The following is a 121,896-nucleotide window of genomic DNA, read 5'->3' as shown; positions in this document are numbered from 1 at the left end:
TGTCACGTTTTCATCGCATTTTTGTCACGTTTCTGTCGCATTTTTCGTCACGTTTTTGTCGCGTTTTTGTCCCGTATTGACGCATTTTTGAGCATTTTTTGATGCGTTTTTGTTTGTTCTTTTTCGTGTCTTTATTGTCACTCTTAATGTCACTTTTCTGTTGCTTCATATCCATGTTTTTGTCACGTTTTTGTCACGTTTTTCGTATGTTTTTGTCACGTTTTCGTTACGTTTTCTCATGTTTTTTTCACACTTTTGTCACGTTTTTGACGCATTTTTGTTTGTTGTTTTTTTAAATTATTTTTTCTATCATATTTTGTCCGTGTTTTTCTCACGTTTTTGTTGACTTTTCATCCTCTCTTTCTCACTATTTTGAGGCTTTTCTTTTTAGCTTTTAGATTTGGGTAAAGCTCGGTTGAGGCGGGACCGGTGGCCCCAGAGCCAGTGGCCCCTCTGCGCTCTCCCAGAATGGACACATGGCCAGTCCGCCCCTGTTTTCCACCGACTTTGGCCACGTCGTAAACAATAGACGCACATGACGCACGGGGACAACTGGACTCTGGGTAACGAGGGGGGGGGGGGGGGGGGGGGGGGGGGGGGGGGGGGGGGGGGGGGGGCGGAGGGAGTGCGGGTTTGGAAGGGGTGTGTGTGTAAAGGACTATTTTGGACCGTGGCCCTCGCCCCTCCCTCCCTCCCTCCGGCTGTGGCTTGGGTCCGGCTGACCGAGGACGGCGCAGTCAGCTGCTCGCGGAACCATGACAGAAGATGACGGATACAGTTGTCGCGGAGGGACAAGTCAAGTTTCGAGATGGGAAAAAGGTTTGTTTGTGAAGTGTGATGAGTTACAGAAACCCGTGTACTTCGGTGTTGTATGTGGAGGACTAGACGTGCACGTGTCTGCTATCATTACAGTGGAAGACGCGCTGGGTTGTGCTCCGAAAGCCCTCTCCTGTCGCAGGTAAGTGTCCGTCTTTAACCTCTTACCCCCCGCCTTCGCCGAGCACGTTTTCCCCACGTTTGGCTTTACCCGAATCTAAAAGGTTCTGGACCGGAGAGCAACAGTGTAAGGCCTCGTTTCAAAACTAAGACTTACAAAAGTGATAGTGACCTTTTTTATCACGTAATCCGTGTTTTTGTCACATTTTTTAAGCGTTTTTGTCGTCACTTTGTTGTCGCTCTTTTGTCACTCTTTTCTGATTTTTGTCACTTTTATGTTGCTTTTTGTCACGTTTTTTAAGCGTTTTTGTCGTCACTTTGTTGTCGCTCTTTTTTGTCGCTCTTTTTTGTGTCACTTTTTTATGACTTATGTTACTTTTGTTGCTTTTTTTTTGCCATGTAACAAAAAAACGTAACAAAATTACGTTTTTGTCGCATTTTTGTCACATATTTGTCACGTTTTTGTCGCATTTTTGTCATGTTTTTGTCACGTTTTTTTGCATTTTTAACGCGTTTTTGTTCGTCTCTTTGTTGTCACTGTTAACGTCACTTTTTCTGACTTTTTTTGTTGATATCCATGTTTTTGTTTCGTTTTTGTCGCATTTTTCGTCACGTTTTGTCACGTTTTTGTTATGTTTTTGTCACGTTTTTGACACATTTTTGTCACGTTTTTGTTACGTTTTTGTTGCGTTTTTGACACATTTTTGTCACGTTTTTGTTGCGTTTTCGTCACATTTTTGTCACGTTTTTGCTACGTTTTCTTCACACTTTTGTCACGTTTTTGTCACGTTTTTGTTACATTTTTGTCACGTTTTTGCTACGTTTTTGTTACATTTTTGTCACGTTTTTGTCACGTTTTTGTTACATTTTTGTCACGTTTTTGCTACGTTTTTGTTGTGTTTTCGTCACATTTTTGTCACGTTTTTGCTACGTTTTTGTTGTGTTTTCGTCACATTTTTGTCACGTTTTTGCTACGTTTTCTTCACACTTTTGTCACGTTTTTGTCACGTTTTTTCACGTTTTTGTCACATTTTTGTCACGTTTTTGCTACGTTTTTGTTGCGTTTTCGTCGCATTTTTGTCACGTTTCTGTCGCATTTTTCGGCCCGCTTTTGTCCCGTTTTTGACGAATTTTTGAGCATTTTTTGACGCGTCTTTGTTTGTTCTTTTTTGTGTCTTTATTGTCACTCTTAATGTCACTTTTTTGTTGCTTTATATCCATGTTTTTGTCGCGTTTTGTTACGTTTTATGTCTTGTTTTTGTCGCATCTTTGTCACATTTTTGTTACGTTTTTGACGCATTTTTGTGCATTTTTAACGCGTTTTTGTTTGTCTCTTTGTTGTCACTGTTAATGTCACTTTTTCTGACTTTTTTGTTGCTTTACATCCATGTTTTAGTTTCGTTTTTGTCGCATTTTCATCACGTTTTTGACGCATTTTTGTTTGTTCTTTTTCGTGTCTTTGTTGTCACTGTTAATGTCACTTTTTCTGACTTTTTTGTTGCTTTACATCCATGTTTTTGTTTCGTTTTTGTCGCATTTTCATCACGTTTTTGACGCATTTTTGTTTGTTCTTTTTCGTGTCTTTGTTGTCACTGTTAATGTCACTTTTTCTGACTTTTTTGTTGCTTTACATCCATGTTTTTGTTTCGTTTTTGTCGCATTTTCATCACGTTTTTGTCACGTTTTTGACGCATTTTTGTTTGTTCTTTTTCGTGTCTTTGTTGTCACTCTTAATGTCACTTTTTTGTTGCTTTATATCCATGTTTTTGTCACGTTTTTCTTACGTTTTTGTCACGTTTTTCTTAAGTTTTTGTCTCATTTTCGTTGCTATTTCGATGTCTTTTTTAAGCTTTTCGATCTGGGTAAAGCCAAACTCGATTAAACGTGGTCAGTTCATGTGGGGGTTAAGAGGTTAAATCTCTAAACACAGATATCTCGAGTGTCCACATTGCAGCGTCACTGTTGTTTAAAACGGCTCGCGCTGACCTTAGTGTTGCCAAACCTGACTCAGCACTCTCCAAACCCGTGGACCTTCTCGCCACCACGTGCTCCTCCTCCAGGCGCCGCCGTCCTGTGATGATGGATTGGACTTGGTGACCCAAATCTCTTCCGCGCGTCTCCTTGAGTTTAAGTAAGGATATTAATCCCCACAAGCGCTCGTCGCCAGCTCAGTGACAGGGTTTTTATTATTTTGAGCGCAGTCCAAAGAGTGACATTGCCAAAGCGAGGAAAAATCATAGACTCTTCGTATTTTGGGCTTCGTGTTTTATGATGTAGATGAAGCCCTTTCGCCTTTGCCCATAAATCAGTTTGACTTCACAAGGATCCACATTTGATCGATTCTACGCCTATTTACTGTGATGATGGTGGATATAATACAGCCTGTTTTCTGTAATCCTTTCAAGCTAAAAAATACAAGTCTAATCATTTATTATTAAAACATTATACGCAAATTAAAGTAGCTTATGCCGCTTAGAGTTTGTGGCCTTTGCCTGTGAAAGGTGCTATATAAATAAAGATTACTTACTTACTTACTTACTTAAAGGAATAGGCCACCGTTTTTACATACTGAGATATGTTCTTACCTTAGCTTTGACGAGTTCTTTAGGACCTGTCTGATCTTCCCCCGTGCCTTCAGTCACGTAAACACAGCGCAGACGGCGTTAGCATTTAGCCTCTCCCTCTCTCCTCTATAGCTCCAAAACAGGTCAAGATAGAAGCTACCAAGCTCTTCCACGTTTTCCCTATTTAAATATGGTTACGGGAAGTGTTACACTACAAAGTATAATACACAAAATTAAACAATGTGGATTTTCTAAGCGGATAAAAGGGGGAACTATAATGTAAGGCGTAATAATACCAGGAGTAGTTTGGCATCCGCGCAGTAAAGTGAAGATTACTGCGCGGATTTCAGGGTCGGTGCAGTGTTGATTTTGACAACATATTTTAATTTAGTTTTAGTCTTAGTTTTTTGACGAAAATGTAATGTAATTTTAGTCGAGATTTAGTCGAAAAAATCTTTTCAATTTTGTGTCTAGTTTTAGTCGACTAAAATTGCTAGTAAATTTAGTCGTCACGTTTTTCTCATGTTTTCTTCACACTTTTGTCACGTTTTCGTCACATTTTTGTTACGTTTTTGACGCATTTTTGTCGCATTTTTGTCACATTTTTGTCACATTTTTGTCACATTTTTGTCACATTTTTGTTACGTTTTTGACGCATTTTTGTGCATTTTTAACACGTTTTTGTTTGTCTCTTTGTTGTCACTGTTAATGTCACTTTTTCTGACTTTTTTGTTCCTTTATATCCATGTTTTTGTTTCGTTTTTGTCGCATTTTTGTCACGTTTTTGTTACGTTTTCGTTACGTTTTCATCACGTTTCTGTCACATTTTTTTCACATTTTTCGTCACGTTTTTGACGCATTTTTTGTTCTTTTTCGTGTCTTTTTTGTCTCTCTTAAAGGAATAGGCCACAGTTTTTACATACTAAAATATGTTCTTACCTCACTTTAGACGTGTTAATATATCCCCGTCTGGTCTTTGTCCGTGCGCTCTGCCAGGCAAACGGAGCACATACGCAGCCTCTCCCACATGTCACATAGCTCAGAAAAAGCTCACGATAGAAGCTACCAAGCTCTTCCACGTGTTCCCTATTTAAATAAAGTTACGTGATGTGTTTTCATGCGAAGTATATTTACACAGAAATGTAACATGTCGATTTTATAAGCAAATAAAAAGGGGGACTATATTGTGAGGCGTAATGAAACGAGGAGTAAAACGTCCGCGCAGTAACTCCTAAAGGTTATTGCCGGAAGTGAGCGGGGGAAGTCTTTAGGAGTTACTGCGCGGACGCTGTGCTCCTCGTATCATTACGCCTCACAATATAGTCCCCCTTTTTATTTGCTTATAAAATCGACACGTTACATTTCTGTGTAAATATACTTCGCATGAAAACACTTCACGTAACTTTATTTAAATAGGGAACACGTGGAAGAGCTTGGTAGCTTCTATCGTGAGCTTTTTCGGAGCTATGTGACATGTGGGAGAGGCTGCGTATGTGCTCCGTTTGCCTGGCAGAGCGCACGGACAAAGACCAGACGGGGATATATTAACACGTCTAAAGTGAGGTAAGAACATATTTTAGTATGTAAAAACGGTGGCCTATTCCTTTAATGTCACTTTTTTCTGACTTTTTTGTTGCTTTATATCCATGTTTTTCTCACGTTTTTCTTACGTTTTTGTCACGTTTTGTTTTGCGTTTCCATCCTCATTTTCGTTGCTATTACGATGTCTTTTTTAGCTTTTCGATCTGGGTAAAGCCAAACTCGATCAAACGTGGTCAGTTCATGTGAGGGTTAACGACGAATTTAGTCGACTTTGCATTGATAATATTCATTATAATCATATTTAATCTTGTTCCTCTGCTTCATGGAGCTGCTCCACATGAACAAAGCTCAGAGCTGATCCTTTGGCAGAGACTTTACATGATCTGAGGCTCTTTCAGACGCTCAATAGAAGTTTGGATGATTTTAGTCTCTCCCTTTCATTTTTATTTTAGTCTTATTTTAGTCGACTAAAATATCTGGACATTTTAGTCACAGTTTTAGTCTCATGAGAAACTTTTAATTTAGTTTTAGTCCAATTTTAGTCGACAAAAATAACACTTTGACTAAAATTAAGACTAAATATTTTCGTAGACGATATTAACACTGGTTCGGGGACAGCTAGCGGGAAGCTAACACCTGGGAATGTGAGAGAGGCTTGACAGGCGTAAGTAAAATAACAAATATGGGTTAATTTCTTGGCCAGACCGGGCTAACGCTCCAGTCTAAGGTACAAAACAACAGACACGGCGGCGCTAATTGACCACCTGTCTGTGTGGAGGCGTCTGAGCCTCCATTATCAGCGGCAGCCGAGGATCAGCTCATTGTTTTGGAGTTTGTTTTGACAGCTGCCTGATAACGCTCGGTGAGACGCAGCCGGGATTATTGCTGTTACACCACAGTTTTCTATTAATAAACACATTAATTGACTTTTAAGCCCGACACTTTGCTGAAGTGTGTGTGTGTGTGTGTGTCTCCGCTGCAGATTGTCTGTTCCTGCTGGCCTACAAAAAAGAGAAGAAGAAGAAAGGCAAGAAGGGGATTGGTCAGCAGGAGAGGCTGAGTTTAACGCTGGAGGTATGTGGTCTGTGCCGGGGCCATGTTTACTCAGTCACAGCATTAATGTGGAGTTTGGAAACAATAATGAAGACGGACTGGAATAGATCAAGTGTGTAATACAAGACGAGATTGAGTCGTGTCAAGCGACGGCCGTGACTGAAGGGAATAGATCAGTGTTATTGTTTTTGCATTACAAAAGATATTGTGCTTTTCTTTGTCTTCATTTCATTCATTTCCATTTCATTTATTAATTGGCTTGAATGGGACAGCGCATATTAATGAACAGACAACCAGTGCTGTAAATATGCCGGATTTAGCTCATGGCTAATTTCCATCCGCAGTCCCGTAAAAAACAAGACAAGAACATACAAGGCCGTGGGAACCCAGGGTGCTGAGGGCGCTGCAGCACCCCCCCCCCCCCCCGGTGGATAGTTTGTGAACTGCAGGCAATATTAACCCCTTAACTCCCACCTGAAACCGAGCACATTTTCTCCAGCTTTACCCCAGTCCAAAAGCTTGTGGAAAAAAGGTGTGAAAATAGCGACAAAACTGAGACGAAAACAATGATGGAAATGTGACAAAAAGTGAGAAAACATTGACGAAAAAGTGACTGTCTTTTTTTTTCAAACGACAAAAATTGACAAAAAATTGACAAAAAAGTGAGAAAAATTTGATGAAAAAGTGACAAAAAATTTACAAAAATTTGACAAAAAAGTGAGAAAAATTTGACGAAAAATTGAGGAAAAAATGGACAAAAAAGTGATAAGAATTTGACAAAAAAAATGCGAATAATTTGATGAAAAAGTGACAAAAAAGTCACGAAAATTTGACAAAAATGAGAGGACCGCCCAACAAAAAAAGTGATGAAAAAAAATCTGGCGTGAGGAAAAAGATCAATTTAGTTTTGTAGGTCTTTCAAATGAGGCGTTACACTGGCCTAGTTTGTGAACTGCAGGCAATATTAACCCCTTAACTCCGAGCACATTTTCTCCAGCTTTACCCCAGTCCAAAAGCTTCTGGAAAAAAGGTGTGAAAATAGCGACAAAACTGACACGAAAACAAGGATGAAAATGTGAAAAAAAATTGAGAAAACATTGATGAAAAATTGACAAAAAATTGACAAAAATTGACAAAAAATTGACAAAAAAGTGAGAAAAATTTAACGAAAAATGGAGAAAAAATGGACGAAAAAGTGATAAGAATTTGACCAAAAAAATGCGAATAATTTGATGAAAAAGTGACAAAAAAGTCACGAAAATTTGACAAAAATGAGACGACCGCCCAACAAAAAAAAGTGATGAAAAAAAAATCTGACGTGAGGAAAAAGATCAATTTAGTTTTGTCGATCTTAGCTTTCAAATGAGGCGTTACACTGGCCCACAGGATTTGGGTAAAGCTGAACTGGAGAAAATGCTCTCGGTTCAGGCGGGAGTTAAGAGGTTAATAAATCGGATTTACGCACAGAAAAAAGTATTTTGGGGGTACATTTTGTCCCTCAGCGCCCCCTAACTAAAATATCTTCCCACGGCTCTGAGAACATACAAAATATAAAACATATAAGCCACAACACACAGCAGTACATTACAGACAAAACAGGCAAGGACAACAACTACACAATACATAAAGTGCATCAAACAGTGGAGGTATGACTTTGCTGCCTCTGTTGTAATAAAGGGTCGAATTTGTTTAGTTTTTTAAATTGAATTTGATGGTGTTTGTGACCTTTTTTAATGTGCTTTTTGAATGTGAGGTTGGGATCCAAGATTACTCCAAGATATTTAAAGTGGGTCACTAACTCCAGCTCCTCTCCATCCAAAAACACAGACGATCTCTCTTGTTTCAAGGTTTTTTTTTGGGTTTTTTTTCTGTGTTGGATTGACGGACACAGTCGGGTGTAAAACTGACTGACAGATGGAGTCGATCACAAGGATTACTTCACCTGTTTATAGATGATATAAAAAACTTGGATACTTATAAAATTGACAAGTTAGGAGAAATATATTGGGCTCGGATGTTTTTTATTTTTATAAAAAAGCCTCGGGCGGCCTCAGAGGTTGCCACAGCAAACCCGGCAGATAATTTCATCGAATGCCCAGCCAGTCAGTGTGGACACAGCCTCAGTTTGAGCTAAGGCTGAGCTCAGTCTGCTTTATTTGTTGAGGACAGAGCACATTAATGAACACTCTTACAGGTGCCTTCCGCATGATAATGAACTCCAGATAAACTCACACGTTTCATTTAAAAGCTACATGTCAAAACCGCTGAAATGCCTGAAAATTGTCGCACATTTGGATGCAAAATTAGTGGTGTCAGAATTTCTCATGTCTTTACTCTTTTAACCCCTTAACTCCCGCCTGAACCGAGCACATTTTCTCCAGTTTGGCTTTACCCCAGTCCAAAAGCTTCTGGAAAACAGCTGTGAAAATAGCAACAAAACTGAGACGAAAACAATGATGGAAATGTGACAAAAAAGTGAGGAAAAATTGATGAAAAAGTGGCAAAGATGTCACAAGAAATTGACAAAAATGTGACCAAAAAATGACCAAAAAAATGACAAAAATGTGATAAAAATAATTAAAAAAATTGTGACACAAATGTGATAAAAAATTGACGAAAAAATTACAAAAATGTGATAAAAATTTGACCAAAAAAATACAAAACTTTGACAAAAAAATTACAAAAATCTGACAAAAAATGACAAAAAAATGACAAAAAAGTTACAAAAATGAGTTGAAGACCCAACAAAAAAGTGATGGAAAAAGATCCTCTCGGTTCAGGCGGGAGTTAAGAGGTTAATGGGGTCCCTTTGTACTTTTCAATCGGATATCTCATCAAATTATTGGCCTATTGAAAACTACTGTAGCATAGAAGGATTTACTGTCAATGTGAGATTTACTGTTTGTTAATCTGTGAAAGCTGGGTGTCCAAGTCAATGTGTTTTACAGTATTATTAGCTGCTGGTTTAGCGAAGTGTCAAGTCACTTACCTTACTCCTGGCAATGAGAATATCCTTTCTTTTTGGTTGCCATACAGATGTATTCGATCCCCATCCTGACTCAAAATATCTGTATGCAGAAAGGCTTTTTTATTCTTTTAATGATTTTCCTGTGTATGAAGACGGAAAGTCTATCAAGAAACGATGTACTATGTAAATATCGCCAAACTCGAGTGAAGGTATGTTAACCTTCACGTCAGTAAATAACTCGGCCGGAAGCGTGTCTGGGTCTGTCATATCCAACAATGACAGTTTGCATTTCTAGTCACGTGACTGGGAGACACCTATAGGTAACACTTTACATTACGGGCCGGTAAGTCCGTGGTACTTACACTAATGAAAGTGGTACTTATTGTGGCACTAAAAGTGGTAATTACTAGTAATTGGGGTTAGGGAGTCACAGAGTTACCCCTGTATCTCTCATTACTAAGAGATACAGGGGTAACTCTTAGTAATGAAGGTTGTACTTCTATTTACTATGGTACTTACTGGTAATTCAAGGATACTACAGCAGCAAGTCATAGGTAGTAAATGAGGTACTTCTACAAACATAAGTAATTTCTAGGATTGTGTGACTATAAAACATAAAACAGCATTAGGGAAAACAAGAAGTACAACCTTCATTACTAAGAGTTACCACTGTTTCTAGAAGTACATACGTTTTAATTCTCACTATAGTATCCTTTAAGTACCACAAAAAGTACCTAGAATTACCACTGTAAGTACCACCATAAGCACCACTATAAGTACCACAGTAAGTACCTATAAGTACCACTATTATTACTAGTATTTACCACTGTAAGTACCACCATAGGTATCTAGAATTTCCACTGTAAGTACCAAGGACTTACGGCCCGTAATGTAAAGTGTTGCCCAGTTACTTTGTGTAAATGCGCCTGATTTAGCCTCAGGCTTCTTTCCATCGTAATCCTCATACATTTACAACAATTATTTAAAAACAAACCAACGTAGACATAGAGTACATGCACTATTTACAACCACCCAAATCTGTAATAGTTAATGAGGTCTTACAAGCGATCCAGATTGATTAGCTTTTATCTATAGCTTGAGCTCTTTTTTAATACTGTAAAGGTTGACGACTCTAGAGTAGAATGTGGAAAACTATTCCAGCTCTCGCGCTCTTTCACTGAAATGGTGTTTTGTCCAGTGTTGATTCGTCTGAATGGAACCTCACTGTCTCCTCTCGTGGCTGATCTGGTTCTACATTACTGTCTTTCGTTTAATAATAAATTCCTCCAAAGGGGGAGGAGCCAAACCATGGAAGGATTTGTAGATTTGTTTAGGGCTGAAACGACTAATCGATTAATCGACGACTAATCGATTATTGAAAGAGTCGACAACCATTTTAGTAATCGATTAATCGTTTTCTTGCTCACACAGACTAAAATGGAGCAAAAATGACAAAAAAATGTAGTATTTTTGATGAAAACCCACTTTGATTTTATATTTAGGGTCTGTAGTGGTTTGTACAATGTAAATTTCATGAATAGAGCCTTCAAAAAACATTTCCCTTCAGTTAACTCCATCAGCACTTCCTTAAACAGCGCGACTTAAGCTATGTGATAAAAAAGAAAATGAAAACTTTTTTTTTTACTACACCATTAACAGACAAGTGATTAATCGATTAATCGTAAAAATGATCGATAGATTAATCGATTACAAAATAATCGTTAGTTGCAGCCCTAGATTTGTTTCTACAGTAGCAGCCTCTACACAAGCGCATGTATCAACATCGACGCTCCTCTTGACAGAACCCTGCAGTGTTTTTACATCAGCAGAAACATCAGCACAGCTTTCAAGACCAGGATGTCCAAATACTGGACAGGGAGGGGAGGTGGTTTGAGAGGGCGTAAAGGAGGCCATTCTGGATATCCATAATTAACTAAATAAGATTTTACTCGTCTAAATCAAACTATACTGACAAAATGTAATCCCTGATATTCCATATATAGTTTTTGAATGTAAAAAAAGTGTTTTCCGTCTGTCACTGATCCAATCGACAGATGAAGGTGTAGCGTCTGGTGTTTACTCTGACCAAACAAGCACAGAATAACTGATAAACTGATGATAACTGATAATAAAGTGCATGTGTCTGGCCCCTGTTTTCCAATCCATCTGCAGCACAGATTACGGAGGCTGGTTCTAAAGTGATAAGTATCAGATCATACAGTGTTATTTTACTGTTGCACAAAGCATTATAACCGTCTGCTTGTTGGGCAGGAACATAAACTCTGATTTCCTTCTCTGTCTGCTCCTGTTTCTCCACACTCGAGTTCATCGTTGTTTGCTCTCAGGGGATCTGCGGCGTGGAACCGGCCTGTGGGTTTGACGGCGTCTCCTACAGCCTGTCCGTGCTCTGCCTGTCCCACACTCTGGTCCTGGGCTTCAGCAGCAGAGAGGCGCTGCAGGCCTGGGACGCCCGGATACGCTTTCACCTCGGAGAAGGTCAGCGCTCAGTTTATTATAACATCAGCATCGACGTCCTCTCGTTTCTGCATCATCATTGGCGTCGGCACAATAACCGTCTGCTCGATTGCTTTGCGTTTGTGCTCCGTGGCCTTGAAGAGTGTTGTTGCAAGAATTAGAAAAAGATGATTAAATCTGATCAAAGACTATTATACTGGGCTGCAATTGGACTTTCTTTTAACTGATTAATCCTATAGTTTAGACCTGCTCTGATGCAGCTGAAATCCTCCTGTTTATTAATCCAATATCTACAGGAGCTGTCAGGGCTTTTTCCTCCTTTTTTTCCTCACAAAGCAAAGCAGCACCCGAGGAGAGGCTGAGGCGTTCAAGGGTTGCGGGGGGAAAAAAGTACTGCACTGTAAACTTAGTTCTAAATGGAATTATTAAGTTCTAAATGTCCCCAAAATAAAGTGACAGACTTTCATGAAAATAAATGTCTCAAAATGTTTACTTTGTACATATCTTGTTTATCACACAAGATTAATGAGATTTCCGTAGCTCATTGAATGCAATCAGAGCAGCGTGTGGTTTAAACGGTGTGGAGGGGAGGGAGGGGCGTGGGCGACGGGCATGGCCGGATTTAAGTAAAATGGGCCCTGGGGCTAAAGTTTTTTCAGGGCCCCCCATAATCAATAAATATGTAAGGATTAAACAACGAGGAGCCGCATTAATAGCCGCATAATGCACGACGCGGAGTCAAGAACACCACGACGCGCAGTGGAGGGAGTTACTCCTGCATAACCGTCTAATGCGGCTCCGAGTTGTTTAATCCGCTTATACCAGGGTCCCACAAACGTAACATTAATAATAAATGTTTTTTTCATTGACTAAACTCACTAAATATGCCAGACTACGGGACTATTTTATGTGGGTTATTAGCCGGTCACTGAAGGCTGGTCTCAGAGCGAGTCATTCTCCGCAGCTATTACGAGGATCTCAGTCAGGCTCAACGACACAACATCAGCACAGAATCACAACACAACAGGACTAACCCGGAAACACTTTTCCCTGGAAGTAAACACCGATATGCGGCACTCGTGGGCAGGAGTTATTTCACGTTTACGCTGTTTAACCTGAAGCTAGTTAGCTAGCTCAACCAGCTCAACTGTTTATGGAAACAGCTGCGGTGGAGTCGCTCACACCTGGGCCCCACGAACTGAAACTTTTATGTTTGACTTTACTAATCCAGACAAAGATGCTTCAATGCAGGATCATTTTATGTACGCCTGAAAATTATGAATAGCCTTAACCGTTTTCAATAGAAATGTAAAGCTCATATTTTATTAACAGTAGCTAACCTAGCTGCTCACTCTCCTCTACAAACATTTATCAAACATTTTGTTTTGGCCAAAAACGTTGAAATTAACACAAAATCCATCTCATACGTTCCTGTCAGTCACTAATTACGCCTTTATCTGATTCAGCTGTGTCATGCGTTGCTATGGCGACGCCACAGCGGAGTGATATCCCAGTGATTTAACTACCGGACTACGTGTGCGGTTATACCAAAATAATGCACCAGCCAATCAGAATCCAGTATTCACCCAGACCATGGTATAATTATTTATAAAGCGCCCTAACAAGATCTGTACATATACAATATGTCTGTCTGTCAGATTTCTCTCTCTCTCTACAATTAAAGGATAAATTAATGATTTTTTTAATTTATTTGAACATGCAGAGGTAACTTCTAAAAAAAAAGACGAATTTGTGATAAAATTGAGCTCCGCGACCCTCGCCTTTGCTGCTGCCAGACTGGTGGGGGGACACATTTAAAAGGGGGATCTGGGGGCCCTCCCACAGAGATCTTCTTTATTTTAATGGTGCATTTTGGTGCTTTTTCATGCATTTTAACAGGCCAATAGGTACATATTTTTTCCCAGTGTCAACTTAATGAAAATGGCTCAGACCTCGTTTATACCTGGTTTAGACCTGGTTTAGACCTGGTTTATTCTCAGGTAAAAAAAAAATCACCTGATCAATGTGAGGGAGTCTGCAAAGAGAGAGGGAACTAGTTTACAGCCCGCACTGAGCACACATTTTTCTCCACATGCCCAGGGGCCCTTCAACCTGCTGGGCCCCTGGGCTTAGCCCCTGTAAGCCCCTTCGTAAATCCGGCCTTGAAAGTACTAGTATCAAAAAAAGTGTAACGGTACCCAGCCCTACCGATAGACGATATTGTAAAATACCTAAATCTCCGTCCGATATATCGACCATACTTACAGTGCCTCTCGTAGGTATTCATACACCTTGAACTTTTGCACATTTTGTCATGTTTACAACCCTAAACATAAAGATTTTTTTTTTTTTTTTTTACTGAACGTTCACACACAAGTAACCGACAACTGTGAAGTGAAAGCAAAATGATACATGATTCTGTTAATTTTCAAAAAATAGAAAAGTGAAAAGTGGGGCTTGCATAAGTATTCATACAGCATTTTCTGAGTGCATTAAATTGCCTTTAAAACATTCCTAATGACTCCAGAATGTTCACACCTTGGCCTAACAGTTAAATAGAGGCCACCTGTGTGTAATCTACTCTCAGTATAATTACAGCTGTTCTTTCAGGCCCTCAGAGCTGTGATCGGAGTGTATTGGTCACTAAACAGCATAATGAAGGTCAAGGAGCACCAGAGAGGTCAGGGATAAAGCTGTGGAGAAGTTTAAAGCAGCCTTAAGTTATACAAAGATTTCCCAAGATTTAAACATCTCCCGGAGCAACTGTTCAATCCATCATTCAGAAATGGAAAGAGTAAAGCACCACTGCCAACTTACCAAGGCGTGGTCCTCCACCTAAAATATCAGAGCGAACAAGGAGAACACTGGTCAGAAAGGCAACCAAGTGTCCCAAGATAACTCTGGAGGAGCTGTGAAGTGCTGCCGCTGAGCTGGGGGAATCTGTACATCGTCCTGAGTGCACCATCCCCAGTGTCAAATATACGGGGGGAGCATCATGCTGTGGGGCTGCTTTTCCTCAGTGGGGACTGGGGAGATTGTAAGAATAGTTGGGAACATGGATGGAGCCAAATATAGAGACATTTTGGAGGAAAACCTGCTGGAGTCACAAGAGAACTGAGGCTGGGGCGGAGATTCACCTTCAGCAGGACAATGACCCGAAACACAAAGATAAATCTACAATGGAATGGTTTAAAGACAAACATATTAATGTGTTAGAATGGCCCAGTCAAAGTCCTGACCTAAATCCTTTTGAAAATCTGTGGAAAGAATTGAAAACTGCTGTTCACAAACGCTCTCCTTCTAATGTGACAGAGCTGGAGTTGTTTTGTAAAGAGGAATGGGCTAAAATTTCAGTTTCTAGATGTGGAAATCTTGTACAGTCATACCCCAAGAGACTTGCTGCTGTTATTGCAGTAAAAGGAGGTTCCACAAAGTATTAATTCATGCTGTATGAATACTTATGCAAGTCCCACTTTTCACTTTTCTATTAAAAAAAAAATAACAGAAACATGTATCATTTTGCTTTCACTTCACAGTTGTCAGTTACTTGTGTGTGAATGTTCAGTAAAAAAATAAAAATAAAATCTTTATGTTTAGGGTTGTAAACATGACAAAATGTGCAAAAGTTCAAGGTGTATGAATACTTACGAGAGGCACTGTATATACCTATACATAGAGGCAGAATGTTAGCAACCAAAACACTAGTTGAAAATATCGGTCTAGTCACTGTTTTAAGTTGATGAGCTTATTGTAGTTTATAAAAAATTGACGTTTATGCAGAAACCACAGTCACGACAGACCGTGTGAACCACAGTGACAGAAGTGCAGCGGCTCAGGCTCAGAAACCGCTTCATCATCATTACACTCGCAGCATATGTGGGACACGCCCGGTTAGTTTTCATGTGTTCACAGCCCGCTTGTTTTTTAATTTATGACCGGATGATTAATTACTCTGAGGTGAACAGTAGCTGAAGTTTGAGCTGATGTGTTACATAAAAATCAACGAAGTGAGTACAAGCACAGGGCTGCACAGAAATCACTGATGTACGAATACTGGATTCTGATTGGCTGGTGGGTGCTAACAAGCGTGCATTATTTTGGTATAGATACAGACGGCATCTCTGGAATCGCCCATATATGGTCATTTTTAAAAACAGTTAAGGGGGAAAACAATTTTGAAAAAATGTATATTTTCTCTAATTATTCAAAAACGACTGTAACAAATGCTGAAATATGAACATAGTTTCTACTAAATAAAGATACAAAGACATGGGGAGGAGCAAAGTGGTTCAACAGCCCATAAATACATGAATAACGGAGAATGCTAACTTGATGCTACATGTTAGCATCGGGCTAATGCTAACGGTTAGCTCGCGCTAGCTACAACTGCCGTTTTTTCACTTCTACTGAACAATCAGCTGTGAGAAAATATCCATATGGGCCCGATTTACACTGGACTTTATTTTTTATGTGATAAATAAGTTCATATTCCACCAGAAAATGGCAAAAAAGAGTGGAAAATTGTGTTTCTCTAAAGATTCTATTTTCCCCCTCGGCAAAGCCACGCCCCCTTCTATGACGAGATGCCGTCTGTATCTATAACCACACACGTAGTCTGGTCGTTAAATCACTGGGATATCACTCCGCTGTGGCATCGCCATAGCAACGCATGACACAGCTGAATCAGATAAAGGCGTAATTAGCAGGCAGTAGTGAGTATAAAATGGCAAACTTGCATCTAGTACCCTTAATGCAAAATTAGAAAATTAGTAACAAAATGCAGTTTTATTACACAAAGAAATGTCACATTCTGAGCTGAACTGCCGTCCCTCATGTGAAAGATAAATTGCAGCACATTTGTTTGTTGAGTGATCTCTCCCTCTCTCTTTAGCGCACAGGTTTAGCGTGAGTGTTGAGCCCGGCGCCAAAGTGGAGGGTGGGCCTGCGTCGCTTCACCTGTGCAACGGTCTGCTGGTGCTGACCCGAGGCCTGCCCCCGGCCGTGGCGGGACACTGGAAACTCTCGGCCCTCAGGCGATACGGAGCCGTGCCCAATGGATTCGTCTTTGAGGGAGGATCTCGCTGTGGCTATTGTAAGTAGCAAGTCACTATGTTTGTTTATGTGAAGACAACAGGCAGCATCACTAATGTTATGACCATTTTGTGAACCGCTGGTGTAATGAAATCTCTTCACTTTATTTATCTGAGTGCATTGGTCCCATTTGTTCCATTTTACATATTTTTGACCCATGAGCGCTGGTCGTTGTAACAATTGAGATCCTGGTGAGCGCCTCCTTAACCTTATTTTTTCTATTGTTTTTTTTTTACATAAAAAGTTGCATAGCGCACCTTTAACCTCTTAACTCCCGCCTGAACCGAGAGCATTTTCTCCGGTTCAGCTTTACCCAAATCCTGTAGGCCAGTGTAACACCTCATTTGAAAGCTAAGACCTACAAAACTTGATCTTTTTCCTCATATCATCAGATTTTTTTTCATCACTTTTTTTGTCAAATTATTCGCATTTGTTTTGTCAAATTCTTATCACTTTTTCGTCCATTTTTTCTCCATTTTTCGTCAAATTTTTCTCACTTTTTTGCCAAATTTTTGTCAATTTTTTTCATTTTTTTGTACATTTTTTGTACATTTTTTGTACATTTTTTGTCACTTTTTCGTCCATTTTTTCTCACTTTTTTCACATTTTCATCCTTGTTTTCATCTCAGTTTTGTTGCTATTTTCACACCTTTTTTTTCCAGAAGCTTTTGGATTGGGGTAAAGCTGGAGAAAATGTGCTCGGTTCAGGTGGGAGTTAAGAGGTTAAAGTGCATATGACCAGTTTTAATGCTCTAGATCAGGGGTCCTTAAACTTGTTTCTCTGTGGCCACATTATCGTTCCTGACTGTGATGGGTGGGGGGGGGGGGCCTGGGCCGGGTCGGCTATAACATAGAATTGTATGACCCAGAGCGAAACGCACAGGCCTCATTGTGAAGTAGAGATCACTCGCCTGCACAGTCGTCCTCACTACTATATTCACAAGATCAACACTTGATTCCAGACACATGTTTGTTTAGCTGTGGTTTGAGGATCCCTGCTTTAGATGGAAAACATCTTTTGTAAGTGTAACTGTGTAAATAATTATCATTTTATTTTAGTGAAGCAGCAATTTAATGTTGGGAAGAAAAGTTGTTTGAATTCTTTTAACCGAGCGCATTTTCTCCAGTTCAGCTTTACCTGAATCTAAAAGCTTCATGGCCGGATTGCTGTCACATTTTTTAAGCGTTTTTGTCATTTTTGTGTGTGTTTTTGTCACTGTTTTGCCTTCCATAGTCACTCTTTTTTTGCGTTTTTGTCAGGTTTTTTTGGTCATTTTTTTCTGTCAGTTTTTTATTGGGCTATTGTTGCTTTTCCAGCACATTTTTGTCACTTTTTTGTTGCGTATTCATCATAATTTTTGCCGCTATTTTGATTTTCATTTGAAATATGAACATAGTTTCTACTAAATAAAGATACAAAGACATGGGGAGGAGCAAAGTGGTTCAACAGTCCATAAATACATGAATAACGGAGAATGCTAACTTGATGCTACATGTTAGCATCGGGCTAATGCTAACGGTTAGCTAGCGCTTGCTACAACTGCTGTTTTTTCACTTCTACTGAACAATCTGCTGTGAGAAAATATCCATATGGGCCCGATTTACACTGGACTTTATTTACATGTGATAAATAAGTTGATATTTCACCAGAAAATGGCAAAAAAGAGTGAAAAATTGTGTTTCTCTAAAGATTCTATTTTCCCCCTAGGCGAAGCCACGCCCCCTTCTATGACGAGATGCCGTCTGTATCTATGTCACTTCCTGTCAGTGTCCAATAAGGAAGTGAAATTATAAACACCACAAACAATACTCTTAGCACTAATCATTTATAAACCAGGAGTTGTTGTTGTTTTGCACATAAGGGCTGCTTTAAGTCGCTCCTGGAAGCTCCGCCGTAGAACCTGCATTAGAGCATTATTGGACAGCTGCTGAACTACCTTCTATAAATGACCCTAAAGCTCTTTTGCTGGGGTCCAGTTGAAGTGGTTTTCTATATAAGGAATGGCAGGCGGCCCGATGCTGGGTGTGTAGACGACACATGGACAGGATGTATTTAGTGATAATGCTGTGGGGAAACCCGGACACACAATACAAACCACCTTGACGAACGTTCAGTCTCCCGCGTTACTGTCTGTCTTTGAAGTTTATATTTAAATCAGCTTCAAAAGCATTCACCGTCATCATCAGGTCTGCACTTGAAAATGTTTGGGGGGAAACACGCTTTAAGTTGTTGTTCTGGATTTCCGTCACATAGACTTTACACCATAGAAAAGTATAGGGTACATTTTGGATTGAGAGCTTTCATACGGCAATGATGCTGAGGCACTCTGAATTTGGTCATCAGAATTAGTGAGGCAACACACTTATATGCTGACTGGACATCGAACTGGCGTAACGTTTAGAAATACAGTGCGGAACGTTATCAAATGCCATATCGGAAATGCATAGTACATTAGTGACTCAGAAGCAGGGGGTTGTGGGATGGCTTTCAGAGAGTTAGGGCTACTGTGGCCAACCTGTTTAAAATGTTTAGCTATTTGATAGAGCAGTGGTTCTCAACCTTTCGGAGCCGCGACCCCCATTATAACAGTTCATTAGGATCGTGACCCCCGCCTGGGTCAGACCATGGGAAAAACAGGGACATTTAACCTCTTAACTCCCGCCTGAACCGAGAGGATCTTTTTCCTCACGTCATCAGATTTTTTTCCGTCATATTTTTGTTGGGTAACTTTTTTGTCATTTCTTCGTCCATTTTTTGTCACATTTTTGTGTTTTTTTTGGTCAAATTGTCAATTGCTATTTTTTCGTAAATTTTTTGTCACATTTTTGTAATTTTTTTGTCACATTTTGTCACATTTTTGTTATTTTTTTGTCACATTTTTTTATTTTTTCGTAAATTTTTTATAAAATTTTTGTCACATTTTTGTAATTTTTTGTCAAATTTGTATCCTTTTTTTTCTCATTTTTTTTTTTTCATTTTGTTCATTTTTTTCCATTTTTTGTCAATTTTTTCTCACATTTCCATCATTGTTTTCGTCTCAGTTTTGTCGCTATTTTCACAGCTTTTTTTCCAGAAGCTTTTGGACTGGGGTAAAGCCAAACTGGAGAAAATGTGCTCGGTTCAGGCGGGAGTTAAGGGGTAAACCTTTATAATTCTAAAAAAACAAAGACAAAACAATGGCTAAAATATAATGAATCAAATTTAGAACAAATAATAGAACCCCAGTATAATATAATAGTATAATAGTAATACCATCATAATAATATTAAAATATGCATTTTTATCTATATGCTCGCGACCGCCTTGGGGGTCCCGACCCCCAGGTTGAGAACCCCTGTGATAGAGCATGTTCTGAGTTCTTATGGCAAAAACCGTCCTCATTGTGCCTTTATCTGCACAAACCCGAGTGTTCTCTGAATCATCCACAAATCTATCAACAATACGATGATTAAGATTAATCTTTCATGAAATATCGAAGGTTTTCATACCTAGTCCGAGGCATTCAACTATTTCACGCTTTTCATCAAATGATGATCTGCTTAATAAAGTGGAACACCCTCTTTCAGTAGTTTTTCCCTTAACTGGGATTAACCTGACGACTCATCATCACAGGCGACTCAGATTCATGTCAGTGATTCAAAGAGCCCAGAGACACAATACCAAACCATCACCACCATTTTTTTTTTCCTTTGTGGCACTGAAATACAATTTGCATAATAATTTGGAACGCAGTGTAAAAGCATAATAGACTGAAAGTGCCATTGCGTTGCGATTGCCAAGTTTTTTGTTTAGGCATAGGTAGAGAACCTTTTACCAGAGGGTCCTTGAGCGTGGGAGCTCTCCTGCAAGTGAAAACAGGGTGATCACTGAAGACTGGTTGTAAGTGTGGGATCGCTCAAGTGTATGCCTCAGATTTTTTTAATGATTCTTTTGATATCATATGACAGATGATGAACAGGATTTGCTCACTGGATAGTCTTTGGAGTTTTTGGATGTTATGGATACTTTCAGGAACAGCTCGGTCAAACAAAAAGGATGGTCTGAGTGATTGGTGGGTTGAGAAGCAGTGCTAAGAGACTTCCATCAGACAGCCTGTGGTAAAACAATGAACAACCGCGTGAGGATTAAAAAAAACAACAGAAAGATTAGTTTTTTTTAATGATTGAAATTATTACATTATTCCGTGTCATTGCACAACTGTACACCGACATTGCGCGGGTCAGACACAGGGAAACGTGTAACTCTGCACAGGAAGTGTCTGGGATTTGCTCGTAGGACCCTCTGGCTGTGAGGCACGAGCGCGTCCTCACAGAGCGATGTCTGTGAGGAAGTGTGTGCCAGCCGCCCCACGGCCCCCCCCTGGAGAAACTGAGCTCCTCTAGCTCTGATTTCACTGTTCCAATGAGCAACTATTAATACGCCGGCCTCGACCACTCACTTCGCCGTCACATGTGCTGCACCGTCAGAGCAGCCGAGCCCAACGTTAGATTCAGTGAAAATCATCCATGGCTGTGTAAAGATAAATCACACTGTAAAACTGGAGTAAATGATCTGGTTTTAACCCAGAGCTGCACAGAAGAGGCTCCGGTCTGAGAGTTATAACATGTCTTCCTGTGCGTCCTGCATGTCTGAGTGTAGGTTTACATGTTTGTTTGTATTTTGATCGCTCACTCTGGCACATTCCTGTTCTTACATAAGATGAAATATTCAGTGGTTAAAGGGACTAGACAAAGTTAAAAGGATCTGTATCCTGCTATTTTAGCCATCCCAAAGTAAAGTATAGGCGTTTATATGATGTATTGTACCTCTACCTCTATGGAGCACTATTTTTTTGTGAGAAATATAAGTATTTTCTGGGGGTATTTTGCAAACCCGGAAGACAAGACGCTTCGATTCAGTTAACTCCGCCCCCTCTCTCCAAGCTAGTCCGCCCATGCATCATTAGCAGTAAAGTGAATATAAATATCACAGCAAAAAGTGAAGTTACGTCATGATGAAGTTATAAGGAGTTGTCATCTGCAACACTTCATAAACGGCTAACACACACAAGCTAACACGTGTTTTGATTGACTCACCGCTCTGTCCCGGCCGCTCCATCTGGTGTTTGCATTATGGGACTCGCGTTGGTTATAAAAAGTGAATCCACTTTGATTCTGGCGAAGGTTCCCCAAACATCCATCAGAGACAGTCACAGAAAAACACTACTCTGGCTGATAGTCGCCGAATCCCGGAAAGAAATTCCAACTTCTGGCGAGTGGCCTCTTCTTTAGGAAGGTTGGATAAAATTCTGTACCTCTTGTAGCCAAAAGTGCTTTTCTCCGACATTATCGTTAAGTAAGAGAAAGAACAGGCGTCCAGAGTAGGTTAGAAAGAGCTCCATCTTCACAACTTTCAGTGCAAACATCTGTCAGGGGGTGCGTTTGTTTTCCCCGCGGGGGCAGTGGCTTTTTTAATTTCTGTCTTACAAAGAAATAATGAAAAAGCTGTTTTATGAATTATTATCAGGCCCTAAGGCACCACATTACAGACGTCGGGCTTTCTTGTTTGACACTATGACATAAAAAACGTCAGAGTGTCACAACTCAGTGGTTTTCCAGCAGAGGGCGGAGCAGCTGCTCAGAGAGTAGGATTCAGGAGGATTGCTGAGAACTGTGTCAATGAAGCCAAAAACCACTCTGGGAGGGGTTTTGATAAAGAAATAGTATTACAACATCCTTAAAGCTCCAAAAAGTCGACTTTAGGATAGGATAGGACCTTTAAAGAAATAGGCCACCGTTTTTACATACCAAGATATGTTCTTACCTAACCTTAGTCGAGTTAATATATCCCCGTCTGGTCTTTGTCCGTGCGCTCTGTCACGCAAACGGAGCCAAACGCAGCCTCTCCCACATGTCACATAGCTCCAAAAAAGCTCACGATAGAAGCTACCAAGCTCTTCCACGTGTTCCCTATTTAAATAAAGTTACGTGAAGTGTTTTCATGCGAAGTATATTTACACAGAAATGCAACATGTCGATTTTATAAGCAGATAAAAAGGGGGACTATATTGTGAGGCGTAATGATACGAGGAGCAAAACGTCCGCGCAGTAACTCCTAAAGACTTCCCCGCTCACTTCCGTCAATAGAAGCTGTGTGACTTGTACAGAGCCTTTTACAACAAGCAGAAAATATATTTTCGGAAAGTGCTGGTTCATTCCTACCTCATGGTCGAGGTCCTGAGTCCTGTGTCGTCGTCCGGGGTGAGTTGGAAATCTGTGAAACATTACTACACTATATACTTTCTGCTTGTTATCACAGCCCGGCACGATGGACGTAAAAGGCATTGTTCACAAGTTATCCACGTTTCTTCAACTGTTCTCTGCTGCTCTCTACAAGTCACGCAGCTTCTACTGACGGAAGTGAGCGGGGGAAGTCTTTAGGAGTTACTGCGTGGACGCTGTGCTCCTCGTATCATTACGCCTCACAATATAGTGCCCCTTTTTATCTGCTTATAAAATCGACTTGCTACATTTCTGTGTAAATATACTTGGTAGCTTCTATCGTGAGCTTTTTTGGAGCTATGTGACATGTGGGAGAGGCTGCGTATGTGCTCCGTTTGCGTGACAGAGCGCACGGACAAAGACCAGACGGGGATATATTAACTCGTCTAAGGTTAGGTAAGAACATATCTCAGTATGTAAAAACGGTGGCCTATTCCTTTAAAACTGTTTAAACTAAGTATGTTCCTCCAACTACATGTTCAAGCCATGTCCTAGTGTGTAGATTGAGCCCAGACCTGTTCACCACAACTGCCTCTAAAATCCTGCACTGTCACTCAAAACGTTGTTCATTCGGGTCTGAAGTGCCGTCATGCACAAGCTTAATATAGAGGCTGCAGCTACGCGTAAGACCTGAGGTGGCAGTAGTGAGTATAAAAATGCATCTAGTCTCTTTAATTTCAATTTAGTGTTGGTTTTGCACTGGAGAACCCGACATTTATCGGTGCTTGGGAGTGTTGATAGTTCCCGTTTCATTTCTTTCACTGAGAACAACTGGCTGATACAAAAATGCCAAAGCTTCAAACATTGACCTTATGAACCCATTATACTGCCATCAATGAAGTCAACACAGACACAAGCTCATTAACGCCTAACCCTAGCTGATCTAAAACACTTCATCTCTGTAAATAATGTGTGTAGTATTGTCTCAAACAGAACTGCACTGTGAAGGTAACTGTGTCACATTGCTTGATCTCAGAAATGGGGTCACATTCTGCTGGGGGCTGTGGCAGTGGGGCAGATATGTGGAGGATTATCGTGCCCCTCACACTGTGGTGTCCAGGGACGGCACGTGCAGGCGCTGCAATAAATGATCTGCTGTCGACTCCTGTGATCGCAGGAAAAGCAATTTTGTAGCTGTCAGCGATCTTTCCACGTCCTGCTGAAGGAAACACTCGCTTGATCTTTTTGTAGAGTAAGACGTCTTTAATATCAGCTGTTGTGACTTAGATCTGACAAGAGTAACTTTAAAGTGACATCTGAATCCACAAAGCGTCTTGGAGGAGGCTCCGAGACAGCAGCCAGCAGCTTTAGGGTGATTAGATATTACTAAAATTAGTTGTAGTAAAAGTGTAATGAGGTCAGGGCTTGTCATCCAAACCCAATATGAACCTATATATCTGTATTCATAGGTTTATCTCCAGTTGTCTGTGTAAGCTCTCAGTCATACAGGAGTTGTCCATCTTCAATGAAGGTTTTCGAGTCGTCTTCTGTACTTGGAGTCTCGAACGTTTCGCCTCTCATCCAAACGGCACGACATCGTAACGCAGAAATGCACAAAGTCATTGACTTTTCTTCCACATGTTGTAACTGTAACAAATAGGGATGCACCGATACCGATACCTAGGGCTGCAACTAACGATTATTTTGGTAATCGATTAATCAACCGATTATTTTTACGATTAATCGATTAATCGCTTGGCTGTGAAAGGTCCATGGAAATTGTATTTTTTTCAAAAATTTTTATCACATAGAGCTAAAGTGGCGCCGCTTGAGGACACATGGATGGAGTAAACTTAAAGTAAACGTTTCTAGGAGGCTCTTTGTGCTAATTCTGCTTTCTGATTGGACGAGACAAAGACGGATATTTATGAAATTTACGATGTACAAAACACCGCAGACCCTCACTTTAAAAACAAAGTAGGTTTTCATCCAAAATACATAATTGTCATGTCTTTTTTGCTCAATTTTAGTCTGTGTTTACTAGAAAACGATTAATCGATTACTAAAATAGTTGACAACTATTTTAGTAATCGATTAGTTGTCGATTAATCGATTAGTTGTTTCAGCCCTACCGATACCACATACTTGTACTCATACTCGTACTCATTCATGAGGTCCCGATACCAGAAAACGATACCATTTGACGTGCGGCCAGCGCAGCTACGAGGCGCAGCTCTCAGCTGAGGAGAGAAGAAGCAACAAACTGGAGAATTCTTTAGTGTAAATACAATAATCCACATAGAGCTGACTTTATTACAGACTGCACTCTCTAAACCAGAGTCTGTGCTGGATTTAACCAGAGCTAAATGTTGTTTGTGCTGCAGCGTCTGCAGTGTTTACAACATACAGGCTAACGTTGCTAACTCGCGGCTAGTGCAGTTTTGGCCATTCTGACGCCGTTTTATACCCAGGGGTTTATTCATCTGAAAAACTAACCCAGCGACTAATAAATCCAAATTAAAGAGATACAGCATGTTTATATAGAACCAAAATGAGCTGCAGCAGAACAATGAAGACGCTGTAGCTTCTCGCTAAGTTGCTACAAAACACACGAGAAAATCTACAGGAGCTGAAGTATAGACGAAAAGAGACCATTTAAGTAACATCTCAATACAAGTGTTAAATAAAAATACATACATGAATAAAGCACAGGCATTGAGGAGCTTTAGGACATGGACTTTTCTGTCTATGATGGACAGTGCAATAAAAATAAAAAATTATATTGAATGAAAATTAAATAAATAAATAAATGGCATCAGCACAATTCTAATATAACTTCTCTTAAATGTGTCGCCTACTTTACTTAAGGAATTGTACATGAGTAAATTAACTAATTACAAACCAATCTGCTGTGAAAAAAGGAAGAACTTTACAGAAAATGCTTTGTACTCGTATCGGTATTCGGTATCGGCGAGTACTTAAATCCAAGTACTCGTACTCGTGTCGGTTTTAGAAAAAGTGGTATCGGTGCATCCCTAGAAACAAATGTTTCAACAAATTTGTGTTGCACAAAACAGACTCTCAGATCCTCCAGAGGCTCCTGGTTAAAGTTTATGAACTTTGTGCAGCCTCGAGTGCGTTCTCTGCACAGTCCAGTCAGGACCGAGCTGCAGGCACTGAGCGCACAGGCCAGGGGCGGATCAGAGAAGTAAAACCATTCAATCTAACACAATTAATGAACAAAAAAGAAAGGAAAAGGCCAGGCATAAAGTTATAGTTTATTGTGATTAAATATAACGGTCACATTCTATTTAATCACAATAAACTACCGCCCCTGGATCTCGCTCATGGTTGGTGCCTTTGTGGCTCTTCACAGGATCAAGGTTGAACATTTCGGCTCTTGGTCTCTGACTAGGCGCACCCTTCGAGATCGGGTGAGGAGCTCAGTTACCCGGGAGGAGCTCGGAGTAGAGTCGCTGTTCCTTCACGTCGGAAGGAGCAGCTGAGGTGGCTCGGGCATCTGTTCCGGATGCCTCCTGGTCGCCTCCCGCGGGAGGTGTTCCAGGCATGTCCTAGTGGGACAAGGCCTCGTGGAAGACCCAGGACACGCTGGTGGGACTATGTCTCCGAGCTGGCCTGGTGTTGCCTCGGGGTCCCCCCAGAACAGCTGGAGGAGGTGTGTGTGGATCGGGAAGTCTGGGCATCTCTGCTGAGACTGCTGCCCCCGCGACCCGACCCCGGATAAAGCGGAAGAAAATGGATGGATGGATGGATGGATGGGTCTCTGACTAGTTGGCCACCCCTGAGTTCGGATATCCACAGCCTGAGAGCTCTCTGGACGCGTTGCTCCTCTTTGGTCTCGCCCTCTGCACTGGTGGGCGCCTTAGCCCTATGTCTGAGCGTCCTCATGAGTTTGTGCTGGAGTGGATGGTTTGAGTCAAACATCAAATACTGGTCAGTGTGAGTTGCCTTCCTGTAAACCTCTGTCTGTTTTGATGATAACTCAGTGTTGGTGTGGTCCTGATCCGGCTTATAGAGATGGTGTTATTGAGAGAAAACTGTATCTTTCTCCGTGTGATGTGCAGAGGTGACACACGGCGATGCTTTTTCCCGCCTGCCTCTGTCACATCTGCGTGGGCCTGAGAGCGTAGTACAAACTGAAATGATACAACCTTTTAAAAGAAGCGTTAACGGCTCACTCAAAGAGCAGCCTCGTATTCACAGCCTTGAGCTTTGTGCTTCATTTGGAAAAATAATCATGCCTCTCTTCTGCTTTAACTAAAACCTGGTGCTCTGATCGGCCATTTATTAATCCACACAGAGCCGCGTAAGGTAACATTTTGTACCATCTTTTATCTATGTTTAATATGAATTTTCTAAATAGTGAGGAATTAAAAGCTGAGTAACCCATTTCCCTTGAAGCGTTTGAAAATCACCTCTTTTCATATTAAACCGGGCGTTTATGATGTATTTTTTATAATTATGTTAATGAAAAATAATGAAAAGGAAAACAAAAATGCTCTTTTATAGAAACAGATAGGTCTGGGCCTCACTCAGGAAAAAGAAATGTGTCAATCTTTGCCTGATGAAGATGATTTTGTGCTGTTTACTGGGTTCTTGTGACATTGCTTTAGCTAATAATGGGATAACGTCAGATATTATTTTATTATTTTTTGCGGCTGTAGTTTATTCTGTCATTTCATTTCTTTAAACATTACACATTTACGTCATTTCAGGTACGGCTGAAGTTAATACTTATTATGGCAAACACTGTTTACAAACTTCCACGAGACGAAACCTCAATACTATAACAATCGCTAAAAGAAATGTAATCGCAATTAATGTCATGAATTGTCATAGTAAACTCACGATTAATCGCAAATTAATCGCACATTTTGATCTATTCTAAATGTTCCATGAATTATCATTTAGATCAGGGGTCTCCAACAGGCGGCCCCCTGACCTAAAGAGCACAGATTAAAGGGATATTTCAGGATTTTTGACACCGGGCCTCATTTCCTAGTTATCCAGAGTGTTGCTGATTTCTGGAGAATTTTTTTTTTGTAATTCAAGCAGTTCTTATAATTGAAAATTTAAGTGGTGCTAGGCTAGTGCAAGGCTAGCGCATATAAATGGTATCAGCTAGCCTGCATTAAAAACAGTCTGACTCACTCCACAGAGCACCTGAGGCAAATCACTTATAACACCAGACTAACCATATAAATGTTTGTGTCGATAGAATAATTTTTGGAATATAACTGATCTTGCATCACATGAATGATCGCATTTTGAGGGGCTATTTTCTAGCAGCTCACTCCGCCGCTGCGTAGCTTATACAACCACGAGGCTGATGCTGCTCAAATATAAGTTATTTTAAATGCAAAATGGTTAAAATTATTCTATCGACACAAACATTTATATGGTAAGTCTGGCGTTATAAGTGATTTGCCTCAGGTGCTCTGTGGAGCGGGTCAGACTGTTTTTAATGCAGGCTAGCTGATACCGTAGAAATGCGCTAGCCTTGCACTAGCCTAGCACCACGAAACTCTTCAAACATAAGAACTGCATGAATTATAAAAAACAAAATCTCCAGGTATCGGCAACACTCTGGATAACTAGGAAATGAGGCCCTATGTCAAAAATCCTGAAATATCCCTTTCATGAGTATGTTAAAAAAAAAGGCAGTCTCTAGCCCATTCCTGTGCGGAGTTATGCATTTTTAAAGAAATAACCAGAATGTTCACTCCAGCCACTAGGGGGCAGCTTAAAGAAAGAAAGTAAAGAATTCCACACGTGTCCAGCAGAGGGCACTGATTAACAATCAGGATATAAACAACACACTATAGCCATATGGTAAATGGGCAGTCTGCCCCAGGGCAGCTGTGGCCACAAGTTACCACCACCAAGTGTGAAGTGATAAATAATGACTAGCAGAAACTTGTGACACAGGCTTGTTAAGTGCAAGTGCTATAGGAGCATTATTCATTTATTGAAGAAAGTTTCTTCAAAAGAATATTCACAATCAACACATATTTTACTGGAGCTTTAGTTTATGGACCCTGGCAATAAACTCCGGATATATTTTGGCCCCCAGGGAAATTTACTTGGAGACCCCCGATTTAGATACTCTATTACTCTTATCGGCACACTTATATTGTTGTCTTACAACATAAAGTTCATTCTTATCCATGAATGCTGCTCAAAGTAGGCTTTGTTATATTGAATGTCCAGTTTTATGGGATAAGATAAGATGAAATAGCCTTTATTGATCTTGACCTGTCACATACAGCTCTTAGAAACACTCAGGGTGAGCAAATAGGCAGAAAATGTGAGAAAATAAACAAAACACGATTAAATAGTTAAATAGTGGTATCTTATGTACAATGACTATCAAGGACTTTGTGGGGACAAAAGTACAAACAGTAAATAATTAACTAAACAGACAATAAACAAGAATGTTATAGCAGTACAGGTTCACATCGTAAATGTATCATTAGCATGTTTTTTTACATGTAGCTTAGAGCTCTTCTGCTCCAAACGTGGCACAACAACAGCAGAGCTCAAGCAAATGTGCGACGGCTCATGTGATGAAAATACATAATAAATAATAAAGCAGAAGCAAAGCTCAGCTACAATAACAAGGCGACGGCTTCTGACTGACCTGAGGGGAGCAGCCTCGCAGCATCAGGTCCAGGCTGCGCCGCTTCAGTTCGAAACTTCGTTTTGTTCATGACCTGGTGAAAGTAAAGCCTCAGGGAAAGTTTCTGCTCCTCGTTTCCTGGTAATTCCATAAGCGATTCCAAAGGTGCTCAGCGGTGCAGAAGGAAAACAAACCAACAAGTGCTATTTCTCCTGTGAGCTCACGGCCATGTTTGAGCGACAGCAGCGAAACTACAAGACACTGTTACAAAGCAAATTTATACATCTTTTTGGAAGCTTTGACTGTTTTAATTGATCTTTCAGGTCGTTGCAAAGACTAACGCCTCCTACAGAAATGCTTTTTAATTTACTCTAGCTTTTACTTATTGAAAATGCTGGTTCCTCAGAGGTTTTACTGACTTTTCCTATGTTTAAAGAACTCCTGAATGTGAGGAGGGAGAAGATTATTATGAGCCTTTTACACCATTAATAACGCATTAAGGTCAACGAGATCAAGTATGTTCTGCTTTAGTGATCATTATTATTCCTTTTTTTGGAGTAGTATTGGATTTGTAATTATTCCCAAGCCATAATCTCGGTAAGGAAGAATGAGGGCGTTATATAGCAAGAGAAGAGAGTTTTCATCGAGTATTTAACGTGAATAACCTGTTTGTTTCTCCCCCAGGGGCCGGTGTGTTCTACTTGTCCTGCTCAGACGGGGAGCAGATCAGTTTCCTGGTCGACTGTATCGTGAGAGGCATCGCCCCCAATCGGACCCCGCAAGGTTTACGTCCTGCCCTTTCAGGTACAATCACATACACCGGATTAACTCCGACATGCCCCGCGCCCCTCTCCTGCGTGACTCTGTGTCTTAAAGGCCAAAAGCTGCTTGTAAATTTAGGGCGCCGTGTTTGTGTTGGGCCCGTGTCACGGAAACGGCTCGGGCACTTCGTCCCGGGGGGTCAGCGCTGGACTGTGGGGTCGTGGCTTCCGTGTGTGACTCCTGTTCGTTGTAACATAAAACTAAATGTACAGGAATCTGAGGCGCACGGACGTGTAGACAGAAGAACTAGTGACAGGTGAAGACGGCGTGTGGATCCGGGGAAGGAAAGGACCACTTCCTAGAATCAGTCGTTTTGTACAGGACGGTCCCGGAGTCAGCGTTTGTTCGTGGGGTCACTTCTGCACATAGCCTTGTATTAAACTGAGTCTAAATAATGTGAATATGAGGCAGATATTCCTAAAACAGCAGAGTTTTGCAGCTTGTGATTCAGAGAATGCATTTAAGTAGCTGAACAGAGTGTGAGAGCTACACTTTTATTGAGATAATCCTTTATAATCCTTTTTTTAGAGAAGATTAAAACTAAGCATGTTTTTCTGACAGCTCCATAAAACCTCTTTGCTTTTCGTAGATTTGTATCACGCTGCTGATAAAGCTGAACTGTAATAACCAAGAACCAAGATGTTTAGGAAGTATAAATGCAGATCGAGGTTCAATTGCATGAAATATATAATATAGGCTGTGCATTAAATATCCATCCATCCATTTTCTTCCACTTGCCACATTGCACCAGCCCCTTATGGCTCCTCCTGGAGGTGGTGGGTCTACAGAAGGACGGCCTCACGATTGTAATAAGTCTCTCATAAGGGGCTTCTGAACGACTCTTAGTCTGATCCGTCACCTATGACCTTTTTGGCCATGGGAGACCCTACCAGAAACACGAAGCCCCCGACAACAGTGCCCCCAGGATCATTCAGACGCTCAAACCCCTCCACCACGTTAAGGTGGCGGTTCCAGGAGGGGCGCATAGACTATTAAAGCAGTACTAAGTAACTCTTTCCCCTAGAGGCCATAAGCGCAACTGCAGGTGTCGTAGCGTGTTACAATTTTCTAACTTATTAATTGTCTTGGAGAATAAATATTACGCTGACAGGAAAGGCAAGGGACAGAGGGATATTGTACATCCAATTATAAAAATGGAAATTATTTTTTTCACTCAAACTTGGCTGTAAATACTATTTAAAGTGACACTAGCCCGCAGCTTTGCCCGTTAGCCTGTTAGCTTCTTCTTCGTGATTCTATTAGTGTGTATTGGTGACTCCGGGTTGGTGGCAGCCAAGTTGCAAACATGGTTGTCTGGCCAGAGACACCAGGGGGAGATGAAAGACCCTCCAATCATCCCATAAACACTTGTATTACCCCCACAGGGACTACGGAAAAGGATTTATTCAGGTAAACAAGTTACTTAGTACTGCTTTAATATTGCAAATCGAAATGCAATATCTGTCAGAAAAATTGCAAATTAGGTTTTTTGTCAACATTTTTCAGCCCTGCTATCGTATTTTCCGGACTATAAGTCGCTCCGGAGATTAAGACGAACCAGCCAAAACATGCTTAATGAAGAAAAAAACAACAGGCCAAATAGGCGCATACGGTTTGCTAACGTAACACATTGATGGTTAGCTACATGAAGCATAAACAACGGACTAAATAGGACAAACTCTCGATCTCACCCCAAATCACTAAATTTCTTTAAAATCGTCATCCTCGGTAAGATAATCTGCCAATGGAACAAGTATTTTTGCACAGAAAACAAGAAAAAATATCTTATTGCGCTTATTTCACTGGAAAAATAGTTTTATAGGGATATTTCAGGATTTTTGACATAGGGCCTAATTACCTAGTCATCCAGAGTGTTGTTGATTTCTGAAGATACATATTTAAATTTTTTTAATCCATGCAGTCCTTATATTTAAAGAGTTTCGTGGTGCTAAGCTAGTTCTAGGCTAGTGCTAAGCTAGTGCATGTCTATGGTAGCTAGTAGCCTGCATTAAAAACAGTCAAGAACCTGAGGCAAATCACTTATAACACCAGACTTCCCATATAAATGTCTGTGTTGACTGAATATTTTTTGAAATATAACCATTTTGCATTTATATTTGAGCCGCATCAGCTTCCTGATTGTTAGCTACGCAGCGGCGGAGTGATCTGCTAGCTTACCGGATCTACAATAGTTTGTTTTACATGCGGCCGGCATTACTACACATGGCAACGATTGGAGGACGACCCCATGATTTTGAAGAGGGTTTTAATGCAGGCTACTAGTTACCATAGACATGCACTAGCCTAGCACTAGCCTAGCACCGCTAAACTCTTCAAATATAAGGACTGCATGAATAAAAAATACAAAAAAAATCTCCGGAAATCAACAACACTCTGGACAACTAGGAAATGAGGCCCCCAGATCGATGTTCAGACCCATGTAAACACGCTTGTGCCTGAGCCTGAGGTTGGGGCCCTGTGTCACCCCTCGACATACAATGCTGCCGTGAAGTGACTTCTATACTATAATTAGCGCCAAGTAGCCACGTTAGCTGACACTTCACATAGCGTAGTGAAGAAAGTTGGCACCACGTGTTAGCATTAGCCGGTGCCCACATTCTGGCTCAGGTTGTTGACACCTACTGCCCTCCCTCACACTCCATCTGCTCAGAGTAAAAATAGTTTGCTCTAAATGTGAAACTTTGAGCTGTTTTTCATTTGAATTCAGGGGCTGAAGCGAACGGACTTCTTACCGAGTCGGTTCATGGATGTTTGACGGGTGAATAATGAGGACACATTTTGCGTCACTGCATCAAACAAGCCCTTATGATGAGCAGCAAATCCGATGGGAATAAGAAATACTGTATGTTCGATGCCCCTTCTGATGCTGTCCTTTTAGTTTATCCAGTCCTGAGCGAGAGAATAACATGTGACTCCTTATACAGAGCACACGTGAGTAACATGAATGAGAAGGAGAGCATAGGAGAACATACCAAAAATGTAAAATAAAAGCATCAATGGGCCCAAAGATGTAGTCACAGGTGCTCTTCACAGATCAGGCATCATCAGTCGTCATGGAGAAGAGAAGAAAAGAGGATCCGAGGCACTTTATTTTAACCTTGGGACATGCAACCAGAAAAGTTACTTTAAAATTGTAATATATTCTTCTATATTAGTACAGCAAGGCATCTCAATGTGTCTTACAAAAGAAGATACGCGAAGTTACAATCAGGTTAAGTTAAAGGGGCTAGATGCAAGTCATTTTATACTCACTACTGCCACCTCAGGTCTTATGTATAACTGCAGGTTCTATATTAAGCACTTTGGACCCGAATTAACACTTTTCTGAGTGACAGTGCAGGGTTTTAGAGGCAGTTGTGGTGAACAGGTCTGGGCTCATTCTACACATTAGGACACGGCTGGAACATGTAGGGGGAGGAAAATACATAATTTTAACATTTTTAAACCCCGTATAGCAGAGGTGGGAGTAAGTCCCTAAATATAAGTCTCGAGTCAAGTCCAAGTCGTGAAGGTCCAAGTCCCAAGCATGTCCAAGTCAATCGGTCAAGTCAAGTCTTTCTTTAGCCGGCAAGTCACCTCAAGTCGCAAACGTCAAATTTCAAAATGTGTTTAATCTACTTGAAAATATAGAGTGCTTTCTCAAGATTTTGCGATTTTGAACATTTAGGCTAAAATCAAACGTTTTAAAATCTCATGGATTTGGATTTAAAGTCTTATTAATATTTAATCGCCACAAAATTCAAAATACACATATCTTAAATGGTCCAGTCTATGTAAAAAATTCCTGGGAAAGCATTTTAAAGAGGGGGTATTATGCTTTTTTCAATCACACAGCACCAGTCTATATCACACTACAATGATGACCAAACCTTCTGTTGGTCTGTAAATGCAGTAAATTAGAATAACTGCCTTGTATAAAATGTCTCTCTCAAATTGGCTGTAGCGAATGTCTTGAAATAGGCCTCTGTCTCTTTAAGAACCTCTTACTCTTTCCGACACGCCCCCTCCACACGCTGTCTGTGGCATCAGTGGGGTGGGGGTTCTGCTGAGGAGCAGTGGTTGGTTACTCGGCTGGTGACGAAAGCTCGGAGGCGTCTCCAGGAGGTGGGGGCGTTCCTAGGAGGACTCAGGCAAACCTATCCCTAAAATGGCCGCCATCAGAGTTTTTACAGATTACTCAAAAACACGTGAATGTGCCAAGGCAACACTTCAGGCGTGTTTTTAATGAGGGAATGACATAATAACATGATGTAAAACTTGAAAATGTCAATTTTTCATAATACCCCCTCTTTAAGAAAGGGGGCCCGGGGGGCCCGGCTTAAAAAAAATGAAACAGAACCTTTTAAACATGAGCTGCTTTTACCAGTTTTTCTGTCGGTGGTTCCCCTGTAATGCCCCAGCCCCTGTATACTCGGATTCGCCCCCTCAAGTCCAAGTTAAGTCTCGAGTCACAGTCAAGTCTTTTTGGAGCTTTGGTCAAGTAAGTCTCAAGTCCCGAAAATTGTGACTCGAGTCTGACTCGAGTCAATTTGAGTCAGTTTTTTTTTCTTGGTTTATTTGGAAGGGAACAGTGTAGGTTAATGAACACACATTGTAGCCACTCAAACACACTCTCATTAATGCACCTTTAAATTGTATTGACTCATATATTACTGTATTTTGGGTAAGTAATATGTTATATTCCTTAGTTACTGCAAAAAGTCCTACTCATCACTTTTGTAATGCGTTACCCCCAACACTGCATGCAACATACTGTAGAAAGTAAAAAAAACCGCCTCCTTTATTTTATATCCAAATATTACTCATCCACGTGTTACACTCACTCCTCTCACTCGTGCCCACATTCCGACTCATTTCAAGGTCCTATACCTGCTCTTTTGCTCATTTTGTTTGCATTTATAGTCTGTACTTCACGAGCATGAGTTTCGAAGCATATTTCACAACTTCATGGTCACGGTCACAATAATGCAACGTGTCTGAAAAGAAGCTTTATAATAAGATGCACAATGTTTACAATTCACTGAAGGAGGATCATTCCACTTTCCAGAAACAATATATATATATATATATATATATATATATATATATATATATATGCGCTACAGGGCCTTTGAGTATCTGTTCATTCGTCAAGCTAAACGCCTCATGGTTACAAGTTTGCCGACCGAGAAGCCTTTGTTATAGCTGTCTCTTAAAAGATACTTAGACGGCGTTTTCTCTAACTGTCATTGGCAGAGCGGTCAACTACAACAGCCCTTAATAAAAGTACATTCTTCTGAAAGAAGAATGAACTTTTACTTCTGAAACTTTAAACTTCTGAAACTTTGATACAAAGAAAAACCTTGATACCACATTAATAATAACTTAGTTCATCATCTAAAGCAGCGTTTCTCACACTTTTTTCACACAGTTTTTTTTTCCACTGAAATCAAAGGTCCAAAAAAAGTGTCCATTGCAGTAAAACTGTTGACATGCCAACAATACAGACTATATTTCATGATATTTGTAGCACCACAGCATAGTCTATGTTATAGCTATATATGGCTCATTTGAAAGCTGAGACTCTAAGCTCTCCGTAGGTGAAAACAGTTTAATTCTATGTGCCTCTGTCCTGATCAAAATCACAGATTTTTTTTCTAGAAACTGAGATATTGCGTGTTTTATGAAATATTCTCCTTTCTTTTTCACTCCTCTCTCCAACTCTCTTCTCCTCTCTTCTCTCTGGACGGACACTAACATTATGGGAAGAGGCAAATGCCTAAATATCTCTGTTTCAAGTAAATTTTCAACAACATTGTTGACACATTTTGAAACACTGCGTGTTGCCGCAGATTTACTTTTTATTGCGTGTGCATTTAAACAGCCTGGTTCTTGGATTGAAGTTTTATCAGGATGTTCCTCTGTCGTCCTTGGACCGATTGTAAAACATTTAAAAAATGTTAAAATCTCAACTGTTTGGATCCGTCCATGAGAAGCTGCTCTGCTTTGTCCAACACGAGAGAGAAGTGGAGAACGATCAACATGGGGAAAATAATCATGATTTTTTTTTTTCCAAAATCGCCCTAATGCAACGTTTCGAACCCACAGGGTCTTTGTCAGGAAAATAATTTGCTGATGTCGGGAATTCCTTTATGTAACTTTGCTTTAAGCCTTCTTCCTATGCAACCATCGTAAATGTGCAAAGTCTTCAAACCCTTTTTTCTACAAACTTTAAAAGTTAACATTTTTTCCACAAACAAAATCTCTTGCTGAGCCTTTTTTCAGTAAAGTTCATCACTGTTCAAAAAAAAAAAAGCAATTCATTTTGCAATAAGAGGAGCTTCATGTCTTCAACAACAGGAACACATTTATATTAATAGTTGCAGCTCAATGATTGGTTTGGCTGTTGAAGGATATTATCCTCATTCAATCATTTTGATGCAAGCCAATAATCTTTCAGCAGGACCTTATTGTTAGCACCACAGTCAAGGCTATGACAGAGATAGTTCCACTGTACAGCTCGACCCAGTATGATAAAAAAGCGATTTAATGTTATCCTCTAACACAGTGGTTCTCAAACTTTTGGAGCCGCGACCCCCATTATAACAGTTAAAGGGGTTCGGGACCCCCTGCCCGGGTCACATTGTGATAAATCGGAACATTAGCCAACATAATTCTTTAAAAAACAAAGAAAAAAACAAATGACTAAAATAAAATTCATCAAATTACGAACATATAATGGCCCTCTGGTTAAATCGCACACACTTGCGACAATAAAATATTATAATATACGCTAATAAAAATATGTATATGTTATCTACATGATCTGGCGACCCCCTAAATTTGTCTCCCGACCCCCAGGTTGAGAACCACTGCTCTGACAGTTAGCATCTGTTAAAGGGTAGTGCTCAGGGCTGGACTGGCAGAAAAAATCGGCCCGGGACTTTTGGGTCAAGACTGGCCCTCTAAAAAACAAAACAGTAATATTCAATGCAATAGTCGAGGTGATGAGCAAAACAATGAGCCCTTGGCCTGAACTAAAACAGTATAAGCTACGAATCGAGGACAATAGTTGCATTTTCTGTCTGCCGAATTCAAGCTAACACCTCATAGACTCAACACTTTAATCTTGTCATTTATAACTTGAAGCAATTTTTGTAAAATTACTTAACAATCTTAAAATGTGCGTTCCGTTAATGAAGTTCCACTCGCGACTGCAACACAAATAAACTTCTCAAAACCAACCAAATGATCCCACTGTAGATGAAGATGAAACGGTAAAACTCACCACAGAGTTCAGGAGGTGTGGAGTGAAAATAGAAGTCCCAAAAAGGCCAAACATTGTAAATCCTTTCAATGGAAACTAGAAGATTTACAAACTGCACTGACGACGAGGGGCAAGACAGAGTCACCTGACAACTCCCAGCATTCACCTCTTTGCAAACATTTGTCTAAAATGTACAAAAAATAGAGGTCTAAGGTTCTGTGGGTCCTGGAGGGAGTTACAATAAACTATTTCCTCTTATATTCGCAATGTGAGGGGCATGAGTGTTATGTCCCAGAGGCCCATAGCTCATTATACGAGATTATCTGGGAACCATGACTCAAGAAAGCGCCACTAGAGGGATATAAAAGGCGTCACATCCCTCTAGTGGAGGAGTTGTGTAATTGCATAAGTGTAATAATAGAGATTCTGATGGCTTTTCCCGTTAATTGTGGGCCGGTGTCAGGTAAAACGGGCCTTATCTCGGTCTGACCGGCCCAAAAGTACGTCGGCCCATCGGGAAAACTCCCGAATCTCCCGATGGCCAGTCCAGCCCTGGTAGTGCTAGTCCAGCAGACTGTGCACCTCTTTCTGACACTGCCCCTACAGGCCAAAGCTGCAACTGCACTTAAAAGAATGCAAAAACAGACTGTATAATAATTGTATAGATTCATTTATTTACTCAATTTCTGACATACAATCTTTATGACCCTGTTGCCGACCTATTATCTGCCCAAAAAGGGGGTTGAAAGATTGAACTTTTCTTGCACTTTGTAAACAGAAAAGGATCAGCAAATATGAAAAGCATATTGCAGATCGTATTGTCAACTATTTGCTCTTTCTTTGCAAAAAAAAGGAGATGCCAATCCAGTCTCAGCAGAGGAGAGAATCCTTCATGAAACGTCCGAGCTGGAGAAGAGACTGAGCCGATTGTCCAGCTGCAGCCTGGCCAGCAGCACAGGTAAACCCGGCGCCTCACCGTCCCACCGTCCCGATGAAACATGCCAGCCTCGCAGCTCGGGGCACCTCGGGACTTCACTGTTTATTTCTGGGCTTGTTAGCGCGGTCCCACAGCAGCAGCGTAGGTGGCAGAACTTGCTGACATCGCCCCAAACGTATGAATTGTGCCCTTTGCAGGAAAACGTATCCGGGACATGATCCATAACAGACGAGAGCCGTTAATTGAAAACGGTCTTCCTAAAGGTTGCAGGATTTTGCGCCTCAAGCGAATTACGGATTTTATTTGCATATTAGTCCATAAACATTCGTATATACGCAGTGTTTTGTGGCTCCTGTGTGCCCTTGTTGCTACGGTGACAGATCACGGCTATTTAGGGCTGGGTACTGTTGCCTATACTACATTATTTCTCATTTAGAACTAGAAAACAGAACAATAATGTGTGGAAGATCTGCGGATTTGCAACACTGGGTTCATCTCCAATGTCAAGAAATGTGTGAAAGATGGGGAATCATTTTGGGGGGAAAATGGGGAGAAATTGTGTTAAAAATGTTGGGAAATGGGGGTAAAAGGGAAAGATATTAGTAAAAAGAAATGTGCAAAAATGAAGGGGAAATAATGGTAAAACAAGAAAAAATTGGGGCAAAAATAAATAAAAAAATGTTAAAAAATTGTGACAAAAAATGACAAAAATGTGACAAAATGCTACAAAAAAATGACAAAAATTTGATAAAAATTGGACAAAAAAATAACAAAAATTTGACAAAAAATAACAAAAATGTGACAAAAAAACGACAAAAATGTGACAAAATGCTACAAAAAATGACAAAAATGTGACAAAATGCTACAAAAAACAACAAAAATGTGATAAAAAAATTTGACGAAAAAAAGAAAAAATGTGACCAAAAAAATGACAAAATGTGACAAAATGCAAAAAAAAAAGACAAAAATTTGATAAAAAATTGACAAAAAAATAACAAAAATTTGACAAAAAAAATGACAAATATTTGAAAAAAAAATGAGAAAAATGTGACAAAAAAAATTGACAAAAAAATGACAAAAATGTGATAAAAAAATGTGACGAAAAAAATGACAAAATGTGACAAAATGCAAAAAAAAGACAAAAATTTGATAAAAAATTTACAAAAAAATGACAAATATTTGACAAAAAAATGAGAAAAATGTGACAAAATGCTACAAAAAATTACAAAAATTTGATAAAAATTTGACAAAAAAATAACAGAAATTTGACAAAAAAATGACAAAAATGTGATAAAAAAAAATTGACCAAAAAATGAGAAAAATATGACAAAAAAATGACAAAAATGTGATAAAAATTTGACAAAAAAATAAAAAAAAATTGACAAAAAAGTTACAAAAATGAGTTGAATACTCAACAAAAAATGAGGGAAAAATTGGGCAAATTTGAAAACATTTTGGGGGGGAAAAATCATATATTTGAGCTGAAACAAGTCACTTCCTGTAATTCTGTCAAAAAGATTCTTCATGATTTGGCCCCACATCCCCGAGAATGTTTGTGAAATCTAGTGTAGAGGCAGGACGTAGAACAACTGGGAGGAACAAGAGGAGACGGCTACGTGAACTTCAGGTCCAGAAGCTTCTCTGTGAAGCTGCAGGATGTGGAACCATTAACTGTTTGAGAGAGTAACACCTTGCAACAGCTTAAAGTTAACCTGAAGAAGTGGTTGAAAGATTTGTGATCATTAGCACAAAACTGGTTCATTGTTAAAAATGTAGGAAAGTTTAAAAAAAAATGTGATCCTTTTGCCAGGGCTGTATTTTATATTGTGAATGGACTCTTAAAGGAACAGGCCACAATTCTTCCGTACTGTGATGTGTTCTTACCTGAGCTTAGACGAGTTGATACGTACCTGTCTGGTCTTTGTGCCCGTGGAAGAGCGTGGTCGCTTCTAACTTCACCCCCGTTTGGAGCTGTAGGAATATACTGGGAGAGGCCAAATGCTAGCAACATCTTTGGTCGTTTTGCATGACTGAGCGCACGCACAAAGACCAGACAGGTACCCATTAGGGCGATATGGACCAAAACTCATATCCCTGTAAAATGAAATGTTAAGTCAAAGTTAAAGTCGAATAGTTTTATTGAAAACTCACTATAAAACGTAAACATAAACTCTGTATAACAAAGCTCCGTAAATAAAAAAATATTTTCAAATCAAAATAGCCTATAAAATAAAATAGGTAAATCTTTGTCTGAGGGCAGCATTTATGTATATAATGAGAAAACAAATTAAAGTGCCCAACATAAAAAAAAAAAAAGAGCTTTTAACTTAATAGCTCGTCTGAATTTATCCCGATATATACGCAATATGGTCTAATTCCATATCTCATTTAAAGATATATTGATATAAGTTGAATATTGATATATCGCCCAGCCGTAGTACGCATCAACTCGTCTAAGCTCAGGTAAGAACATATTTCAGTATGTAAAAACTCCAGTGCAAAACCCACACTAAATCTTAAAGAGACTAGATGCAAGTTGGTCATTTTTATACTCACTACTGCCGCCTCAGGTCATACACGTAACTGCAGGTTCCATATTAAGCTCGAGCATGACGGCAATTCAGACCAGATCCCAACTTTTTGAGTGACAGTGAAGGATTTTAGAGGCAGTTGTGGCTCATTCTACACATTAGGACATGGCTGGAACATGTAGGGGGAGGAAAATACACAATTTTAACATTTTTAAACTCCGGATAGTCCCTTTAACCTCTTAACTCCCGCCTGAACCGAGAGGATCTTTTTCCTCACGTTATCAGATTTTTTTCCATCATTTTTTTGTTGGGTATTCAATTTTTGTAATTTTTTGGTAATTTTTTTGTAATTTTTTCTCACATTTTTGTCATTAAAAAAAAAAAAAAAGTCAAATTTTTGTCATTTTTTTGGTCAATTTTTATCAAATTTTGTCATTTTTTTGGTCACATTTTTGTCACATTTTTGTCATTAGGCTACCAGGCCTAGCCGAATAACCTCCAACTGTGCCACATTAACTGATAACATTTTTGTTAATATACTTGATAAAACTGTCAAAAGTGGTCTTTTGATAAATGATACAACTGATCATTTACCCATATTTGTAACTGACTTTTGTAAAGTGAAAACAAACAAAGAAAAGTGCCCCAAAGTCATTCGGTCCAGAACTGAGGAAAGACTAAATAAATTTAGGGATGATCTTATGAAAGAACACTGGGAAAACGTTTATAGTACAAATAATGTAAACGAAGCTTATGAGTCATTCTTAAAAAAGTATCTATGGTTATATAATAAAAATTGCCCAACAAAAATACGGTATGATATAGCAGGAAAAAAATAAAATAAACCTTGGATAACAAAGGGTATATTGAAGTCTTGCAAAATGAAGAATAAGCTTTATCGCGACTTTGTAAAATATCAGACAATAAATGCAGAAAAAAAATATAAAGCCTATAAAAATAAGTTGACTGCTGTAATGAGACGTGCAAAGAAAGATTATTATACAAACTTGTTAATGGAAAACAAAAGTAATATCAAAGGAATGTGGAAAGTCTTAAAGGAGGTTATGGGCGGTAATATAAATTGTAGTCAGCCACTATACTTAATGAATCAACAGAATACTGAGGTAAGTGGTGAAAAAATGGCTGAGGAATTTAATTCTTTTTTCGTCAATGTTGGCCCAAACCTGGCCAAATCTATACCACTACATAACAAACATAAAAGCTGGACAGGTGAAAGCAGAGTCATGCAATCTCTATTTCTTGGCGAAGTCAGTGAGAGTGAAATTATTTCTACTGTCTCCAGATTAAAAAGTCATGTGATAGTGATGGCTTGGATATGTACATTGTCAAAGAAACTATACATTGCATTGTAGGACCATTAAAATATGTTATCAATTTGTCTTTTAATACAGGTTTCTTTCCAGATAAAATGAAGGTGGCTAAGGTTGTCCCCCTTTTTAAATCTGGTGATAGGCATAGTCTTACAAATTACAGGCCTATATCTTTGCTTTCTCAATTTTCCAAAATTCTGGAGAAACTTTTTGTTAATAAATTTGACTATTTCCTTGAGAAACATTCCTTGATACATGACAATCAGTTTGGGTTTCGAAGCACCCGCTCAACAGCTATGGCTTTGATGAAAATCACGGAGGACATTACAACAGAATTGGGGAATAAAAATCACACAGTTGGAGTTTTTATTGACCTTAAAAAGGCCTTTGACACGATCGATCACGGTATATTGATATCTAAATTACAGACGTATGGTATTAGAGGTGTAGTGTTAAACTGGATTAGTAGTTACCTAGAAAATAGACAACAATATGTAGAGCATATAGGCCATGAATCCAAGTTAGAAACAATACAGTGTGGAGTCCCTCAAGGCTCTGTGCTGGGGCCTAAACTCTTTACTTTATATATTAATGACCTCTGTGAGGAATCAAAGATTTTACGTTTTGTTCTTTTTGCGGATGATACAAATTTTTTTGTATCAGGGAAGAACTTAAGAACATTAATGAAAACTATTGAACAAGAAATGGTTCAACTTCAGAAATGGTTTAATAAAAACAAATTGTCCTTAAACTTAAGCAAAACTAAATTTATGTTGTTTACAAATCAACAATGCCCTGAAAGTGTTACTTTGACTTTAAATGGAATAAGTATTGAGAAAGTGTCAGAATTTAGGTTTTTAGGAGTCCTCATTGATGATAAATTTAAGTGGAAGTCACACATAGCTTACGTAAGAAATAAAATTTGTAAAAACATTGCAGTTTTGAGTAAAGTAAAGTTTATGTTGAATTATAAGGCAATGAGAATCCTATATTGCTCCTTTATTTTGCCATACTTAATGTATGGTTTGGAGGTATGGGGAAATTGTTATGTTACAAATTTAATGCACTTATTTATTTTACAAAAAAGGGCTATAAGAATAATTAATGGAGTTGCTCCAAGGGAACATACTACAGAACTGTTTCTGAGGTCAGGACTACTCAAATTGAAGGACTTGGTTTCTTTACAAACTTTATTAGTTGTTCACAAGGCAAAACACTGCCTGTTACCGCATGGACTGCAAGCGCTTTTTACAGTAAACAGTGAGACAAGCAGAAGAAATAATGACTTTAAACAACCTTTCGCAGGAAAAACCCTTAAACAAATGTGTGTTTCAGTATCTGGTGTGATACAGTGGAACTCTCTAGAAAATGATCTAAAATGTTGTTCAAATATTCTTCAATTTAAATATAAGTATAAACAGAGGACACTTAACTTGTACAAAGACGAATGTGAAAAACGTTAAAATTTACAACAATAATAATGATGATGACGGTGGTGATGTGGTGGTGCGGCGGTGGTGATGGGGGCGGTGGCGGGACTGTCTGGTTGTGTGGCGTGTACCTATGCATGTGTATGGGTGTGTGTGTATGGGTGCATACGGGTATGCTTACAGTATATGAAACAAAAGTATAATTTAAAAAAAAAAAAAGTAATAAAGAGGAAAAAAAACAATAATAATAAAATCATTAAAGATTCTTTAGTGCAGGGTAAGCAGGCGCTGGGCAGCTGTGGGAGGTCATACATCTCTCAACAGCTGCCCACACAAACCTCGCTTTTTAACACACCATACAGCATAGGGCTCATCACGAATATACACATCCTCCTCAGTATAGGGTAAGCAGGAGTGGGGGAATGTCTGGGGCGTAGCACCTCTGGACTTCTGCTAACTCCTGTCTCTTTTTTTAAACACACCACCTATTTTAGGGCATATCACAGTCAATCACAAATGTAGGACAAGCAGGTGCTGGGCAGCTGTGAGAGGGTAAACATCTTTCGACAGATGCCCACTCAAACCTTGTTTTTTAATGCAATACACAGCATAGGGCTCATCACATATACATCCATACATCCTCTTCTTCCTTTTGTGTGTGTGCTGTGTGTGTGCCTGTGTGTGCCCGTGCATGCCTGCCTGTGTGCGTGTGTGGGTGTGCGTTGTGTGGTCTGGTGGCCTCGTCGTTGTTTCCATTGCCACTGTTGTCACCATTGCATCACTGTTGTTTTAGCAAACAATCATTAATAATAATAGTAATAATAATGATAAAAATAAAAAAATAAAAAGTTAAAATCGAAAGTTGATTACATCTGGTTTTTGCGTGTGTATATGTATGTATATGTGTGTATTGTGTGTATATGTGTGTATATGTGTGTAAATGTATGTATATGTGTGTATATGTGTATGTGTATGTATGTGTATATGTAATTGTTGTTTTTTGTTGTTGCTGTTTTTTACATCGGTTAGGCCATCTAGTTTGTAAGTTTTTCTTCAAGAATGGGGTTGGAGTTTATAAGATTTTTTTTCTTCATCCAACTCCTGTTCTTCTTTTCATGGAATGTATTGTTTGTTTGTTTTTTGTTGGATTGTTGCTTTATTTTAGGTTGCATTACCTTGAAAAAAGAATAAATAAAATGAAATGAAATGAAATGAAATGAAAAAATTTTCGTCCATTTTTTTGTCAATTTCTTGTGACATTTTTTGCCACTTTTTCGTCAATTTTTCGTCACTTTTTTGTCACATTCCCATCATCGTTTTCATCTCAGTTTTGTTGCTTTTTCACAGCTTTTTTCCCCAGAAGCTTTAGGACTGGGGTAAAGCCAAACTGGAGAAAATGTGCTCGGTTCAGGCGGGAGTTAAGGGGTTGAGTGAGAACACTCATTGTCCACTCTTAACCTGCTGTGACTTTGCTTCTGCCCAGGGATTACAGATGAAAATTAGTTTATATCTCTGGTCTTTTTTTTTTTTTTTTTTTTCTGTACCTGTTTTCGATACCAGTAGAACCTAAACTTATTTTAGACATCGAGCCCTTTCAATAACAGACGAGAGCCGTCAATTGAAAATGGCCTCCCAAAGGTTGCAGGATTTTGCACCACGATTGAATTAACAGACGCTATTTGCATATTATCCCACAGACCTTTGTGTTTTCTCGTGTTGTTGCCCTTGTTGCTACGGCGATAAATCACTGCTAATGCCTCGTCTCTTTATAGCCTCCACTTTTAGCTGCAGCACATCTGTTGCCGGAGACGACCACAGCAGCCTCTCCAGCTCCTCGTCCAGCCAATCAGAGGCCAGCTACGGACCCAGACTCTCCTTTTGGCCCGAGTCCCTGTCCCGGCTTCACTCCGCAAATGACGCCGCGTCCAACTGCCCCTCGCTGAAGGCGCTGACGGCTTCGGACGATCGTTTGTACGCGGCGGCGGGAGGCGGCGCCGGCACGCGGCCGTCTTCGGCGCAGCTCCACCCTCGCGGTCTCCATGACAGCGGGCGGCAGAGCTCACTGGACAGCGGGATCGGCATCGCGCCCGGCAGCCAATCCTCGGGGAGCTTCTCGTCGTCGTATACGGGAAGCCTGGACGCCGCCATCGCCCCGGGAGCCTCGGAGGAGTACGGATCTGCTCCCAGTTTGGCCTCAGCCGCACCCCTCACCCCTCCGCCGACCCCCACAGAAACCCCGCCCACACCCGCCACGCCTGCCCCAGACTCCGCCCCCTCCACCTGCCCCTCTTCCAGGTGCAGCACTCGGATGTCGCAAAGGCACGGCGAGGAATACCATGTCCCCGGCCAGCTCAGATCGCGCTACGACACCCCGAAGAGCCTGCTGCAGTCTGTAACCCGTAAGAACAGCCCCGCCCCTAACCCCGCCTGTGAACCGAGCCAGGACAGACCCAACTCTGCGGGGCATTGGTGGGTCGGCGGCCCACCCAGGGTCATAGATCAGCGCTCCAAGTCAGGGGGCAGTGAGGGATGCCCCACACCGAGACCCCAGTCAGTGCCGGCCTGCCTATTCCATGGAAAAACACAGGTAAATCAAAACAAATAGAGAATAACAAATAACTCCCACCTGAACCGAGCACATTTTCTCCAGTTTGGCTGCTTTACCCCCAGTCCAAAAGCTTCTGGGAAAAAGCTGTGAAAATAGCAACAAAACTGAGACGAAAACAATGATGGAAATGTGACAAAAAAGTGAGAAAATGTTGACAAAAAAGTGACAAGAAATTGATGAAAAAGTGGCACAAATGTCACAAAAATGTCACAAGAAATTGACAAAAAATTGATGAAAAAATGACAAAAATGTGACAAAATATGACAATGACAAAAATGTGATAAAAATTTGACAAAAATATGACAGAAAATTACAAAAATGTGACAAAATGCTAAAAAAAATGTCAAAAATGTGATAAAAAAATTGACAAAAAATGACAAAATAACGACAAAAATGTGATAAAAAAAATTGACCAAAAAATGACAAAAAAATGACAAAAAAATGACAAAAATGTGACAAAAAATGAAAAAAATGTGACAAAAAATGACAAAAATGTGACAAACTGCTACAAAAAAAAGTTGACAAAAAATGACCAAAAAAAATGACAAAAAAATTATCAAAAAGTTACAAAAAAGTTACAAAAATGAGTTGAATACCCAACAAAAAAATTACAAAAATTTGACAAAAAAATTACAAAAATGTGACAAAAAAATGACAAAAAAAGTCAAAAATGTGACAAAAAAATGACAAAAATGTGACAAAATGCTACAGAAAAAATGACAAATATGTGATAAAAAATTGACAAAAAAAAATAAAAATTTGTTTACAAAAATTGACAAAAAAAATGACAGCAATGTGACAAAAAATGACAAAAAAAAAAGACAAAAAAAAAGACAAAAAAGTTACAAAAAAGTTACAAAAAAGAGTTGAATACCCAACAAAAAAATGATGGAAAAATAAATCTGATGACGTGAGGAAAAAGATCCTCTCGGTTCAGGCGGGAGTTAAGAGGTTAAGAATTCATGGCACCCGATTCGCAAACACAAGATAAGAACAAATTTGTGCGTAAATTTGTGGCCCATTGTGTCTTAAAATGCTGCATTATGAACATATTTGCCTAACTACAGTGAAAAGCAGAACTCATTTCCATTTGCTTTTAATATTCAGCTCACAACAAAACAAGGGATTGTGGATAATCATTAGCAAATCACACCAGCCCTGCTCCCACACCCCGCTTGCACATATTAAACTCTCAGCAGCTTTTTGCCCCAGTAAATGAGGTCTACTTATCTATTGTAGTAATGGTGTACTTAAGTCCTGCGGCGTGAATACTTTACACAATGGGCCTGAATTAAACATTAAAATCCCGTACTTTTCCACCCATTACTGCTTGGGCAACTTTAGAGTTCTCGCACAATCTCTCAAGTCAATATCTGTATTTAGTATTTTATAATAATCTGCTGCCTCTGTAGCTTTCGCCGTGTCACAGTATTGCAGAGTTTACTTTGCCACAAAAGCACCAACGGCAATTATCCAGCCTCTCACAACAGCCTCATACGTATTTGTCATAATGAAGCACCTGGCTTGCAAAATGCTAATTGAGTCTCTGTTCATTGAGGAAAGAAAGTAAATGAGCAGAGCGCAATTTAACCTCTTACCACCCGCCTAAACCAAATGCCTTCTGTCCCCTTTGGATATTACATAGGCCTGTGTAACACCTCATTTGAAAGCTAAGACCCACAAGACTGATCTTTTTCCTCGCATTGTTGCTGTGTTGTGTCACCTTTCGTATGTTTTTTTTTTTTGTCACATTTTTGTTGAGTTTTTGTCACATTTTTGTTGAATTTTTGAGACTTTTTGGTTGAGCTTCCTGTCACTTTTTGTTGATTTTTTTTCATTTTTTTGTTGAGTTTTTGTCACATTTTTGTTGAGTTTTTGTCATTTTTTTGTTGAGTTTTTGTCACATTTTTGTTGAGTTTTTGTCACATTTTTGTTGAATTTTTGTCACATTTTTGTTAAATTTTAGTCACATTTTTGTTGAATTTTTGTCACATTTTTGTTGATTTTTTGTCACATTTTTGTTAAATTTTAGTCACATTTTTGTTGAATTTTTGTTGAGTTTTTGTCATATTTTTGTCACATTTTTGTCACATTTTTATTGAATTTTTGTCACATTTTTGTCACATCCTTGTTTTCTTCTCATTTTTTGTGGCTGTTTTGGTGTTTTTCCCCAAGAAGCTTTTGGATTAGGGTAAAGCCAAACTGGAGAAAATGGGATCCGTTCAGGTGGGAGTAAGAGCAAGGTCCTTGATGATTAAAAGTACAAATGAAGAACCTAACAAACTTGATATCATTTTGGTCAAATATATTTCTTTAATCTGTCCCTTTATAAATTCAGCCTTATTCTGATGACATATCTTAGCTGAGCGGTCAAACTGTGGAAGAGCAAGCGCGTTGAAACGCAACACCAGGTTCGATTCCCGCCTGGACGGGGCTCTAGGTACTTCTAGGTACTCAAAACATGTATAATAGACCAGGGTGAGTGAGAGTGCGAGTGTGGGACAACGGCTGGAAATTGGCCTAAGGCTGCAATTCGGGCGTTCTGCCCTCCCAAAATGTCATCCGATGGGCGGGGGAGCGACTGAATTCTGCGGTGCATTATGGGTAACAATAATCTTCGCAACTTCCGGTTCTGCCGGAGCGTTTTGGTTCGCTCTGCTTGCTTCATCTTCTGCTAAGAGAGGAATACAATTCTGTAGCTGATATTTTATGATGCAGACTTCGACTGTTCCGACTCCCGACACTTGGGGCTCGTACCTCCCGCCTCCCGCCCGGCTCGGAGCCTCGAAGGCCGGGCAGGATAACTAACCGTTGCCCCTGGGGTCTGTGAGCGGTCCCTGGGAGACTATAGTAAAAAGCAGCCATTTCATAAGCACTGACAGCCTGTGATTATCTCTCTGCCCAATACAACTTTATCTGTGTTTTCAGTGTGAGAACATCAGCCATGTCAATAAATCAGTCCGTAGCCGAGCTGCTAACCGCTCGCCCGGAGCTAACTAGCTGCTTAGCAGCGCATAGATCCGGTGAAAACAAGTATTATGCAATAATAACGTCAATAAAGCCGGTAACTATATAAAGCAGCCTTTGAGATGATCACACACTGAGCCGGGCTTGATGCATTTGTGGTTTATTAGGGACTTTTCATCAACAATGAGCTGTAGGCGATTGTAACAAGCTAACGGGGCTAACCTGGAATAACCATTGTCCACTGGCACAAATAATAGTCCTTTATTTAAGATCGTCAGGCAGGGGTCTCCTGGTGGTTCCCAGAGTCAATAATAAACATGATCAGGCTGCATTTCAGGTTTATGCAGCAAAAGTCTGGAACAGCCTCAATGAGGATCTGAGACAGGCCTCAACCCTGAGCACTTTTAAGTCCCGGCTGAAAGGACACCTTTTTACTGCAGCCTATGGAGATTGAAACTTTTTTATTTTATTTTTTTTATTTTATGAAATTGTAACTAATGATTTGTTTTCTTGATTTTCATTGTGTTTTAATGCTTTTTTGTGTGTTTTTAATGCTTTTTATTCTATTTTTACTATGTTTGGTGCTACTGTGAGGCACATTGAGTTGCCATGTACATGAAATGTGCCATACAAATAAACTTGCCTTGCCTTGCCTTGCCTATTTGGACACATGGGCTGGATATGTGCTTAAATACCAGGGAGATCCTTGTGTAGATCGTGTGTATAGCTATAGTTGAAGATCTATAGGACATGGCAGTAACAAAGAGGGACTAGTTAGAACTAAAACAGCAGTTCTTTTCCAGTCAAGAGCTCCTTCCTGCTTCAGAACATATTTAAAATCACTCGCCCCTGAAGTGGTTTTGTAAAGCCCAATATCACAACAGGAGTCGCCTCACAGGGCTGCACAAACCATTAAGGCAATAACACAGAACAGAAAAGTCTCCATCGCCTTCAGCCTGAATGCAGTATAATGGCAACAGGAAGTGCGCTAGGCCACGAATGGTGTCATATTTTGATCACAGCGCCGCTCAGTGGATGAAATTTTGGGAGAGCAGAACGCCCGAATCCAATCAATCAATTTGAATTTTAATAATTATTTCTATTTGTCAAATGCCAGAAGAATGAGAGATATAATTTTCTACACAATTCTTTATTATTATTCTGGTTTAATGTTTCATATGGTTCCCGCTGTATGTTCAGTAACATGCGCTGTCTCTACCAAATAAACAAATAAACAAATAAATAAATAAATAGTGGTCATCATGAGCTTACGTTACAACAGGATCTTAAGGATTATCGTCTTCAACAAACACAGGCAGAACCCGGAAGTATTAATATAAAGTTTTTTATTGAGTTTTTAATAACTTCTCTCCAGCGCTTGCCAGTGATTTTACATGTTCAAAACCTTCGAGACACGGCAGAGTCGTCGGCTTTACACTGTTGCCATTGGATCGTCCTGATGTTATTGTTAATGCTGTGCCAGGCGCCGCATTTTTCTGTGAAAACATTCGCTCAGGCTTCCTGGTGCTTCCAGACGGTCTCCCATCTAAGTACTAACCCGGCCCTTCCCTGCTTAGCTTCCGAGGTCTGACGGGATCGGGCAGAGCAAAGGCGGTCTGGCCTCAGTGAGGGCGATTCACACGTCTGAAAGCACTGTTTGGTTTTGTCAAGCTCATGCCTTTACGATCTGGTGGTTACTGTTCATGAAAGCACTAGTTTAAACGGGACAGTTCTTTTGACTTTAGGTTTTTGTTCTTGATCTGTGATGTAGCACCATCAAGAGACTGAAACCCAAAGTCCAAAGAGCCGACCCGTTTAAACTAATGCTTTCATGTACAGTAACCACCAGATCGTAAAGGCATGAGCTTGACAAAACCAAACGGTGCTTTCAGACGTGTGTATTATCCTCACTGAGGCCACACCGCCTTTGCTCTGCCCGATCCCGTCAGACCTCAGAAGCTAAGCCGGGAAGGACCAGGTTAGTACTTAGATGGGAGACCCTTTGGGAACACCAGGAATCCACTGTAACAATATTCACCAGACTCAGACCTTTACGATGGACATAATAATGTAATGGTCTCATTAACTGCAACACGACTCTGACCCCTGTCCTGAAGGTGTTTGAACACAAAAATCTCTTCACTATGCGCTGATCCTAAACTCCTCGATCTCCTCCGTCAGCTCCTGGTTCAGCCGGTCCATCGCTTCACTCTGAGACTTTGCGATGCCGGTTAAATCCAGATGGATTTCTGTGCTGACGGTTTCCACAAACATCTCCTGCCACTTTTCGCGCAGCTGTGTGTTTTGCTGCAGCAGGCGCTCGTTCCCCTCGTCCAACTCCCTTATCTCTTCGTGTAGCGGCCGCTGTTCCCACCAAACGCTTACCAACCACGAGTGCTCCTGCTTCAGGCCGCACCTTGTCTGCAGCAACCACTCCTGCTCGGCTTTCAGGCTCTTCAGACGGAGCTGCAGCATCTTCTTGCTCGACATTGTCCCGTTCAGGTCTCGGATTTTGCTGTGAAGGAGACAGTTTTCCTCCCGCTCCTGGTCCAGGCCATGTGTGAAGTTCTCGAGCTCCACCTCCACAGGTCCAAGCTTCTCCAGCTCCTTCTGAAGCCGCTCCACGGTCGCCTTGAGCTGCTTGTTCTTAGCTTTCACGTGTGCATCTTTCTTAGCCATGTCTTTGTAGTTCTCCCTTGCGGATTTGTGGTTCCTGATCTCGGTCACCAGCTTATCCACGTCTTGCTGTAGAAGGATATTGTCGCTCTTCCATCTGTTCACCTCCTGTAGGTGATGCTTGTCCTCGAAGGCGCTGGTCCTCAGCACGTCGAGATCTTTCTCCAGCTTCAACTTGTGTTTCAGCAGCTGCTCGTTTTCACTGTCAATGACGCGCTTCAACACTTGCGTCGTCTCGAGTTTATGCTTCCAGCTTTTCTCCTTAAAGAGTTTCCCGAGCGTTTGGGAAATCTCTTGCCGCATCAACTCATTTTTGTCTTGAACGCGTCGTCTCTCTGCTTCCAGCTCGAGACAGCGCTCCTTCTGGGACGTTTGCTGCTGGAGTTTGGCGTTGGCGCTCTCCAACTGACCCTCTAAAACGCCCGTGTGGCTCCTCAACGCCGAGATCTGCTTCTCCATGTCGTTTACCCTTTCCAAACACAGCTCTGGTTCTAGTTTGTCACAGAGCTGTGTGAGTTTGTTCTGAACGGCCTCCTTTTTCTTACAAAGACCATTTCTAACTCCTTCCAACTCGAGAAGCTGCTGTTTCATGACGTCCTGTTCTTCCAGAGTGGATCTCGCTTCTTTGACTTTCTCCTCCAGAGCTTCTGTTTTCATTTTCAGACCTGCCATCTCAATCTGGATCTCTGCGGCGTACTCAACACTCCACTGTGGGTCATGTTTCTGCTCCTTGTTAATCTCCTCCAGTTCGTCTTGAAGTGCCTTGTTTTTGCAGAGAATGACAAGTTTTTCTGCCTCCAACTGCGCACGGCGCACTTTCAACCCTTCTTGCTCTGCCCGCCTTGATTTAGCGAGTTTGAGTTCCTCTTGAAAATCGTTTTTCTGACGTTGCAACTCCGCGATCTCCAATTCCAGCGCCGCACATTGCTCCTTTGATGGTCCTTGCTTTTCTCTCTTGCGAAGCTCTAATAAATCTTCATCCAGGGCCTCGTTCTCATGAAGCAGCTGTCTCTTTTCAGAGTCTAAATCAACGTGTTGCTGTTTTGAAGGCGTTTGACGGCGCGTCTTTGGCCGAGCGCCGGTGCTTTCATGCTCCTTTTCGTCGCAAAGCCTCACAAACGTGTGTCCACTCCCAGCAGACGGTGTTTGGACGCTCATGAGAGTCACATTTCTGTCTGGGACGGACTCTTTAACCTCCAAACTGTCTTTTTCTCCAGTTTTTGGCGCGACTTTGGCCTGTTCTCCGTGATCTTTGGGCGGTTTCTCCAAAGTCTCACGCTCAGGGGCAGGGGCTTGGCTAAAGTCGCCCAGGGCGGCCTTTGGTCCGTTTCCCTTAAAGCGGCGCTGGACACATGGCCTTTGTTGCGTCGCTGGTTCAAAGATGGCTCTCAGCTTGGCGAATTTGGTCTTAGAGTCAGCCATGTTGTGTTCGTCAGACATGGCGTCACAAAATGAACCACAGATTAATTTAAAACACACACTAAATAGCTCAGAAACGCTAGTTGTTCGGATATTCGGCTCAGTTGCTGTAATCTCTCCCCGCGGTGCAGAGAAACGAGAAAATGGCGAGACTGAAGTCGATATAGCTTTGCAAATGACCGCTCTGTCAGTGAATGCTCAGTGAATGACTGGTCTGATGAGAGTTCATATAGACAGAAAATCATCGACCAATCAGATGCAGCGGAATGTGGGGTCTGTTTGCTAGGCGACGGGTGCATGCAGATGATGTCACCGCGTTGTGAGTGCAGGTGCTAAGAGTGTTCTTACTTTACATGGGCTCAGGTCAGATAAAGGAGTTCCATCTTTGGAACCGCCCTTATTTGGTCATGTTTGAAGCTCCAGAAAACAGAGAGAAAAATCTAAACTTTCTCTAATAGGTAGCGTTCACGTGACATCACCACATTCTAAAGAGCCTATAGTTTAACATTGAGGTGGAGGTCAACTGACGGTAACGGTGGTAACTGACAAAATGCATATTTTGATGTCTTTGTTTTTTGGCTCATATCTCAGTCGTGACTGGAGGAATCCACATAAAACAAAAACTGTCACAAAGTTCATTGTCTCCTCTGTCGGCACATATGAACTAATGTCCAATTATTATCTCTGAAAAATGTCAAAAAGTGGTGACAATATGCGAAAACATGACCATGATGTTGTCCAATAGAAAGGACTTTCAAACACAAAAATAATATCACAGGTTTGTGAATCCAATCATGATCAGATACTGAAGAGGAAAAACATTTGTCAATTTTCGTTTTGGAGATTTCTTCCAAAAACTGCATTTCTCCCATAGAGTTGCATTGGCCCTGCCCTCCACCTGACATTATGACATCATCACATTCTAAATCGTGAACGCCACCTATTATTCATAAACTACTTTAACAAATGCAGAATTATGAATATAGTTTCTACTAAATAAAGATACAAAGACATGGAGAGGAGCAAAGTGGTTCAACAGCCCATAAATACATAATAACAGAGAATGCTAATGCTAGCGCTAGCTACGACTGCTGTTTTTTTTTGCTTCTGCAGAACAATCTGCTGTGAATAAACATCATATGGACCCGATTTAGACTTGACTTTATTTGTATGTCATAAATAAGTTTATATTTTGCCAGAAAATGGCTAAAAAGACTGAAAAACTGTGTCTCCCAAAAGATTCTGTTTTCCCCTCGGCGAGGCCACGCCCCCTTCTATGACGCGATGCTGTCTGTATCCATTGACTCTAACAACGCCGCCCAAGAAGTGACTTCCTGTTTTGATCCAGTACGCCAAAATAAAAGCACTCAGCTCGTCTCATTGATAAGTTCAGCAGGTACTAAATTACAAGAATATAATTAAATACACACATTTTAAGTGTTTTGTGTGTTATTTGTTCGGCAGAAAGAAAGTTGAACTAATGAATAAGATGGTGCTTTTATTTTGGCGTGCTGGATCGAAACAGGAAGTCACTTCTTGGGCGGCTATGATTTGAAGTTATGCACAGAGTCAATTTCTCCATTATTTTAAAGCAGAACTAAGTAACTCATGCCCCGAGAGGCCCAATCGTCCCATCAACACTTGAAGTTTCTCTGAATTGGCTCATAGATCAAAAGAGTCAATAGGACCAACACTGTATTTTGTATGGTGTTTCCATGGTGACGAGATGTTGAGATGTTATTCTAATGTGTTAGAAAGTTTCGACTTTAGCTATTATCCACAAATCATCGGCTTTAATAAGACACTTTGAAAAGGCTGAAAGCAAATTGAGTTGTGACCTTCCGCTAAAACTTTGATATAATAAGAAAGAAAACGCTATTAACAGGGGTCAAAGTTTTCCTCAAAGATAACTGTCACGGCTGTTTTAAGCCTGGAAATTAGGTTTGAAGTCCTGATTAAGTTTCTGATGGGTGGTCAAAGCCCTGCAGTCATGTAAGCGCTTCCACTGTATATTATTCCCATGTAGGAAGACAAAATGGAAAACAATAGGGCTGCACAATATAATAGAAAATATAACCAAAGTTTTTTTCATTGAACAAGGCTTAAAAAATACTATATCAGGACCATAACAAGGTCAAAATGGAAGTAAATTAAGAAAACCATGACTCAAACTGTTGCTCCCTTCATTGTTAAATGAAGGGAAGGATGTGAGAAATATGAGTGAGGCATTAAAGTAGTGAAGTAAATGTTAGTCACATTAAAGGGACTAGATGCAAGTTGGCCGTTTTATACTCACTACTGCCACCTCAGGTCATACGTGTAACTGCAGCTTCTATATTGAGCTTGTGCATGACGGCACTTCTGACCCGAATAAACACCTTTTAAAGTGGCAGCGGGACGATTTTCTTCATTGTAAAAAGACCAAGAGTCGGACCTGCCAATTTCAGCCCAAAGTAAAACACCATTTTCTACAAATGCCAGCGTTGTCTGTACATGAGAAGAGCGAGGTCCCGTTAAACGATGTTTGTTATAGGGGAAAAGAGTTTCGGTTACTGGTGTCTAAAGCAGGTAAAAGCACTGATGTTGGTCCAGGAAGTGACAGTTGTTTCAGCTCAAATAAAAAATATTTGTTTTTCCCATTTTTTTGTATTTCTTGCCAAATAATATTTTTTTTTACTTTTTTTCCTAATATTTTTTTTTTTACCTTTTTTTTATTGCTAATATTTTCCCTATTTCCCCCATTTTCTTCCAAATTATTCCCCATTTTCCCATTTTTCCCCACATTTGTTGACATTGGCAGTGTTGAGCAAGTTACTTAAAATTTTGTATATATTCTATATTAGTCAGCTTTAACAATAGCCTGGCTAACACCAGACTAAAATCACAAGTGATATTTAGTCTGGGGACCACCAATTCATTTTCTCGTAGGAGAGGTGTGGTTTACGATCGTCCATGCTCGTTTATTGGGCGATACGAAAAAAAAAAAAAAAAGTCTCATGCGTCTGCACGAGGCCACAGCCAATCGTATCATCGTATGAGATGACGTATGACGTACCCGCTGTAAACTTTTGAGCTAAATTATTTAGAACAAGGTCTAAAGCTTGATCAAAAAATACCATCGTGTCTGCTGCTGTCACGTTGGATCCGTAAATAAACTTTTTTATTATTATCCGTAAATAAACTACAAGCTTCCGTATATCGAATAGCGCGTCATCGTCTTGCCGTCCCTCCTCGCTCTGTGATTGGTTCCCAAATCCACCGGAGATTTCGGCCATGGTCCCCAGGCTGTTGTGCAGTTCGAAATGATTCGAGCGCACACAGCAGCCTGGTGTTAGCCAGGTTACTTTAACAATGTAATATGTTTGTATTATATATCACTGTTTCAAAAATGTAGCTGAGTTACACTACCATTCTGTTATGAAATTTTGAAAGAATTGACTGTATTTCACACATTTCTCTGATCTCTGACTTTTGTAACAGTGTCATCTTCAAAATCATTCAAAACATCCTGAGGGCCAGAGGTTCTATGCTGGAGGGCCGGATTTGGCCCTCGGGCCTGACGTTGCCTACCCCTGCCTTAGGACATGGCTGGAACATGTAGGGGGCGGAAAATACTTAATTTTAACATTTTTAAACTCTGTATTGTCCCTTTTGATGATTTGTTCATCAATCAATCAATCAAACTTTATTTATAAAGCGCTTTTCATACTGAAAGGTATCACAAAGTGCTTTACAGATTACAACATTTAAAACAATACGCTTGGCACAACCTCCCATATACTGTATATATTTTATATATTAGGATTAAATAAATAGATTAGTCAGTTAAAAGCTAAACTAAAAAGGTGGGTCTTGAGCCTGCTCTTAAAAACATGAACGTTCTCTGCAGCCCTGAGCTCCTCCTCAGGTCTGAGCTCCTCCTCAGGTCTGAGCTCCTCCTCAGGTCTGAGCTCCTCCTCAGGTCGTTCCAGAGGCGAGGGCCGTAATATTGTAAAGATGCCTCACCATGAGTCTTTTGGCTGGAACATGTAGGGGGCGGAAAATACTTAATTTTAACATTTTTAAACTCCGTATTGTCCCTTTTAATGATTTGTTCATCATTTATTAACGTGTATTTATTATAAAGTGCCACCATATGTGTTTGTATTTACATATTACTGTTTAAAAATGTAGCTGAGTTACACTAGTTTGAGTTATATTTGACAAAATATAAACTGAAAATAGTAATAATGCCACTGAGCAAAAATGCTGTCAAAGATTTCCTTCGCTTTCCCCCATTCTCTCGCGTTTTGCTCTGACAGCATTAGTTACAGGCGGCTGCAGATCTTACGCACTAACTTCCAATTTGATTTGGCAGCATTTTATTCAGGGGGAGTTTGGCATATTTGTGTTTGTAGATCAATACAAACAATATTTAAATACACTTAACTCGAGCTTCTTAACTTGTAATGACTAATATTTGACCATATTGTGTTTAAGTAATATGTTATATTCCTCAGTTACTGTAATACGTTACCCCAACACTGGATGTCATAAAAACTGAAGTGACACTTGTATTTTTACCCCTGGAATATAAAAGTACATTAACCCACTCACCACTTCAGTAGGAGCGTCTTGTTACTGCCCATCTCTCCTCTTTGTGACTTATTTTGCTGAAGAAAAGGCCAAAAGTATCTGAGAAAGTTAATGAGGGGAAAAATGATGCAACAGAATGAAATGTTCTCATCTTGCCTTTTCCAAAGCACAAGTTTCCTCCGTGGTGTCAGCAGATCCGTGTCCTCAGACACTCACCTGTCTCCTCAGCTAAAGGAGACACTTCAGCTCTGCCGGTTCAGTTCGGCTTCCACCGGAAAACAAAACTGCGTTGCTTTTGGCCAGTGTCACCAGAGCCGTGGGAAGATATTTTAGTTAGGGGGCGCTGAGGGACAAAACTTACCCCCAAAATACTTTTTCTGTGCATAAATCCTATTTATTAACCTCTTAACTCCCGCCTGAACTGAGAGCATTTTCTCCAGTTCAGCTTTACCCAAATCCTGTAGGCCAGTGTAACGCCTCATTTGAAAGCTAAGATCTACAAAACTCATCTAAATGGGTCTTTTTCCTCACGTCATCAGATTTTTTTCCATCATTTTTTGTTTTTTGGGGGGGGTATTCAACTCATTTTTTGTCATATTTTGTGACATTTTTTTGTGACATTTTTTTGTGACATTTTTTTGTCATTTTTTTTGTCTTATATTTGTTTTTTTTTGTCATTTTTTGGTCATTTTCTGTCTTTTTTTGTCATTTTTTGGTCATTTTTTTGTCGTTTTTTATGTTTTTTTAGTCATTTTTTTTGTCGTTTTTTTCGTCATTTTTTGTTCTTTTTTGTTCTTTTTTTGTAATTTTTTTGTTCTTTTTTGGTCATTTTTTTGACGTGTTTTATGTTTTTTTAGTCATTTTTTTTTTTTTTTGTCGGTTTTTTGTTGTTTTTTTGTCATTTTTTTTTTTTTGACGTTTTTTTGTCGTTTTTTGTCATTTTTTGTTCTTTTTTTGTCATTTTTTTGTCATTTTTTTGGTCATTTTTTGTCTTTTTTTAGTAATTTTTTAGTAATTTTTTGTCTTTTTTTGTTTTTTGTTTTGGTCTTTTTTATTGTCACTTTTTTGTCAGTGTTTTCTCATTATTTTGTCACATTTCCATCATTGTTTTCGTCTCAGTTCTGTCGCTATTTTCACACCTTTTTTCCGGAAGCTTTTGGACTGGGGTAAAACTTGAGAAAATGTGTTCGGTTCAGGTGGGAGTTAAGGGGTTAATATTGCCTGCAGTTCACAAACTATCCACCGGGGGGGGGGGGGCTGCAGCGCCCTTAGCACCCTGGGTTCCCACGGCCTTGAGTGTCACCCTTAATTACTTGCTTTAATCTGCTGCAAACTTGTGCATTTGGAGTGCCAGCATAATAACAACCGTGTAATTAACCTTTTGTGACTCCTTTCCTCACCAGTGCAGTCACGCTTCAGACAACTACATCACCCCGGAGCAGTGGCGCAGAAACACATCCACCAAAAAGGTACGACATGGATTTCTGTGGAAAGTATGTGCTTACAAAATACAACAGAACACTTTTAAAAATTGAGTTTGTAAATTGCAGGTTGAGAAGTTCACACCGGAGCAAACCCCTCGGACGTTTAAACCAGGTTTGTGTTTAATCTGACATGGCCGTCTCCGATTTGAACTGTTCTGAACTTTCTTTGTGAATGCGACAGATGAGCAGAACAGTTTGGGAGCTTTGGGTCACATGTTGGCGCGGCTGAAGCTCTCGATGCCGTCGTCTCCGCCACCTGCTCCTCTCGCTGTGCCCGCCCGGCCGGCAACAGCCTGCGGTATGTGTTTGTTTGGGGACTTTAAAGTAGTTTTGGCCGTGTGTCTTTTTGTTCTGTGGACTTTGTTCCCTCTTCTGACCGATCGACAAACTTCCTCTGCTCTGTCATCAAACCGCTAAGTTGTAAATCTATCTCAAATCTGGCCCCGTTTTCACGAGTTGGCAGTGACGTCAAGAAGGGCTTTAGGTTAATCCCGGACCGGGCCCGTGTTCTCCCTTTACTTTGGGGTTCTCTACAACAGGGGGTTCCAAACATTTTGAGCCAACTCGAGACTCCCATTGTAAAACGTAATTAGCATTTGCAATCATTTCAGGCGCAAAACTTTTCAAATTTGGTTTGTTAACCTCTTAACCCCCACCTGAATGGAGTGCGTTTTTTCCCTGTATAGCTTTACCCAAATGTGAAAGCTTACAACCTTACATGCCAGTGTAACGCCCCCATTTGAAAGCTAAGACCCACAAAACGTATCTAAATGGAGTGCTTTGTTGCCGTGTTGTCATCAGTGTTAATTTTGACAACATATTCTAGTTTAATTTTAGTCTTAGTCTTTTGACTAAAATGTAATTTAATTTTAGTCAAAAAAAAACGTTTCAATTTTAGTCTAGTTTTAGTCGACCAAAATTGCATGTCAATTTAGTCGAACAAAAAAGGGGTGAAAAATGGCGTCTGAACAAGGGGAGATGGAGGAGGACAAAGATGAGAAGGAGAAAAAGGAGGCGGCGTAGCGCCTTTTGCTGGATTTTTGTCTTTTTTTGCTGGATTTTTGTCACTTTTTTGCTGGATTTTTTTTTTTTTTGCTGGATTTTTGTCTTTTTTTTCTGCTGGATTTTTGTCTTTTTTGCTGGATTTTTGTCTTTTTTTTCTGCTGGATTTTTGTCTTTTTTGATGGATTTTTATCACTTTTTTTGCTGGATTTTTGTCTTTTTTTCTGCTGGATTTTTGTCTTTTTTCCTGGATTTTTGTCTTTTTTTCTGCTGGATTTTTGTCTTTTTTGCTGGATTTTTGTCTTTTTTTTCTGCTGGATTTTTGTCTTTTTTGATGGATTTTGTCTTTTTTTTCTGCTGGATTTTTGTCTTTTTTGATGGATTTTTGTCTTTTTTTTCTGCTGGATTTTTGTCTTTTTTGATGGATTTTGTCTTTTTTTTCTGCTGGATTTTTGTCTTTTTTGATGGATTTTGTCTTTTTTTTCTGCTGGATTTTTGTCTTTTTTGATGGATTTTTGTCACTTTTTTGCGGGATTTTTGTCTTTTTTTTCTGCTGGATTTTTGTCTTTTTTGATGGATTTTTATCACTTTTTTGCTGGATTTTTGTCTTTTTTTCTGCTGGATTTTTGTATTTTTTCCTGGATTTTTGTCTTTTTTTCTGCTGGATTTTTGTCTTTTTTGCTGGATTTTTGTCTTTTTTTTCTGCTGGATTTCGTCTTTTTTTCTGCTGGATTTTTGTCTTTTTTTTATGGATTTATGTCACTTTTTTTTTCACAGCTTTTTTTTGTTGCGTTTACATCCTCATTTTCTTCTCGTTTTTTGCCTCTGTTTTACAGAAGCTTTTAGATTTGGAGAATTTGGAGAAAACATGTTCAGGTAGGAGTTAAGAGGTTAAGGTTAGGGCCAGGGAAATGGTTATCTTTAGGGTTAGGATTAGGATTATTTGTATTTTTAGACAAACCAACTCATAGATCTATACGAAATCACAGCAGACCGTCCCTCCCGAGCATACGATCTAGCACTAACCTTTCTCTTTTCTCCCCCTGGGTTTTTGACTTTTTCCTCGCCGTGCTGGAGAGTCTCACCCTAGATTAACACTATCGCTCAAATTCAAAACACCATCACTAACGCCGGGTGATTTTTACCTGAGATAATTCACCCGATAAAAGTACTGGTCATCAAAATCTATCAAAACATGACAATACATGACACATTTGAGTCGTGTTCTTTTATATTAAACTGTGTCACGTCTAACAAAATGAAAGAAAATCATCATGAGACCAGATGAAAATGCTCCAAAATTACTGGAAAATTAGGAATTGGGGAACAAAAAATTCCTAAAAACACCCATTCCTGGGATATGTGAGACTTCCCTGGTGAAGCTCAGTGTCCTCGGCACAAACAGCCTCAGGTGAGAGAAACTAAATATGCCAGATTTTGAATGGGTAAAATAACTATGTGTTACTCACTTGCTGTGAGGCCAGAGACACCGAACTCTGCGACAGGAGCAAAGCTTTCTGCTGGGTTTTTGTCTTTTTTTCTGCTGGGTTTTTGTCACTTTTTTGCTGGATTTTTGTCACTTTTTTGCTGGATTTTTGTCACTTTTTTGCTGGATTTTTGTCTTTTTTAGCTGGATTTTTGTCTTTATTTTCTGATGGATTTTTGTCTTTTTTTGATGGATTTTTGTCTTTTTTTTGCTGGATTTATGTCACTTTTTTGCTGGATTTTTGTCTTTTTTTGATGAGTTTTTGTAATTTTTGTCGCTTCTTTTGGTCACTTTTTTAGCTTTTTTTGTTGCATTTACATCCTCATTTTCTTCTCGTTTTTTGCCTCGGTTTTACAGAAGCTTATAGATTTGGAGAATTTGGAGAAAACATGTTCAGGTAGGAGTTAAGAGGTTAAGGTTAGGGCCAGGGAAATGGTTATCTTTAGGGTTAGGATTAGGATTATTTGTATTTTTAGACAAACCAACTCATAGATCTATACGAGAGAAACTAAATATGCCAGATTTTGAATGGGTAAAATAACTATGTGTTACTCACTTGCTGTGAGGCCAGAGACACCGAACTCGGCGACAGGAGCAAAACTGTAGCTGAAGTCACAAAATAAATGTGGCAGTCCTGAATGTCAACCATGAAAGGGAACAAGATTGTCTGATTAAAAACACTAACCCTGCCCGACCTTCTATCACTATCACTGAGTGAAAATCACCCAAACATGAGCCTGTAGGAAAAAGTGTGTTTTGGATTAGGAAAACCCCCAGGCCATCAAAGATGTCAAAGACAAAGCTGAAGCTCAGAGACCCAGGACACTCAGATAAACCATTATAATGAAAATCACATAAATGTATTTGCTCGGATGAAAAACACCCTGCAATAGTGTTCTAGGGCTAAGGATAGGCTTATTTACTAGCTGTAAAATGTTTTAATGTGTTGAAATTATAGTTGGATTTGGATGACACATTCTTATTATAGCCTTTTTACACAATAGATTTTATGAAACTTACTGGAGTAATTGTTCACATCAAAACGTTGGGACACTGCAGCGTGTTAGAAGGATTTACCAATAGTGACTCCACAGGTATTAGCTGATGTTTACAGACAATGAACCAGTGCTCTCAAACGCTACCCGAAGCCTCAGTAGAGCACATTCACTTTACGTTAATGGCTCTATTTTGTTTCCAGGTTTGCTTCGACTCGACAGTAAAGCTGCTCCCTCCACTGTCCTGGACCCCGGCCTGTATCTGCACAGCACAGTTCATTATGTGAACGTGCCCTTCAGCCCCGTGCTGGCGAAAGGAAACAGAGAACTCCTGTACTCAGAGCTACTCAAGTCCAATCCTGCAGCACTCTCCAATCTGCAGGCCACGCTCAGAGGTAATGGACAGTTACTACAGTACTACTCTACTACTGTGTATGTGTCAGCAACAAATGTCTATGCCATTATTTTTACATTATTGGTACCTTGATCAGTTTAAGTGCATATGACACATTAGACACACTATTTGCTTAAACATAGTTAACAGAAAGATTTTACCCAGTAGTTTTAGTTTTTGTTATGTTTATAGTTTCACTTCCTTATCGGACACTGACAGGAAGTTACATAGATAGAGGCAAACCATTTTTAACTGTTGCCGTGCCAACCATGTTAAAGCAGCACTAAGCAACGTGTGTTAATACGTTATTTACACACCAGGTTCATCACCCTAACCCCAAACCTAACCCTATCATCCCATCAAGTGTTGATGGGATGATAGTCTTTCATCTCCCCCTGGTGTCTCTGGCCAGGAAGCAAATTTTTGTTCTTCCTAGGATGGGAAAGGTTTTTTTTCCATTGAATCTTTAGTGTTTTTAAGGTTCGGTTCAGGTTTAGGTCTACGGGTAGTTTGGATCAGTTTAAACGAGGATTGTTCTCAAATGTGGCCTTTCCCATCCTAGGAAAAAAAAAATGTCGCGGCCAAGAAACCAGGCTTGCAACTTCCCTGCCTCCAATACACACTAATGGAATCACGAAGAAGAAGCTAACAGGCTAACGGGCAAAGCTAACTGCGGGCTAGCGCCACTTAAACAGTCTTTACAACCAATTTTGACTGAAAAAAATTATCTCCATTGTGTAATTTTATGTACAATATCCCTCTCTCCCTTTGTCTTTTCTGTCAGCGCAGTATTTACTCTCATGGACAATTAATGAGTAAAAAAACGCGACATGCTACGACACCTGCAGTGGCGCTTATGGCCTCTAGGGGTATGAGTTACTTAGTTCTGCTTTAAGATTTAGCTCTAAGTTTCACCCAGCTTTCTTTAGTTTGACATTTTTTGTGATGTTTATAGTTTCACCTCCTTATGGGACGTGACAAAGATAGAGGCAAACAATTTTACACTGCTGCCATGCCGACCATGTTATGTCAATGGGAAATGAGTCAAACTGCTAAGGAACTTTACCTCTATCAATAGATACAGACGGCATCTCTGGAATCGGCCATATATGGTCATTTTTTAAAACAGTTAAGGGGAAAACAATTTTGAAAAAATGAAAATTTTCTCTAATTATTCAAAAACTACTGTAACAAATGCTGAAATATGAACACAGTTTCTACTAAATATTGATACAAAGACATGGGGAGGAGCAAAGTGGTTCAACAGCCCATAAATACATGAATAACGGAGAATACTAACTTCATGCTACATGTTAGCATCGGGCTAATGCTAACGGTTAGCTAGCACTAGCTACAACTGCCGTTTTTTCCACTTCTACAGAACAATCTGCTGTGAGAAAATATCCATATGGGCCCGATTTACACTTGACTTTATTTGTATGTGATAAATAAGTTGATATTCCACCAGAAAATGGCAAAAAAGAGTGAAAAATTGTGTTTCTCTAAAGATTCTATTTTCCACCTCGGCGAAGCCCCGCCCCCTTCTATGACGAGATGCCGTCTGTATCTATGTCAGTCGCTTAAAATTCCAATAAAAATAACTTTTCTATAGATAGTGGAGTTTACCAAAGGTGTTTTATTGAGATTAATTTATATAACTATACGGCGGTCTGGAGCTCCACTGATCACGTCACTCCCCATCGGCGGCCTTTAGACCCTCTTGCTGCAGTGAGGTAAACTGATCTACCGGTATCTCTCTCTCTTTTTTTTTTTTAACTAGTTCCACCTCCACCAGCAGAGGGCTCCACTCGTGCCTTTGCCCACCTCAGCCCCGGTGCCACGGAGACCGCTCAGATGGGGGCGCGGTCAGCTCAGGACAGACCATGGGACAGACAGAGTCACACCAAGCGTCTCGGGACACCACCTTGACCCCTCCTCCACCCGTTGGCGTGGCTCACCCCTGTCGAAGAAGTGCCTGGGCATTTCCACTACACATCCATTCCTATTTATACAGTAACACAGTCAATCTGCAGCTTAAACTTAAACGTGTCTTTATAGTCAAATCACTCACATTTCTTATCAACGTAGGAGATATTACAGTTTTGATAGGCAGTATTTTGTTCTCTCAGGATTATTACTTTTTTATATTAGTTTGCTGCTTGTGTTGACGAAACATGTATAAATCACTGTCCGATGGAAGATGTGGATATTGCGTCATCTAATATTGCGCAAACAACAATTTTGTGATACATTGTGCAGCCCTACTTTTAATATTTATTTAGTACTGCCCGACCGAAAAACAAGTCATCACCTGCCGTTAACTAAGCAGTCTGATCCGGGGCTGCTGCCGTGGGTCAGGTCTAGGTCCAGCAACACTAGTGGGGTGTTTCCACTGGCAGGCCAAACCCTGGTCTACCCGGTTAGGCGAGAGTCTCCACTGCCGAGGCCAGGGTCAAACCGGTCTGACCAGGCAGAAGTTTTGGGACCGACCTCTGGCTGTGGCCAAAGCGCTGAACCGAGACTAACGTGACCTGAACAGACACTGGACTCTGATTGGCAAATGAGAGAGAGGACAGCCCTCACTATTAACATGCAGGTCATACGGATTTAATATTTGACATCAACCCGCTCATCTGTGGGGGCGCCGCCCACAGGTAGAGTCTATACGTGACAATGCGAGCACATAGACCGTGGCCTGCGCGGTAGAACTGTGTTCAGTGGAAAACTGGCGTGAGTAGAGCGTCTCCACTGCCCAGGCCAGGGCCAAACCGGTCTGACCAGGCAGAAGTTTTGGGACTGACCTCTGGCTGTGGCCAAAGATCGCTAACCCGTGTCTGATGTGACGTGAACAGATGCTGACCTCTGATTGGCAACGAGAGAGTGGACAGTCCTCACTATTGACATGCAGGTCATACGGATTTAATATTTCACGACATCATACGGCTGTTCTAAAAGGGGATTTTGCCAATATTAGGATTTAGCCGTTGTTAGCGCAGCTTTAGCTGATGTTAGCATAACATGTAGTTTACCTTCATAGTTGTATCTAGCGGTTTCTTTTCTGTTTTAATACAGCTTGGCTCCCCATTTGTTCACATCGCAACTTACAAAACTTTTGACGATCTGTACAGCGTGCTCCTCTGTGGGGGCGGTGCGCACAACAAATGCGGGTGGTGGAAACAGAAAGGTCTGCGGGGTAGTGTCGATACGTGCACGTAGATCGTGGCGTGCGCGGCCAGGTTCCGCTATGTGGAACGACAGCTCTTGTGGCCAAAGCGCTAAACCGAGACTAACGTGACGTGAACAGACGCTAGCTTCTGATTGGCAAACAAGAGAGAGGCTTCACTATTAACATTCAGGTCATACAGATTTAATATTTCACAACATCAACATCCAAAGGGGATTCTAAAATGGGATATTCAATTGCAGCATTTAGCCGCTGTTAGCACAACTTTAGCTGGTGTTAGCATAAATGATCTGTGCTATAATGTTGCTTACCTTCACAGTTGGTTTTACTTGGTTCTGAATAATTCCATAAGCCTCACCAAAGTGCATCTGTGGGAGCGCTGCCCACAACAACTGCGACCCTCACCTGTACTGAGTAGAGTAAATACGTGACAAGGCGAGTACTTACATCGAGGCGTGCGGGATACAAGCGTGATATGTGGCTTATGTGGACAAAGAATGAGATCAGCCGACGACCTTCACATCCTGAATGACCCGGTTATTCCATCAATGGGTTCCTTCTTCCCTGATGGCACGGGCTTAATCCTAGATGTCAGAATTCACCGCGCTCACATTGTCCAGAGTCCAGATCTTAACCCCATTGAGAATCTTTGGGATGTGCTGGAGAAGGCTTTGGCACAATGGTCACGCTCTCACATCAGCAATACAAGATCTTAGAGAAAATGTAAGCAACACTGGGAATAAATCACAGCAGAAGCCACAAATCACAATGCCACATCAACTGCTAAAGCCAAAGACAGTAAAAACGAAATATTATAGCGTGTAACCTGTTTTTTTGTGGGTCGGGCAATGTAGCTCTTGTCTTTTGGGTTATATATTACCTCTACTTTGCTTGAGGAAACCTGCCTTGTAACTACCCCGAGTTCATGAACTGTAAATTTGAGAGATTTATCGGAGACTTGGCGCACAGATGAGCCCCTCCGGCTGCACCGCTCCCTTACAATTGACTTTAAGTGTCCCCGTTTGCTCGGCTATCATTCCACATCAAAACATTCGCCTGAAATAAGGAGCTCTGAGTTATGGCTCCGCGCAAATGACATTTATCTCGCCCCGTGTGGCCAGAGCGGGACATGATGAAGTAATTTCTTGCAGCGCGACGTTTTTCATAACTATAATCAATGCGACTGCTGCAGGTCTTTGAGGGGGCAGGAAGTAACTGCGGTCGAATTTCTCACCTCCTTTTTGTCATCATCCAGACGAATAGGCCAATATCTGACGCTAATGTACTTTATGGAGCTTGTTCTCAGTGGTGATGAGTGAGTGCGTCTCAAGTTGAAATTAATCTGAAAACTGTAATATCACTGTGTGTATGTGTATATACGGGCTTAGTTTTATTGCTGCAATTTGTAATTTTGTGTCTTGAGTTAACGCAATATATTTTTAAATGATTGATCAGAGTACGTTGTTGTATCATAAGCTTCTTCGCACAAGGGATGGGCAATATCACAGTCATTATGCTTTGTTGTGGTATTTATCACGTTAATAAGATTTATCCAATCATTTTCTTCTGCTCGTCTGGGAGCGGGTCTAAACAGGGACCCCCAGACTTCTCTCACCCCAGACACGTCCTTCATCTCCTCCACGGAGACAAGATGGAGACTCGAGTTGGTGAAAACGTTCAGCTGAGTCTCTGCATGGTCTACGCAACGTCAGGCCCGAGGGCCAAATCCGGCCCTCCAGCATAGAACCTCTGGCCCTCAGGATGTTTTGAATGATTTTGAAGATGACATTATTACAAAAGTCAGAGATCAAATGCCTGTTGGAGGACTCGAAAAATGTGTGAAATACAGTCAGTTCTTTCAAAATTTCATAACAGAATGGTAAACTCAGCTACATTTTGAAACAGTGATATATAATACAAACATATTACATTGTTAAAGGGACTATACAGAGTTTAAAAATGTTAAAATTAAGTATTTTCCTCCCCCTACATGTTCCAACAATGTCCTAATGTGTAGAATGAGCCCAGACCTGTTCACCACAACTGCCTCTAAAGTCCTGTCACTCAAAAAGGTGTCACTTCGGGTCTGAAGTGCCGTCATGCACGAGCTTAATATAGAAGGTGCAGTAACACGTATGACCTGAGGTGGCAGCAGTGAGTATAAAATGTCTAACTTGGATCTAGCCCCTTTAAAGCTGTGATCACTAATAGAATATATTACATTTTTTAAGTAACTTGCCCAACACTGTGAATGTCAAGAAATGTGGGGAAAATGGGGAATAATTTGGGAGAAAATAGGGAAAATATTAGAAATACAAAACTGGTAAAAAAAAAACAATAAGAAAAAAAAGTTTAAAAAAATTATAATTTGGCAAGAAAAAAAAAATGGGAAAAACAAATAATTTTTATTTGAGCTGAAACAACTAAGTCAGTTCCTAGACCAACAGCATCAATGCTGTTTTTTTTTGTACCTGCTTCAGACACCAGTAACCAAAACTCCAGTCTCCATCTGGTCTCCAGGTCGGCCCTTAATGTCCAAAACATGTCCCGAGGTCCAGGGAGGCGTCTGGAACATATGTCCAAGCCACTAAACCTAACCCTGCTTCGAGAAACCGCCTGGTGACCAAACCCTCAGCCTATCCCATCTTTAAAGGAACAGGCTACCATTTTTCCATACTGAGATATGTTCTTACCTGAGCTTAGACGAGTCGATGTGTACCGGTCTGGTCTTTACGCGTGTGCTCAGTCACGCAAAAACACCAAAGATGTTGTTAGCGTTTAGCCTCTCCTCTCCAGGACCCAAACGGGGGTGAATTTAGAAGCGACCAAGCTCTTCCACATTTCCCCTTTTTAAATACGTAGAGTAGTCGACAAAGTTAAACATGTCGATTTTCTAAGCGGATAAAAAGGCGAACTTCAACGTCCATGCAGTGAAGATATTACTCTTGTACTCTTTGTTATCCTCTGTAAGAAGTATTATGTCGGCCAGATCTCCAAAGATTACTTATGAAAACCTCCTGTTCAGCCACGAGAAACACAAATATAAAACCAGACATGCAACGGCCAGAAAACTTCTCTATTACGAGGACCTTTACATACAGAGCTATGCATGCATGGAATGGACTTCCAGATAGTTTAACGCTAGTGGAGGACAAGAGATTTAAAATTTTACTGAGAAAACTCTTACAAATATGTATTGAGTTTAGCGAATGAACGTGTCATGTGATATTCCTTTTTGTAATGCAAATATGTACAGCTTTTATAGGATTTTGGTTGGATATACAAATGTATTGATACGCATTTTGTATGGATTTAAACACTGTTTATACTTTTTGTGAATGGATTTAGTGGGACCCCAGGAAGAATAGCGACAGCATGACTGCGCTAATGGGGATCCTTTCAATAAACAATTACTGCAGACAGTTACGCATCAACTCGTCTAAGCTAAGGTAAAAGGAAAAAACGTGGCCTATTCCTTTAAGGCAGAACCCAGCCACCCTGCAAACAAACTCTTTTCAACCTCTTCTGTGGGACGTAGGTCTTCATGGTCATTACTCACAGTTCATAGATGACATCATTACAATGGCTTGGTGCAGCCTAGTCTTAAAGCAACAAAACCTCTCCGTGCTTTTCTCCCAGATACCACGCAGTTGCACCAAAAACACATTCTCAACCCTTGCTTTTTTAAAAATCAATAAATACAGTGTATGCAAATGAGAACATGGCCCATCCCTGGTGCTCACCCTGTTGAGAGTGTGCTTGTATAAACATTACTAGCTTACTTTTATTATTGCAAACGATGAATTATCTATATTTTTAAAGCACATATCGTAACAATAAAATCCTCCTGCTGTAGAGGTTTGTTTGTCTCACTTGTGTCTCATTTGTTAGCCTCTTCTCTAATGGTCCGTCTCCAGCCTGAGTCAGTCGTCTGCATTCGTCAGACGGGACAGGCACCAGTGTTAACGTGTCAGTAATAATCCATAAAAAGCGGTTATTTGAGACCTGAAGTGTCGCTCACCACCGACGCAGCGTCACCGACCTCCCACACGCTTTCAACGCACAATTGTTACATCTTCATTCTCCGGGACAACCAAGTATTCTGTATCTGTTATAGAAAAACTACAAAATACACAATATGCACCGCCATTAAAAAAAAACAGTGTGAAATGTTTGAAGTCTTTAATCAACAAATATTATTCATAAAAAAAAACACTTTCTTAAATGGAGATCAGTCTAGAAAAGTACGATTTCAGTGTAAAATTGGTTGAATGTGGTTTACAGCAGGTGAAGGGGGAATGGAGAGCCTGCTGCAGGTCGTGTGTGGATTTAGGGAAAGTTCTTCAGTAACCTGCCTTATCATTATTATCATCATTAATGATTTCATGGCACAACAAAGTCTCTCAAAGTTCATTGTGTTGGAGTCCTTGCTGTGAGATTTTGTTGTTCAAGTCCTGCATGTGTTTCTTCATCTGAAACCAAAAACAAGAGAACAGAGAAATTGTGGTCAGAATTTAACTTTTTTTGTGTGCTCGCGTGCGTACTTTTACATCAACGAGTTATAGACCAACAGAGTGAGGACATATTTGGAAAGTGAGGACATTTTGGGTGGTCCTCACTTATTTGAAGGACTGTTTGAGGGTCAAGATGTGGTTTTAGGGTTAGGGTTAGAATTGGGTTTAGATTAGGTTTAGGGTCTGGGTAAGACATTATGTCTATGAGTGTCCTCACTAAGATAGAAGTACAAAATCCTGTGTGTGTGTGTGTGTGTCTTCTTGTACTTACAACATTGCAAGGACCAGTTTGAGTTTTTAAGCAACAGAGTGAGGACATTGTTGTAAAATAAGGACATTTTGGGTGGTCATTTAGGGTTAGGGGTTTAGGGTTCAGGGTGAGGGTCTGGGTAACACATTATGTATATGAGTGCCCTCACTAACATAGCAGTACAAGATTGTGTGTGTGTTCTTGTACTTTTGACATTGTGAGGACCAGTTTGAGTTTTTAACCAACAGAGTGAGGACATTGTTGTAAAGTGAGGACATTTTGGGTGGTCCTTACTTATTTGAAGGACTGTTTGAAGGTCAAGATGTGGTTTTAGGGTTAGGGTTGGAATTGGGTTAAGATTAGGGTTAGGATTAGGATTACGGTTAGGGTTAGGGTCTAACCCTACATTATGTTTATGAGTGTACTCACTAAGATAGAAGTAAAAGATTGTGTTTCGATTCAAGATCTGGAGAGTGTAAAGATATTACTACGAGGGAATGCACCGACCCGATACTGGTGTCGAATATCGGCTACAAATATTTGATACTGAACACCTGTTTTGGCTCTCACCTTTTTAAAAACACAACTTTCACCAACTAAATGTAAGTGAATATGGGCACACTGTATGTCATTTTCAATCTTAGAACCTGAAGAATCCAATTGCTGAGTTACTTTTAACTGCTGCACAAAATACAAAGTATGCTAATAATAGCGGCATAATGCTAATGTCAACTAATCAAAGCTGGGACAGAACCTATGTTTGGATCACCTAATAAAATAAAACAGCCACTGTTGGAGGGCCGAGTGTTTGTATTTTAGTTTATGAAATGCTTTTAAAGAATAACTGATCAAACACATTTATTATGCACAAGTTGTAACGATCAGATTAGTTTATTTAAACATTAGGGACCACAAGGGTTTAGGCTGAAGTAAGCTGTTTATAGAGTTCGGGAAAATCCAGAGTTACCATGGAGATCCGTCATCTTTGCAGCTGTTCGCATACATTTTCCCACAGACTAATATTAGCTAAAAACAGTATAAAAGTGGTGAAAAAATAATTCCGTTAGATGTATTTTCCAGCAGTAACTCAGCAGTTAACTCACTGTGGTGTCCGAGTGTTTTAATGTGAACATTAACTCTAGTATTTTAACTTTTAAAATCTCCATTAGTTTAGACATCTTACTGCACCACATTCCCGAACTCTGTTAATGCAAGCTAAAGCCTTTGATATCCATTCCCAAACTTCGGGACATCGCAGCCCCTTCTTGATCAGAAATTGTCTTACCTGTAAAAAACAATCATTTTTACAGGTACAATTACATAATAAGCAACAGCTAACCAGGACTTTAAGCAAAACATTGGTTTTAAGTAGTACATTTGAGCAGATAAATATATTTTTGCTTCTTCAATAAAGCACCTGTTTCGTAGACAAGCTTTGGGGCTCCCTGTAGTGCGTCTGCGGCCCCCACTTTGGGAACCACCGGCCTATCATATACCCAAGGATATTTAGTGTAGAAAAGTCCAGTGTTCCGTGTGTAATGTTTTTCCATTAGTTGAATATAATTAATATGGAACATCAGTATCAGTAATAGAAGCACAAAAAGCTGGATCGGTGCATCTCTAATTACTACTATTACTTTGCTCATTCCTCACCTTGTATCCGATTTCCCTGGTTTTCTCGGCGAGCGTGTTGTACTTTTCCTGGTTCCTCTGGATGTGCTCTTTGTCCCCTAAACTCTCCACGTGTCGCAGTTTCTGATGGGACAAGTCCAGCTGCTCCTGATAATGGTTGTGCTTCTCCACTTTGGTCTCAAAATGGTGGAGCTCCTCCTTTTTACGGCCAGAAAGCACACACAAAAAAAGGATTAGGTTTGTTTTCCTTCAATTACCGCCATGATTTTGAGTGACGAGATGAGAAATGTCCCGATGAATGGGGCTGGATGTTTCCATGCAATACCTGATCCTATCAACGTGGAGCATATCGGGGAGAAATTGAAATCTAAATGGAGCTGTTCGCAGACATTCCCCACGGACGCGACAAAGGGTGAAAGGAGCACCTTGAGAGAAGCCAATACTTCTTTTTAAAATGGGTAATGCATAAATTAGAAAACCAGGTATGAACTAAGCTTCACAACTTGCTCCCCCGTGCAAGCGAAGTTAATTTGTCAAAAGAACATTAAAAAGGTTACGCCGCACAGTCGCACTAGCCTCGAGCTGCGGTTATAGTGCAGCTTTGGGGCCCACCTTCAACCTTTCACCGCATAAATACAGATTTATTATTATTTCCTTACAGAAATGAGGAAATAATTGAAGCATTTATCACTCACTTATATGAAACTCACTCCCCTTTCAGGCTCAATTGTCCCGTCTAATAAAGCACACATGCTAAACTAAGAGACTAGATGCAAGTTGGTCATTTTTATGCTCACTACTGCCACCTCAGGTCATACGTGTAACTACAACTTCTATATTAAGCTCGTACATGACGGGACTTCGGACTCGAATTAACATCTTTTTGACAGTGTAGGATTTTAGAGGCAGTTGTGGTGAACAGGTCTGAGCTCGTTCTACACATTAGACATGGCTGAACATGTAGGGGGAGGAAAATACTTCATTTTTAAACTCTGTATAGTACCTTTAAATTCAGTAATCAATTAAAGGAGTCAAACACATTAATGTAGGGATTTTTCACATGAGCCACTGAATGCGTTTACTCCAATACTGTACATTTAATTCTAGTCCCAGCTCTATGTTTACACTCTACACGTTGTTGAAAAGCTGAAAGGCTATTTTGCTGCATTCAGATGTTTTGATAGTGGAATAATCACATAAAACACTCTCTGACCTAAATTTAAATAACTTCTATGGGTCATGGCCATCTACTACATGGGTCAAAATCATGTGCCTGTGTAATATCGCCCTAAACCGGATTGATAAGAGAAATGTCGAAAAAATTCATTTATTAAGCCTTTCTTTAAAGCCGTACTAAGTAACGTGTTTACCTTAATAAATCCCTTCCGTAGTCCCTGTGGGGGTAATACAAGTGTTTATGGGATGATTGGAGGGTCTTTCATCTCCCCCTGGTGTCTCTGACCAGAAAACCATGTTTGCAACTTGACTGCCACCGGTCCAGAGCAAGCAATACACACGAATGGAATCACGAAGAAGAAGCGAACATGCTAACGGGCAAAGCTAGCTGCGGACTAACGTCACTTTAGACAGTGACGTCTAAAGCTTGGCTAAGCTTGAGTGAAAAAAATCATTTCTATTGTGTAATTGGATGGACAGCAACCCTCTGTCCCTTCGCCTTTTCTGTCAGTGTAGTATTTACTCTCCAAGACAATTAATACGTTAAAAAATCGTAACTTGCTACGACACCTGCAGTGCCGCTCATGGCCTCTAGGGGCAAGAGTTACTTAGTACTGCTTTAACCAGGTTAGTCCCATTGAGATCTTAGATAGAGACCTGGCCAAGATGAGCAGCAACATATGCTTACTATACATTTAAAGGAACAGGCCACCATTTTTACATTTACAGATATGTTCTTACCTGAGCTTAGACGAGTTGATGCGTAACTGTCTGGTCTTTGTGTGTGCGCTCAGTCACGCAAAACGACTAAAGATGTTGCTAGGATTTGGCCTCTCCCAATGTATTCCTATGGCTCCAAACGGGGGTGAAGTTAGAAGCGACCAAGCTCTTCCACAGGCGCAAAGACCAGACAGGCACACATCAACTCGTCTAAGCTCAGGTAAGAACATATCACAATATGGAAGAACTGTTGCCCTCCCATCATCAACACAAGAAAAACTGATGCAACACTGGATCTTTTGACCCTGCAGAAGCTCATTAAAAACAATGCCACAGCGAACACGAGCACATTTATTGTTCTTAAACCTCATTTCTAAATAAATAACTGCAGCATAAACTTCACCAGACCTGCATTTTTCCCGTAAACAGAAGAACTTGAGAGCGCCGTTGTGAGAATGTCTGAGCCGAGCAGAGGAGGAGGTGTTACCTTGAGAGAGTCGAGCTCGTCCTGGGTGAGGTTGGCTCTCTTCGCAGCCTCCCACAGCTCGATCACACGCGGCTCTCGAAACTCTGCAGAACAAGAGGAGAGGGAGCGGAGACGGGAGAAAAAGTCTGGGTTAGAAAAAAAATGTGGAGGAGTAACTCAACATTCTCCATATCTTATCAATACGCTTTAAGTGCTATTGCTATTATGGATTTCATATTTATTCCTCTATGACCTTCTGGACACACTGTCGACTTACATGTAATGGATCACAGACACTTTGGGGAAAACAAACCGATCAAGCACTTCCAGGAAGATTGAGCTGCAACACTGACTCGGGTATTGATATTCAAATAATGAATTGAGTTTTATGTTAATCAAGTGAGCAAAAGTACAAAAGTGAATCATGATAACCACCCTCTTCCACATCCACCTGGGCGTTGTTTATTGATTTTGATGCCTCGCTCGCGTTGAAAGCTGAGGAGTGGAAGTCAATAAATGCAGTGTCAGACTCAAAAGCACTAGAGCAAGTTGTACGAGTGCCAGGAGAACGTGTTGGCAAGATAATATTGTGAAAAAATGAGTGCATTATTTGAACCGAGGACTTTGTTTTCTCATCACTTGCACTTCTAATGCCACCACTATTATTCAGTTTCATTCTATCCTTGTATGAAATCACATCATCACTCAGTATTAACTAGGGAAGCATCGATACCGCACGCTTGTACTCATTTAGGAGGTCCCAATACCAGAAACCGATTCCACTTGTCGTGTGGCCGACGCAGCGGAGATAAAACAGCAACAAACTGGAGAATTCCTTAGTGTAAATACAATATTCCACATCGAGCTGACTTTATTACAGACGACACGCCCTAAATCAGAGTCTGTGCTGGATTTAACCAGAGCTAAATGTGGTTAGTGCTGCAGCGTGAAGTCTGCAGTGTTTACAAGATACATGCTAATGATGCTAACTAGCTGCTGCTAACATTTCTGGCGATTCTTGCGCTGTTTTATGCTCAGGGGCTTGTTCATCTGAAGAACTAACCCGGCGACTAAAAAGTCCTCAGAAAATCCAAAAAAAGAGAAACAGCATTGAGCGAAATTGAGCTGCAGTAAAACAATCAAAATGCTGTAGCTACTGGATAAGTTACTATAAACACACAGTAGTAATAAGTAACTCTCAATACTATTGTTAAATAGAAAGAGATAAATGAATAAAGAACAAGCATTGAGGAGCTTTTGGACATGGGCGGTTCTGTCTATGATGGACAGTGCAATAAAAATTTAAAATTACATTGAATGAAAAAAATAAATAAATACATTCATTGCAGCAAACGGTGCGCCTCTTTATACCCTGCCCCCTACAGGCCAAATCTGCAACTGCACCTCTGGGAATGCAGCACAATAATAGAAAGCTGCAGACCCGGAGCCGAGACAAATCTACCGTGAAAAGCAAATCCACCGTGATAGTGCGCCCTCTGCTGGTAAAGACAGATATACAACGGTATTTAGCTTATGTTTTACAGTTGTATCGTTGGGATTATTTAGTGTAATTTAGAAAGTGTTGACATGTAACTTAGTTTAGGCTACACGTACTATTATTTGGGTTATTTTATGAAATTAAAACTGTATGTTTTACTCCTTTCATTGTATTTTGTAGGACAGAGCAAACAAAATCACATTTTTATTGTGGTAACGGCCATTGCTGTAATCAGTAAAGAAAGGAGAGAAATTGGGTTAATAATAACTTGCAGATGCAATAACAAAGTAAAAAACAACATTTGTACCGTCAGGGTCTTCCCTGTTTTCTAAATTCAGCAGCATCTTTCTGTCAACTTCACTAAAACAAAAGATCAACACTGATGTCAACAATGTGTAACAATCAAATATTGTAATTCTGGGCTAATAATGGTAATAATAATACTACGGTCAAAACTAGTCTGGAATGACATATAGGCCCTACATGCAGCAATGTGCCATTAATAATGGTGCCTTTACTTAAAAAACAAAAAAAAATAGTTGTCCTTTATTTATCCAGGATAAAACTCGTTCCTCGAGTGTCCTGGCAAAGATTCTTTCAAAGAATTTGCCACAAAAAGTAAAAAGTACCCGTAATAGGCTACAAAATTATGACTAAATTATAGCCTATATTTACTTTACAGCCTGCAAATGCATTTTTGGGTATCATGTAATTGGGATTATTTATTGTTTTTACTCATTTACAACTAGCTATCTTAAGCAGAAAATGAATGTGTCATCTTCTCTTTATCAAACAACAGAAGCATCTACGATTTTTTAAAAATTGGTTCATAAGAAATCAAAAAATGAAATAACTCGGTTAAAGTCTCACGTTCGTTGAGTTGATCAAATCAATCTTCCCAAGAACTTATACCGTCGTGTATCCGTCTTTACCAGGAGAGGGCGCACTATCACGGTGGATTCGCTTCACGGCATTTCTGTCTCGGCTCCGGGTCTGCAGCTTTCCCCTACTCATGCAGCAAGCTCTGCTAACGGCTATGGCAATAAAATTCACAGCACAGAGGCGCCACCGGGGGGACCAGAGTTTGAGTTAAGGTCGTTTACTTTATGTTCCCCCTAGGGGCATTTGTCCTCTGCATTTGACTCATCGTTCGACGCCTGGGGTGGCCCCGTAAGGAGCAGTGGGCGACGGCAGAGCCATCTCCAGATGTGGAGCCAGGCTGATGGTCAGAATCAGCTGACTGGAGGATTCACCTATTGTAGAACATGTGCTGTGGTACCGTGTGCCACACTTTAATACGATCAGACTGAGGAACTCTTTTGTTCATCGGTCCATCCTGAAACTAAATGAGGAGCTTAAGTCATAAAATCAAAGTGTGTTATGGCGAGTGGACAATTGTTTGTAATGTCTTTGTGAATTGTCTTACATTTGTATGTCTTGTCTGTATTTTGTGTTGATACGGGGCTGCTGAACTGAAAAACAAATTTCAGATCCTCGCATCTGACAATGAAGTATCCATCCATCCATCCATCCATCCACCCATCCATCCACCCATCCATCCATCCATCCATCCATCCATCCATCCATCCACCCATCCATCCATCCATCCATCCATCCACCCACCCACCCACCCATCCATCCATCCATCCATCCATCCATAGTGGTAGGGGAAACCAGAGTACCCAGAGGAAACCTATGCAGACACGGGGAGAACATGCAAACTCCAGACAGAAAGGCCACGTCCAGGTGGGAATCGAACCCGGGACCTTCTAGCTGCGCTACCGTCCCTGCTATAGATCATTTAATTCTTTTGGTTTAGCCCCATAAAAGAACATCTTCTTATAAATATATATATATCTCTAAAGCTCAAACTACAGGCGATCACAGGCCTTCAAAAAGTCTCTCTATATAAATACTTGAGCTAAACACATTTAAAAAGGTATGTTACACAATAATTAATAATTAGATCCGTTTTGTGGCAAGCCTGGTATCAAGTGTGTCTGTCAGCCGCGATATTACACTTGACACATTCCCCTCCTCCATTTCCTGCTGAAAGTGTTGTCATCATTCACTCAGTCCACACTCGTCTCTGAGCCACTCACACACTCATAAAGGTGGAGAAGATGAATCCTCACCGCTGTCCTCTGTGAAGCCCTCGTGACTGATCTTCCGGAGCCGCTCAAAGCCCTGGTTCAGGTCCCTCATCTTCAGCTTCAGCTCCGTGTGCTTCTGGTGCAGCACGTGCTCTTTGGCGTCGCCCTCGAGCGGAGAGATCACGTTTTTGTGAACCTCTGAGGAGACGCACACACAAAGAAGAGAAGGCTGAGTTCGTGCGAGGGCAGAGCAGGTTAGAGGGATTGCATGAGATCAGTGTCACATAAGAAAGAGTTCAGACAGAGAGCATAATTTAAAAGGAAATGAAAAGAAAAGTCAGAAGTACAGGATTTGTACAAGACTTGGATGTGATATCATTTTGAATTTACTGCTTTAATTCTTACTGAATCACTAAAGAAAGAATGAGATTTAACCATTTCACTTGAAAACATGGAAGTACATTTGGTAAAATTGGGTTTGGTGCCTCACCAGAGGAGCTGCGGAAACTGCCGTGACCAATAAACACTGGTCACTCTGCTTTAACACCACATTGTCCGCCATGGCTGCAGCACCTCCATAAGTGGGCGGCAAAATAAGCTAAGTTTTCTATTAGCTAGCGTTGCACTTTCCACACGTTTTAAGCAACTGTACAGCCTGGTTTCTAATTTTTGGGAACTTGCCACACCTAGAATATGTTTGATTGACAGGCCGTTAGCATTAGAGCTAATAGCGCGGGCGTGGCTATGACCAAACTATGCACCCCCACGTGGGCGGAGTCTACAGTGAAGATCCCGCCCTTATGCCTTTTTTAGGAACATGCTCCGTCACAGCAGGGGAGGAGGAGTCTGTAAATCCGCCATCATTTCCCCTCAATAGTTAATATGGCAATGTCTTTTAATATTATGTCTATGGCCGTGACTTGGGGTCTCCGCAACGTCTCCTCAGCTCGGACTGATAGTGCGTGTGTGGGCCTGGAGGCTAGTTGGAGACTCGAGTCGCCGCTGGTCATGGAGATGTCTCTGAGGCGAGGTTCGTTTTCAGCTGAGTCTCAGCATGATCTCCGCGGTCTCAAGAAGCTGTGAACACAATCTGTGAGACGTTTGATGTCCCTGCAATGCCTCTGAGACCAAAGAGTCGTGTGGAGTCTCTTCAAGATCTCCCTGGTTTCCAGCAGGTCTCGGAGACATTGCAGGGACGCCACAGAAACGTCTCACAGGTTCAGGACAACAAAAAGTATTTGTGACACAACTGCTTGAGACGGTGTAGACCTCACGGAGACCATGCAGAGACATTTTTTTCAAGTCTCCAACACTATATCAGTGTTTCCCAACCAGAAGAGTAGGGAGGAAATCAATGGTATGAAAAGAGGAAGTCTAGATACTACCTGCATCGAAAGTAGGAACCAAAAAAAATAAATGCATATCTTTAGATCCAGGTTTTGATGCTGTAGGTCCAGGGACAGCTTAACAGGAAGCGACATTGTTTTTTCCAAATATCCCCCCCCCATTTTTATGTTTTTTTTTTTTTTAGCCTTTTTTTCTATATATTTTCCCTATTTCCCACCATTAAAAAAAAAAAAAATCCCCCATTTTTTACACAATTTATTCCCGATGTTTTACCTATTTTGGCCCAATTTTCTTTACACAATATTTCCTTATTTCCCCCCCATTTTTCTTGCCATTTCTGACACATTTCTTGACACTGGAGATGAACCCGATATTGTACATTGGTAGATCTTCCACACATTATTATTCTGTTTTGATGACAAATATCACTCGGGTATCTGTATCGAAAATAAAGTATCGTCAAAGTCCTGTATCAAAACAAATATAACGGTACCCTGCCTTACCAATAGTAGTACCTTTGATATTATACTTCACCCCAGTGCACGAAAATACTGCAGCGACCGCATCCATGTCAGACTTGTATCACAGGTTTCTGTAGTGTTGCTGTTTATGTGATAACGCAGCAAAACAGACACAGTGATTTAACTTGACACATGGAAAGGTGAGAAGGGGGCCGCCGGGTAAAAGCCAGTCGGACATAGTCACGACGGATCAAAGACCAGCTGACATTTGGATCAAAGACCGAGCGCCGAAAGGAGGAATGAAGACGGAGAGGTGCGCGGGAGTCTGGCCCCTCAAGGCGACACGCGACTGGCTGAAATCTAAAATCCACCAGACAACCAGAAAACTACAGAAGAAAAAGCACATCACACGACGGAGAGGTTGTGGCATCAAACATCTGCCTCGCGTCTCTTGCTGTCGTGTCTGTCGGTGTGACCACGAATTCGCAGCTCGATGTGGTGTGACAAGACCTGCCACTCTCACCGCGGAGAACAGGCATTAGGCAGAGCGAGCTGTCGGATTTCGCCACCTCTGACACGCTCCGAAAACGGCCAACTTCTGAGAGACAGACGAAATGGCTGATAGGAGAAAGGCCTTAAAGGGATGTTTCAGGATTTTTGACATAGGGCCTAATTTCCTCGTTATCCAGAGTGTTGCTGATTTCTGCTGGAGATATTTTGTTATTCATGCAGTTCCTATATTTGAAGAGTTACGTGGCGCTAGGCTAGTGCAAGGCTAACTAGTCTCCAGGCCGGTGAGATAAGCCCTTTGCTTATAGAGCTTTTCTACTTCCATTGGAAATAGGGCTGCAACTAACGATTATTTTGGTAATCGATTAATCTACCAATTATTTTTACGATTACTCGATTAATCGCTTGGCTGTGAATGGTGCATGACATTTTTGTGTTTTTGGAGGCTCTTAGTGCCAATTCTGCTTTATGATCGGATGAGACACAGACAGATATTTTCAATGTACAAAACACTAAACACCCCAACTTGAAAAACAATGTAGGTTTCCATCAAAAATAAAAAAAAATGTTCACGTAATTTATGCTCTTTTTAAGTCTGTGTTTACTAGAAAACGATTAATCGATTACTAAAAGAGTTGACAATTATTTCAATAATCGATTAGTTGTCGATTAATGGATTCGTTGTTTTGGAATTGGAATTGGAAACCATTCACCCATTTACACTCATTCATATACTCTGGAGGCAAGGTGGTGACAACACTTTAGAGTTATTGCCACTTGGAGTATACATTAACGACTCAACCGGTACGCGAGACAAATTCCCAATTTTCGACCAGCTTTTTTTTCTCACATTTTTTTTTTTCTTTTTCAAATTTTTGCTCATTTTTCAAAAAAATATATTTTCCCTATTTCCTTGCATTTTTTACATTTTCACCCATTTTTTAACCCAATTTATTTCCAATGTTCTACGTATTTTGGCCCCATTTTCTCCCCATTTTTTACACAATATTTCCTTATTTTCCCCACAATTTATCACAATTTTTTTCCGCCATTTTTGACACATTTCTTGACACTGGAGATGAACCCGGTCTTCCATTTGCAGATCTTCCACACATTATTGTTCTGTTTTAGAGAATAGAATAATTCTAGCCATTTTGCATTTAAAAAAAACCTTTATTTGAGCAGCTTCAGCTTTGTGGTTGTATAAGCTACGCAGCGGCGGAGGGATCTGCTAGAAAATAGTCCCTCAAAATGCGGTCGTTCACGTGATGCAAGGTCAGTTATATTCCAAAAATTATTCTAATCGACACAGACATTTATATGGTTAGTCTGGCGTTATAAGTGATTTGCCTCAGGTGCTCTGTGGAGCGGGTCAGACTGTTTTTAACGCAGGCTAGCTGATACCATAGAAATGTGTTAGCCTTGCACTAGCCTAGCGCCACGAAACTCTTCAAATATAAGAACTGCATGAAGGCAGCAACACTCTGGGTAACTATAGGAAATGAGGCCCTATGTCAAAAATCCTGAAACATCCCTTTAAACGCCATATTTCTCAGCGTCAATTTAGAAACTGTCCTCGGTGTGTGAGTGACAGCGCCGGGAGTTTCACGAGGGAGCACGAAGGGTCTGGGGGCGACGAAAACAGTGAGAGCAGGTCTGTAATGAAATGTCTAAAAACACTCTCACCCTCGGTGCGGCTCACTGTGTCGATCAGGATGTTGTATTCGTGGATCTTGTCTTTGTGATGCTGGAACTCTCTCTTCAGACTCAGCAGCTCGTCACTGGAAAACTTCCCCGAGCTCTGGGCCTGAGGAGACACAAGGATTAGATGGTTAGTTAAAGGCGTTATACAGAGTTTAAAAATGCTAAAATGATGTATTTTCCTCCCCCTACATGTTCCAGCACCACAGCTGCCTCTAAAATCCTGCACTGTCGCTCAAAAAGTTGTTACTTCCGGTCCGAATTGCCGTCATGCACAAGCTTAATATAGAAGCTGCAGTTACACGTATGAACTGAGGTGGCAGTAGTGAGTATAACGATACTTGGTTTTCGGTACCGATACCTGAATAATTTTTTTTTGGTATCTATACTAAAATGTTGTCGTCTAGAACCAGAAAACAGGACAATAATGTGTGGTAGATCTGCAAATTTACAATGTCGGGGTCATCTCCTGTGTCAGTGTGAGAAAAGGTGAATATTTTGGGAAAAAATGTGATACAAATTGGGAGAAAATTGGACAAAAATTGGGACTTAATTTGGGGAGAAAAAATGTGAATATGGGGGGAAAATATTAGTTAAAAAAAAAGCAAAAATGAGCGAAAAATTGGAACAAAAATAAGACTTAAATAGGGTAAACATTAAAGAGTAACTAAACGGGCGTGGTAGAGCCTTTCCCCACCCACAAACTAAAGTCAAAAATTGCTGAGAAAGGGGTGGTCCTGGAGGCTTTGGGGGAGACGAGGGGGGTGAGTGTGTGGGCGGGGTCTGCTCTGTTGACAGTCTCAGACCAAGCCCCTCGATCTGACAGGACTGACAGGACTGCTGTTACCGGTGTCACCACTGTACGCAAGGTTCATTTTTTCCTAGGATAGTTGGTACACTCTCATTGCTTGATGTAGCAACTATCCTACGGAAGAAGAAAAAAAAGATAGCTGCCGGTAGACTACTCGCAGAGAGAGAGCATCGCACTGTAGCTTTTCTAAGGGATTTATTACTCTACACCACCTCAGCTGAAGTGTGAGCATCGCAGGGGCGCCATCTACTGGTTTGACTGCGCAACACGTGTCCTGGTTGCTACGTGATGGAGGCGGAGGCGTGTGTGGGCGGGGCCACAAAGGCACAGAGGCAGAACCACGGGCAGAACTGATGACGTTTTGTGGACGCCGTGGACACACTCTCCTCCAACCGCAAAAACTCAAATGTAGTTGCTGCGTGAAACCAGTAGAGGCGCTAACCCTGCGGTTTTAGACACAAAAGTGAGATTTTGAACAAGTTTGCACCAAATGTCAAAATATTGACTGGGACATGTAGCTAACTCTATTCAACAACCATGCAGACCGTTTATCAGCAAAAAAAAGGGGATTTGGTGTTTAGTTACTCTTTAAGCAAAAAAAATGGAAGAGAAATTGGAAAAAAATAAATAAAAATTGGGAAAAATATGAAACTACCTCCAACTACATACTTCCTGTAATGCTGTCTCTGGAACTAAAGCTATATGATTTTCTTTCGCTACCGGCTTTCAATACTTTTATTTTTTTGATACCAGTACAACATTTTTTCCGATACCAGACAGGCAACATTTAACGGTTCCCAGCCCTAGTCTTTACCTTGACATTGTGCTTCAGAAAAAGAAAGGTTTGCAGTTTGATCACAGCTCCCCCCCATGTATATTGGCATTGTTCCTTTGAGCAGAAACATTGATGAACTGTATTTATTCTATTCTTAAAAGGGACTCTACAGAGTTTAAAAATGTTAAAACTACGTATTTTCCTCCCCTTACATGTTCCAGCCATGTCCTAATGTGTAGAATGAGCTCAGACCTGTTCACCACAACTGCCTCCAAAATCCTGTCACTCAAAAAGGTGTTAATTCGGGTCCGAAGTGCCGTCATGCACAAGCTTAATATAGAAGCTGAAGTTACGCATAAGACCTGAGGTGGCAGTAGTGAGTATAAAATGACTAACTTGCTTCTTGTCTCTATAAATATGAAGTAGAGTTGGGTAGAAATATTCCCCAGGATCAGAATTTGTCTCACACCGGTGTAAATGAAACTCACATGCACGAATAAAACAACCCGGAGCGAAGGCCGAGAGGGAAACCAGGTCAAAGTGTCGTCAACTTTGACACAGATTTAGCCACTTTTCAAACGTCTTGTGACTATTTTTGGAAACAGGGCGAGCGACAAATGTTGTGACCCTCCAGGATTTTAATAAAGTCACCATCGCATCCCATAAGGTTTCACCAAAAACATATCCAGCTGCTCTCAGATACGATAAGATAATCCTTTATTGATCTCACAACGGAGAAATTCACTCGTTACGTTCGGCATTCAATAAGATCACTCAGGTTGTGCAAAACAGACAGGAAATGTGCAAACAGAAAAACGAGGTATCTTATGGACGATAAGTAAAAGCAACAATCTTAAGGGGCGGAATGATAACAATAAGGAAATAAGTTTGTGTGCAGGTCTCAAAAACTGCCTCAAAATAGCTCAAGGATCGGCGCGAGCATCTTGTTTTCTCTCGGGTTTGTTCAATGACAGATCACAAACACAAAAGCTCCGTCTAAACTCGCCTTTTACACGAAATAACAAGAAAAAATCCACACTCGCTCCCCTGAGCACATCAGCCCTGTCCTTCAGAACCTCCACAGGCTCCCCCTGCTTTCAACGCATTCAGTTCAAGGTCCTCCTCATCCCTTTCACAGCCCTCCATGGCCCCTCCATATCTCACTGACCTACATCACCACCACACGCCATCTCCCTCCCCACGTTCCTCCGACGCCGACCTACCGTCCCTCACCTTCACCTGTAAGACACTTCACTACAAAACAACACGCACCTTATTCCAGAGTTTGTCGAGCCTGGGGTCGTCGAATCCGTCGCCCTCGTTGGCGTCGTGGTCCTTCAGGGAGTTGCTCTCCATGGTCCGAGTGTCCCGCTTCCCGTCCATACCGTACTTGGCGAGGATCACTGCGCAGCAAAAACCCACAAAACAAACCTAATGGAATCACCGCCTGAGCAGCTCGAAAGAATCAACACCAAACCATTAATCCCAAAGTCACCCTTTCCCACAAAACAAGAACTACAGCCATGGTTTTCCACAGAGGTCTCGAGGAAGTCATATTTAAATGTTAACTAATTTATCAAAGAAAAACTTCATTGCCTTGTTGGATTTCTTAACTGCAGGACTAAACTTTTCTTTATGGACCTGACTCAGCGCCGTTTAAACTATAATAAGTCATCTGTGTCACTCATTAACCCTGGCCTGCTGACTGAAGGACTTCTCGGTTCGGTAAACGTAAAGAGATGCTTGTGGAGCAGATTTAAATACCAGTGGTTCTTATAAGTACTACGAAGTACAACTGAAGAGTGTCTGCGTTATACCCCTACACCTTTAACTTTAGACTTTAACTTTAATTCACTTATAGAGAATTGGTTACGCTGACACAGACAGAATGGATTAACAACATTCAAAGATATCACTTAATGAAATAATGGAAACCCACAGCAGTAAATGCCTATCTCACAGGAGGAGAGTTTAGGAGACTCCTGCGACTGACAGTCTCCGCTACTCGGACTGATTGTGCACATACAAAGGGCGTATCTCACCGGCCTGGAGACTTGTTGGAGACTCGAGTTGCCACAGGGATGTCTCCGAGATGTTTCCAGGAGATAAGGCGAGTCTCCAGGTAGTCTCGGTGAGAACAAACAGGTTTGATTTCAGCGGAGTCTCTGAGAGGTCTCCGCGGTCTCAAGCAGCTGTGTCAATGTTGCGAACATTATTTGTTGAGACATTTCTGTCGCGTCCTTGCAATGTCCCCGAGATCTGTCGGATACCCGGGAGATACCAAAGAGTCCTATGGAGCCTCTTTAGGTGGTTTTCCACATACAGGCGCGTATTCACCTTATTCCCTAGGCTCGCGTGGGCGCCGCCATGAATTGTGCCCGCCCCTTTTCTCCTATGTGTTAACATGGGACTGGAGACGTCCACATAAAACCAGTCACTACATGAAAACAAAGCCGTTTTCAGGCCGTGCAGAGAAACGCTGCAGTGTTGACATGTTGGTGCAAATGAACATTGGACATTTTACACAAATCAATCGACTAAACATTCTCCGAAACGTTCTCCGTTTAAATGAACGGGCTTCGCGCTCGACCGGAAGTGTCTGTACAACGGAGGTGCCGAGACAAAGCAAAAAGTGGCAAAAGTGGGCGGGGTGGAATAATGTGAATAAGCCAAATGGCTCTTTCAATCGCTTTGTCGATCATTTCCATAACAAAGGCTAGGGCCAAACCGGTCTGACCAGGTATAGGTTTTGGGACAGACCTCTGGCTGTGGCCAAAGCGCTGACCCGTGTCTGATGTGACGTGAACAGACTCTGGACTCTGATTGGCAGCGAGAGAGTGGACAGTCCTCATTATTGACACACAGGTCATACGGATTTAATATTTTACATCATACGACTGTGCTATGAGGGGATTTTGCAGATATTAGCATTTAGCCACTGTTAGCGCAGCTTTAGCTGATGTTTGCATAACATTTGCATGTAGCTTACCTTCATAGTTGTATTAAGTGTTTTCTTTTTGGTTTTAATACAGCTCGGCTCCTCTGAATGATTCTATAACTCCCACTAGAAGGCAGCATTTGTCCACATTTGTTCTCATCGCGGCTCTAAAAACTTTTCATGACGATCTGTACAGAGTGCTCCTCTGTGGGGGCGCGGCCCACAACCAATGCGTGTGTGTGTGTGGTGGAAACAGAAGTGTGTGCAGGGTAGAGTCGATACTTGCACGTAGATCATGGCGTGCGCGGTTGGGTAGAGTTGTATGGAGCCTCTTTGAGATCTCCTTCGTATCCGACAGGTCTCAGGGACGTCACAGAAACGTCTCACGGGTTGAGGACAACAAATAGTATTCCCGACACAACTGCTTGAGACCGAGCACACATGTCATTGTCCACTGAAATTGAACATGTTCGTCTCAGAGACATCTCCGTGACCAGCGGCAACTCGAGTCTCCAACTCGTCTCTCGCCCTTTAGTGCTTGTCCTTCAGAGCAAGAGGGTCCCGAGTTTGATCCCCGGGTGGAGTTTGCCCTACCACTAAAAACATGTGGACCAGGATGAATGAGAGTGTGTTTGAGAGTGCGAATGTGGGACAACGGATGGAAATTAACCCAAAGCTACAATCCGGTAGCCTGGCATCCAGACTAATCTCCGATGTTCAGGAGACTAGTCTGGCGACCCTGTCGTAGAAAAGCTACTGCTTGAGGCGGGACTAATGTGGGACAACCGAAGCGCAGCAGCCAATGAGAACAGAGCGGATGTGACGACAGAAACAGCGACAAGAAAGTCGTCGTCATTCGGACATTAACAATGGCGCTCCTGCCACACGGAGTTCAGGAAATGACTTCTGTCGTTTATGTCAGAAACACTTAAGAATACAAGCATACCGGAGCATTACGTGAAGTGGTTCCTTGTGTTGAAAAACTACAAAACAAAGGCGCAACAACGTGACGCCCGTTCAGGGAGCTGCTCTGATTGGTCGGTAGGCTCCACATCGCTGCGTCACTTCCTTTGAAAGCGCGCAATGGAGTGTTGCCAGACCCTCTTCTGTAAAGAGTCTGGTTGGCGAGACTAACGATCCGGCGTGGCGTGTTTACATGCACGAGTCCCATGTATGTTCATTAACACTGTCCCGACCAAATAAACAAATAAATAAATATCATCTGTATGGTTGATATACAGACCCCTTAGCGTTTTACTGTGATACAAGACTCACCGTTAAAGTTGCGTCTGATCTGTGCCTCCTTCTCTCCATTTTCGTCCATTCCCTCCACCTTCAGCTTCTTCCACTGCAGCTCATCTTTCTCCTGGATCTTCAGGTCACTGTGCAGCTCAGCCTGTTTCACTGGGGGCAACTGCATCTGCAAAAACACAAGACACAATGTTAAACGCACTGGGAACCCGTCATGTTATTCTTTACTCTTCGATGCAGTTCACCCTTCACGTGACCTCATAGATTGTGAAATACATCAGCGCAGGTTCTTTCTGCCCTCGTAAACCTCATCGCACCAGGTCAGGTCACGAGTGAGATTAGCGTTTCATAGTAGGGAATCTTATGAGCTCAGCTAGAGTCAATGTCGGGTCTTTGTGCTAACATGTGTGTATGTTGTGTCGTATTATTTGGATGTTTTATTCGTACATACCCTCTGAGCCTTCTCCCACACCTGGTTGAGCTTAGCTATCCTGAATTCCACCGTCTTCCCATCGCTGCTGCTCGGCTTGTGCTCGTTCACTTCTCGGGAGTATTTACCCGCCATTGCTCCAACCCCGAGGCAGAAAAGGGACACGAAACACTCAAGCTTCATTATTGCTAAAAACGCAGCGCAGCCGAAGATAAAAAAAACTAAAAGAATAGCGGACTGAGCGCTGCGGCTATGTTATTGTGGCTCGTGCTACTGTGTGCAGCCGACAGCGGTCATGTGACCAGAAGAGGCGGAAACTGGAACGCGTTGCAATCTGGGAAATGTAGTTTAACTTGGCGCTACTTAGAACGTCTATCAAGCGGATTCCATTTCGAGAAAAACTACAAATCCTGGCGTCCCATTGTGTGCCGTTACCTAGCAACAGAGGCAGCGGACTCGCTGGGCAAATAGAAAGAGTCCACGCTGATGCTGTGGTTGTTAAATTCCAGAAGTGCTTTTTTTTTTCTTCTTCCACTTTTGCAGCCGGTTATGTTCGGCATGTGTGTCCAACTTTGATTAGTTACTATGAGAATGAAAACAATAAAATAAAGATTAAAAAAAAGATTAACTCTTTTCCGGAAAATCCACTGTTACCATGGAGATCCTTCATGTTTGTGGGTGTTAGCATTTCCCATAGACTAGCATTAGCTAAAAACAGTCTGAAAAGTGAAGAAGAAAGCCTTTGAACAGCTACGCTAGATGTTGATAAACTACTGGCAAACACATCTAACACACTGTGGCGTCCAAAAAGTGTTTTAATGTGAAAAATAACTCCAGTATTTTACCTTTTAAAATCTCCATTAGTTTATTAGTGCTGCAAATTGCCATGATGCTTAGCGATATGACATGCTATGGCTGCTGTGGGAAGTACGGCACACTGAGCGCGATCCTCTTCTTACTGCAGACTGTGTCTTATTATGATACAATATTTCTTTCATCTGTAGTCTGTTCATTACTATGCACACGGTGTCTCCTGTCCCGCTCCCCTTCGCGAGTGCCTGTCGAGATCGAACGGAGGAACCCGGCTGAACGGAGGAACCCGGCTGAACGGAGGAACCCGGCTGAACGGAGGAACCCTGCATTTTGGAATTGGACACCTAGGACTGGACTAGGACAATCCTGAACTCTATTACTATCAGAATTATTTTATTTTATTTGATCATTTATTTAATATTTTATTTTATTTTATTTTATTTTATTTTATTTTATTTTATTTTATTTTATTTTATTTTATTTTATTTTATTTTATTTTATTTTATTTTGTTTTATTTTATTTTTTATTTTATTTTATTTTATTTTATTTTATTTTATTTTATTTTATTTTATTTTATTTTATTTTATTTTATTTTATTTTATTTTATTTTATTTTATTTTATTTTATTTTATTTTATTTTATTTTATTTTATTTGCTTGCATGATGTTGGCCGTCTTAGTCCAGAAAGGCCCTCCCTGTCTTCGGTAGAATGATGCCAAGGAGACTTTGAAATTTGGATGGAAGGTTGGACTTGCTACAGACAAATTAATTATGTCTAGTCTTTGCTGGAATCAATTCTTAAAAGATTAGTCGCTCAATGTTGTTTTCTTTGCTACAGCTCAGAAGAATCACCTACAAATACAAGGAGAGACATTACAACTGGAAAATAAGCCTCTACATATAAAAATATCAAGTATGATGGCAAATAAAACTTCGCAATGAGCGAGCTTATCCTGTTAAAAGTTTGCTCCATGTGTGGCTTGATAAAATGGTGTTTTGTACTTTGATAGGACTTTGATCGTCGAGACTGCAATCGAGCCAAACTCTCTATTTATTAAAATCAATATAATCCAAAACAAATCAGGCAGGCCGAGCAAATTTAATTCTGTGGGAGACAGAATGAGGGCTTTTTTTTATTTTTTTTTTATTACCAACCCATCATTCAGACTGCCTTGGTGAATTTGTTTACACAGCACTCAGGCCAATAAACCAAAAATGGACTCAAATAAATTTATATTAAGAGAGCGAGACGATAAGGTGAGTCAGATGCATGATGGGAAGTAAACAAAGACACATTAGGCGCTGCTTCTGTCCTCTGTCAACGCTGTCCTGCACTTTCTGATCAATTATATTTGAGACAAGATGGGCTGATTATGTAGTTTAAAAAAAAAGTGCTTGACCGAAAGGCCGAAACGAAAAACAAATCAGGCTTTGGTCTCCGCATTACCCTTAATTTGTTCAATCAAATCCTATTAGAGTGGATATTACCTATCATCAAAGTCTAAGTAAATCGAATTAGGAGCTTTAAATATATTCTGTATATGCCAAACGATTTTTGCTTGTGCTCTGTGTCTTTGTTGTGAAAGTTCTTTGGCCAGTAATGAAAAGTTTCTTTATTTATGGCGATTAAAGGCTCTATACCTGTTTTGATTAACAATGAAAGAGGAAATCACTCAAATATTAGCTGTGGACTCCACTCATTCCTGACTTTTTCTAACATATTGGTAAAAATCCAGACTCACCGCTTCACCAGCCATTGAGTCGGGTAAGAGTCGGATCAACTACATCTCCAGAACGGATCATAATACAAGAAAACAGGAGCCGGAGTAAACCAGTCAGCGAAGGGCAGTCAGCGAAGGGCAGTCAGCTGCGTTATTGGCGGTTCTGCGTGAATATTTTAGGAATATTAAGTATTAAAATCGAGTTTGAAAAGATGAGTCTTTAATCCGGATTTAACCTCTTAACTCCCGCCTGAACCGAGAGGATCTTTTTCCTCACGTCATCAGATTTTTTTTCCATCATTTTTTTGTTGGGTATTCAACTAATTTTTGTAGCTTTTTTGTCATTTTTTTGGTCATTTTTTTGTCAAATTTTTATTACATTTTTGTGATTTTCTTTTGTCACATTTTTGTCATTTTTTGCCACATTTTTGTCATTTTTTCGTCATTTTTAATCAATTTTTGGTCATTTTTTTGTCCCATTTTTGTCCCATTTTTGTCATTTTTTCGTCAATTTTTTGTCATTTTTTGGTCATTTTTTGTCCCATTTTTGTCATTTTTTCGTCAATTTTTTGTCATTTTTTGGTTATTTTTTGTCACATTTTTGTCAATTTTTCCTCATTTTTTGGTAATTTTTTCGTCAAATTTTTATCACATTTTTGTGATTTTTTTGTCATTTTTTGTCACATTTTTGTCATTTTTTCGTCAATTTTTCATCAATTTTTGTCACATTTTTAATTTTTTTTGGTCAAATTTTTATCAAATTTTTGTCACATTTTTGTCACATTTTTGTAATTTTTTCGTCCATTTTTTGTAATTTTTCGGTCAATTTTTTATCACATTTTTGTAATTTTTTTTATCACATTTTTGTCATTTTTTTGGTCATTTTTTGTCACATTTTTGTCATTTTTTTGTCATATTTTTTTAAATCAATTTTTGGTCATTTTTTGTCACATTTTTGTAATTTTTATGTCAAATTTACATCACATTTTTGTCACATTCTTGTAATTTTTTTGACAAATTTTGTCACATTTCCACCATTGTTTTCGTTTCAGTTTTGTTGCTATTTCCACAGCTGTTTTCCAGAAGCTTTTGGACTGGGGTAAAGCCAAACTGGAGAAAATGTGCTCGGTTCAGGTGGGAGGTAAGGGGTTTAAAAAGGCACAGATCTGTGAGAACACGCAGACTGAAGGGGCAGGCACCACAAAGGAACGATCGCCCCACTGTCTGTACCGGGACCTGGGCACGTCCAGAACCATATGATTGGCAGACCGGAGAGAGCTCTGCTGGGGCGATGTACGGTCAACAACTCAGCGAGATACAACGGAGCGAGACCATGAAGAGCTTAAAAAAAAAAAAGCAAACAGTGAACAGTTTCAGTTTGTGGGACGGTGGTATAAGCGGGATAATGCACTCCGAGGTGTCCATTATCAGAAATAACTGGACGACACGGAGGTGTTCGTGTGGGACGGTTGTTTCCACGGAGTCCAGTTATTTCTGATAATGGACACCTCGTTGTGCATTATCCCTTATACAAAACACTCAGAGGGGCGTCATTCTGGATTCTGGAGTTTATCGGCACATCTCACAACTTGCAGGGTCACTTTTCAGGGTCACTTTCACAGAAATGCTGGAAACACAAGCCTGAATCTTCATGAAATGTAAACAAATGCTTTATAATTAGATGATTATAAGTTGACAACATACGAAAGGGCTGAAAAACTTTCTTCATTGCACTTTTTGGAGGAGACTGGAACAAACACAGATGACTGGCAGAGATGGCATTATGAGATGAAGCCTTGTTAAACTCCTGAAAGGACAGGTTTTGAAAGGACAGGCAGACGGGTTTCTTTTAAAAAGGCCAACACCTCTCAGGATCTTTGCAATCACATCCTCCCGGAGAAAGGTAATGCCCCACATCACTGCTGCCGAGAACTGAATTGAGAAACGCAGCGCTGTAATTTGTTGCAGATAAAATCAATGAGGTGTTATTGTGGTGTCAAAGGCTCTAAATGAACTGAATGTATTGCAAAGATGGACAATGAGCCCAGGGGAAAGTCAAACAACAGAGCACAGAGGGAAGGCTGAAACTGAACTTCACTGGCAGCTGTGTGTCGCTTTTCATTGTGGCCCACCCGTCCTAACAAGTTGCTTTGATATAGTCTAAGTCAAGTGAGTCATTAAATCGCGAGGTGGCAGTGGTTTAGAGGGAGATTATTTGCCCACAAGGTTGGCCTTTGGATCCCAGCTTCGATCGGCCTCTGTACTAAATCATGCATTATTCATATAGTACCAAAAGTAAACTGGATTAAAGCTGGATTGTCGCGAGACCTGAATGTTCAGTCTCTTGGAAAATCCACCCTGATACATTCGGTGGATTGGACAATTCAGACCAATCGCGAAGCAGTGTTACCTCCCTAAAAACATGTACAATAAGTGAATCCTCCATCAGCCTGGCTCCACATCTGGAGATGGGTCCCCGAGCGCTGCAGTGCGGTCGCCCACTGATCCTTATGGGTTTGCCTCAGTGGCATCGAAGGATTGGGCAAATGCAGAGGACACCCATAGATATAATATAATAAAGATGAGCGGGTCCCATTCAGCCCCATTCATTGAAAAAGGTTCCTGAGTTTTACTTTCCTGAGAATTTACTTTCTCAAGATTTAGACTTTAGGTCAGACACCGTGAGTGACAGTAACATGACGCTAAATACAGTGAGCTCTTTGTTTCCAGTAAAAAGGCCGAGGCTTCATTGTTCTTCACTCACAGTGAAGAAGGAAGTCATGGAGCTTCTGCCTTAGACAGAACTTCAAACTTCTGCTGTGAACTATGAAACTAAAGTATGTAGTAAATAAATCAAAAATGAAATGTAAATTCTAATTAAACGTTTCTTTTTTTGATCACACAATAGATGCTTTTAAAGGCTAAAAAAATATCCATATATATTATCTGATGTAGGGTCATGTGTACACCCATAGATATAATATAATAAAGATGAGCGGGTCCCATTCAGCCCCATTCAAAAAAGGTTCCTGAGTCTTGTGTGAAATTTAATGGCCGCTCTGTCTCCTTCTGCGCAGCCTGTTCCTTAAAAGGGCAAAAAGGCGGGAAGCCCTGCACTCGAGGAGCGGGCGGAGCTTCCACAGAGCTCCATAGCTTGATTGACAGGCTCTGGGGCCAGTCAATGTACTGAAAATGCTTCCAAATTTCGGGGCTGATAAACAAAATCCAGTGTGGTAGAACATATTTCACCTACCCCAGCGTCGTCACATGGGTCATAGCGATTTTTAGAAAAAGAAAAACTCTTTGAAGCCAGGCTTTTAAGTCGTTCTTGGGACGTTTGAAGGCCCATTAGAATTAGCTCCCACGTGTCTCTTGGAGTCGCCCCTGGCCACCAGGGGGTGGTGTTACAGCAATGTCAGCTAACCGCTATAAGGACCATAAGCATGTTCCTGGCCCACTGAGTAAACCTTACCTTACCTTAAAGGAACAGGCCACAGTTTTTCCATACTGAGATATGTTCTTACCTTAGCTTAGACGAGTTTATTTTTTATCTTATTTAATTATTAATTTGATAGGGACAATGCATATTGATGAACAGTTGCACATGAGCACTGTAAATATGCCAGATTATAGCAGGGATGCTAGTTTCCATCTGCAGTCCCTAGACAGGCAGCACATACACAATTTACAATTTACAATTAACAATTAACATAATGTGACAACAATAAATGCAGTAACAATTAAAAGTGTTCACAGGCCTGGTTTTCCTTCAGCCACAGTTTAAAACGTGCTTTAAAAGTGGCCAGAGTTGGAGTCTCTGATTGATGAAGGGAGACTATTCCAGTACTTGGTGCCTTTTACAGAGAGCACAGTCTGTCCAAAGGAGGTTCTCCTGTGTGGAACCTCACAGTCTCCTCGAGCTGATGCCCTGGTGCCCATCCCACTAATCGACTTTGGCTTGATATAATCCTGCAATGGAGGCGGGGCAAGTCCATGCAATACTTTATATACAAGGCAACCATATTTAAAATGAATGAAGTTATCAAAATTGAGTAAATGATGCTTCTCTAAAACAGTGCAGTGGTGAAAGGAGAACGGAGTTGATACGTAACTGTCTGCACTCAGTCACACAAAAACACAGAACATGTTGCTAGCCTTTCCTCCTCTCCTCTATGGGGCCAAATGGGGGTGAAGTTAGAAGCGACCAAGATCTTCCACGTTTTCTCTATTCAAATACGGTTATGTGAGCGTTAGTTACACAAAGTTAAACATGTCGATTTTCTGATCAGATAAAAAGGGGAACTATATTGTAAGGCGTAATAGGAGCACTTTGACGTCCGCGCAGTAAAGTCGAGGCCAAATGCATGTTTGGTGTTTTTGCGTGACTGACACCAGACAGGTAAGCATCAACTTGTCTAAGCTCAGCTAAGAACATATCTCAGTATGGAAATGCAGCTACAGACTGACAAATAACATGCTTTAATCTACACATTTTTTGCTCTACTGCCTTGTTTGTTTACATTTTGAGACTTAGCTGTGATTGGCTCGAACAAGGTGCGTTTGGTCCAATCAGCAGCAGCAAATCTCCCAATTAAAGTGAGTTCTTTTCCCAAAAGATTGAAACCTGAGCCTTTTTAGATTGACATGACGGTGTCAGGGCTGCATGACTTTGCAAAAAATAAAACTTACTGCAATTTTCAGACAAATATTCTGATATTTATATTTACATTTAAATGCATTTAAACTACTAAAAATGATGAGTAAAGGAAGTCATGTTACTTTTAGACTGTCAAACAACATATTCCTGCTCAAATTGCCCCTCAATGTAACAATATTACACAATCATCTGTTTAAAATATTTGGTTTTATGGGGACAGCGCCCTCTTCATAGTACCTCTGGGGGACAGCCATGTGACTAAAATAAGTCAAGGATGGAATCACACAGCGCCTATGTAAACACTTTAGAATCTGCTTTATGGAAACTCAGACAAATTTTAATCATCAGAGGCTCCACAATTCTGATCGGTGACATTTATCACTCAAATACGAGAGACAGAAGAAGAAGAAGACAAAAACTCAGCCTCTTGAGGGTCGGTTATTGCAGTATTAACCTTGATCAAAAGTGGTATACACTGCAAAAAGTATTGAACTAGATTAGCATAAACATCTCAATTTGAGCATAATAATCCAAATTTTAGTTGTTTTGACTAGTTAAGTTGTTCTTGGGCATTTGTCCCAGATTATTTCACTTGTCCTGAGATGTTTCTGACTCGTTTCGATACATTTCGTCCTTATTTCAGGTCATTTTCTTTGCCAATGTGGTAAGAAAAACGGTCTTATCTCATTGGCAATTTTACTTTCTTATTTCAAGCGAGATTTACCTCAGAACTGGTCTGAAATGTCCTCAAACAAGCAAAGTAAACTTGGTCCGGTCAGGAAAAATTAGCGAAAAACGCTCAAAACAAGATACATTTCCTCAATTCAATGCTTGATATTTACTTTTTGTAGTGTAGTGAAAATGAACAGCCTCAGGTGATGCACGTTGAGGGGCTGCATAGATTGTAGTTGCTTCTAAGCACTAAAAGCTGAGATAATGTCATGGCACCTGGACAAACAACATAAGATTGGGTAAGAGGGAATGAGAGGTGCCTGATGTTTTGGAGGCTGCTATAGTCAGTGTGTTTTCAACAGGCCGGTGTTGCCCTGTGGGTATGAGGCGGCCCTTCTAATTAGATAAAGCCCGTATTCAATCACCGACCACTGAGCAAACACACTCATTAAGACTAAGTGATCGCAATAAAGCCGTTTTGATCATCTTATTACTCTGCTAATTTAACCACAGGGAACAACAGGGGCAGGCAGCACATTACACTATAGGCCCAATGTACAAACTTATTTATTACCTCACTGTTCAGGGCTGGGAAAGTTTCAGGAGGAGATAAAGTTTCCAAGAGCTTTCCATTTTAGTGGCAGTTGCTAAGAAACGGTAATGCATTATTGATAGTTACAAACAACGTCTGGGTAAAGATTATTTATTTCTCTACAACAAAATGAGATTATATTTTGAGTAAGTATTTTGGCTATTAGGCATTTACGACGACTCTCAGTGTAAGGCTGGACTATAAATAAATAATACACACATCTAGTAATAAATTCTGCAGGAAAAGAAATTCCAATTGTGGATCAGGGGGAGCATGACGCTATCCTGCTATCTATGCTAATAAAGAGTAATATCCACAAATGTTCATATAGTGACATACATTTCAAAATAAATGTCCAAATCCAAAAAATATTAAAAATTGTAGTAAGTTGCTGGTATGATCATTGTGTAAATTTGGTGCCAGTACAGTAAAAAATGTAGAAGGTATTGAAGATTATCCATACATTGTCATATTCGAAAATTTATAAACATATTTGTTGATATACATTTCAAAATAAAGGTCCAGACCTTAAAAGCAAAGCACTTGTAGTAAGTTTCTAGTATGGTAATTGGTAACTGGTATACATTTAGTGTCACTACAGTGAAAGTTGTAGAAGGCATTGAAGAGTAACATACATGCATTGTTATATTTTGACATGGATTTCAAAATAAAGGCTCAATAAAGGTAGTAAGTTTCTAGTATAGATACAGACGGCATCTCAAAATAAAGGCCCAAACCCTCAAAGTAAAGGGTGTAGAATAACGGAGAATGCTAACTTGATGCTTCATGTTAGCGTTGGGCTAATGCGCTAGCTACAACTGCCGTTTTTTCACTTCTACTGCACAATCTGCAGTGAGAAAACATCCATATGGGCCCGATTTACAGTTGACTTTATTTATGTGATAAATAAGTTTATATTCCACCAGAAAATGGCTAAAAAGAGAGAAAAATTGTGTTTCTCTAAAGATTCTATTTTCCCCCTCGGTGAAGCCACACCCCCTTCTATGCCGTCTGTATCTGTGGCAGTGACTGGTATTAACACAACAAATTATGTATGAAGGAAACTAAATCTTTTAAAATCCTTTACAATGTATATGAATATAATTGTCGACATTTGCAGTGAAGTTGTTGAGCATTTCCGTGGTGGTAATTTGTCTTCATAACCAGTGACTTCCACCGGTCCGTTTGACATTGTTGTTGGTGACCCGCGCTTACAGTAACCATGCAGCCTAAAATAATCCCATTTGAGGGCTTATTGGTTTGGAAAGCCAATGCATTTTTAATAAGAGTGTAATGGTATGGGGCGCAGTGGTGCCAGGCGGACAGTGTCACTGAGCTAAACTAATTATTCACTCACACGGCCGCTCATACGTAACCGTTCTTCTTCATGCATCATTTCTGAAGCTTCTTAACAGACGTGATGGAAGTCTCCGAGGCCAGTGTTGACATCATGTTCAGCCTTGTGCATCGAGTCTATACAAATGTTGCCCTGACACTCTCATAATGGATGGACTAGATGCAGGTTTTATTCTTTTATAATTAAGTTGGATATCTATAGTAAGTATTAATTATGAGTATGATTTTTTTTTTATTTGCAATTTTCTACTCGACAAGTGGTATTTACTATAATTACAAGACCACATGAAGGCAGCATAAGGTTCAGGTAACTTTACTAATCAAATCAAATCAATTTTATTTGTATAGCGCTTTTCACACATGTCATGTAACACAAAGTGCTTTACAGATTTAAAAACATTCTCTCACACCCACCTCCTTCCAAAAAATACAGACACATTGTCGCATTCACACTCCCCCCACCCACCTCCCCAGAGACACACCACACAAGCACACAATACACACTCAAGGTAAAACAGTGGAGACTATGGACAAAAGGCTAAGATAAGGCTGGGTGCAGATAAACCAGGTAAGGGAACACCATCCAAGGAGCCGTCTGCATCGGGAGCTGCAGCCACAGGGACCAACACAGGGTGCCCGGACAACACCACACCTCCATCCAGACACCCACAAGACAGCACCCCAGCAGCCACAGCCAATCACCGCTCCCGAGGCAGAGGGCTCCTCCAGAGGAAACTGGAAGAGCATGAAAATTGTTAAAATAAATAAAAGTACATAAGTAAAATCGAATAATAGGATAATAAAAAATAAGACCGAGAGGTAAAATACATAAATACAAAATAAATATTATATAACTGTTAAATGTCAATTTAATTAATTGTAAGGTGCTGATAAATAATAATAAATAGACCTAGCAAAAATAAATATCAGTTAAAGGCTAAGCTAAAAAGGTGGGTCTTGAGCCTGCTCTTAAAAACTTGAACGTTCTCTACAGCCCTGAGCTCCTCCTCAGGTCGTTCCAGAGGCGAGGGCCGTAATATTGGAAAGACGCCTCGCCATAAGTCTTTTTGTTGACTTTAGGAATAACTAGGAGACCCCTGCCGGAGGAGCGAAGGGGCCGTGAAGGTTCATAAGGTAAAAGCAGTTCTGAAAGTTCGGAAGGACCAAGACCATTAAGACATTTAAAAACCATTAAAAGAACTTTAAAATCGATCCTGAAACACACGGGGAGCCAATGCAGCGATTCTAAAACCGGTGTAATGTGGTCCCGCCTCCTGGTCTTCGTCAGGACACGAGCTGCTGAATTTTGTAAAAGTTGTAATTTTGTAAAAGTACTAAGGTGACACAAGGCGGCGCCAGAATTCTAACCTTCTCCGTGTAAATGTGAATTTACTTTCTCAAGATTTAGACTTTAGGTCAGACACCGTGAGTGACAGTAACATGACGCTAAATACAATGAGCTCTTTGTTTCCAGTAAAAAGGCCGAGGCCTCATTGTTCTTCACTCACAGTGAAGAAGGAAGTCATGGAGCTTCTGCCTTAGACAGAACTTCAAACTTCTGCTGTGAATTATGAAACTAAAGTATGTAGTAAATAAATCAAAAATGAAATGAAAATTCTAATTAAACGTTTCTTTTTTTGATCACACAATAGATGCTTTTAAAGGCTAAAAAAATATCCATATATATTATCTGATGTAGGGTCATGTGTGTCCCAGTTCCTCTGAGTCATGGTGGACCATGACAGATGTGGACAGGACTGTGGTAGATCTACTTTTACTTCGGAGAAAATAGTTACTATAGTAACTGTGTTGAAGAAATGAACCTCATGAGCTTTTTCTGAAACATCTGTCCACATCAGTCCTGCTGCACCTCGACTCAGAGGAAGTGGGACAAACATGACTCTACAGAAGATAAAAATGACATGGGTTTGTTTTTATTAGAATTAGAGTCATTAATAATTAATTAACATTTTAATTATATAAATACAGGATTTTCATAATTGTTACGAGGGAATACTTGAATTTCAACTTTTAATTCTTTCATCCAGCAGAAGTGTAATGTTCTCATGCAGAATCTCCATGACTTCCTTCTTCACTTCTCAGTCTGTGACTGAAGAGCAATGAAGCCTCAGCCTTTTCACTGTAAATAAAGATCTCAATATTTAGTGTCATGTTACTGTCACTCACGGTGTCTGACCTACAGTGTAACTCTGAAGCCAATCAGATCACAGAGACTCAGAGTGGGCGGGGCTCAAATGTGACCAAACGCCAGACCAAAAATAATAAACCCACAGCTTAAAGGGTTAAACAAGTTTGGCGTCTTACTTTTTGTTTAAAATGTTTTGTAGTTTCAGTCAAAATTGTGTCAAAAAGAAAAATACAAAATTTCCTGTCAAAATGAACTCAAACTGACAATTAAAAAGAGCAGATTTTAATTGCCAAATGTTAACCTTGCAGCACAGCTAGCACAGCTTCCCCATACAGATTTGGAAACTAGAAACAAAAAAACCAAAACAATGTCAATTTTTGTGACGATGAAAAGAAGATTACGTAAAGGTCAGGTACCTCTGGGTTGAGATAAACATGAACAGACTGGGGTCCACATGATAACCCAGTCAGATTTTAACTCAAATGTCAAATGCTGCGGTCTTCTTTACTACTAAAAAATTAAAAAACGCAATCTTGTTTTTCGTCACACAAATAGAAAAGTAGTAAACCACACATTTGATTGCAATACCGCCTTCACCACAGTATTTTTACACGGCAATTTCCCAGTCATTTTAAAGTTTATATCCCCTGATAGAAGCATTTCCAGTCTCACTTTATTGTTTGTTTGTTCGCTCGCAGATCCCCGTAGCGGTGATGTTGCAGGAGAAGATTCGATATTCATTAAACGTCCCCAGACTGCTGACCTTTTCCTATTCTCTCTCTCTCTCTCCCGAACTCCAGTCTCGATTCATCTGATTCAATAAGAGACGCTAATTTCCGAAGCAAACCCGGCCTTACACTTTTGTTCCCGAAAGGTATACGTCTTTGTGTGCGCACACGGCACACTCTATGAATTAGACGTTCGGTGAAAGAGGCGCCGGTTTAATTAGCGGTTTGTGTGAACGAGGAGAGTCTTCGCGCCGCTCGTTTTCCACAGAGCAGGAGGTGAGACTGTCATTAAGAGTTACTTCATCACCATCATTTGTACTTGTGGCCGACAGAGAGGGAGTGACAGAAGCAGGGTCCAAACAGATATGGGGACTGTTGCCATGGTGATCAAAGTCACACAGATCGAGGTCACATGTTTCATTGTGAAGACGGTTTAGATTTTTTTTCCCTGACAAATAAAAACAATACATATATTTTAAACTTGGATGAAGTAATGCATTGGGGGGGAAAAATCCATCTTTAAATTGTTCTTACTTTCCATTCGTCATAGAAGGGGGCGTGGCTTCGCTGAGGGGGGAAATAGAATCTTCTGGGACACACAGTTTATCACATTTTTTTGTCATTTTCTGGTGAAAGATTAACTTATTTATCACATACAAATAAAGTCAAGTCTAAATTTGGTTCATATGGATGTTTAATCACAGCAGATTTTTCAGTAGAAGCAAAAAAAAAAAAACGGCAGTCGTAGCTATTGCTAGTTAGTGTTAGCATTAGCACGATGTTGCATCATGTTAGCATTCTCCATTATTTATGTATTTATGGGCTGTTGAACAGTTTGCTCCTCCCCATGTCTTTGTATCTTTATTTAGTAGAAAACTGTATTCATAATTCAGTGTTTGTTTAAAGGAATAGGCCACCGTTTTTACATACTAAGATATGTTCTTAGCTCACTTTAGTCGAGTTAATATATCCCCGTCTGGTCTTTGTCCGTGCGCTCTGCCAGGCAAACGGAGCACATACGCAGCCTCTCCCACATGTCACATAGCTCCGAAAAAGCTCACGATAGAAGCTACCAAGCTCTTCCACGTGTTCCCTATTTAAATAAAGTTACGTGAAGTGTTTTCATGCGAAGTATATTTACCCAGAAATGTAGCATGTCGATTTTATAAGCAAATAAAAAGGGGGACTATATTGTGAGGCGTAATGATACGAGGAGCACAGCGTCCGCGTAGTAACTCCTAAAGACTTCCCCCGCTCACTTCCGTCAATAACCTTTAGGAGTTACTGCGCGGACGTTTTACTCCTCGTATCATTACGCCTCACAATATAGTCCCCCTTTTTATTTGCTTATAAAATCGACATGCTACATTTCTGGGTAAATATACTTCGCATGAAAACACTTCACGTAACTTTATTTAAATAGGGAACACGTGGAAGAGCTTGGTAGCTTCTGTCGTGAGCTTTTTCGGAGCTATGTGACATGTGGGAGAGGCTGCGTATGTGCTCCGTTTGCGTGACAGAGCGCACGGACAAAGACCAGACGGGGATATATTAACACGTCTAAAGTGAGGTAAGAACATATCTTAGTATGTAAAAACGGTGGCCTATTCCTTTAAGTAGTTTTTTAATAATTAGAGAAAGTTTAGATTTTTCTCTAAGACATAACCATATGTGGCCGATTCCAGGGATGCTATGCATCTCTGATGCTTCAGGATTTATTTCATTTTTTGTTGTAGGATTTCTTCTAGGTTTTCAGACTAGCACCAGCCCCTTCTGGCTTCTCCTGCAGGCTTCTCCTGCACCACCTGGTCTCTCATAAGGGCCTTCTGAACCAAAATATAAAAATATTAAGCCAAATATCAAAATGCATGCTATTTTGTACTTTTGTTTATTTTAGGCTTCAGTTAAGTTATAGCCTAATTTATTTTCTTTCTTGCTAAAGTTAATTTGCTTATTTTACATTTATGCATATTATTTCTTGTTTGATATTTCCGCTAATTTAGATAATTATTTACGTTGTTGTTTATTGGTCACTGTTGCTTTCGTTGATTACATAAGTGGGTCAAGGTGGGAGGGACCTCAGGCTGCGAGGGCATATGGTTTTTTACCAGCTACAGAGAGGCAGCAGAAATGTATGTGAGCTTGCTTACTGTTGTAAATAAACCTCCTCAAACGGATATTTTGCATGGACAGTCTTGATTTGGTGCCTCTTACCCTGCGTAAATCCGAAGTCACGACGCAGCCTCAGTGGCCATTTGAGAAGTTGGACCTTTTGTTTTTTGATTTAAGTTTATGGACAAATAGCCATTACACTGTTGTAAGAAAGAAATAAAGGAAAAGGAAAAAAAAAGGAACGCACCCCTTGAGCATCTGAACAGATGTCATGTTTGCACTGAAAGCTGTAAAGAAGGAGCTCTTTCTGTGAGGTAGTGTAGCGATGTGTGGCCAAAAAGTGGCTTTTAAAGGAAATGTCAGAAGACAAAGTTCATTTTTGCTGCGTGGCAAAGATTTTATTTACAGTGATCGGCTCCAGACTTTTAACAGGTCTCCCCTCACCTCCAGCCCTTTCCCCCCCAAAAACAGCACACACCTGCCTAAAACAATGGCCAATCAGTTGGGCCATTCCACCTCACTGACAAAATTACAATAACCCATGACATCTCTTCAGGCCATGGGTCTCACACACAACTGCACAGGCAGTATTAGAAATCTTAACATTACTTAACAAAATAAAACAATAACCGGATAAGCCACACTAACTTAATAACATACAATTCAAAATGGTACAGGCTGATGATGTATTGATGACATCATCAGTGACATCACCACTGGAAACTATAAAAGGAGGAGATGTCTGGGCGGCCCCTCCCCAAACACATCCCAAGTAGAAACAAAGAAACAAAGGTAAGTAACACAAAGAATACACTTAACTTAGATACTTGTGTGTACAGGAGGTTAATAGGTGTATACATATAGGGACAAGTGAAGTCACTTCGTCACACTCCCCCCCCCTTAGAAATGTCACTCCTCAAAGGACCGGGACAAAAAGTCAGCCACCACATTTTTATGACCAGGCCTATATCGGACCCTGAAACGAAAAGGCTGCAGTGACAAATACCACCTGGTAATTCTTGCATTACTGTCCCTCATCCTGTTCATCCACTGTAACGCCCGGTGGTCCGTTTCCAGCAGAAATTCATCCCCCATCAAATAATATTTCAAGGTATCCAATGCCCATTTCACCGCCAAAGCTTCTTTCTCAACAGTCGAATACCGTGTTTCCCGGGGAAAGAGCTTCCGACTTATATACTGCACGGGTCTTTGGTCAACCCCCTCCCCCTGCAGCAACACAGCCCCGAGCCCCACTCCAGAAGCATCTGTCTGCACAGTAAAGGGACGAGAGAAGTCAGGGCATTGTAACACTGGGCCATTGCACAAACAGTCTTTGAGATCATTAAACGCCGCCTCACTTTCTGGAGTCCATTTGACCGTATTAGGACTTGACTTCCGCGTCATGTCACTGAGGATGGCAGACCGAGAGGAAAAATCTGGGATGAAGCGGCGATACCAACCGGCTAAACCCAGAAATGATCTCATTTTCCTCTTTGTTGTAGGAGGGGGGTACGCAGCGAGGGCCTCAACTTTGTTCATCTGAGGTCGGATAACCCCACCCCCGATGATGTAACCCAGATACTCCACTTCAGTCTTTGCAATGTGACACTTCCGAGCATTCATCACGAGACCAGCTTCTTTTATCCTGTGGAACACATCTCTCAAATGTTCAATGTGGTCTTCCCAGCTCTCACTGAAAACAACAATGTCATCAATGTACGCTGCTGTGTAAAGGTCCGCCCCTCTGAGAACCTCATCTACCAGCCGCTGGAACGTAGCTGGTGCTCCGTGAAGTCCAAAAGGCATGGTTCTGAAACGATAGAGACCACTTGGGACCCTAAAGGCGGTTAAGTCCTTACAAGCTTCCGACAGTGGTACTTGCCAATAGCCTTTGCATAAATCAAGCGTAGTGAGGTATTTCGCATTACCCAACCGCTCAATCAAGTCCTCCACCCTAGGCATCGGGTAAGCATCAAAAACAGAAACAGCATTCAGTTTTGAAAAATTTACACAAAATCTTTGCCTCGGGTCATCTTTCTTAGGGACTAAAACAACCGGACTACACCACTCACTTCTAGTTGGTTCAATCACCCCCATAGTCAGCATATCCTCCACCTCCTGCTTCAGTGCAGGCATCAGCTTTGCAGGGATTCTTGAGGTGGTGTCTCTAATGGGTGGCTGATTGAGATCCCGAAGTCTGATCTCATGTTGAATCAGAGATGTGCAGCCTGGCTTGGTGCTGAACAGCTCCGGCTCAATGATGTTACGTAGCACCTCCTGTCGGTCTGAAGAGAGATGAGACAGGGCTGGGAGTGACTGCCCTTCCTCCGGTGCAGGAAAAAACTGCTCCTGACACTCCTCTTCTTCAACAACAGTCCGAGCCCATAGCTGCATCGACGAGACCTTCTCATTCCATTCCCTCAACAGATTTATATGAAAGACTTGGTGTTTCTTCCTCCGGTCAGGCATATACAACTCATACGTTACCGGACCAACCTTTTTTGTAACCTCAAACGGGCCCTGCCACTTAGCCAAAAGTCCACTCTCAGAAGTAGGCAGCAGAAGCAACACCTTTTGTCCCTCCTGATATGAACGTCGGCGAGCAGCCTTATCATAGTTCAGCTTTTGTCTATGTTGAGCCTGCGCCAAGTTTGTATTTGCCAGCTGCTGCAATTGCTCCAGTTTATCCCTCATTTTCAGCACATAGGAAAGAACACCACACCGTTTCTCTGGGTCTGGAGCCTCCCAAGCCTCCTTGAGCACATCCAAGGGGCCCCGTACTACATGACCATAAAGTAACTGGAATGGAGAAAACCCTGTAGAGGCCTGTGGCACCTCCCTATAGGCAAAGAGGAGAAAGGGGAGCCATTGGTCCCAGTCGGCCCCTGAATCCTCCACAAATTTTCTCAACATGGACTTAAGTGTCTTATTAAAGCGTTCAACAAGTCCATCCGTTTGTGGATGATAGGGGGTCGTCGTGATCCCTTTGATCCCCAACAGTTTGTACACTTCCCTCAGCAGTGTCGAAGTAAAGTTCGCGCCCTGGTCAGTTATTATTTCTCTGGGAATGCCCACCCGGGAGAACATTTGAATGAGGCAGTTAGCAATCTGGCGGGCCTTGATCTTCCGAAGGGGAAAAGCTTCAGGATATCTAGTGGCATAGTCACTAAGCACCAGGATATATCTGTGGCCCGTGCTGCTTCTTACAAGTGGGCCCACAATATCCATTGCAATGCGGGAGAATGCAGTGTCTATTATTGGCATTGGAATAAGGGGAGCCCGATCTGACTTTCTACTTGGAGCAGTTAGTTGACATTGGGGGCAGGCTTTACAAAACTGCACTGTATCAGAAAACTGATGTGGCCAGTAAAACCTGGGAACCATCCTCGAAAATGTCTTAAAATGGCCTAAATGACCCGCCCAAGGTACTGAATGCGCTAAATGCAACACGGTAGGTCTTAAACCCTCCGGAACCACTATTTGATCTCCCACTTTGCTGCGTCGGCACAATTGACCACTCTTCAAAATAAACACCTCTCTCACTCTATCCGTGACTTCTGTGTTGTTGGGAACACATTTGGCAAATAAAGGAGTTAAAGTGGGGTCGGCATGTTGCAGTTTAGCCAGATCACATGGAATAACCATCAGCTCTTCAGCCATTGGAGGAGAGATATGCTCAGTTATTCTTGTGCCTTTGATTTTGTCCTGCCGCTTTTGGGTTTTGCTCCTCTTTGGCCCCCGGCTAGAGCTCTCACCCCCGGGTACATCACTTTCTGAAAAGGGTAAGTTCTCCCATTCACCCTCATTCCCTTCTGACTCCAACAGACTTTTTTTTGACCTGGTGAAAACACCCAAACTCTCAACCGTAGCAATATTGTCGTTGTCATTGCCCTTTGCTATCAGCTCCCGGAGAATAGGGATGTCCCACCCCAAAATCACCTGGTAGGGAAGTTTAGCCATAACACCCACAGAGAGTAAATACTGCTGACCCTCTACTTGGACAGTAACATTTGCGAGAGGATAGTCAACATTATCACCATGAACACACCAAACTTTCACTTTACCACAAAAAGTCACATCTCTAGGGAGACAATCCTCTCTAATGAGAGTGCGGCTACTGCCTGAGTCTAAGAGGGCAATGTGTGGTTTGTCATCAATGAGAACACAAACAGTCCTTTCTTCTTCACTGACAGGCGGTGACAGTTCTTCTAGCAAACTCGTAGGTTTGGGAGAGAAACACATGTAGGTCTGGCCAACCGGTTGTCCTGGACATTGAGATCTAATGTGACCAGTCTGACCACAGGAGTGACATACTATGGGGCCTTTAATCCTCAGCTGTCCAGGAGCAGAGTTGTCTGTGAAAGGCGGCCTGACCGTCTGCTTAAACCCAGCCCCACCCACAGGTTTACTCACTGACGGAGGTGTTGCCCTGAGCGTATGTGGGCCAGGGTGTGTAAAGGAGCGTCGCGCTGCAACAAATGTCTCCGCCAACTCTGCCGCTTCCTTGGATGTAGCCGGATTGCGCTCCTTTATCCACGTACGCAAATCCGGGTTCAGCACTCCCAAAAACTGCTCCAGCACAATCGCGTCTCCGATTTGGTCCTTGGTTTTCCTCCCTGGAGTCATCCACTTGTCATACAGGTCCTTCAGCCGGGACTGCAGCTCCTTGGGTGTCTCATCCTCCTTCACGACAATGGACCGGAATCTCATTCTGTAGGTTTCAGCACTGATTTCAAACTTCTCTAGAACCGCTTTCTTCACTTTGTCATAGTCCATCGTGTCATTGATGTCCATAGCCACATAAGCTGCTCGCGCTTTGCCATTTAACAGTGGGGCCAGGTGTAATGCCCAGTCCTCATGTGGCCACTGACAAGCTCTGGCTATTCTCTCAAAAGTTGTTAAATAGTGCTCAATGTCTTCATCTTCTTGATAGGGCTGCATTTTAGGACCTTTCCAGCTGGGTAATCTCACCAGACTGGCGTTGGAAGCCGGTGACGCAGCGCTCTCCGGAGATGGTCCTGCTTCTGCACGTCCCCTCTGGAACTGGGGGTCCTGGCGCTCTGTCCCGACCTCATGGTGAAGCTCATCCACTCTGCGCTCCATGGCTGTCCACCGCTTCTCCTGTTGCAGCCTGTCCTGTTCCCATCTGGTATCTTGTTCATTCTGCTTTCTCACCAAGCCCTTCAGTAGGTTTGATATTTCAGCCAGACTTGGGGTTGGAGCAGTGATTTGTTCTGCCCCAGCACCAACTAAATTCTCCTCTTCTTGCGGGTCTTTAGGTTTCTTTGGAGGCATCTTCCTTCTTATGAACTGGATCCCACCACTGCCAATGGTGGCACCTACTCTGGACACACCAGTTCTTTAACGATAATGTCACGGAGAAAAAAAAACGTGTTTGGCTACGAGGACGGGACTTCATTCAACCTTCCTAAAGAAGAGGCCACTCGCCAGAGGTTGTAATTTCTTACTGGGATTCGACGACTATCAGCCAGAATAGTGTTTTTCTGTGACTGTCTCTGATGGATGTTTGGTGAACCTTCGCCAGAATCAAAGTGGATTCACTTTTATAACCAACATGAGTCCCATAATGTCCCATTTATGTTTTGTTTTTTCTTGTCTACCTTTTGTATCTGAAGAAAGGGGCACTTAGCATAAGCGTTGTCTTCATCGTGCTCCTTTTCAATCATGTATATATATAAAAAATAAAAAAAAAATCATGTATAGTTGTTGAAATGTGAAAACATGTAACTAACATGACTGAAATAAATAAATAAAATAAATAATGCAAACACCCGATGGACCAGAGTCAGTCAAGACGCGCGTTAGCTTGTGTGTTAGCTTGTGTGTGTTAGCCATTTATGAAGCTATGTTGCAGATGTCAACTCCTTATAACTGCATTGTGAAGTAACTTCACTTATTGCTGTGATATTTATATATTTATTTTACTGCTAATAATGCATGGGCAGATTAGCTCGGAGAGAGGGGGCGGAGTTAACTGAATTGCAGCGTTGTGTCTTCCGGGTTTGCAAAATACCCCCAGAAAATACCAAAAATAGTGCTCCATAATGGTAGAGGTGCAATATATCATATAAATGCCCAAACTTTACTTTGGGATGGCTAAAATAGCAGGACACAGATCCTTTAAAATTGTGCCCATAAATGCAAAAAGTCATTGCACTGAAACCGATCTAAAGGCCATGTATTAAGTGTTGTTGTCACACTTGACCAGAATGATGTCATCAAGCTCCGCCCCCCCCCAGTCTCCTGTGTAAAACAAGACACCAGGGCCAAATTCTGTCAAACATAAATAGCACAAACAAGAGTGCAGAGCGGCCTGTTTGTGGACCTGGAGAGTCTGTCACATAATGAGAGGATCTGCCAGTGTCGGGTCAGCGGCTTCGTGTAATTGCCAATTTGAAGCACTTCCTGTTTACATCACATTTACACTAAAACAGAAGATGGACTTGTCAAATACCTGAGCCTGTGAGTCGGCTTTATTCATGCTGAACGAGCCGCTGTGTGAGCAAGCACGAGCTAATGAAGCCAAATGTAAGAAGATTGCTTTTAATTTACAGCAGATCATTTGGGATTTACCTGGAAACGATACTTATTTTAGTTTCTCCCCTGTGGCCTGAGCGGAACAGACGAGTTAGATTTACAAATGAGCAGAAACGATACAAAGATCAGCGACGACAACTTCTAATAACACAGCTCGTATTACAGGATATTATCCTGGTTCAACGAAATGGGCAATTACTGCTACTGCTACTGCAACTGCTACTATAACTACTATTACTACTACTGCTACTATAACTACTACAGCTATTACTACTACTGCTACTGCTACTGCAACTGCTACTATAACTACTATTACTACTACTGCTACTATAACTACTACTGCTATTACTACTACTGCTACTGCTACTGCAACTGCTACTATAACTACTATTACTACTACTGCTACTATAACTACTACTGCTATTACTACTACTGCTACTGCTACTGCTACTGCTACTATAATTACTACTACTACTACTGCTACTACTACTACTGCTATTACTACTACTGCTACTGCTACTGCAACTGCTACTATAACTACTATTACTACTACTGCTACTACTATTACTACTACTGCTACTACTATTACTGCTACTATAACAACTACTACTGCTACTACAACTACTATAGCTTCTATTACTACTACTGCTACTATAACTACTATTACTACTACAACTACTACTACTACTACTACAACAACTGCTACTATAACTACTATTACTACTACTACTGCTACTACTACTACTGCTACTGCTACTATAACTACTATTACTACTACTGCTACTACTACTACTGGTACTACTGCTACTATAACAACTACTACTGCTACTACAACTACTATAGCTACTACTACTACAACTGCTACTATAACTACTATTACTACTACTACTGCTACTATAACTACTATTACTACTACTGCTACTACTATTACTACTACTGCTACTATAACTACTACTGCTATTACTACTACTACTACTACTGCTACTATAACTACTACTACTGCTACTATAACTACTACTACTACTACAACTGCTACTATAACTACTATTACTACTACTACTACTGCTACTACTACTACTGCTACTACTGCTACTATAACTACTATTACTGCTACTATAACTACTACTACTACAACTGCTACTACTACTACTGCTACTATAACTACTACTACTACAACTGCTACTATAACTACCATTACTACTACTGCTTCTACTACTACTGGTACTACTGCTACTATAACAACTACTACTGCTACTACAACTACTATAGCTACTATTACTACTACTGCTACTATAACTACTATTACTACTACAACTACTACTACTACTACTACTACAACTGCTACTATAACTACTATTACTACTACTACTGCTACTACTACTACTGCTACTGCTACTATAACTACTATTACTACTACTGCTACTACTACTACTACTGGTACTACTGCTACTATAACAACTACTACTGCTACTACAACTACTATAGCTACTACTACTACAACTGCAACTATAACTACTATTACTACTACTACTGCTACTACTACTACTGCTACTACTGCTACTATAACTACTATTGCTACTACTGCTACTACTACTACTTCCACTACTACTAGTACTTCTACTATTACTACTATAACTACTACTATTACTACTATAACTACTACTGCAACTATTCTTATTACTTCTAGTATTACAACTACTATTATTACTACTACTATTACTGCTACTGTTACTACCACTGTTATGACTATTATGACTATTACTACTACTGCCACTATAAGTACTATTACTACTATTACTACTACTACTATTACTATAACTACTACGACTACTACTATTACTACTACAACAACTACTCCTACTACTACTACTGATAGTATAAGTACTATTACTACTATTACTAGTATTATTATATTTCCCCTCACTGAAATGTCCTACAGTATAAATATATTGTTCTAATTGTTACTAAAAAGCTAAAAAACATTTTAATTCTAAAAACAGACTGTACTTGCCAAGCTGTATTAAAACCAATCAATACAGTTATAGCTTCCATTTGGCTTTTGGAGTTTTCTTTGATCCGCTCCCCGCAGGACTCCAGGCTTTACCCCGGCTGTCCTTTGGAAACCGAATCTGCAGCTTTTATGATAGACTGTGCTCCCTGTGTGCACTGCCATACAACTCTATTCATCAGAATAAACCCTGGGAGGGATTTTTCCTCCCAAAATGGAAAGGGTGGGCTGAAGGAGAAGGGCCCTGAGTCGTTATGAGCTGCAGGTGCCTCGTAAACAGAAAGAGAAAGAGCGAGGCTGTGCCGCGGGGAGGCCGGCACTGAGACGCTGGAAAAATGACTTTAGTTGATTCACAAACACAGACAGAGCAAGTGCAGCTATGTGAGAGCATTTCCACCTCAGGATGAGAATTATATTGGTACATAATAGGGTGGAAATAGCACGGCGACTAACGATTACAAGAAATAATTGATTTCACAAATCCTGATGGCGTATTATTGCCAATACATGCTTTTCAAATGACATCACGCATAGATACAGACGGCATCTCTGGATTCGCCCATATATGGTCATGTTTGAAAACAGTTAAGAGGGAAAAAATTGGGAGAAAAATGTAAACTTTCTCTAATTATTCAAAAAGTACTTCAACAAATGCTGAATTATGAATAGAGTTTTAAAGATAAAGACACAAAGACATGGAGAGGAACAGAGAATGCTAACATGATGCTACATGTTATACTGTGCTAATGCTAGCTAGCGCCTGCCATTTGAACCCGATTTACACTTGACTTTATTTGTATGGCAAAAATAAGTAAATATTCCACCAGAAAATGGCTAAAAAGAGTGAAAAATTGCCTTCCCCCTCGGCGAAGCCACGCCCCCTTCTATGACGAGATATCATCTGTATCTATTGTTCCGGTGGCCATTTTGAATACTGAATTAGAATTATGCATTACTACAACATGTAACAATATCTTTACTCAGGATGGAAAGGAAAGACAACTGATCGTGGCAGTGGCATTTGTATGTACTTGTAATCACTGCTAAAGAAGATAATGGTAAAAACGCGGCCCCAGAGACGCACGTTTATGTGATATAACCAGGAAATGTGGCAAAGACGGAGCAGCTCTGTCTGTCGAGCTACAGCAGGAAGAACTGCTCCAATCCTCAGACTAAATAAACACATCAAACTTGAGGTAACGGAAAACCTTTCTATCATGTCGACCGAGTCTCAGTCTGAGTCAGTGTTTAGACGTTAGCATGCTACCGGTTAGCAACTGTCATCAATCAACACGATAAACACATGTATGAACACTGAGGAAATACTACAGTAACTGCTCAGCTCTGTCACATGTTGCATCCTGTGGTTCAGATCTTTCTCTTAGTGAGGTCAGTGCTGAGCTGTTGAAGCTAAATGCTAACCGGTAGCATGCTACCATCTTGAGCTGCTGAAATACTAGCTCACTCGTTTCTTCACGTAAATGTGCATCTCTGGGGCCGTGTTTTTACCTTCTTGAGCAGTGATTACGAGTACATAAAAATACCACTGTCGATCAGTTGTATTTCATTTATATCCGGGGTGGTGATATTGTTATATTTGTAGCACACAGTTCAAAATGGCTGCCATAACAGTAAAAGTCACATGACTGAAAAGCATGTATACGGACCATGTTTCCTGATCATTTTTACTGTCTAATTCAGTGGTTCTCAACCTTTTGGAGCCGCGACCCCCATTATAACAGGTAAAGGGGTTCGTGACCCCCCGCCCGGGTCACACCGTGAGAAATCGGAACATTAGTCTACATAATTCTGAAAAAACAAAGAAAAAAAAACAAATGGCTGAAATAAATTCATCAAATTATGAACAAATAATGGCACTCTGGTAAAATAGTAAACACGTGCTACAATAAAATATTAGATTACATGCTAATAAAAATATGTATATTTTATCTAAATGATCTGGCGACCCCCCAAATGATCTGGCGACCCCCTTGGGGGTCCCGACCCCCAGGTTGAGAACCACTGGTCTAATTTACCGTATTTTCCGGACTATAAGTCACACTTTATTCATAGTTTGGCTGGGGGTGCGTCTTACACTTCGGAGCGACTAAAATGTGATTTTTTTTTTCTTTTTTTAAATCCAAATTTAACATGCAGCTAGAGGGCTAATGTTCTATATGCTATAGCTAACTGAACTGTTTATGTGACGTAAACAAACCAGACACCTATTTAGTTAGTTGATGCTTCATGTAGCTAACCATCAATGTGTTAACGTTAGCAAACCGTATACGGCTAATTCAGCCTTTTGTTTTTTTCTACATTTCGCATTTTTTGGCTGGTGCGTATAGTCCAGAAAATACAGTAGTAGTTAGTTCCCTGTCTATTTTCATCGTACACACTGTTCCAATAGTTTCACATTTGTAACACTTTACTTCTAGGACTGGCTATACCATTAAATGAAAGGAAAGAAGGTTTTGGTACGGCCGGTTTCCTAAGCGGGTGCCAAAGGAAAAAAAAAAACATTATAGGTCCAAGTTTTCATGCTGTTGGTCCAGGGTTAAAGGAAGTGACTCGATTGGTTCCCCCTTTTTTTCTTTTTTTCTTGCCTAATGTTTACCCCGTTTTTTCCAAATTTAGTTTTCTTATTTTTGCCCCAATTTTTTCGTGTTTTCCCAATTTCCCCCCAATTTTTTTGTCATTTTCTAACACAAACTTTCCGTATTTTTTGCCCATTTCTGGACATTGGAGATAAATTCAATATTGTACATTTGCAGATCTTCCACACATTATTCTTCTGTTTTCTGGTTCTACATGACAGATATTATAGTATAGGTATCGGAAAAAGTATCACAAAAGTTGACAAAATCTATTCCAACTCAAAAGTTTTCATTTAACTTTGTCGCTCTGAACTGCTGGCACACACCGGCTGTTCCAAAGCTGCACCGCTCCTCCCCTGATGACGCAAATGGATATAATCACTTCGATGCCTGGCTGTTGTGGAAAGTACATTCCTATTTAATGCGTGGCTGTAAATATGAATATATGGTGAAATGTCACATAGTGGGAGGACAGCAGGCTGCGAGGCGAAGGTGTTTTTCATTAATTTGAATATTGGAACAATGTTACAGAAGAAGAGATGAAAAAGTGAGAAAAAGAACGAGAATGCACATAGAGGCTTGTTCAAATGGAGATGTTTTTGATGCGAAGTTAGTTTTGTCAACACAGCCATTAAATACGTGCAAAACTAATTGAGTAAAAAACTATTGTTAATCATCTTCTGTCAACTCAAATGCTTGGCTATAAGGTCATTCGGCGTCAGACAAGGGATGAAAAATGTTTGTTTTTTCGAACCTTTACTAATGAGCCACTGTCTGTACAAAAAAAAGCAACAGTTATTTTGCTTTCTGAGACAACTTGTACTGAATTAGGAGTGAAAAACTCATCACTTAAATCCAAATGTCAAATCTAAAGAAACGTATAAAACAGAGTGATGGCATTTATGCTTGTTTCTACAACTTCACTCCTTAATCCTCCAACAAAATATCCGGGCCTTGACTTTGCCAGAGAATCCTGCCTGGTTTGCCGGGGTTTAGATGAGGGGCCGGTGCGAGCTGCTTGGCAGGAAGCCCACAGAGAGGAGAGAGAGAATCAATCTAAGAGCACTGAATGTCTGGGCAGAACAACAGCAGACCTGAAGATCATTTTTTTTAACCTGTATATGCTCCATCTTGGCGGTGTCATCAGGAGAAACGGAGTCAACTTTCACAGTTATGCTGATGATACACAGTTATACATCTCCATGTCTCCTGATGACACCAGGCCAATAGATGCACTTTTTAACTGCATTTTAGAGATCAAATTCTGGATGGCAGAAAACCTTCTCCAGCTTAACCAGGACAAAACTGAAATGTTAATCATCGGTCCTGAGGCTCAGAGAGAGAGACTTTTACCCAAACTACAGTCACTGTCTATGAATCCTCCCTCACAGGTGAAGAACCTGGGTGTGATCTTTGACTCTGAGCTGGTGTTTATTCCACACATTAAGAATATCACAAAGATAGGTTTTTACCATCTAAAGAACATAGCCAGAGTCGCCCCATTCTCTCTCGGGCCAACACGGAGACGCTCATGCATGCTTTTATCACCAGTCGTATCCACTACTGTAATGCCCTGCTTTCTGGTCTTCCCAAAAAGAGGATCTCAGGTTTACAACTTCTACAAAATTCAGCAGCTCGTGTCACATTACACCGGTTTGAGAATCGCTGCATTGGCTCCCCGTGTGTTTCAGGATCGATTTTAAAGTTCTTTTAATGGTTTTTAAATGTCTTAATGGTCTTGGTCCTTCTTATCTTTCAGAACTGCTTTTAACTTATGAACCTTCACGGCCCCTTCGCTCCTCCGGCAGGGGTCTCCTAGTTATTCCTAAAGTCAACAAAAAGACTCATGGTGAGGCGTCTTTCCAATATTACGGCCCTCGCCTCTGGAACCACCTGAGGAGGAGCTCAGACCTGAGGAGGAGCTCAGACCTGAGGAGGAGCTCAGACCTGAGGAGGAGCTCAGACCTGAGGAGGAGCTCAGACCTGAGGAGGAGCTCAGGGCTGCAGAGAAAGTTTAAGTTTTTAAGAGCAGCTCAAGACCCACCTTTTTAGCTTAGTTTTTAACTGACTAATCTATTTATTTAATCCTAATATATAAAATATATATATGGGAGGTTGTGACAGGCGTATTGTTATAAATGTTGTAATCTGTAAAGCATTTTGTGACCTAACTTTCGGTATGGAAAGCGCTTTATAAATAAAGTTTGATTGATTGATTGATAGTGACCACATCTGCAGGACACCATTACACCAGTATGGAATACATAAAGAAAAAATCGTATAGGTACTACCGGTATCGAAAGCAGGTAGCAAAAATAAATAAATGTATTACTTTAGATCCAAGTTTTGATGGTGTTGTTCCAGGGGAAGCATTACAGGAAGTGACTTGGTTGTTTCAGCTTAAAGGTGCATTATGCAACTTTTTATGTAGAAAAAAAAGCTGATATCTGTATTTGACCTCTTACTGACCCAGCGGCTGTACGAGTGGTCAGCATGGCGTCTTTTCTTTCGATCACGATGGCCTCTGCAACGCTCCAGGATCAATAGTTTTGTCGGTTTTCTGGTGAGAGGCTCTGTCAGCAGTGAAAACCTTCTAAACAACTGATCCTGGAGCGTCCTAGAGACCACTGTGATGGAAATAAAAGGCGCCATGCTGACCACTCGTACAGCCGCCGGGTCACTAAGATCAAATATGCACAAACATCAACTTCTTTTTTCCACATAAAAAGTTTTCTTTCTTATTTTTGCCCCAATTTTTTCTCATTTTCTCAATTTTTCCCCTAATTTTTGCTATTTTTTCCCCCTACAAATATGTTTCCTATTTCCCCTTTTTCCCCCCCATGTTCACCTATTTTATACCCAGTTTGTTCCCTAATTCCCTATTTTTTTTATATACACAATGTTTCCTTATTTTTGCCACAATTTCTCCCAATTTCCCCTCCATTTTCCCCCAAATTATTTCCCATTTTTCACACATTTCTTCACCACAAGGTATTACAAAGCTCCGAACAAATAACCACCACTACTACTACTATACTTCCCAACACCTCAACACCCTGTTTACGAGCTCCACTATCAGCACCAATTGCGATGTCACACAACAGGGCCCCTGTTCCTGCTACAGTATGTTCTGTGATCATTTTCTTGTTAGATCTGCGCAGCAAGCAGCTAATGAGAAACCCGAAACCTTCTTATCCGTGTGTGAGGCAAAAATCCACATCGAAGTTCTGCTCGGCACCAACAGGAACAAAAGACAAATACTTTTCTCATAACCTCTCATATTTTTTTAAATATACCTTTATGTTATTGATTGCACTTGAAATGAATTCTTCTCAGGGCCAGATCTGAACTAAAATTTACAGCGAATTTGCATGAAGTCAGGCAATCAATAGGTTGCGTTCATGTGACATCACAACATTCTAAAGAGCCTATAGATACAGACGGCATCTCGTCATAGAAGGGGGCGTGGCTTTGCCGAGGGGGAAAATAGAATCTTTAGAGAAGCACAATTTTCCACTCTTTTTAGCCATTTTCTGGTGGAATATGAACTTATTTATCACATAAATAAAGTCAAGTGTGAATCGGGCCCATATGGATATTTTCTCACAGCAGATTGTTCAGTAGAAGTGAAAAAACGGCAGTTGTAGCAAGCGCTAGCTAACCGTTAGCATTAGCCCGATGCTAACATGTAGCATGAAGTTAGCATTCTCCATTATTCATGTATTTATGGGCTGTTGAACCACTTTGCTCCTCCCCATGTCTTTGTATCTTTATTTAGTAGAAACCATATTCATAATTCAGCGTTTGTTAAAGTAGTTTTTGAATAATTAGACAAATTTTAGATTTTTTCAAAATTGTTTTCCCCCTTAACTGTTTTCAAAAATGACCATATATGGGCAATTCCAGAGATGTCGTCTGTATCTATATATACAGACGACATCTTAAGGGGGCGTGGCTTCATCGAGGGGGAAAATAGAATCTTTAGAGAAACACAATTTTCACTCTTTTTAGCCATTTTCTGGTGGAATACAAAGATATTTATCACACATAAATAAAGTCAAGTCTAAATCAGGTCCATATGGATATTTTCTCACAGCAAATTGTTCAGTAGAAGCAAAAAGACGGCAGTTGTAGCTAGTGCTAGCTAACCTCTAGCATTAGCCCGATGCTAACATGTAGCGTCATGTTAGCACTCTCCGTTATTTATGTATTTATGGGCTGTTGAACCACTTTGCTCCTCTCCATGTCTTTGTATCTTTATTTAGTAGAAAACTATATTCATAATTCAGCATTTGTTAAAGTAGTTTTTGAATAATTAGAGAAAGTTTCTAATTGTTTTCCCCCTTAACTTTTTTCAAACATGACCATATATGGGAGTTTCCAGAGATGCCGTCTGCATCTATAGGCAGCGGCGGCACTGAGTCTTCTGAATAAACAAGTTTGCTGTCTCAGAGATCAAGGATCACTGATAGAGATAAACATTCAAATATTTTCATCTGGCAGGGCAGCAAGTTTAAAAAGCTCTGCAGTATTTATGAGTGAACATATCAAATCTGATGGGATACGTCTGGTAGCTGTCAAATACAGATGCACGAAAAAAGCAATCAGGAGAATGGTCTCATTTTTATATTAAAAATGGACGAAATAGTGGTCTTTCAGGTCACATCACTGGCAAAGGCAATATATATATTCTCAACAAGTTTAATATCTAATTGTGCAGTGCAATTAAAGCTTTGGTGTTTTGCTCTTTGCTGTAGCTGCCGGAGAGGTGCAAGCGCTGTGATATTGCACCCATATTGCTCTTGCATCGTCCTGATGTAATTTCCACGAATATTAGCACAGGCGGAACATTTAGTAATTGTGCTTTTGTGTGCTTTGCTCCAGTTTCCATTCGAGTTTCATCAAACCTGCCTCAAGGTGTTGTTAAAGCCACTAGAGCAGCACAATAATGTCATGTTAATACTAATTCAAGTGTAAAAACATGCATGAAACCAAGTATATAAGTACAAAAAAGTAAAAGAATCACATTAATTACACATGTTTTTAGGGACACATAGCGAGCGACCCCAGTTTAAGAGCTGAAGCAAAGCAGTTGTTTACTGTGCAGATGCCTCTAAACTGTAGTTCAGTCCCGGGGCGAACATCTGTTTCGTGACTTCGAAAACCTCCCTGTTCAGAGAGGAGTTAGTCGACCAAAAAGACCCACAGATGAATTTTTCTTCGTTAAATGTTTTCTTGTGTTTTCGGGCCTCGCAGATGGAAGCCGCGTCGCGTTCTAATTAAAGAAGTTGTTGAACCAAAACTGTCAAATAACATTACTCCGGGAGACTTATTTTGTCAATGTCTACAAAACTAAGATGGATCTTGTGTTGTAACTTTGGAACGGCGGATGGTGTGGCTTGTGTGTGGCTGTTTTTTATGCTGAGTCTGCGAGTCTGGACAGAAAATAAAGCCATTAGACTGCCCCCCCACGGGTCGTCCAGTGGCGTCGAGGGATGGGTCAAATCCAGGGGACAAATTTCGTTGTATGAATGAATGTTTATTCGGTTACAAAAACATAAAACAAAAAGTACAGTATGTACTGCAAATTCGTCACAGACAAGGCGGGAAACCGAAAAGGTGTAGGCTGAAGCCGTGGCTTATTTTTCCTACCCTGTTTACAAAACAACAAAACAACATCTACCCATCAAAGACGTTACAAAAAAAAAACAAATGTATACAATATATTATATATATATACATTCACACATATACAGTACACATTTTTTTCTTTACTAAAATAATAATATGGTAAATTGTAAATACAAATGCTTGTTTGTTTCTCTATTCCAATTTATGCACAACAGTAATGCATGAGCTTAACTTAACCACATTTTCTTAGGCATTTTTTGTATATTTCTCAAAAATTAAGGTTTTAAACTGTTTTTTGAAATAATGAATGGAATTGCTCCTTTTAAGATCATTGTTGAGATTGTTCCACAAGTCGACCCCTTTGACCGAAATAGTGTTCATTTTAAAGTTAGTTTGGACCATTTGTTTTTTAAACATGTTTTCTCCTCTCAGGTTGTATTTCTGGTCCCTGTTTGCAAACAGACAAAGTATATTTTCTGGCAGTATTTTCCTTTGGACTTTGTACATAAAGACAGCGGTGTTCAGGCTGACTAGATCACAGAATTTAATTGCTTTAAATTTGCAGAATATTTCGTTTGTTGGTTCATTATACGGAGAATGATTGACTATCCTTATGGCTTTTTTTTGTAAAATAAAAATAGGTTTTGTGTTTGTAGCATAGGCATGCCCCCATATTTCAACACAATAGGTAATGTATGGAACAATAAGAGAGCAATAAAGAATATACAGAGAGGGTGTATTTAGAAAATATTTGGCTTTATGTAATATAGCTATTGTTTTGGACAGTTTTGATTGAACATGAGCGATGTGTGGTTTCCAGGATAATTTATGATCTAATAATATACCAAGAAACTTGTTTTCATTCACCCTTTCTAGTACCACATCATCAATCTTTAGGCTCATGCTTGTTTTAATTTGTCGATTACTGAATATAATATATTTGGTTTTACTTAGATTGAAAGATAGTTTATTTTGATCAAACCATTGCTTCATTCTAGATAGTTCTCTGGTCACATCAGTAATTAGTTGGTGAAGATTGTCCCCAGATACATACAGTGTTGTGTCATCTGCGAATAAAACACATTTTAACAAATCGGATACCTTACAGATGTCATTAATGTATAAAATAAACAACTTTGGACCAATCAGG

At 40.6% G+C, this 121,896-nt stretch overlaps 2 protein-coding genes across 2 annotated transcripts; one reads left to right on the top strand and one right to left on the bottom strand.

Moving 5' to 3' along the window:
* Positions 1-747: 747 nt before the first annotated feature.
* On the top strand, positions 748-65,323 carry dok7b (docking protein 7b; the record flags this gene model as incomplete). The annotated part of the gene is made up of 13 exons (XM_079552939.1): positions 748-819; positions 913-958; positions 6,025-6,116; positions 11,409-11,559; positions 16,430-16,630; positions 30,155-30,274; positions 38,413-38,517; positions 45,561-46,375; positions 59,437-59,502; positions 59,584-59,629; positions 59,699-59,815; positions 63,204-63,395; positions 65,175-65,323. The coding sequence occupies exons 1-13, from the start codon at positions 766-768 to the stop codon at positions 65,321-65,323; spliced, it is 2,154 nt and encodes a 717-aa protein (XP_079409065.1). The 5' UTR covers positions 748-765.
* Positions 65,324-70,808: 5,485 nt separating this feature from the next.
* On the bottom strand, positions 70,809-89,440 carry lrpap1 (low density lipoprotein receptor-related protein associated protein 1). Its single transcript, XM_079553474.1, has 8 exons — positions 89,173-89,440; positions 88,746-88,890; positions 85,805-85,935; positions 82,932-83,052; positions 78,970-79,125; positions 75,358-75,440; positions 72,996-73,172; positions 70,809-71,050 (listed from the first exon to the last, which is right to left on the bottom strand). The coding sequence occupies exons 1-8, from the start codon at positions 89,332-89,334 to the stop codon at positions 70,982-70,984; spliced, it is 1,044 nt and encodes a 347-aa protein (XP_079409600.1). The 5' UTR covers positions 89,335-89,440; the 3' UTR covers positions 70,809-70,981.
* Between the last annotated feature and the right edge of the window lie 32,456 nt (positions 89,441-121,896).

The sequence above is a fragment of the Gobius niger genome (assembly GCF_951799975.1).
Source record: "Gobius niger genome assembly, chromosome: 3".
NCBI classification, from domain to species: domain Eukaryota; kingdom Metazoa; phylum Chordata; class Actinopteri; order Gobiiformes; family Gobiidae; genus Gobius; species Gobius niger.
This window is presented reverse-complemented; position numbering and strand designations above follow the sequence as displayed.

Excerpts from the sequence above, each read along its gene's own strand:
- lrpap1 (XM_079553474.1), bottom strand. The coding sequence starts at position 89,334 with ATGAAGCTTGAGTGTTTCGTGTCCCTTTTCTGCCTCGGGGTTGGAGCA. Across the intron at positions 73,173-75,357 it reads ACGAGCTCGACTCTCTCAAG|GAGGAGCTCCACCATTTTGA; the intron begins GTAACACCTCCT and ends GGCCGTAAAAAG. Across the intron at positions 71,051-72,995 it reads CCAGGGAAATCGGATACAAG|ATGAAGAAACACATGCAGGA; the intron begins GTGAGGAATGAG and ends TTTTGGTTTCAG.